Source organism: Necator americanus, chromosome V, assembly GCF_031761385.1.
Source record: "Necator americanus strain Aroian chromosome V, whole genome shotgun sequence".
In the NCBI taxonomy this organism is placed as follows: Eukaryota; Metazoa; Nematoda; class Chromadorea; order Rhabditida; family Ancylostomatidae; genus Necator; species Necator americanus.
The window spans coordinates 29,115,054-29,245,190 of record NC_087375.1 but is presented as its reverse complement, the minus strand read 5'-3'; the positions used below and the strand labels follow the sequence as shown (position 1 = coordinate 29,245,190).

General features: G+C 40.8%; 18 protein-coding genes across 30 annotated transcripts in view; 9 read left to right on the top strand and 9 right to left on the bottom strand.

Moving 5' to 3' along the window:
• RB195_015572 (uncharacterized protein) overlaps positions 1 to 7,238 on the top strand; it is a gene marked incomplete at both ends in the record, with an annotated part of 15,796 nt that extends 8,558 nt beyond the window's left edge. The window contains 7 exons of one of the 3 annotated variants that reach the window (XM_064206346.1): positions 304 to 391; positions 462 to 622; positions 802 to 927; positions 1,104 to 1,214; positions 1,323 to 1,409; positions 1,452 to 1,534; positions 7,127 to 7,238. In XM_064206346.1, the coding sequence (XP_064062225.1) occupies positions 304 to 391; positions 462 to 622; positions 802 to 927; positions 1,104 to 1,214; positions 1,323 to 1,409; positions 1,452 to 1,534; positions 7,127 to 7,238 (768 nt within the window). Of the gene's footprint in view, positions 1 to 303; positions 392 to 461; positions 623 to 801; positions 928 to 1,103; positions 1,215 to 1,322; positions 1,410 to 1,451; positions 1,535 to 2,429; positions 2,895 to 7,126 lie in introns of those variants that run through there. The other 2 variants (XM_064206344.1, XM_064206345.1) reach the window with 2 other exon arrangements.
• On the bottom strand, positions 5,088 to 5,474 carry RB195_015573 (uncharacterized protein; the record flags this gene model as incomplete). Its single annotated transcript, XM_064206347.1, has 1 exon — positions 5,088 to 5,474. One exon carries the CDS (start codon positions 5,472 to 5,474, stop codon positions 5,088 to 5,090), a length of 387 nt encoding a protein of 128 aa, XP_064062226.1.
• Positions 7,239 to 8,687: 1,449 nt separating the features above from the next.
• RB195_015571 (uncharacterized protein) lies at positions 8,688 to 18,991 on the bottom strand (the record flags this gene model as incomplete). 4 transcript variants are annotated; one of them, XM_064206341.1, is made up of 8 exons in its annotated part: positions 8,688 to 8,804; positions 9,856 to 9,900; positions 10,015 to 10,030; positions 10,086 to 10,106; positions 10,464 to 10,518; positions 12,176 to 12,232; positions 17,136 to 17,259; positions 18,815 to 18,913. In XM_064206341.1, 8 exons carry the CDS (start codon positions 18,911 to 18,913, stop codon positions 8,688 to 8,690), a joined length of 534 nt encoding a protein of 177 aa, XP_064062222.1. The 4 variants fall into 4 exon arrangements, with proteins under 4 accessions (XP_064062222.1, XP_064062224.1, XP_064062221.1 ...); XM_064206343.1 differs by lacking the exon at positions 10,464 to 10,518 and having other exon boundaries at positions 10,015 to 10,106; positions 17,136 to 17,276; positions 18,815 to 18,822; positions 18,888 to 18,913; XM_064206340.1 differs by lacking the exon at positions 10,464 to 10,518 and having other exon boundaries at positions 10,015 to 10,106; positions 18,815 to 18,991.
• A 385-nt stretch (positions 18,992 to 19,376) lies between these two features.
• Positions 19,377 to 19,652, top strand: RB195_015570 (uncharacterized protein; the record flags this gene model as incomplete). The annotated part of the gene is made up of 1 exon (XM_064206339.1): positions 19,377 to 19,652. The coding sequence occupies one exon, from the start codon at positions 19,377 to 19,379 to the stop codon at positions 19,650 to 19,652; it is 276 nt and encodes a 91-aa protein (XP_064062220.1).
• Positions 19,653 to 20,394: 742 nt separating this feature from the next.
• Positions 20,395 to 28,148, top strand: RB195_015569 (uncharacterized protein; the record flags this gene model as incomplete). 2 transcript variants are annotated; one of them, XM_064206337.1, is made up of 9 exons in its annotated part: positions 20,395 to 20,445; positions 21,633 to 21,687; positions 21,743 to 21,931; positions 23,211 to 23,396; positions 23,451 to 23,552; positions 26,216 to 26,350; positions 26,412 to 26,642; positions 27,979 to 28,079; positions 28,131 to 28,148. In XM_064206337.1, 9 exons carry the CDS (start codon positions 20,395 to 20,397, stop codon positions 28,146 to 28,148), a joined length of 1,068 nt encoding a protein of 355 aa, XP_064062218.1. The 2 variants fall into 2 exon arrangements, with proteins under 2 accessions (XP_064062218.1, XP_064062219.1); XM_064206338.1 differs by lacking the exon at positions 20,395 to 20,445 and adding an exon at positions 21,566 to 21,568.
• Positions 28,149 to 33,210: 5,062 nt separating this feature from the next.
• RB195_015568 (uncharacterized protein) lies at positions 33,211 to 49,160 on the top strand (the record flags this gene model as incomplete). 2 transcript variants are annotated; one of them, XM_064206336.1, is made up of 8 exons in its annotated part: positions 33,211 to 33,270; positions 37,105 to 37,167; positions 37,233 to 37,302; positions 37,746 to 37,842; positions 41,677 to 41,816; positions 43,364 to 43,428; positions 43,498 to 43,611; positions 49,065 to 49,160. In XM_064206336.1, 8 exons carry the CDS (start codon positions 33,211 to 33,213, stop codon positions 49,158 to 49,160), a joined length of 705 nt encoding a protein of 234 aa, XP_064062216.1. The 2 variants fall into 2 exon arrangements, with proteins under 2 accessions (XP_064062216.1, XP_064062217.1); XM_064206335.1 differs by having other exon boundaries at positions 37,233 to 37,326.
• Positions 49,161 to 49,188: 28 nt separating this feature from the next.
• On the bottom strand, positions 49,189 to 51,840 carry RB195_015567 (uncharacterized protein; the record flags this gene model as incomplete). Its single annotated transcript, XM_064206334.1, has 2 exons — positions 49,189 to 49,357; positions 51,770 to 51,840. The coding sequence occupies 2 exons, from the start codon at positions 51,838 to 51,840 to the stop codon at positions 49,189 to 49,191; spliced, it is 240 nt and encodes a 79-aa protein (XP_064062215.1).
• RB195_015566 (uncharacterized protein) lies at positions 51,714 to 55,881 on the bottom strand (the record flags this gene model as incomplete). 2 transcript variants are annotated; one of them, XM_064206333.1, is made up of 6 exons in its annotated part: positions 51,714 to 51,803; positions 51,883 to 51,896; positions 52,724 to 52,819; positions 52,881 to 53,053; positions 55,355 to 55,459; positions 55,820 to 55,881. In XM_064206333.1, the coding sequence occupies 6 exons, from the start codon at positions 55,879 to 55,881 to the stop codon at positions 51,714 to 51,716; spliced, it is 540 nt and encodes a 179-aa protein (XP_064062213.1). The 2 variants fall into 2 exon arrangements, with proteins under 2 accessions (XP_064062213.1, XP_064062214.1); XM_064206332.1 differs by lacking the exons at positions 55,355 to 55,459; positions 55,820 to 55,881 and adding an exon at positions 53,271 to 53,332 and having other exon boundaries at positions 52,881 to 53,104.
• A 2,844-nt stretch (positions 55,882 to 58,725) lies between these two features.
• On the top strand, positions 58,726 to 65,290 carry RB195_015565 (uncharacterized protein; the record flags this gene model as incomplete). The annotated part of the gene is made up of 8 exons (XM_064206331.1): positions 58,726 to 58,785; positions 59,762 to 59,824; positions 59,903 to 59,996; positions 60,451 to 60,547; positions 63,457 to 63,596; positions 63,711 to 63,775; positions 64,727 to 64,840; positions 65,198 to 65,290. The coding sequence occupies 8 exons, from the start codon at positions 58,726 to 58,728 to the stop codon at positions 65,288 to 65,290; spliced, it is 726 nt and encodes a 241-aa protein (XP_064062212.1).
• A 2,462-nt stretch (positions 65,291 to 67,752) lies between these two features.
• RB195_015564 (uncharacterized protein) lies at positions 67,753 to 68,193 on the bottom strand (the record flags this gene model as incomplete). Its single annotated transcript, XM_064206330.1, has 1 exon — positions 67,753 to 68,193. One exon carries the CDS (start codon positions 68,191 to 68,193, stop codon positions 67,753 to 67,755), a length of 441 nt encoding a protein of 146 aa, XP_064062211.1.
• Positions 68,194 to 68,239: 46 nt separating this feature from the next.
• RB195_015563 (uncharacterized protein) lies at positions 68,240 to 68,755 on the bottom strand (the record flags this gene model as incomplete). The annotated part of the gene is made up of 1 exon (XM_064206329.1): positions 68,240 to 68,755. The coding sequence occupies one exon, from the start codon at positions 68,753 to 68,755 to the stop codon at positions 68,240 to 68,242; it is 516 nt and encodes a 171-aa protein (XP_064062210.1).
• A 2,965-nt stretch (positions 68,756 to 71,720) lies between these two features.
• RB195_015562 (uncharacterized protein) lies at positions 71,721 to 72,194 on the bottom strand (the record flags this gene model as incomplete). Its single annotated transcript, XM_064206328.1, has 1 exon — positions 71,721 to 72,194. One exon carries the CDS (start codon positions 72,192 to 72,194, stop codon positions 71,721 to 71,723), a length of 474 nt encoding a protein of 157 aa, XP_064062209.1.
• Positions 72,195 to 73,166: 972 nt separating this feature from the next.
• Positions 73,167 to 84,755, top strand: RB195_015561 (uncharacterized protein; the record flags this gene model as incomplete). Of its 3 annotated transcripts, none has more annotated exons than XM_064206325.1 (14): positions 73,167 to 73,232; positions 73,818 to 73,872; positions 74,031 to 74,081; positions 77,842 to 77,966; positions 78,037 to 78,139; positions 78,201 to 78,283; positions 78,372 to 78,456; positions 80,170 to 80,361; positions 80,905 to 81,090; positions 81,149 to 81,256; positions 81,338 to 81,475; positions 81,540 to 81,782; positions 83,402 to 83,502; positions 84,438 to 84,755. In XM_064206325.1, 14 exons carry the CDS (start codon positions 73,167 to 73,169, stop codon positions 84,753 to 84,755), a joined length of 1,854 nt encoding a protein of 617 aa, XP_064062206.1. The 3 variants fall into 3 exon arrangements, with proteins under 3 accessions (XP_064062206.1, XP_064062207.1, XP_064062208.1); XM_064206327.1 differs by having other exon boundaries at positions 73,230 to 73,232; XM_064206326.1 differs by lacking the exon at positions 73,167 to 73,232 and adding an exon at positions 73,506 to 73,607.
• Positions 84,756 to 86,803: 2,048 nt separating this feature from the next.
• Positions 86,804 to 91,757, top strand: RB195_015560 (uncharacterized protein; the record flags this gene model as incomplete). Its single annotated transcript, XM_064206324.1, has 6 exons — positions 86,804 to 86,947; positions 87,070 to 87,174; positions 87,733 to 88,296; positions 89,239 to 89,273; positions 91,545 to 91,628; positions 91,682 to 91,757. 6 exons carry the CDS (start codon positions 86,804 to 86,806, stop codon positions 91,755 to 91,757), a joined length of 1,008 nt encoding a protein of 335 aa, XP_064062205.1.
• An 882-nt stretch (positions 91,758 to 92,639) lies between these two features.
• RB195_015559 (uncharacterized protein) lies at positions 92,640 to 102,069 on the bottom strand (the record flags this gene model as incomplete). Its single annotated transcript, XM_064206323.1, has 16 exons — positions 92,640 to 92,751; positions 92,818 to 92,918; positions 94,490 to 94,621; positions 94,691 to 94,822; positions 94,894 to 95,031; positions 95,510 to 95,615; positions 95,675 to 95,829; positions 96,202 to 96,283; positions 97,140 to 97,249; positions 97,311 to 97,442; positions 98,297 to 98,417; positions 99,627 to 99,748; positions 99,832 to 99,918; positions 99,986 to 100,074; positions 101,793 to 101,848; positions 102,002 to 102,069. 16 exons carry the CDS (start codon positions 102,067 to 102,069, stop codon positions 92,640 to 92,642), a joined length of 1,743 nt encoding a protein of 580 aa, XP_064062204.1.
• A 696-nt stretch (positions 102,070 to 102,765) lies between these two features.
• On the bottom strand, positions 102,766 to 108,037 carry RB195_015558 (uncharacterized protein; the record flags this gene model as incomplete). Of its 2 annotated transcripts, XM_064206322.1 has the most annotated exons (9): positions 102,766 to 102,922; positions 103,007 to 103,092; positions 103,170 to 103,250; positions 103,312 to 103,482; positions 103,545 to 103,658; positions 103,720 to 103,821; positions 105,983 to 106,090; positions 106,171 to 106,281; positions 107,999 to 108,037. In XM_064206322.1, 9 exons carry the CDS (start codon positions 108,035 to 108,037, stop codon positions 102,766 to 102,768), a joined length of 969 nt encoding a protein of 322 aa, XP_064062203.1. The 2 variants fall into 2 exon arrangements, with proteins under 2 accessions (XP_064062203.1, XP_013297734.2); XM_013442280.2 differs by lacking the exons at positions 105,983 to 106,090; positions 106,171 to 106,281; positions 107,999 to 108,037 and having other exon boundaries at positions 103,720 to 103,818.
• Positions 108,038 to 119,514: 11,477 nt separating this feature from the next.
• Positions 119,515 to 119,832, top strand: RB195_015557 (uncharacterized protein; the record flags this gene model as incomplete). Its single annotated transcript, XM_064206321.1, has 1 exon — positions 119,515 to 119,832. One exon carries the CDS (start codon positions 119,515 to 119,517, stop codon positions 119,830 to 119,832), a length of 318 nt encoding a protein of 105 aa, XP_064062202.1.
• Positions 119,833 to 126,583: 6,751 nt separating this feature from the next.
• RB195_015556 (uncharacterized protein) overlaps positions 126,584 to 130,137 on the top strand; it is a gene marked incomplete at both ends in the record, with an annotated part of 15,748 nt that continues 12,194 nt past the window's right edge. For both annotated transcript variants that reach the window (XM_064206320.1, XM_064206318.1), the window contains one exon: positions 126,584 to 126,775. In XM_064206320.1, coding sequence (XP_064062198.1) covers positions 126,584 to 126,775 — 192 coding nt within the window. The remainder of the gene's footprint in view (positions 126,776 to 130,137) is intronic.

Genomic DNA, 130,137 nt, shown 5'->3' with positions numbered 1-130,137 from the left:
AAACCCCCACACACACACACACACAAAACACACACAAAAAACCCTTATTATATAGTAGAAGTTACACCACGTGTGACGCAGCAGGAAAGATAATGAAGCTCTCGTAGAGGAAAATATCAGAACAACGACACAACAACAACATGATTTGTCTGCACTGGTTACAAATAAAAGCTAATAGTGTGTTAGTACGGCAATATCCTCATTGTCGAGTAGACACACAGACTTCTATCCGACTTCAAAAATAGTCCGATAACAGGCAAGTGATGTCACTTCACTCCAAAAAACTACTTTTTTCCTTTTCAGAGTGAATTTGATGGTGTACTTGGCTTATCATTTTATGCGACCGAAGGAGCTAAAGGCAATCCTTTTATTGCAAGCCTTATCAACCAACGTCAGTAATCCTTTGTCACAATCGTACAGCCGTACCTGTAATAGCTAGTCCAAATTACCTGCATTACTAGATTATCTCGATAAGCCGATTTTTACCGCATGGTTTGCGCAAACCATATTTGAAAGTGGAAGAGCAGGCGGTGTGATGACATATGGAGATTTTGATACTGTGAATTGTGGAAATGTGCTCAGTTACGAAGAACTATCGTCACCATACGCCTACCAGTACAAGGTATAGAGGCTATGTTAGCATTTGGAAAAAGCATATGCAAATCATTGCAGCTTTCTAAGTGAATGATCATTCTAAAGATTTTGAAGAAAGGTCGAATTGTTTTTGAAATTGTACCCTAAGCTACAGAAAATACATTGCTAGAAGTTGGGTTAATGTTTGGTAAAAAAGCTTATATTTAGATAATCTCCGTCTCACTTGGCGAGTTTCAATATCCAAAACAAAGTGATGTGGTCCAAGGATTTGGTACGTGGATTACAGGGCCAAAACCTATCCTTGATCGTTTTGCTGCGGATGCTGGCGCGATAGTGAGTGTTTCAAACCTCCTGCTTAACTTTTTTCGTAGTTAATCTTGGCGCATGTTTTTTTTTCTGTGCCATGTAATGAAAACCCTTACTTTTTATTGTTATTCATCAATAAGAAGTGGTGCTTGTGATCGTCGTGATAGTTTTGTCAGAAACAAAATTTAAACAACGTGTTGCAGTACAACAAGGATGGTTACTACGATATAGATTGCAGTGCAGAATTTCCTTCTTTCATAGTTACGGCGAAGAACACTTTGCTGGAAATAAAGTCTGAGAATCTAATTATAGAGATAAGTTTGCTTATGTTTGCTTGAACTGCTACTTACTATCTGATTATTAATTTAATATTAAGTAATTATTTAATTGCTATTAAGAAATAGGTTTGTTCCATTTTTAACTGGACAATGGGAAGTGTTTGTTCGGTTTTCGTCCAGTGGCGACATCTGCTTTCGGTCCAAATTGGCACTTTGGCGCTGCTTTCACTCGTGAGTACTGCACAGTGTTCGACATTGGCGAACGCCGCATAGGTTTTGCTGCCCCAATACGAAAAAAAACTTGATGCAACAACACGTGAAGCCGAAGAAACAACTGTTCATTCCAATCCCACTACGTAAGTTGTTTTTTGGCAATTACTTCATCATCTTCGTCTTATTTATCTGAGCTAGGCTCACCGAGTAGAAAATTAATAAGGCGGATCGTTATATCCTATTTTGCGGTGATATTGTCCTAGTTGACATAATCGGCGGGCTGATGATATCGTCAGAACCGATACCCAGAATCTTGGTTGGGAGTGTGTAGCTTATAGCTCTGCCCTCTTCAGCAAGAATTTGCACAGAATCCATACTTTCGTCGTTATTCCATATACTGAGAAACCTCACGCGCCCTATAAACTGCCATTTACGCCAAGTGCACTCAGGTTCTTCTTCACTGTCTCACCAGCACCTCCTTTTCCGGCTTTAGAACTTCCGTTTTCATCCAGGTGATTTTTTTTAGATTGGATCAGACAGCTCCTCGGAGCATGTTGAACAAGTTCGTCTGATGGTCTTCTTATTATATGAGCAAAGAAGCGAAGACATTGTTCTGTAGTCATTTTCGATGGCGGTGCAAGACGTTGATATCTTCCACGTGTCGTCGGCCGCTACACCACATCGATCTCCGCGCAAAGATCTCCATTGTAGCATACCTTAGGCCAAACTAACCAAGTAAGCACCTGAGCAACTTCCTTTCCGTGCAATCAATTTTCTCCATCACTGTAGACGGTGCTGCCCAAATCTCCGATCCTTGCACCATAATGAAGCGAATTACGGTCAAGTTTTCTACAAGAATATCATCATTGACGTGAAGAGGAGGGTCCGACAGGGTGATACAATCTCATCCAAAATATTCAAAACCACCCTTGAGTACGCATTGCGAAACTTGGAATGGGGCGACATGGGAGTGAAGGTTGACGGTCGGCAGCTACACTTTCTGCGCTTTGCTGTTGATATCGTTCTGACAGCATCTAGCATCAGTCAAGCGGAACGAATGCTGACCGAACTAGACGAAACATGTGCATACATCGGTCTTCAGCTGAATCTCCAAAAGAAGATGTTCATGCGGAACGGATGGGTCTTGGATGCCTCATTTACGCTCAACGGAACGAACATATCCGAATGCATCTGTTACGTTTTTCTGGGTCGGGTAATGAACATGATGGACGACTTGACTCTCGAGCTGGGCAGGAGAAAAGGGGAGCGTGTAAGATCATCGAGGATGTAGTGAAGAAGATCAAGATCACCCGGCTCCGTGCTCACTTCTTCAACATCACCGTACTTTCTGCTCTGGCACATGCTTCACAAACCTGGGCATTTCGCAACCAGGAAGAAAACGCGGTGATGCTCAACTGGGAGAGTAATGCTAGCAGTATCCCGCCTCACACAAGTGAGAGACGTATTTCGAGAATCTCTCCTATGTCAGCTATCGAAGATTAGAGAGGCTGCCACGTTTGCCAAAGAAAGTAAAAAAAGGTGAATCGGACACGTGATTCGCTTTAACGACAACCGCTGGACCAGAGCTTAATATCTTATCGTTTAATATCGCTGGAAACCTCCGACTCGGTTCGGAGGTTTCCAGCGATATTAAGCGCACTACGAAAAGACCGCCGACCCGATTGTCAGATTTCTTTACGAAGTTCTCCAGAAACAATTATGATGCTCTTCGCGTACCACGCGAAAGGAGGAACCACCGGGCGACTATGACATGCAATCGGAACAAATGAAAGAATTGACGCCCGCCTCACCAGTTCGAGGATTAGCGGTAGACAAAAAGAGGGTCTAGTGAAAGCGACACATGACTTTGTTGGTGATGAGGTCGACCACAGGCACTTAAGTGAGTTGAGCGCAGTAGTAGCGCCAGCGCATCTTTGCTGAACTTTTTTTTCTCGTAACGTTCCTCAGCATACAGTCTAAGTAACAAAACTCATCATAATTGAGTTTGATCCGTCCACCCTGATACCTGTTCAAGATCTCGAAGAGACCGACATCAGATTACACTTATGAGGGCGTAGACATTGTCTATAGGCTCTAGCCAGATTCGATACAAAGTTAACAGCATGTTAGAGTGGTTTTGTACTGCTTTCCTCAAGTATAACAACATGGTCGGAGCACTCGGAGATTAGTCAAAGAGCACCCTGATGGTGCTAAGACGATGTCAGCAGGATACTGACTGCTTTTCGCTTACTGTCACCGATGGCGAATTGAACAGGAAGCGCCGCGCCGCTGGACCAAATTTTACTCCACTTACCAGATCAAACGGTGTTGTTCATGCGGCTGGTGTTCCTGGCGAAATGTAGCGAGTGTAGTGTAGCAGTTAAAGGTTCCGCTTCCTGCACGATCGATCGGAGGTTCGAATCTCCCATAATGCTCACCAAACCTTTCACCCCTCCGGGGTCGATAAACTGCTACCAGACTTGTCTGGGAGGATAAAAACACTGACCTGACTCGGCTAGCCACCGCAGGTCATTGTACGTTCGTGAACTTCAAACGATTCTGAATTGAAGTGAACGTGGGGGCGCATCCCGAGCGGACTGATTAACGCCAGACACTTTTGACACAGTTTGTCTCCACGAGTCTGGTATACCTTTTTGTTTATCCGTATTGAGCAGATGATCTTTGTCATCTTATGTCAAACTGGTAGCGTTGCTTCGCCGACAGTCACTCCATTTGCAGTGTTGATGGATGGAGAAAATCTTCTCATCTAACCGCATTCAGTGGTTCTTGTCTTCCCACACATTTTCGAACTCGTGCACTCCTTACGTCCATTCGTTTTCGCGGTCTTTTTGCAGCTGACGACTCAACTTACTTCTCAGACGTTTTTCCTGGCTGAGTTTGCTAGTGCTGCAAGCATCGTATACAGAATTATACGTGGATCGTGTCTGAGCAGATGGAAAGATGAATTTTTTCCGCAGCACTAGAACCTAGAGGATTTTTCTCTTTTAGATCTGTAGGCAATGAGGAATATGGATTGTAAAGCTTTTTCTTTGTCCGCACTCCGACATGAAATAAACAGATGTTGGCGGAATTTCGTTCTGCATTTTTTGTCTTTAAGACCTATAATGTTGATTTTGGGTTGAGAAATAACTCTTCATTCTCTCTTGTGGAACCGTATCTTGAAACTGAGAAGAAGTGGGCGATTGTCACAGAGTCTTCTCTGTTAGATATCCGAAAATCTAGAGCTGTTTGGAACGGCCATCCCTCCCTTCCTCCCCCCACCCGAACAACTCTAGATTTTCAGATATCTAACAGAGCAATGTTCCTCGTGATGACGAAGCTAAAGCTAAAGTTTGAGAGTACTCATTCTCCGTTTGCGCTGCTCTTTAAGCGCCAACTTGGCGCATCGCTAAACAATACCATTTTCTCAGCACATCGCATCATTGTTTAAGTCTTATCTTCGCATTTGCGTGAACCACCTACTGATTGAGTACTTTAGACACTAACGCGTTGAGCTAATAATAGAAAACCTCCTTGTTTCTGTCCTCAGCGGTTTCTGTAGATGTAGGTTGAAGTCTGGGTCGTAACTGCTCATGCAGTTACGATCCAGACTTCAACCTCGCAGAGAACGTAAAGTCTAGATCGTAACTGCTCATGCAGTTACGATCTAGACTTTACGGTCACACACACACCCAGTCACACAAAGGCGGATCTAAGCAAGGTTGAGCCAAATTCCTCCACCAGGTTTTTGGAGTCGTTCGTACCAGCTACTGCCAAGCCACCTACCAGCTTTTCATCAGCATTGCCCCAGTAGATGGCAAAGTCTCCGATATTGATGACGACCAGGTGTGTGATGCTTGTTTCCTGTAGCACTGTACACGACATGCAGAGGTATCGTAGTAGCATAGGCAGGGCTCCTTGTTGAAGTTCACTCGACAGTGTTTGGCAGCACAGCGTGACGAATCGATTGGTTGTTGCTAAAGATTCCGTGCTCCCTTCAGACACTTGACTTTCCAGTTTGTGAGCTTTGGCGGTGTGCTGGACAAAAGAAGCTTTTTGCAATGTATGAGAACCTTGCAGCATATGACTGAACAGGTTATAGAGCTTGTACGTTACCTGCGCGTACACTCGAATGGCTAACTGCGTACAGGGCCACCACGAGCAATCAGGATTTCATATGGCCCCGCGCGGTGATATACTATTATTTAGCACATTATTTACTGCTATTTACTGCTCGATTAATGACTAAATGATTGATAATGTCTGAAAAGAGAGTATTTGATCATAATGTTGGTGAAACTCAACGAGCAAAGTACCTACAATACCTGCGGATCAAAAGACCTGAATCTCGATGCGCAAGCGGTTGTGTTCATGGCGACGCGGTGGAACTGGCGGTTGGAATCTAGGGGCGTCTGGCTCCCGTTAGCTCCACTCATCGCTGCAACCCTAGTGAAGCTAACGATAGTCCCACCTCGATTCCGACTGCTAGCTTCACCGCGCTTCTTCAAACCAAAGCGCCTACCTAATGCACTCAGTTTCAAATACTTTTGATTCCACTATACCACTGAAAAGGCTGTCCGTCATTTATGCTGCGTTTTTTTATCCTTCAAGGTTCAGTTTTTCATTATCCTCGCTGTAACAGCAGTAGTCATACTTAGTTGTTGTAAACTAAAGTTTTTTTATGCATTAGTACTCGCTCTAGAATAACAGTGCTATGCATGAACATAAAAAAGTCGTTAGCGAATGGCGGTGCGTTACCTTCGCCCACAGTCGCTCGCTCTCAACTTGTCATAAGATAAGTTTTAAGGAATTTTGTATATTCCTCTCTTTAGAATCTATCCAAAAACAGGCATGCTGTTGAGAAGGGATTACAACACCGCGAAATATTTCCCAAAAGACAACAACTGGTACTTAACATACCCTGAGGTCATAATTGAACGTGTGATCAAGGAATCAAGCACTCATACTTTCATGAAAACGTCAGAAAAATTGTCTAAGGCAAAAACATGAAATTGACGACTTATCAGTATGTCCTCATTTGTACGATTTTAATTAAATCTTTGTAAAATATCGGTTTGTCATCGTTTTGAACCTTTACTGCAAGGACAGAAATGACAAAAAAACAAATAAAACTGCGATCAAGCGTAAACATCAAAATCTTCTAGAATTTTCATTACAGACAGACGTAATTCTTTTGTCAATAAGGGCTGCGCAAACTTCTGACATTTATCCCTTTCTCTTATTTTTCCTACTTTGCACCTCGTAAATCACCGAAACAGAATTTAAATTGAAGGAAGTTGAAGGATAGCAAAGAAGACTTTTGAGACACGTGCTCCAGTTTCCAAAGCTGGTTTCTGGATGAATATCTTGCTCTCTCACTGCACCGTTTTTTTATAGCTTTCCAAGGGTTTAATTTTTCACATTTATAGCTTTGGGTTTAATTTCGCAAATTTTCCTCTAAAACATCCACCCTTTACTGCCTTTCTAGATATTTTTGGCAGCAAACATAAATGTTTGTTTCCAGCAACCGATATCCGCACCAGTTCTGCTCTCATTCCTAAATAGGATAAATGTTCATCGCTAAAATCACCGCCAAATTGAGCATAAGCTGTAAATTTCTTCCCATTCATCTGCATTTATTTTACTAACTGTTGATTGCGTTATTTTATTTTGTTTTTATACAGAGAGCAGGTAGTCGTGTTTTTCATAATTTTCAAAACTATAGTCTTTTTCAGCGTTGAGGCACTTACAACACGTCGTCAACCGGAGCAAACAACATCTCTTAATGGACCATCAACATTCCTAAACGTTTCGCTCCTACTGATTTTTGTCCTATCACTCATTTGACGAAATTGCATGATCAAAATGTGCATGGTTCGGATGTGTTGCTCAATAACGGAATGAAATTTAAAGATAAACTTGTTAAAAACGCACAGTTAGACTCACTTAAAACCAATGTAGAAATCTAAATCTGAAAAAAGAAATCTAAATTTTTTTGTTATCTGGCGGCAAGTGTCAAAGCACTAATTCGACCCCGTCGGACCCGTCCCACTCATTCCTGGAATTTCGTGACATATACACACGTGACAGAATAATCTCGCTATTATGTAGCATGATAATATAATATATTATATGTTAGAAGTTGTGTCGTGACGCCATAATGTTCTTTTGTTCTTTAGTGATAATGAATTGAATGTTGTGTTGCTTCAGTTTTCAAGAACAATCACAAATGAATATAAGATAGGTTTATGTGAGTGTGAGTGCAAATGAAATGCATGGTCAATCGCGCAGAATCTGATAGTTGAGTGAAGCATTGTGGAAGGTGAACGTGGGTCCTGAGTTGAGAAGTAACCAAGAGTTGCTCAACAGCTCCTCTTTTCGTTAGTGACAGAAACACCAAATGTTTTTTAAGAGATTTTGTGGAAAAAATCCGACCAATCTGATCGATGGTGTTCCTATACGTCGTTTGATATCAGTTGAAGTCGCATCACTGGTGCAACGGTTGTTGATGAAACGAATCATTTGTGCGGTCCAATTTATTCTACTTTGTTTGGCAGAGGCACCAGCTTTTCAAATCTTCTCGTTGGCGTGAGAATAAGTGTCGAGTTCTTTCTCTCATTTGCGAGAAGCAGATCGTTCTTTTGATTCAAATGATGATATTAATACGAAATCCTTTTTGAAAATGCAAAAATGACGTGGTTGCAGGTAAATAGGGTAATTCTAATGGAAGAGAAGCCATGAGCTCAGTCATAATCTCTACCACTCATCTGTAGATTTCTGTCCTCCCAGCTTCCTCAGCTGAAAATAGGAAGAGCTGCTCAGGGGTTTCTAAACGCTTTTTCATGACCTTTTCTTGCATCCCCAAATGCTAAATGATAGGGGAGAGACTATACGTAGCGAATATCCGGGAACTTTAATGCTGATAACTACCTCAGCTTACAGTAGCGACAAATGGCTGCTAAACTTCAGATTCCACTCCATAAATAATCCCAAATATTAATTATAAATATTAATTAATAATAAATAATAATAATTATACTCCATAAAACAGTAAGGACCCTATCGCCTGAGTAACAAGTACTGGTTCTGTAAATCATGTAGGAGTATCAAAGAAGAAAGAGGATTTTATATCTTTCACAAGATTTTTCTCTTCCATTTAAACAAGCTATGAAATATTTATTAATTTTTAATCGCATAACTTCGCTATTCTTACATCCGTGGAAAGATATTAGTTACTAATGTAAATTGAAAAGTACATCATCAAAAATATGGCACCAATTTCAAATGTAGAATCTTCTACTCTGACTGTTCGGTTGTTACTGTTGCCGTTAGAACAGCCGACGGACTTGTTCCTGATATCATTTCGCACTGACTTGTATCCGATGTGACGCTAGCTGTTGAATCACCTTCTTTCTGGAATAATTTGGAAGCATCAAAGTCAACATTTTTCTCCAATAAAAATCGACCTATAATAACTTAGGGCAATCTGACATGAAAGAAGAAAAGAGAACTATCAGGCTCTAATAAATACATAAGAAACACTATGATATTAGCAAGCTTGTGTATAGGATTTTTGTATGCAAATATCATTATTACTTTTGCGCCATCCTGACAAAATCCCTAGTGCATTTCTAGTCATTTGGATGCTTAAGTAATTTGATCTATTAGATTGATACAAAAGAAATGCAGGTTTTTTTTTTGTTCCATTATTTTCAACACTATGTTATAGTAGCAAAGTAAGCTTTCGGAGAAACCGTTGCAAACTGTTGCAAAGACTATTTCGTGCTCTTTCTAAACATGCATGTGAAGTTTGATTCAAATCGCTTTTTCAGGAAAAATTTGACTCTCATTTACAGATATCCAATCACAATTTCCGTTAAGTCTACTTCTACGAGTCAAACTAGGCCGAATTGCTGGTCAAATCGCTCAAACCACTCGAAACACCAATATAGTAAGGCGCCAGGTCCAAGGAAGTTTTTTGAACCAGCGTTTTACTGTCCAATCGCTAGCACGATACTGTTTTAATGTTTCGAGGGGATTGAGCGGGATTTCGGCCAAGTTCGATCTCGTAGAAATAGATTTGAAATGATTGGACACCTAAAAATAAAAATCAAAATTTTTAGTTAACTATATTTAATTGAATAGTGACCTGAATTGAATTTTAAGTACATGTTTAGAAGGGGCAGTAAACATAATTTCCAACGATGTATAACACGTCGCTCAAAAGTCTCAAAAGTCAAATACAGTGTTGAAACTAATGGAAGAAAAGACATGTATTTCTTATTTCTTTTGCGTCCTAATAGTAAGTATCTGATTAATGAGAACCTAACCAAACCAGCAGTAACTGCCGCTGCAGATCTTTTATTCTGAAATGACTGACTATATGCTCCGTTGAGCGTGCAGTCGACAGCAAAACTCGCACATTACCTATGTACAAGCACACAAAGTTGAAAAGCACACTCACGGATTTGACACCGACTTGGCTGTCCCTTATTTTCTTCAAAGGTTTCTGCAAAGATTTTCACCTGATATCTTTTAAGAGTGGTTAGAAACATATTCACAATCACAATATATCCGCGATAAGTTTGTAACAGAATCAGATTATATCAAAACAGTGACTAACCTTTCCACTACCGCTGCTGAAACAGCAATATAAAATTGTGAAAATGACCAGAAAAATAAGCGCAAATGCACCTCCGATAGCTATTCGCAGGACTGAAAATAGAATTCATCCTAGAGCAATATTAAAATATTTATTTGGAGCATGCAATTATGAGGAACCAATTATTGGACCATTTTTGACATATTTCTTGCAGGTCTGAAAAAATTCGAAATAACTCCGTCGTAATACGATAAATTCTTATTAATACCGCCTCTTTTTGGTATCTATCCCTACTAAAATTGCTATTTTATGGGCGAAAAAAATCATGGATGGTAGAAATAATGTAGAAAGAAAATGTGGAAGTTGACTATGGTGACTACGATTAGCTCTGCGAGAAATCTCTCGATGCTGTTAAATTACATATTCATTCTCTTGAAATACTATTTTACCTAAGCAAATTTAAAGCTCACAATCCATCCCTGGTAAATTGGGCGGAGGAGCTGCAAATGTGGAGTTGTCGATCAGCTAGGAAGGGAGACCATCAGTATGATAATGACGGAACTCGTTAGAACTTTAGAATTTAGCATTATCATGAATACGTTTGTTCCAATAAGCGACACTAAGGCAAAGAAAGCAATTGTATTCAAAAAGTAGCCAAAGAAATAGGCAGGATGGGATCCGATGATTGATAATATCGAAAGAAGTTTGTGCTCGAAATGTCAGTCAGATCTCAAAGGGAATAACAGCTGTACAAACTTTATCAATCATATTATTGACAAAAGGAACAATCAACAAGGATTATGAAGGGTTTGAGGGGCTTAGGCATGGCCTTAAGTTTAGGCTTCAGCTTACTCGCATCACTAATGGCTTTAATTTCTTCCAGGCTTTGACGAAGCAATAACGCCGAAACGTTAGCCTGTCAGTTAAGAAAGAAAATCAATACTGATCTTGGTTACAACTCAAGCAAATCACTCAAAGGAACAATTGTATTGGAATGTCGTCATGCCATTAGCAAAAGCTCTACTACCAATTTTTATAAAATACAATTAAAGAGATCTTATATACGGAACTGGCGTTGGAAAAGTAGGTACGGCTAGGGCTGTACATTTCACATGTTTGAGCGCGATCAAGCTCAATTCCTCCTATTGATCCAGAAAGAAGCTAGGGGAATCACCAATTCGCATTGGATCTTCCTACGAGGCACCTAACAACATGCCACATCTGCAGGGGCAGGTAGGTGCACTGAATCTGTCGTCGAGCGGGAGGAATAGCGTCAGGCTACTGATTGTCCACTCTCTCGCAGTGGCTATTCTTGCAGACGTAGTGTGTTCGTAGGTGCCTCGTAGGGAAATCTACCGCAACAACACAATTTTTTCCTCATAATTTAGTGGTAATTGAGCGTGGTCGTACTCGTGTACTTTTCCCAATCTTCAATTTCAAGTGGAATACTGGCTTCATATCATTTTCTAGCCAGATAGGGCCCTACTCCTTGCGGCCACGAAGTTTAATCGGCTCTAGTGCATTGACATTTTCTTCTAACTGGTTCCATATGCTCGAGTGAGTTCTTTAATACGTCTTCTTTACATTTTCTTGTATGCTTTTGTTAAGTGTAATTTCAGAAGCAAGCAATGACATGTGTGTGCGGATAGAACAAAATAAATAATGGGAAACCTACGTATAAATTAACGTCTTAGCGGTTTATTTAAACGAAACTATTTTCATGCGGCGAACCAAAATGTTTTTTTTGCAGTAGTTTTCACTACAGTTTTGATTTATTCTCTTCATAAATAGAAATTAGGCGGTGTGGCGCAATCGGTTAGGGGTCCGTTGCAGCCACACGGCCGAGGGTTCGAAACCGCCCTAGTGCTCACCAAGCCTTTCATCCCTGCGTGGTCGATAAATTGGTACCAGATTTACCTGGGAGGATAAAAACACTGACTTGATCATCGGCTGGCCCTCGCAAGTCATTGTGTAGGCCAACACGCGTTCCAAAACCCCAACGATTACAAATTCCAGTAAAACGCGTTGGTGCATCCCAAGTGGATTGATACGCCAGAGACTTTATCCTTTTTTAAATAGAAATTCATACCAAACTGAGTTGTTCGCGAAAATTACAATACAACTAAATTTCTACGAAGCAAATCTGATGGATGTCGTCAAACTATATTACGAATCCTCCTACCTATCGTTTCGAAGTCATGAATGCCATCGATTTCTGAGGAAAGAGTAGGTGGCCCTCCTAGAAAACATTTTGTTGTAGAGCTGTTTGGTTGAGCAAAGGTGAATAAGAATGCAAAAAATATTATAGATTGTGACGACAGACGTTAATATTTTGAATTTAATTTTTTTACCGCTTTTATAAAGGAGTAAACGATTAGTCACATAACGGTAGCTTATCCGGATACCAAAAATGTTTCACGTATCGTTATGGTCGCCGAGTAATATTGGGAAAGGATGGAACACAACGGTTATGGGCGAAAGGTTGCTTTGAAAACCGATTCTTTGTTTCTACGTATACAAATCTTTCTAACCATAATGGCTATTCTTCTATTTTTACTGTTTCTCTGCAGTATTTAGTTAAATTTGTCTGGTGCCACGCGGGACTTAATAGATCTTAATAGCAGATCAACTTGTCAAAGAGTACAGACCAGGACACTTGTCTCAGAACAGAACACCGGTCTTTTGGACTATTTTACCCCTGTTGCATCAAAGGCCTCTAACGAGGAAATCGACTGCTTATATATTATACAGTGCACGATCCAAGATCTATATACGGATAAAGTGCGAATAAAAACATTACGTCAAGAAATGAACAACAACTGATATTCTGACATTTTACAGACTATACAATATGTTTCTTCGTGGACTTGACTTGTCGACATTCTCTACTCCGCTTTTAATCGTGAGTTAAGATTTACAAAACAAAGACAAAGGGGCTACAAAATTGATCCGAATAATGATAATGATACGAACCTAGTCATGGGATAGCATTAGTCATCTATTAACTTTATTAGAAACTTTGTGTCGTTCGGAAAGTAAAGCTCGTTTTGCCAGGTCGACCTTAGCTATCTTTTTTTTTGGTTGTTCACTTGCCGGGAGGTTATAGACAGTTTTAAAGCGCGTTCTTTGCTCTATCCAAATATGAGAAAGGTGTGGCCCTTATTTAATTTTAAAATCTTTATACATAATAAAATCTTTAAAAAAACAAAATCTTTATATAATATCTTTATAGGTGTTTCTATCACACATGAACAAAGTACAAGGTTTTGTTCTTCTTGTTCCAATTCAAACTTGCTTGGAACGGAGACTGCTCACGATATCAACCTTCCTTTCGGAGTAGGTACTGCTAATGAACGTTTGCGTTGTTTCACTAAATTCTGTAGTGGAGATGGAAGTCTTGAAGATGCGGAGCGCGAAGGTCTGACCATCAGAGCTCGACGACGTTCGATCAAAGTCCTTGGTTGAAGCAGATCCAAGAGTTTCTGTTTGAGAGCTCGCTTCGGAACTTGGAGTGTCGTACAGCATTGCTTTTGCCCATCCGAAAGGAATAGGGAAATCAAAGAAGATGGACAAGTGGGTGTCGCACGAGTTGAGCGAGAGCGAAAATCACACACTAAATAGTGAAGAAGTGTTTCTAGAGACATATGACAGTAGAGTAGTTGGTGAAGTCCTGTTTCTGTAAAACCGCCATCGCTAACACGGCTGCGGCAATGATCGTTAATTTTTGCGGAAAACTGAAAACTGGAACTGGATGTTTATAAATGAGATGTATGCTAACGGCACCTTCAACATTTTTGTAAGTTACACATCAACTTTAGGGCGGGTATAGTGTAGCTGTTAGAGGTTCCGCTCCCTGGACGATCGATCGGAGGTTCGAATCCGAAGTTCCAAGTGCTCACCAAGCCTTTCATGCCTCCGGGGTCGATAAATTGGTACCAGACTTGTCTGGGAGGATAAAAGCGCTGACTTGACACATCGGCTAGCCACCGCAAGTCATTGTATAGGACAGTTACACGTTCGTAAACCGCAAAACGATTCTGAATTGAAGTGAACGTGGGGGCGCATCCCAAACAGATTGATTAATGCCAGAAACTTTATCCTTTATCCTTTACACATCAACTTTGAACTTAAGAAGAGGGAGTGGCTTTTCTGAGCTTTTTATCAAAGAATTATTACAGAATACTTCATTCTCCATAAGATACGAACTTCTTTGTGGAACTGTTAAACTGAATTGTTGCTGATTGCAACATCAAAATTGGCCACCGTAGAACCCCAAGAGCACCAAACATCGAGATCAACGGCCTTCAATGGAACGAACAGAGGAACACTATCTTAATTTGTCAACGCAATCTATAAGAACTCGCAATCCTACAGGCTCTTCTCTTCACACCCGACGTCGGGGTGTCTCATCGGTTGGTAGAGAGACCACACAGCAGGCTGTAAAAGTTCATGTTCCAAGAATATTGCTGTTGTAACAAAGTTCTATACGGGATTCGACTATTGTTGCCTTCAGCAAAAAAAAAGTTCTCCTTATTTTGAAAAGGTGAGATCTATTGAGTTCTCGAAGCGATCTCTTACGGCCATTATCCGACGGTTCTTAGCTGGTTTTGGAAAAATACTTCAGCGGACTGTATCGGCAATGAATGTAAACGATTTGAAGAGCATTTTTGTGATTGCACGAGAGAACCAAATTTTAATACCAAATTGCATCAGTTTCTGGAATCTCCGAGCTGAAGCACCAGCATTGAGGCGCAGGGAACAGTCAAATTACGCGCGACATCGTGGTGCATTACGGAAGGAATAAACAAAGACCTCAAAGAGAGAGGAGCAGTAGTGTTGGTTGAGGCAGCACGCGGGATTCTAAGAGGACTTCTTCGAGAAGAGTGATGGGGTATAGCCACGATTTCTTTTTGGCCTCGTTGACAGCCCTCTGCAGTACACTCCGGCAAGGATCTGAACGCAATACTTGTGAGAATCAAGGTTTTTAGTCACTGAAAGACCTATGAAACCCTGTTGTTGTACAAGATGAGGGCTCCATAAGACGTCTACAACTACACGTTCTAAAATCTGTTTGCTGACGATCATGTATGTGTTCACTGTGTTGTATCACTGCAGCGTTTCTTAATGTGATTCAAAAAACATTGGAACAAGGACGGCCATGCGAGCAAACCATAAATTTGAATTCGACGTTTCGTTCAGTTTTTCGATTCTTATCGGAGTGTCGCTAGAGTACGGCTACTTAAAATGTGATATCTCGCTGTATTTAAATGTATCTGCAAGATACTATTTAAAAAAAACGCTCAGTGCCCTGACGCCCATTTCATAGGAATAAACCCACTATGTATATTAAAGACAGAAGCTGAAAATAGTGAATGACTTGAATTCCACCATGAGCAAGAAAAAAACTGTAGTTTCCAGATACCGTACTCCCTGTTTTGATCTATTCTTCACTTGGCGCTTGGGTACTCCGCAAGTAAGAGGAATGTGGCGTTAGCTTTACTGAACCTTGAATTGGAAAAGTGGTGCTGGAGTATCCCTTATATATCAAGTAAGTGAATGAAGTAAGTGGAGGAGTAGAAGTTCTTTCTAACTTCAGCGATCAAGGACTAGAGAATTTCCAACAACGTTGAAGCAGAGCCTAATGCGATTGGGTTTTACGAGATATTAAAGGGACCATAGGAACACAGCCGACCCGTTGATCAGATTTGTTAACGAAGTCCTCTCGAGAACATTTCAGTGTTCTTTGTGTAGAAGCCGCGGAGCAATTTTTGCAAGTGATCGGGACGCAGAGAGATATTATCGCTTGGGCAATTTGAAGTACAGGACAATCACAGACGACGGTGTGATAACGAGAATTAGTATACTGCTTGTGTGCGCCATTTGCCACATTGAAACGTTCTGGTTTGAAACCGTATGCTGTTACGGCTCCACCTCACACTTCTTGTGGCGAACAGAGGGTGTCACTGGCTGCTTTCATATCTACTAAAAGGCATTTATATAACTTTTTATAACCACTTAAAGACATTACCCCACGAATCTGAGGTGGTGCAGATTTCAGGTGGAGTGTTTGTATACGGGATAGTAGATTATGGAGAGGTTGGTGATTCCGTCCATTTCTTCCTAATTGCCGTAAAAAACGGCCCGGAAGATGCGGCGCTGCGCAAGGCTGGCGCGCTCCAGTCGAACTCCTTGTAGAAGATAGTACCACCTCAGATTCTTGGGGTGATGCCTTTAACATTCTGCTTCTTTCGGGTTCATCTACATTTGAAAGAAGAGAAAGCCGCCTCAAAAATTAAGGATAAGCCAAGGTTTGCAAAAGAATAGACAGCCTTATCATTTTCTTTAACTTTTCCACTCAATCTATGATCTCAGTTGTTATGCCCTCTTTACTTGGTATAGCCTAGGACTACACATTTGCTGTGGTGTATGTTCTTTCACAATTTTTTTTTATTTTTTGGAGTTCTGTATAAAGTTATTACTTGGATTTTAAAAAGGCACTGGTTGTATGCACCATTCTTTCACGACTTGATCTAAGCCATACTTTTTGGTCACATCAGCAGTGCATCCTTTAAAGGCATCACTCCACGAATCTGAGGTGGTACGGATTTCAGGTGGAGTATTCTTATAGGGGTAGTAGATTATGGATAGGAGGGTGATTCCGTCCATTTCTTCCTAATTGCCGTAAAAAACGGCCCGGAAGGTACGGCTTCAGGCGTTCTGGCGCACTATTTTCTACAGAGTTCGACTGGAGCGCGCCAGCCTTGTGCGGCGCCGAATCTTCCGGACCGTATCTTCCGGGCCGTTTTTTACGGCAATCAGGAAGAAATGGACAGAATCACCCTCTTCAACATAATCTGCTATCCCTTATAAGAATACTCCACCTAAAATCTGCACCACCTCAGATTCGTGAGATGATGCCTTTAAGGAAATAGTAATTGACGATAGAAGTGAACGACGTGCCAATTGCATTCAAAATGATAACGAGGTCTTTGGGTTGTTTTCCACCTTGAATACTCACCGGAGAAGAGGCCGTAAAACTCCATTCTAGCTTTGCTATTTATGTGACAAATCGTTTGAAAGAGGTGGATACTAGACGTAAAGACAGAACTAATTATTTACTATTCTCTAATCGTTTAACTTACCATATGTAGTAGCAGTTGGGGGATTTATGAAAGTAGTATCCAGGTCTGTCGATGGTGCGACAAATGCTCTTTTGAATTTGTTCCGTTTTGAGTTATTTGATAACTGAGAATCCATGATTCTTCCCTTGATGCCAGAACTTTCTGGAAGTGAAATGAACTATTGGCCCTTTCTAGACGAGTAAACTTCTTCGCAATTTTTTTTCCCGCGAACGACCTTGAATCTCTGCTCTTCAAACTCGGAAGAGAACAATGTGTGCTAACAATGATTTTGGTCGATTTTGTCCTAAACGCGTCTTAAACTGTTCTCTGGGTTTTACTGCACTGATCAAATCCTAAAACAGACATCTACTGAAAAGTTAGTATTTATCGATTGTTCATCAATATCAAAGTAGTTTTATCAGAAAAAGTTACATATATGTGAATCCCATGCCAGTTTGATCAGTTTCTATTGCATTATTTATGTTCAGTTGAATTATATTGCATCAAGTGTTCTTAGTTTACTTACTATTTTGTTTCACTTCAGATATACTCGGTATCATGATCATGGTCATGATATATAATAACGAGCTTATTCTGTCACGTGTGTGTGTGTCTGTGTATGTATCAGTCACGAAATTCAAAAAGGGGAGGTGCGACGGGTCCACCGGCGTCAAAATGGTGCGCAATAACTTCGTGTGCATGACGCAATAGATATATGGTTGCAGCCGTTTCATGGCCGTGGCCACTGGGCGCTTTGCTTTACATCTTTATGACTCCTCCGCGTGTCTATTTCCTTCTTCGTTCGGCTCAAGTTGGTAGCATGCCGTTCTCAGAAAGTGGAACACGCATGCAAACAGGTGCTTAAATAGTAGCAAGATGTTTATGTGATCTGGCGTGGAATGTTATCTCTATCATTAGGATAATGTCTTTCACGTCACTTTGTGCCAAAACATCATTCTTTGATAACTGTTTGGGGAAAACAGGAGGAGAACCCATATTTCGAGTGATACTTTTAAATTTTGTCTATAATATATTGGTAAGAAGTGTTTAAAGCTGAAGTTCGAATGTTTTCCATGAAGTAAAAAAATAAGACCATGAAATCTTCCGCTTTTAGTCATAATATAAAAAGAGAAGAAAGATTGTTGGAGATACACAAGTTCAATTTCACAGAAAACGGCGCTAATATTAATTTTCGGTGATCGGTGAAGGCGAGCGAAGCAAATACCACAGAAAATCTGAAGTCCGGCTTTAGCCGGACATTCAGACTGGTATCAAAATAAATCCCTTGCTAGCTCATTATTGGGGCAGATGTAAATCACGTACACATTCAACTTGGTTACCTCTCGAACACCTCCTAAAGAGCTTTACTCCAGTAAGGCAAAGAAGAGATATATTGAGCGGCTGTATCGCTGGACTCTCCGTACTTTGCAGGTTATTCCAATGAGCGTTAACACCTTGGCAGCAATGTGTTCAACATGACAGGCAGTGAAGGTATGGTTTTGGCAATGAACTCGCAAAATGTATGTGATCTGCTGCTATGCTAGGTTGTCTGTAGGATATGCGATTTGCGCATTTTACGGCTCTACGAGAACTAGTTTTTTACTCAATGCACAACTATAAGCACTGTTTAATAATCTAAAGATTTCAAAGTTTGAGTGTTTAGTCGTTAAAATTCACCAAAGTCGTTAAACTCCACATACCTTCCCTGCTGCAGCAGACTCAATCCGCTCACAATACTTCAAGAAAACATAGACTAAAATGAAGGGCACCCACTTCAAATCAGCTCTAAGGATTATCATTCGAATGAAACAAAACAAACTACGCTGGACGTAAGAATCTCCCGGTGGAGGGAGCCATAACGAAATAGACCACATCATTGCTAGTAAAAAGTTTTACTTGACTTACGCCGCCGTTGTACCAAAGCTCTTTACACGACCGGGCTACCGTCTTCCCCGAGGAAGATTTTCTTTTACAAGAAGGGAAGAGAAAGCAGCAAAGTTTGAAAAGCGAAGTCACAGAACCATCATCAACTGGGATCTCTTTGATTTGCTAGCCATCTTCTGCTAGCCAGCTGCAATAGATGCTGATGTCACTTCCGAGTTCTCAGAGAACTGTCATCTTCCAGTATCCGCCGAATTCATTCGAACTGCTACGCAAGCCGATCGTCTTATCCAGCTTGTGATGGACTGAACGAATTCCGGAAACTGGCCCAAAATCAACCGCCATTCTTCTCTGTGGTACCACTACAACTGCAGAAGCACCATGACGACAGTCGAAGGATGTCTGCTGACTGCATCCCGCAGAGTGGTTCCAAAATCACTTCGATATCTTGTTCTTTCAACACTACACAAAGCTCATCCAGGCAAAACAAGGGTGAAAATGCTTGCAAGAAGCTTTGTCTACTGGCCTACGATGGATTCGGACATCGAAAAGCTCGTCAAGACCTACCCAAGATGTGATCCGTGGCAAAGGATCCGACCAAAGCTGAACTACATGCATGGCCAAAACCGCACTCGCGTGGACTCGAGTTCATGCTGATTTCGCTGGATCGATGGAGGGACGACTCTATCTACTCATCGTGGAAGCCTATTTCGTGTGGTCGGAAATCGTCCAGATGTCATCGATAAATTTTGAAATCTTGCACACTCGCACGGCGCCGTTCTATCCACGAAGGACAACGGACAAGCAGAACGCTTTGTGGACACCTTCAAAAGAGGACTCACAAAGCTGAAGAGGGAGGAACCAACAACCTTATGCGAACGGAACTCGATCTAATGTTACCTTCTACAGATCTCGCAAGCGGTACAGAAGATGTCAAAATGAAATTTCAACTCAATCGTCGAAATGGAGCACTACGCCGCTTTGAGATCGGCAAAGTGATTTTTGCCAAGGATTATTAAGGACAGAAACCTTCTTAGACTCCCGCTTTCATCACACGCCGTGTTGAAAAAACAACCTACACTGTTCGCTGTTGAAAAGAATTATGCACTCGGCACATAAACCAGTTGCGATCTAGGATCGACACAACAGCGGCTAACACTTTCTTGCATGTGTTCGACTCACCACTACTTGACTCCGCGAGCAAGGACGATGGTGCAACGCCGACTGCAGGGACTGAACTCACGAAGAATTCGACACGAGATAAGTTGAAAGGGGAGATTTTGTAGGATGAGATTTTCAACGTATTACTCGCGTAGTGCAAACCCGCACTAGATACATTGTACTCTTGTATTGCCACCCTGTTCTTTTTATGTTGACATTCTCTTCTTATTCGGCTTCAATGAAGCTACTCGTCTTCGGCTGTAACGACATCTACAACACATATGATCAAGTATTTCGCGATTGCAGTATAGAACGGACTCAATCTCCATGAGAGTAGTTGGGATTGTTTCAAAAGAAACTTTTCAAATTATGCCAGGAAACCCTGAGTTTTCAAAGAATCTGTAAGGTGCTGATGTTAAAGCCGTTCAAACCATCTCCAGCAAGGTACTGGAGTAATTACAGATTCGCGAAGAATCTGTCGTAATCTAGCGAAAACCAACAATGGTACGATGAGTGCAGCAATCTAAGAGGAAAAAAAGCGTATACTGTCCTGGGCAAACAACACTATTTTCTTTCTCAAAGCAAGATCAAACAGTATTTTTATAGCTTCGGGTTATATCCTTTAAACTTCTGATCATACCAAAGGACCTCTCTATTCAGATCCCGCTACTAACCTCTAAGACTCTTTCTTCGCAGATTAAAACGATTGCATTAAGCACTACAAGGGTTTCTGCGGAAGGCAGCAACGTAAAGTAGAGAAGAATAAAGACGATTGTAGGAGTGCATTTATGAAGAATTCCCATTGTTGATTTTGAAAAGAATTAGTAGTGAAGGTATTTGCAGCACGTGTAGGCTCCTAGTGATCTTGAACACAAGTTTTGATCGGAAGCTGTCTCATGAAAATGAACGGGAGATAAACAATGAAGCAAGTTCTGTTCCAACATCTGTTTAAGTGCAAAAAACCGGCTTCAAACGATACTTCACATTAACAAACTTCCAACAGCGCAATGTTATTAGAGACCAACAAATATCTGCTATGTAGTGTAGTCATTGAACTTTCACCATTTATCTCTTCTCAAACAACTGAGGCGGTGGTCTCCACATTCACTATCTAAACAGGGGACGTTCTTTGTCACAATGCTGGTTCCACAACTTCTTTCCATATTGACTCAAATCAGTTGCAAGCCTATGCCGCAGTGCTCCGTTGTCCTTGGCGGTTACGACCCGCAGTAATTTCTTTCTTTGTGGCCGTCGGTAGAACCATAATCATAGGAGACAACCATGTGTCGGGATTTCTGGCAGAGTAAATTAATAGAACCAATTCTGTATAAACAAGAGCTGGTCCAAAAGACTGATAAAAAAAAGGCTCAAGGCTGTATGGATCATTTCACACTATTGCACTCCAGTAGATGGTCAGCATCAGGAAGCACTACAACTTGAGCCAAGATCGATCACTTCAAACAATTATCATTTCAGCGACAGTTTTTGGTGCTTTTGCTATTTTCTATTTGGTGTGTACTAATAAAAGGACGTAAGTTCGGGAATATTCTCTCACCATAACTATTTCTCAAGTTACTGTTGTTCAGAGTGTGACAACACCGCAGCCCCAGATGATCTCAAAGATTGCCAGGAGCTTGGCGGAGAATTTGTGTACACCGAGGAATTGAAAGAAGTTTTCGAAATAGTTCATGTACTTCGTGGAAGGCTCACTTACAAGGATACCAATGATGTGACCTTGGATGCGATTTCAAATCTCACAATCATCATTGAAGAGTGTAGGATGATTTCATTTACTTTTCATATTATCCATTCTTTGTTCTTTCTTCCGGAAAGAAGAAATCAATCTTTCCGAACAATTTCCATTCGGTCCACTCAAAGGATCGTACACTGTGGAATAGACTCAGAGTGACATTCACATGCGGATTCCTACAAGAATATACATATTTCCACTGCAAGCTATGTTTTCCTAACATCATCAGCGACTTTCGTATCTACAGTTATGGATTAAGGGTCTTTTAAGTCAAATGAACAGTTGGATAGTATCGAAGCCATCTAAATTACAATAACTTCATCAAATATACAATAAGGTACATTATGTGCTTTGAAATAAATGGAAATTGTCTTTAGAGCCATTTTCAATGGGATTGCGTTAACAAAATAGGGGGTGTGAATCTTACTACTTCGGAACACAGTTTTGTAAAGGTTGTTGTATGCGATCCGTTGATCTAACCCATTCTTTCATTCTCCTTAAAGGCAGCATACCACGAATCTGAGGTGGTGCGGATTTGAAGTGGAGTATCAGTATACGTTGTCGTAGATTATGGAGAAGGGGGTGGTTCCGCTCATCTCTCCCTGCATCACTGCAAACAACCTCCTCCAGAATGCTGTTTTGTACGACGTCATCTATTGCAACGCTTCACCTCTTGCGCCGCTTCCGCCCTGCGATTCGTCGAAAATCAATTCGGACTGCCCCGATAGGCATTAAGGGACGCTATGAGTGCAAGGGTGGAACTCTGCAATGGAAGGCATCGTACAAAACAGCATTCGGGGGCCGGCTGCTTGCAGTGATTCAGGGAGAGATTCGCAGAACCACCCCGGTCTCCATAATCTACGATCCCGTATACGGATACTCCACCTGAAATCCGTACCACCCCAGATTCGTGGTATGCTGCCTTTAAACGGCAAAAATTCTGCGAAGTTACTTTGATCCATCATGGTAACAGTTAGCAAAAACGCCTAACAAGATGAAACAATACCAAACACGTGAGAGATTGGCTTGAAAACTTCCCTCTGGAAGAGACGCCAGAAGATACAAGGAGTCAAAAATACTATCCAGCTCAGAATGGTTGACATAGTCTTGGACTCTAATGGACTCAGAGAGTGATGGATCCGTAGAGAATTTATTTGCGGAATTTCTGTAGAAGATTGAAACGGATAAAACTTAACGCGGATCACAAGATTATTTATTCTATTATTATTCTACTATTATTTTTTATTACTCTATTATTTGTTAAGAGAGGGAAATTTTCCCTCATACTTATCTTCAATTTTTAGCGCCAGCTTTGGAGGTGCTTAGCAACAAGAATCTGCAGGATATTCGCGCATTACTCACAATGAATTTTGATGGGCCACCACCTCATGCAGTATTTGTCGACAATCCCATGATATGTGATACAATCCAAGTGCGTGAGAAGCTTATTGAGAAAGCGGGCGGACCATTTCTCTTCAACTCTCAGTGTCGTAGGTTATTTTGATTGTTTTGCTAATTCAATTACAGGAGAATATTCGTTACAGTGCAACAATGCATGGGCGGAGTAGTCGATGAAGATTATCTGGCCCATTTCCCAACTTATTGCTCACGAATTCAGGGGGATCTCTTGATTAAAAATAGAAAAGGTAATTTGTTATCTGTACTTTGTTAAGCTTGTCCCGACCTCATAACAACTGTATTATCTGGAAGAAATTGCAGCTCGTTGGGATATATTTGCTATCGATGATAAATGTCCGGGCTTTCGGAGGACGTAGATTCCCGGATCAGGGCTGGCTCTACTCATCTCTCCCTAATCGTAGTAATAAAACGGCATGAAACACTCTGTTTTCATGACAATTTTAGTTGCAGCAATTATACACGCGCCGCATCCGGCTGCGCAGCGGTCGAAAGCCAGTGAGTTCTCTCCAACTGCCTTTCTCGAGTGAAACCTATGAATAGGTTGCTGAGGGGACTAGAACGTATACATAGAGTAGCGTTCTAACGTTCGTCGCAGGAATGAAAGCGGTTCCCACGCCGTTTTTTACGACGACTGGGGAGAGGTGGGCGGAACCACCCCTGATCCCGCAATCCATCTATAGCTTCTGCCGTGGATTCCCCTGCACGTCAGCTTTTTGGTTTGCTTCCTTTAAGCAAAGCATAAATAGTAACCTCTGTGCACAGCGGAAATGAGGCTCACAGATATACTGAAACATTGTCGCGAGACCTGAGCCTTGGGTCGTCTGCTAGAGGTTCTCGAGTATGACGCATCTCTGCCGCCAGTTATGGGCAGTACCGTTTGGTCCAATACAGCGGAAATTTCTTCACCGTTTTCGACCTATGTGGCCGTATATTCGCCGCACTGGATTGCAAAATTTGTCCGGATATCAAAGCGGATTGTAAGCGCTCATGTGCGATTTATTTATCTTCCGGTAAAGAATGTGATGACAAATACATTGTAAGCAGCATTCAAGAAAATCGATAGTGTTGGTATTATTGCAGGAAGGAGAGATTAGGTTAGTGGTGTACACTTCGAGTATGAGAATAACCAAGACCAATTCCTTCTCAATGTTCCTGGCGTGAAGAACATTGTTCTTGTACGTCTTTTTTACGAGATACCTTATAACGACAACGACCTTATATTGTACACGCGCTGGTTCTCTTAACAGCCTATCGCTAGGTTTCATTTAAATAGACTGCTGGAGAAACCTCATCGATTATCGTGCGTTCGCTCGCAGACGCCGCGCGTGGCGCAAGAGTGGCGCATTATAAGCTGCCTACTACAAAAAAAAATCGTTTGGGAATACCGTTTCTCAGGAGGAATAAGGGGAACTGAGCGTCGTCACATCATACTAGCAATCTACACCTTTAACTCTTCTTTTTTTCTTTAATTTTTCTGGAGTGCTTCCGACATTGTCAGTTTGTGGTGCTTCGTTTAAATGGTGAAATACATGGGTGGGGAGGAGAGCACTGAAGGACTTTGTGTTCAAATGGACTAGCACATGTTTTACTAAAAAAAAAGATAAAAAGATACATGACTCCATGGTATAAGATGTTCATAAGGCACAGAGCACAGGTCCTTACAGCGTAGCTAATTCTGATGTCAAGATTACGGTCTTGGCTCTAACTCTGCCCTGCAGCGTGCGTAGTTATGAAGTCTTTTGGATCCACGCTGAGAGCCCAAAAATGAATTGGAAGGAGGAATATCTCTACATCAGGCAGCAATGGCCTGTCACCTGACGTTATGGTAAGAAAGTAGGAAAAAGTAAAAGGTGAACGGTAGGAAAAAGTTCTCTCTGATCCTACTATGGTACTATATGCACTTTCATCGCTAACTAGGATATCCGAAAATATATTCAAGACGTTTTTTTTTTGTCCAATTAAACGTTTGCACTCGTCAGTCAACAGTGTTCCTTTTAGGTCTTTTTCAATAACAATCTCGCTTTTCATGTAATTATCCACAGTAGGATTGTATCATTATCGTAGCAGAATCCTTCCTCGTTAGCACTAGCCTGATCCCACTATCTATTTCTTGATCGTGCTATCGGTCAGTGGCTGCAGAGAAGCAGGACAACGGTGCCTACCTTCATCAACGAAATAAAGCTCCCAGCAGAGTTTGCATAGACGAAGACGGCGCTATCAGAGGTCTTTCCAAATTTAAAGGCAGTAATCTTACGTGAAGAGGGAATCCACCGGAAAAGCTAGAGAAGAAGTTGCAGATTGTGGGATACAGGAGAATTCCGCTTTTCTCTCCCTAATAGTTGTAAAAAAACAGAAGGAAGATGGAAGAGATGGAAGACGCCACTTCTTACGACAAACGAATAAGCTGTTGAGGCGAACGGAACGCGAACATCGCGGGACGTTCTAACGTACTCGTATTAACTAAAGAGGTTTTCAGGACGTTTTTTTTTCACGAAGATTAAGGAAAAATTAACGGAACCACGCCAGATCCCGCAATCTACAACCCCACATCCATCTTTTCCCGCAGTTTCGCTCACCATGTCAGATTCGTGATAGCCCGTCTTAAGTGCTGGCTCCGTTTTCTGGTAGGCTGCACCGGCAGTCGCCACTCCCTCGACGCGTAGAAGCACTACGCGTTGAGGGAGTGGCGAAACGCCGACTCTGCAACGAATGCATTGAACAAATCCCGAAAACCTGCGAAATCGCATGGATGTTGTTAAATAATATATTAATATTATATTAATATTAATATTAAATAATAAGGTATAACGCAACTACCACTTCGTAACAAATGTATCAAACTGGAACATTTCGTATTTGCAGTGCATTTAGACTAATGCGTGTACTCCAGGTGTTCCGGATAGTTTTATGAAACTACAGCAGGTCGAAGAGATTTATGGACTCTTGATCATCGCCAACAATACTAATATACCAAATCTCGATTTTCTCCGATATTTACGGAGAATAGGAGAGTCAACGTTGGCCGGTGAGCATCTCATCACTCCTTCTTTTTCTCGCAATGCTAAAACGTCACGTTCCATTTTCAGAGCCACCATTAATCCTGGTGAATAATAGCGGCTTAACTTCGTTGGGCTTACCACATCTAGAAGAGATTCGTTCTGGAGAAACAGAATATTTGGTTGTACTCAAATATGCGGAAGGACAGCATATTTCGGATATGAACACATTGCAAAACGTGGCGGGGAATCGAATCCTCCTTTCTCATGTAGAATCTGAGGGTGAGGAAGATGAAGAACGAAGCGGGAATATGTGGATTGGTAAGGTCAAATTAACGTTTCCATTCAATTTCTCCTTATGAGAAGACACCTTTTGCCCTGAGAAAAAAAAAACAAAGAAAAAAACATGCACACATGCTCCTTAATTTCATGTAAAGTGTCTAATTATACATCCTTACCTATACCCTACTTGTTTCACCTGTTAGAAATTGCATCCATTAATTATGAACACAATTCAAGCAGAGAGTGACTCTTCCTGATACTCCCGTTTTCCGAAAATCAATCTGCTCCTTTGGGATCTCGAAATTTTTGGTTTCACGGTGGTGTACAAGCATTGTTGGAAGCACCACTTATACATTTTTGAGGTCCTCATTTGACCACATTAATTACAACGACATTCCATGCAACAGAAACTAAATTATACAAATAATTGCTCATATTACATAAAACTTTTGCTGCTATTGTAAACTCAAAATAACTACCATGAAAAACTAAAATCACCAGAAACAGATGACACCGTCCTGACATTCTTTACTCATGAAATTGTCTCCTCTTGAAGGGAAGAATGTGAAAATTATTTGTTAGAAGGAGCTCTATTTTTTTTCTTCCATCCACATTGGTACGTGCTTTTTGCTAACCCGATGTGTAAAACCATATCTGTGTTCCGGCGAACACATCCAATCACGCACATGTAAACTTTCCTCAGTAAGTTTTTCCTCTCTCAAGGAAAGCGGAAGTACGTACACTGTGTATATTTATGTCTGTGCGCAAGGTCATTTTTGGTCTACGTTTGGTCCCACAACGTCACACAACGTCGCGGTTAAGGCTACCCTCAGAGTTCAGAGCGGCGCGTTTGTGCGGTTTGGCGGCTCTGCGATATTATTGGTTATTGATCGCACTGTTGTGAATAATCGCCAATCGCCGCGCGCCTGCGCTGCTCTGAACTCTGCGGGCAGCGTTCCATGGAAAGTACGGGACCGTTCCGCAACACCGAAGAGAAAACGGCTGCTGAGGGGACCGGATCGTGTACATGGAGGAGCGTTCTAACGTACCTCGTAAGAACTGAAACGGTTCCCACGCCATTTTTTAGGAATAGAAGAGCGGAACAACGACGAATTCCGCAATCTACATCCCACTCTCTAGCTTTTCTCGCGAATCTCCTTGCCACGTCAGATTCGCGGTATGCTGCCTTTAATTTTCCGCTCAATCTCACTACAGGGGCTGCACTTCTGTCCTACAAACCTGTAGGTCAATATAATTAATCCGTAGTGCTAAGAGGAAGAATTTCCTGGTAGTAAGAAAATTGAGACCAACACTCTGTTTTTTTTTATCAAAAGCTAATTATTTTTTGTTGGAGTCAAATCAATCAATTTTATAGCCATAATAGTGGTCGTTGTTGGATCTTTGTTCCTGATGGTGCTATGCGGAACTATTCTAGTTCTCGTGAAAAGAAAAGATGCAAGCGAAAAGAATAAACAGGTATCATTTCGATTTGAATGTTAGAGTTTCTTGTTATTCACTTCATTTCAGAAAAATCAGGCTAGTTAGGCGCCTTCTCAGTAACCAAGAAGGAGTTACAAGAGTTAAGCAAACAAAGATTGATTTTTGCAGAATATTCCGTGTGTCAGAATAAAAAACATCCCTTCATTCTACTTTCGTCATGTTTAAATTCTCAAACATCCATTCATTCTCAAGCGTTCATTGGTTCCTTTACATCTTTCTCTCTTTTAAATTCGCCTTACTCATAGCAATAACAAAAATTTTAATAGAAATACTATAGCGTGTTGTTTGTACGTAGTATAATGGTAATAAGTAGTTTGTGCGAAATCCGTAGGAAATGTTTTCTTTTGAATAGTCCTTGGTGGAGAAGCTACATCCAGATTAAAAAAGTGCTCGTCGATCTATCCAAATCCTCAATCAATCTAGAAAAGATTGCTATTTACATCTGTTCTACAAGTGAAGGGACGATGCAGCGCAATCGGTAAGAGGTTTCGCTGTGACTCCATGATCATCATCAAACATTTCATCGGTCCGTTGTCGATAAATTGGTACCAAACTTGAGGATAAAAACGTTGATTAAACACATCGGCTAGCTCCCTCAAGTCATTGTAAGGCTATAAGCGCGTTCATAAACCTCAAACAGAGTCTGAGTTGAAATCGAACGCGTAGGCACATTCCCATATTGATTAGTCGCACTATTGTGCACTTTATCTCTTATCCTACAAGTGAAAGAAAAGAAATGTTGCATACAAGGACATTTCCTCATCATTCGTTCGTATTTTGAATGAAACGGTATGTCTACAAATCACGCAATTCAGGCTTTCCATATTATTTCCACCTATCATTCCTCTATTTTAATACGAGGAGGAACCATCAGTTTCATTTCCTCTGCTATAAAAATGACAGATCTCATTGATGCTATTCGCGAATTCCTAGCGCAAGCGATTGCAGCATATGGATAGTTCACATAAAAGCGAGCACATCGAACACACAGATTCCCCAGTAAAATTCTATGCATCATATGATGCCGCTCCTAGACGTGCCGATGATGTTTTGAGAAATATTTAATAATCAACGAAGTCTTGTGCACGACATTTCTCAACAGCACAGTTCGGATCGATGCATACAATGGGAGCAAAAAGAGCGGCGAACAGCCGATCCTATCGACATTGCGGCAGTCCGTATGGTCACCATCACCACATCGATAAAAAGAAGGTTCCGTGGGTGTTGATCCGTGACAGGTCGGGAAGTGTTCGACGTGACATACGCTTTTGACTTTGATCGCTTTTTTGCTGAGATTTTGTTCAGCTCATCCTCATGATAAACATATAGAAATTTTAAAGAAATAGAAGAATTAGCTCTTGCCTGACATCTTACTCTCTTTACATATTTCTTTCGGTCCTGCATAGCAGTATTCCAATCATGACTTGTCGTCCTAATCTCTCTCTCTCTCTCTCTCTCTCTCGTTTATTTTGACAGCGCCTTCACTTTAACCGTTACAGACAACTAAACGTAAACGAGCGTAATTGTTTTACTCCCACCGTACCTACAGATGCAAATCTATCGTTATTCATAAAACAACATCCCTCTCACGATTTATTGCAAATCTCAAACAAAACTGCACTGAAGCGTAAGCTCCACGAAAAAGAAAAATGGCGGAGCCGGACATGTGTGCGTTAATCTGTTGAAAAATATATAAACTGTCGCACCGGAGGAGGAGGGCGATGACACGTGGTGCACCACAAAAAAAACATCATCAAAATAAATGAACAATGGATGGATCTCGAATCGTGAATCAACATTTTGTTTGGTCAAGATATTGATGTCCGCCCTTTGTGTAGATAGCCATAAAGTCACCATTTTTCGCTATTCTATTTAATGAACGATGAAAAAAGGAACAGAAACATTTATAAAGCTGTATTTATAATTTTTGTCACATATGATTACATTTAACGGGATGTTGCTGCTGTTGGCGAGCATTCCTATTCCATGACCTGTGTTTTGAAATGGTCGCTTCGATCTGTCATTCGTGCCGTTGTGTCTATTTGAGAAATGCTACTTTTTCTCCACTCAAATGATTAAAATGCTTTGCAATACCACGGAGTAAGTCAAAGACGTCTAGCTGCAAGAATTGCCAACTGTTCCCGTTGTTTCGGCTGCCGATGTGGATCTCGTTGATCTTGAGGAATCAAAAATTACTACACTTCGACTTTACTCCCTAACTATTAATAAATAGTGAGCTGTTAGCTCGGATACATTTCTTCCCGAGAACCAAAGACAGTTCAATTATGAGGAGAAGACATCGTTTGTGTATTCGCCTTACTCAACAAAAAATTTTACTATTATTCTTTGCCAAATAGCGATGTCGTGTAAATCAGAATTATTTTATTACCGAAGAATTGAGCTTAAGAATATAGAATTACTTACTGCATCCAATCTTTGTAGTTGATAATCGAAACGAGAAAAAAAAAACATCATTCGAAAACCTCATGCTCGATACAACACGAAATTAGCAAAAAAAGAATCATTTTATTATCAAGCGAGTCAACTTATACTTATTATTATTCAATATTATATTATTAAGTTATAGTAGTAGTAAAATTATTCGTTGAAAGAAAGTGACGCTAAAAAATTAAGTATTCTCCTCATAATTGCCCATATTACTATATTGAATGCACCACCCCACGAATCTGTGGTACGGATTTTAAGTGGAGTATTCGTATACGGGATCGTAGATTTTGGAGAGGTGGGTGATTCTGTCCATTTTTTGCTAATTGGCTTAGAAACGGCCAGGAAGATGCGGCATGTGCACACGGCTGACGCGCTCCAATAGAACTCGTTGTAGGAAATAGCGCGACAGAACGCTCGAAGCCGTATCTTGCTTGCCGTTTTTTTACGGCAATTAGGAAAAAATGGACGGAATCCCCACCCCCACCCCCCTCTCTCTCCTTAATCTACGATCCCGTATGCGAATACTCCACCTGAAATCCGTACCACCTCAGACCACCACCTTCGTGGGGTTATGCCTTTAAAAGTTTAAAGCCAGTGGCGTATCAATCCCACTGGGACGCGCCAACACGTTTTCACTGCAATTCGTAATCGTTGAAGTTTTGGAATGCGTGTTGGCCTATACAATTATTATATTAATTATATTAATAAATTATTCGAGTGATGCAAATGTCCCTCTAGCAACAGAAGTCCATTCTGGGTTGGAATCACAGATGCTCAAACTTTCTCGTAGGATGCACTACCAGCTTTTCGTCTCTCCCTTTTAAAATTTTCTCTCACTTCCTGTCATTTTTAACTGAGTAAGAGTTCAAATAATTTTTCTCCGCACTAAATCACTTATGATTATTTGTTCTTGTCCACTAACCTTAGTTTCGAATCAGATCACTTCTCTTAGTAACTCATCAATAGCACTTTCGAAGATAACTGAACACACACGAACCCTTACGTTCCGAGAAAAGTCTGTATAGAACATCGTCTACAGTACTTCCCTCCCATGGAACATCATTAATGTTTTCCTCGACGGCGATTAGATGAAACCACGCCTCCAAGACTGAAGGCCATTATGGTTGTCGATTAGCTACTCCCCGAAGGCCAACATATGTTGTTAGGAATACGATTTCTGGAGTATCTTCTATGAAGTCATAATTCCGTCAATTTTTTGCCTCAAGTCACTGATAATCTCTCTCAATTAAGATTTTCCAATATTTCTAACTCCCAAATTTCAAAGAAATTTCGATTTTTAGAAATTTTTTTTTGTTAGTAGTGCAGGTGCTCTCGATCAAAGTTTTATTGCTATTTGCTTATTACCTCTGCTACTCTCATACCTCTACTTCGACCATGATAGCTAAGGATTGGCAAGATACCGAGTTTAATCCGTCAAATTTCTCTTTTTTTTCAGTACTTGTACATTGTAGAAATATGGTCTAATTAGAGGAATTTTGCTAGGAAAAAAAAATCGAGTACTCAGATCTTAACCAGTGTTCAAGAAACCGGAAGTGGTTTGTGTTTATTCTCCTTTCTTTCGACTGATGTGGTGTTTCGGGATCAACGCTTGCACTTACGTCTCACTGCGATCGACCTACTATTAGTCATCGTCAGACGCTTACGTCTCTATAGACCCCGCACTTTTGACGGAAAGGTGACAACATTGGATATGAATTTGAACTGAGGTATATTTCTTCTTGGGGAGCAATGATAGTATGGGAATATCTTTGTTCGGCTATTATAGAAATCGACCAGTCATTTTATTGGTAACTGCAAGAGAATTACACTTTTATTGTGTTATGCTTACGTCGTACCGCTTACATCATATTTTTATTCAAATCTGCTTTTGTAACAACGTTCAGTAACAGGAACGTTTGCCTGGGATTGGACAAAGCGGGGAAAAAATTAGGAGGATCAACCTTTAGTCATCATTTGTGCTCTATCTTATTTATCTTATTCCATTTTCTACTTTGTCTTTTCACTTTTAATGAAAGCAAAATATGGAGCAATGCTCCTGCTTTATCGTGTGTTAGGATTAAGCTTAAGGACTCGCTTCTCCATCCGTACTTCAGGAAAGAGATTTATATACGTCAAATAGCGCACCTTGCAAAACTTTCCTACTCTCTTTTTTTATCGAAATGTTCGGCGATTTTTATTTTGATACGAGTCAGTATTTAGAACTTTTTTTCCGCAATTTCTCATGTCAGCTGTTTCCAGTGAATGTTTTTATATCCGGGAGAGCTCTCACTCGCCTACAGGAAGTCAGAATTCCATGGGTCACTCAGTTGCTTCTTGCAAACTAGAGTTATTTCACACGCTTCTGCTGGGACTCATCATTTTGAGATTTAATAATTTCCCTCCTTTTTGCTCACTTGCCCCTTGCAACCATTCATCAAATGTATGAATAATCAATTATTAACAATTATTATGTATCAACAATTCATCAAATGTTGCAATATGTAACGATGCTGCAGATTGTGCTGCAAATATGCGGCCGTTTTGTCATCTATCTATTCTTCCTATTTTCTTCTATCTATTCATATTCGTTCAAAACAGACCAAAACAAAACAATTGCTTTCCTGTTTCAGGTTTTAGACAGAAAAGCCTTTCCCAAACGATGGAGAAGGAACGTATGCCATTTATAATCGGCGTCTCCGGAGGTCCTTCATCCGGAAAAGTTTGTCGTTATCTGATCAATCATTTTAAGATATCCAGCGCTATAAAAATTGCTGCAAAAGAATATGTAACGATGCTGCAAAATGTGCTGCAAATACGTGGCCGTTTTGTCAGCAGACGTCCTCTACTTGTGTAAAAATACTAACATGCACTCTGCTGAGTGTGTCAGATAGTGATCGCGATGAGAAACCAAGCAAAATTTGTGTTGTGGTTGTAAATCTTTGTAGCCTCACTTTCTCCCTGTCCGTTCAAAGGAATATTCGTCTAAAACAAATGCCCTACGTAGCTTTTATTGATTTGTTTGAGCTGTAGCCAACGTTGGTATCGATCTTTCTTTATTGACAGCTAATGCTTCGGCGTTATCGCCTTCGCGTGGAAAAATCAAAACCATCAGTGATTTATCCTCTCAGACGCCTCATAACCCCACATAAAGCCATTTTTCTGGGCCACATGCTAAGATGGATCTCTCTCCAGCTGTGTATCCATTGCATATTGGAACCTTACGAGCCAGATCTGCGCAGTGTTGTTGTTTGAGTTTACTTATCGTTTGAATGCTTTCTGTAGGGTGATGAAGCGCTTCAGAGGATAAACCACTAATCGCTCTGATTTCTCCAGGCTCCGACGAAAGCAATGGCTTAGGCGTTAGCTGTTAATAAAGAAAGATCGATACTTATCTTGACTACAGCTCAAGCAAATCAATAAAAGCTACGTATTCAATATGCTAGGATTCAAAGACAGTCTAACACGGGCAATATATGCTCATCGCAAGAATTATAAGTGCATTTTCTTTGTGTTGTCTTCACGAACAAACGCCAGCGGCGACTTCAGGTTTTTTGCCAGCTCCAAATCACTTGTCGATGCATTTGAAATAGTGACCCTTTCAACTGCGGTTCTCGTAAACTGCAGGAGTTCTCAGAGTGATTCTAGGCTATGGCTTAAACTGTTATTTTTAGTCGCCTTTGTAGTTATGCAAAGTCACCGAAAACCTTGTCATAGTAGGCTTAAGCGCGACAATCGCGGAAATTCTTAAGGCTGGGTCCCTCCTCTAAGGTGGAAATGCGCAACTACTTTTTCCTTCACAGATCTAAGAATCTGGAGAACATAAAGCAATCAAACCCATCTCCGCACGATGTTCGACACAAATTAGTTGCGTCCCTTCACAAAATGAAGGATGCACCGTGCTGGAGCAGCAGCATCTTTCGTTAATCTATCGCTAACTAGTTCGAAGTCAACATTCTTTGAGAGCGCGTAAGTCATCCTGTATGACGATTTTCAAACACATCATGTGGTCTCATGGTTTTGAGTGCTCTTGGTGCTTTAAATTCCTGGACTTGTAGGAGGAGTTGCTTTTTTCCACCATGATAATTGTGAACTCTGCTCAAATCCTTGCTCACAGGTGGAGAGATCCCTATCTCAAGAATTCCCCCAAATATCAGAACCTTCACACTGGATGAGCATATCATGCAAAAAACCTGGTAAAGCATTCTTAACCTTCATCTGCTGATAAACACCGCAAATTTGTTTGTAAATACTAATGAATTATAGAAAACAGCATTCCAATGTTTTTAACGGAGTGTTTGATTGCAAAGGAGCGTGACTTCTATTTGGAAGTTGACCTCCTGGCTGTCTTGCCACAGAAGTCAGCGGCAAAACCTACGGCACAGAACAAGTAAGCATGACAGAGACCCAGTGTCTCCAAACATTACTATGCAGCTAACTAACTAGATGCGGCTACCGTAGCAATACCGATGTCCCCAAAGGTTCATTAGACAGTTTCTGAGACAGTCTATCAAAGTTTTTGATGCATTGACGAACTGTTTTTGATGCTGTGGTGGAACTGTTCACCGCCAATGAAGTGTGCTCAGTCTCGATGTTTACGTGGCGCAGCCCCGCAAAATAAATGAAATGAAATTAACACTACCATTTGAGAGAAACGACGGTGGAAGGCCACCCGCCGTAGTCCGGTAGTAGTGTGCATTCAGGTTACAGTTTATTTCGGGCCTCTTAGTTTTTCGCTCGCAAAGAACCACAACTGTTTCGTTAAGCTCAAAGCCGACATTGCGTTGAAATTCAACCCGCAATGTGCAGATTTCTGGTCCTGAGGAGTTGATACCTCCCCTCAACAATAGGTTGCTGCCATTAACTCCTATGGAAAACACATCTTTCATTGGTATTCAGTCTGTGGAAAATAAAAGACAAAATTGTCTACATCCTTTCTGATGTCAAGGGCTTTTTTTCAATCTAAAAGCTCATATATCCTCCGAAGAGACAAGCTATAAATAGGAACATCGTGAAGTTCTTTGCAACCGACTTTCTCCATTTTAACGAGTGCAGGTCAGATGGCTGCATCTTCCAAGATAGATCCTCAATAGGATCACTTATATAGATAATTACGGGCTTCAACATGCTTCAATGTTTACATTGAAAAAAATGATTTTGCATGAAGCTGCCTTAGTTTTGAAATTTTTTTACTGGATGGCAAGTCAAACCAACATAGATGACGAGTTTACAGCACTATCTCACCAAGGCATAAGTTAAAGTGCACGTCTATCGATGAGTATAAGTAGTGAGATTTAGTAGTGTAGAGTAGCCAAACTCAACTCAATTCGAAATCAATATACTACATCCACACTTCGACATTCTTTGGGTTTATCATTAATTTGGAGGGGTTTCACGGCTGATTTCACTTTAATCTAGCCACAAAACTCTCAGCATCCAAGAAAAATTCGCTTTTTTGCTTCATACTTATACATATCGCTATGAGAGGCATAAAACAGCAAAAAAATAATAATAAATTGGACTAGTTCCTAGTCCTATGTCTTTGACTATATTTCGAAATACCTGTTTTTAAGTAGTCAAATTCCAAAAAAAAAAATCAAACTCAAATTTCATGCGTCCACGCCCCACTAGAAAAAAATGCAACGAATAATAGTACATTAGACTAACTCATGGCCGTACTCATGTCATCTGCTTCGTTGCGGTAATATCGGCAAGCAGCACAATCTTTAGTTTAAGAAAATATTGTTCTCACTCCTACGAATTTCCCAGTCGGCCATACGGGCAAGCCACGCAGCCAGGAGTTGTGCAGAGTGGTCATACGCACGATTACGTACCATCTGATTCGCCTGTGATATTTCCACGACCCTTACGTCATTTTGTAGACCCACTTCCCGTATATAGCTCCGCGCCGCTCTAGGCATATCATCAAGTCAGTAAAGGAGACAGAACGTAATTTTTTCTGGGCCATCTTTGCTACAGGGACTTCGATACCATTTAGTCTTTCGCATTTTCGTATCCCACTCCATAAGTAAATAATGTAATGCGTAAACGTAATGCGTAGTAATACGTTAACAGATTTAGCAAATGAGGTAAGCACTATCAGATGTGTTGTTGTATGAGTTTCCCTATCGTTTCGATGATTTCTGTAATGGTGGTAAGGTGCCTGAAAGGATACATCACTGAAAAGCTTTGATTTTTCTGAAGCTCTGACGAAGGCGATAACGCTGAAACGTTTGCTGCTAGTAAAGAAATGTTGATGCCAATCTTAGCTACAGCCCAATCAAATCAGTAAAAAGCTACATCATCGCGACGCAAAGTATATCGTATCATTGATTTTCTTGAACAAACCGATTTGTACACTAACTGTAGTTGGGAAGCTACATTTACCAATGATAATCAGGCTAATAACTTGCTCTTCCCGGACCATCGAATTGCCTACATTCATGATGTTGCAGGTACTTCGTCAAGGTTATTTGATTCATAACTTCAATCAGAATCCTCCTATTTTAGTTTTTTCTAAGTAGGAATCTCAATCAACGAATTCTTCTGCATTCAGACTCTAGTCATCCAAAGAATTATGGAACGTTTCCAAGCCCTCAACGAGAGACCAAGTAAGCAGGTGACGCCTGGTCATTCCTGGCTCATTCTTCGCTGTGACGGATAGCCTTATGATTACCATCGCAGGTTGCCACCATTTCTATGGAGTCATTCTATAAGGAGTTGAGTGAAGAAGGCCGTAAAAAAGCGGAGCGGGGCGAGTACGACTTCGATCATCCCTGTAAGAATCAATCCCTATAATTGGGTCAAAACGACCCGAAGTCCAGTGCAATTGCTCACACACTTGCGCTCGATGCACCAGAGTTAAGCTAGCGGTTGGGACCAATCATCGCTAGCTTCACACGGAAAGTAGCGACGAGTGGTGGTAACAAAGGTCTTCCTCGATCTAAACCGCGATGCTTCGAGCACAGACGCTCACCCAGCTGCACCGAGCTTCAAGTCGTTTTGAGCCAACTATACTAGCAGCTCCTCTGTTCGCCAACGAGATTCATCACTAATAAATATAAAGCTGCACAAGATGCTTAAATTCTGTTAACAACTGAAAGCGACTTCCAACTTGGTTAAACCTTGCAATCACGTCGTATTCTGCTTCTAACATGTCTTTAGTTTTCCCTTGTGTAAGTTTTGTAATTATTTCAGCTGCATTCGATTTTGACAAGTTTGCCGACACCATGACTCAACTGGAAAACGGATTTTCGGTGACGATTCCACATTATGACAATTTTACGAGCTCAAGGTAGGTGCAATACAGAAATGTACAAATGAGAAACTAGACTAGGAAAAAATGTCAAGTGAAGGACGAAGTTTGAATGCGGATCTCGAAGCACATTACCAATTTCATGTTTTATGCTAATTCGTAGAATTTACCTGTGGTTATGTACTATGTGGTGTAAAAGAAGCAGATACCGGCTGCTTGCGGTTTAAAGCGACATTTACTCAGATGTTCGATTGTATTAGGGTGTTCGGACAGTATCTACCGAAATACGGCAAATTTCAAAACAACACAACTTTTTACAACATTTTATTATTCGACGAAATAATCTCCATCAACATCGACAACCTTCTGCCAACATCTCACAAGATCACGGATTTTTTGGCGTAGAACTTCGGCGACTTGGAGGCGAAGAAACCCCGAACGTCATTTTTGCGGTGGTCACGATCACCGTAGCGCTTCTCTTCAAGGTGAAGCTGAAGCGATCGGAAGAGGTGGTAGTCGCTCGGAGCCAGTCCGGGCTGTACGGTGAACTACTTCCCATCCGAGCTCCAGAATTTTCTTGGAAGTCTTCTTCGCGATGTGAGGGCGCGCGTTATCGTGCAGCAAGCGAACGTTGTCGAGCTTCGGATGCTCCTTGCGGATCTTGTCAGCCAGTCTTTGCAATTGAGCGCAGTAGACCTGCAGTAACTGTCGTGTTGTCCGGCAGCAGTTCGAAACGGTACATTCCATGAACTTACCACCAGACGCTCAGCATGACCTTCTTCTCATGGATTTCACTTTTCACGGAAGGATCCGGCATTTCATCGCCAGCGCACCACTCACGTTTGTGGGTGTGGTTGACACAGAGGACCCATTTTTCATCTACAGTGACAATGGTGTCCAGCCAGTCGAATCTGCGGCTTCTGGAGAGCAGCTGAGTGCAAATGCCCAGGCGTCTTTGGCGGTTGCCGTCGCTCAATGCATGTAGGAGCCACTGACCGAGCTTTTTCACCATTCCGAGAGATCGCAGTCCACTGCTCACGGTGGACAGCGAGCAGCCAAGACTGGCAGCAAAATACCGCACACTTTCATATGGATGCCGCTCTGCCAGATTCTTCAGTTCGTCGAACGATATTGCAGTCCGTCGACCAGAGCGAGGCTCATCTTCGAGTTTCTTATTTCCGGCTCTGAAACGCTTGAAACCAGGCGCGCACAGACCGCTCGAAAGGAGCTTCAGTGCCGAATACTTCACTTAAGTTTCGATGGGCTTCAGCAGCGGAGTGGCCAGATTCGAACTCGCAAAGGAGTACGTGTCGAATATGGGTGGAATGTTCGGCCATTATAGGATGAATAAGGCAGTGAAGAGGGAGCCAGATATGTTATGTGTATACAAGCGGTAGTGTCCTTATATAATATATTTAAAACGGGAACTTCCAGAACATCTCAAAAAATCTGCGCTGCTGCGAAATTTTCGGCAGATACTTTTCGAACACCCTAATAGCTTCACTTCAATAGTAGATAAGATTCGGAACAGTACAATGACAGGAAAAAGAAGGAACCTCTTGTTTTTTTTCGCCATCGACAGTGCTGCACGGTTTGATAATTTGCATTTGGAGTCTACCTCCTTGCGCCTTCTTCTTCGAATTTCTATACGGGTGGTCTTGATTGGCTTCCGCGGGCCAGTCTAAACATTAAAGTCTCTTCGGTCTTATGGCATTTAACGCATTTTACGCCATGCAGCTAATATTACGTATTCCTGATTCATCAGTAACTCTTTTCTGCTCTGTTCATTTTTTTACGCAATGAAAAGAGACTTCTGCTCCCTCTCCCTTCCTTTCTTATTTCCTCTCTTCAAAGAATGAAAAAATTATCAATCCCACAATGAGTGAAACTGGTCAGTTTTTATGTGTCATTAAACAAACCGTAGTTGATTCGACATTTTGATGGAATTTCATTTTTACGGAGGCTAGTATAACGCAACTGGGAAGAGCTTCTGCGGCGACATGGTTTGGAGCAAGGTCACGTATAAGGGCTTCACGTATGCAGAGTCCTTTACTTTCTCTAGAGTTTGGAGTTCTGAATTAATTCGGGTTCGTAAATCACCAAAGATTGATACGCTAGAGTTTTTAAACTTATTTTATAAGCTTCCTCTTTAGCAGTAGCGGGTGCTGCGCAGTCGGATTGAAATTCGGCTGTGACCGCACGGTTGATGGTGCAAAACCGTCGTAATGATAACCAAGGCTTTCATCCCTCCGGGATCGATGAGCCGGTACCAAACTTGTCTGGGATAACAAAAGATGTCTGACTTGACACGCTTCTCCTGCCCTGCAAGCCATTGTAAGGCTGCAGACGCACTCTTCAAACAATTCTGAGTTAAAATCAGACACGCAAGCGCATTACCAAATTGATTGGACTTAGCACTGTACACCTTATCTTTTGCCTTTCACTTGTCTGGAAAAAAATTGTACTCTTTTTCAGAGAATAGATGCACACACCTGAGATGCATTTTCAAACCCCAATTGCAGTACATGTTTGGAATTAGACCGAACCGAAACTAGATTAGATATTCCACAAACATACGTTTGCCCATTCAACGTTTAGAAGTGTATTTATTTTTCGAACCTTATTCAGAAAAGTAAAAAGTTGAATGTCGTTGAGAAGAGCTTTGTCTGATTTCAGAGAGTGCAAATTGAAACTACCTGTCCTCCCGCTTGTTGATCGAAAAATCTAATAGTTACCTACCTTTGGCCTGAGTTCCATTCGTAAGATATGAAAACCCAAAATTAAATTTTTGACTATTCGTCTGACTTCTAACTCTAAATTTCAAAATATTAAGTCGAATTTCATCGGAAGGAAGTGTTTCAGGATAACCAGGATCGACAAAGCATCTATAATAAGCTAGCATAGTAAAAGGAAAAAAGAAAAAGTAGACAGAAAAAGTTGTACTTTTTCCAAAGAAATCCTTGTTCAAGTACGGATTCCAAACCGCTATGGCGTGTTCTAGATGTGGCAAACCACATGTTTTGTAAAGAAGTATTAGTGAAACACGGTTCCTACACTGCACATTCCTCAATGTTATAAAAAGAGACGAGAGCGTTCTTTTGGTGACTAGGTCAAAATGAGCGAAGTCGAATTCAATCCAGTCAATTATAACCCTAAGATCTCCAACTTGCACTTGATATCGAATAGTTGTTGAATTGCTGAAATAGGAAATCAGAGGAGCCTGTCCAATATCCAGTCGATACGAAAAGTATATTTTGATGTCGTCTGCGAGCATTTGAGCTTTCACGTCAGCATGGGTTTTCAAATAACTGCGAAGGTCGGCAGTGTACGCCAGTAAGAGAAGCTGTGAGTGTACTACCCTGCGGAACCCAACAGTTTTTAATGCATAACGTTTGAAATGACTGTTACGGACTTTTACAATCATGTGCCGCTCTTGAAGATACGATTTCAATCAGCTGAAGAGCTGCCCACGAACTTGTCTACTACCAGAGAGAACTCGACGCTGAATATTATCCTGGGTGATGCCTCGAAATACAAACGGGAGTTATCTGCATCTTTCACGTCGATCACACGATTGTTTACATGTGAGCGCGAACATTACTATGACTCATAAACACAGATGAGTTCCACAAATTATGATGAAATTTATTTCGCCACAATAGTTCAACTTGTGACGTTGTATAAGCTGCCGTGAACAATGCAAATATAACTAGTCCGCATTCGTTTTTCCCTGTAGAGGGAAGTGGAGGGAAGTATTCTTGTCCAGAGTAGGACCAATGAGATGTAGGTGCGTATCCGTTTCTACTTGTTGACCTTTTCAATCAAACATGACTTGATTCAACAGAAACAACTCCATCACAACTAAACGTTCAGAATTGGCACAATCACAATCGAACCTGCCGATGTCATTATGGTCGAGGGTATCTTGGTATTCTACGATGATCGCATTAGGCAGAAGTTTGGGATGAAGTTATTCGTTGATGCTGACGCGGATGTTCGTCTAGCCAGACGAGGTATCATGTTGTCATTGTTTATTTGCCACGAAAGTTGGTCAACCACTAAAACTTTTAATGTCTCTGGAAGCCCCTCCATTGCACTAGTGAATAGTATGGTGAACGGTGAAGCCCCAGTAAGTCTTGTCCACAATCGATCACCATTGTTTTCGGACATCTACGGTAATATCAATCTATTAAGCATATTTTTCTGTAACATGTATCTGCAAATAACTTGTATAATACAGTAAAATACATACACTTAACGCAACAGTCATGAAGAGCACTTTTCCAATGTGCGTTGTCATTGTTATGTGGTATTTGAATTAAAAGCATCACCCCCGTGAATCCGGAGTGGTACAGGTTCCACGAGGGTTATGCCTATACGGGGTCGTAGATTGTGAGGAAGAGGGTGACTCCGTTCACCTCTTCCTCATCGCCGTAAAAACAACCCGAAAGTTGAGGATTCGGGCGTTCCTGGGGGCTGTTGTTACGAAGAGTTGTATTGAAGCGTGCCACCCTTGTGCACGCACCGCATCTTCCGGACCGTTTTTTATGGCGATTAGAAAGAGATGAACGGAGTCACTCTCTTCCCCACAATCCACAGATTCGTGGGTGATCCTTTAAGATATACCCATGTTATGAAGTTAGTGGATTTGTAGCTCCATTGCCAAGTGCAAGAGCATTTTGTTCAGTTAGTGGAAATAAAGCGAAGACTCGGGATTCGTTTTGTGAACAGAAAACGTCTGGAGGTGAAAGCGTAGTGTAACTAAGCGTTTACCAATTAAAGGGTTTCTCGAAACAAGCACCATAGTTCGTGGGGTAGCCATACCATTAGGGAAGCAGAATAAAAATGGCCTTGGTAAGGCCATCATGTAATCACACATTTAGAGAGATGTAAGCTTAATTACAGTAATTCGGCAGAGGACGATGCGGCCCTAACTCTCGTAAATTTCAGCGGTGAGGTCGCCTGCATTTCTGTACGTTGCTGAAACTGGTTCACTCTTCATAGATTAAAACGGAATATTGTTTAGCGGAAGTCTTCACGAGTACTCTTTAAACTTAGTACCCTAGGGCTACCATCGGCTTTGTTTCGCGCAGAATTCAAGTAGAGGCACAGACAAATAAAATAAGTTTTAAATAAATTGAAGAAACTTTTTAAAAACTTTAAAAATTAAAGAAAAGAAAAGAAATTAAAGAAAGAAAGAAAGAAAGAAAGAAAGGAATTAAGAACGAGTGGATTGGCAAAAAGGATGTGGTTGTGTCTAACCTTGTGAAATTGTACGATTATGGAAGAGATGAGAGAACGCAGTGGAAAATAAAGCAAATGACAGCAGAAGGTTAAGGTCTATTCAAAATAACTTAGAAACAAACTAATTTGATTGATTTAAAAAATAGGAGCAGTGAAGTCTACCCTCTCATGCTATTTTATCATTGGTTATCGTGAACATCCAATTACTGTAAATAAAAACGGTTTGCACGAGCATATTCACTGGCTGTGAGATGCAAACACTGAATTCTTACACATAACCTCCAACTTTCTAGAGATGATGATTATTTCCTTCCAGTTCGACGCGACACTGTTGAGAGGAAAAAGCCATTACCTTTAGTCCTTGCGCAATATACTAATATGGTAATTGTTGACACTTCTAAGTGTTTACTTGAAATACAGCTACGAGTAACTTCTATGACCCCGTTGCAGGTTAAACCAGCTTTTGAAGAATTTTGCCGACCAACGATGAAATGCGCTGACGTCATTATTCCCCGAGGAGGTGAGAACGACGTGGCCATTGATCTGATCGTTCAGCACATTCAGGTAAACTCGTGTTCTGCTTCAAAGGCATCACTCCACGAATCTGAGGTGGCACGGATTTCAGGTGGAATATTCTTATAAGGGATAGTAGATTATGGAGAGGAGGGTGATTCTGTCCCCTTCTTTCTAATTGTCGTAAAAAACGGCCCGGAAGATACGGCTTCAGGCGTTCTGGCGCATTATTTTTTACAGGGAGTTCGAACGAAGCGCACCAGCTTAAAAAACGGCCCGAATCTTCCGGTTTTTTACGGCAATTAGGAAGAAATAGACGGAGTCACCCTCCTCTCCATAATCTACTATCTATACTAATATACTATAAAAATACTCCACCTGAAATCTGCACCACCTCAGATTCGTGGGGTGATGACTTTAAACAGGAGTACATCGTACAAAGAAATGCCCATTGGTTCCCTACTAACTCGACTCAGTAGTTCTTTCATCGCTCTATTACGAAGTGGAGATGTGACCAGACATTTCTGCGACGTCTGAGAAGCTACTTACTACCCGCAGAGCCTTTGTAGGATATCTTCGGTTGTCTACTGCATATGTTTTGATATTTTGGTATTTATATTTGGTATTAATCTTGCATTAATTTTTATGAGAGGTTTCGCGGGAGCGGTGGTGTAAGATGGAAGTCATTTCATGTGGTGCATTTCTAAGGTGAAAAAGAATAAATATCATGATAATGGTCATGATTATGCTATGTATAATAGTAACGGGCTTAATTTGTTAGGTGTGAGTGTCTGTGTGTCTGTGTCTCTGTGAATGTCAGTCACGAAATTCCAGAAAGCAGTGAGACGGATCCATAGATATTTATACAAGCATACAGCTGAGAAGAGCTGTCAGTGTGTATGAATATTAGTATGAGGCAACGCTCAAAATCGCTCGCTTTACCACGCCTTTTCGAAAGTAGCTGCTTGCGCAACTGCAGCGGTCTTCAGGTCGTTTTGAATTGAATATAATACTGCGTTGTTGAGTTAAGCTGTTTTGTTTTTTCTTACTGTATGGTGAAAGATGGGAGCTGAGCGGCTGGGAAGATTTTTCCGGGACTTATGACGCAAGGGGAATAAGACACGTGAGGCATTACAAGCCGCACCCAAACTCTGCATCATCTTTCGAGTTCGACATTGAGTGTCATAATCACGTCAAAACTGGTGATGCTCGGTGCAGCTGTGTAAGCAGATTCATTTAAAGTAGCGCGCTAGAGCTGGAGGTTGGAATCTAGGGGCATCCTCGCTAGTTGCACTCATCTCTGCAGTCGGAGTGCATCTAGCGATTGTACCATCTCGATACTAACCGTGCCGCTTTGATTGTAGTCGCAGATGCAGCTACTCCGGGCTTTAGGTGGTGTTCATTTGAATTAACCATCATTCCTAGCGTCGCGGCAAATCAGACGTGCCATATGATTGTCTGCGCCTGATTTTCACCGTCATCTCCCGTCTAAAGAAAACCCCAAAAAGGATCTCACTGACATAGCTTCTTATATCTACACTGGTCTGACGTCCGCCTAAAGCCGGAGGTCCAACTAGTGTAGATATAAGAAGTAGGAGTACTATTTGGAGAAAACTGTAACTTCATTTTCTTACACTCCTTCAACACCAATGTAATATAAGCGCAAATTGAAAGCATTATTCGAAGTATGGGTTTTCCTTAACAGTTCTAGTCTTCGTTCTTAGTCGTTCAAGCAGCTTTTTTCATGCGTGTTTCCAATTTCTAAAGGAAGAGTTTGAGCAGCTTGATGAAGGAAAGGTGTGGTAAAATACGCATGCGCTGGAATGGAACATTGAAGTGAAATGCAAAACATGCAGTTTTCTCGGCTATGAAACCGTTTACAGCGTCTCATTTACTCATTCACAAATTCACTTGGACTTTTGTGGATTGCGCGATACTACGACACCGCGACGCACCAGTTCGACGGGTTAGGATCCGTCCCATTTTACCGTTCGGCGGCGTCGGTGCATCAATCCAACGATCCGTCTATGGATCCGTCTCACTGCTTTCTGGAATTTCGTGACTGACATACACAGAGATACAGACACACAGACACTCACACCTAACAATTTAAGCCCGTTACTATTATACATAGCATAATCATGACCATTATCATGATATTTATTCTTTTTCACCTTAGAAATGCACCACATGATATGACTTCCATCTTACACCACCGCTCCCTCAAAACCTCTCATAAAAATTAATGCAAGATTAATACCAAATATAAATACCAAAATACCAAAACATATGCAGTAGACAACCGAAGATATCCTACAAAGGCTCTGTGGATAGTAAGTAGCTTCTCAGACGTCGCAGAAATGTCTGGTCACATCTCCATTTCGTAATAGAGCGATGAAAGAACTACTGAGTCGAGTTAGTAGGGAACCAGTGGGCATTCCTTTGTCCTCGCAGTAGACGTTCTTCATGGACCGTATCTTGTTTCTGTCTCTTTGGTGGCTGCTTTGTTGGTACGTCACGAAAAGAGAACGATGCCATCTGCGAAACGAGTATTTGAGGGGAATCTTCTATAAAAACAAATGCTCATTTCCTCCCAAGTGAGTGATTTCTTGATGCACTGCAGTGTAACTGTTAACAGCCTCCACGATACAGTATTGCCTTGTCGTATCCCCTTTCTAGAGGATTTGGTGAGGAGTCGCTGGAAGAGCTGTATCGTACCGGTACAACAATCGTAGCAAACGTCTCCTAATACGACGCTTTTACACCTATATCGGCCAGTACTAAAAGTATTACATTCGTTTCTACGCTGTCGAAGGCTTTCTCATAGTCAAGGAAGGTTAGCACAAAGGGCGATCGCTATCTCCGGCAAACCTCTATGACCCTCGACACGTCTTGGATGTGGTCCATGCGCCTGAAATCAAAACGGAATCCAGTTTATTTTCGAGGTCGAGTTTCATCCAACATCTTTGATATGTACACGAGTACGATCGCCATGAACACCTTGAATAGGACGTCCAGCAAACATATCGGACGGTGGTTTCGAAGGTCGTCTCGGTCGCCCATTCCATGTAGGCAGTGTCAAGCGAGTAGTTTGGAAAAGATTCTCTCGAGCACGAGTATAATAAACTGATTGAACAATAAATGGAACAAGTACAGATAAATAAGATAAATTTACTACATGTCCGGGTGAGCCGAATTCAGCAATGCTGACCCTGATTGGGAATGAGAGCCAAGCAAGGATTTTGATCGGTTAAAATGAACATTTATAAGTTGGTGCCAGAAAGCCCAGAAAGGCAAGTAAATGTGCGCTTTGTAGATGAGAGTGTGCGCTGTAAATTAGTTAGATCACCCTTAATTGGGCGAGTGTAGCGAAGTCGGTAAGAGATCCACTTTGGCCGCACGGTCGATGTTTCAAAACTGCCTTACTGCCAACCATGCCTTTAAGCCCTCAGGTGACGATACCAGACTTGTCTGGATGGATAAAAACACTAACTTGTCCATCGGCTGTCCCCTGCAAATCATTGTATAGGCCACCACCCGTTCCAAAATCTCACCTTTTACGAATTGCAGTAATACACGTTGGCACAACCCAAGCGGATTGATACGCTTAATTTCTAGAGACGCTTCAATGATATGTAAAAATGATTCCACCTAGAAAAGTCCTCCTTAAGATATGTTTCAAACTGATCAAGCTTTTGTAAAGTATGAGCTGAATTATTGTAATTTGTTCGAAGTCACACACTCCTGGACTCGCTTCCAAAAATTCAAGTCTCGGCAGTTTTCCACGTCGCGATTGAAAAATGCGTTTCCATTTTTTGGTAAGGTATCAAAAAAACCCTCACTACAATCCTCTATCTCCGTAGCTGTCCCGGTCCTTCTGAAACTAGTTGGAAGAAATCGAAAATATGAGGAAAAATATACTATCTCTCTCAAGTAGGTCCCAAACGTTCAAAAAAAAAAATTAGGAAGGATAGAAACACCACATCTTACAAAAAATATGGAGAAACTTTCTCTGTTTAACTATGCAGAATTGTGCTGCATGAAATTTACTAAGCGTCGTCCCTCCTTTTGCACTACTTTCAACCCATTCCAGTTGTTGATGTATTTTTTTCGCGAAATAGTGAGGCCTGAATTTCATTTTCGATCGATAATATGAAAATTCATCACTGTTGGACAAGAAATATCCTCATTTAACTTTTTTACGCTGAATGGAAGAATGTCACTTCTGCCAGAGATTGATCCCTGATCGTTTCAATAAAACTAGCATTAGCCTCGTTTCTACTCCTCTTCTATTCCCACGCCTCTTGTTGGGAAAAGCGCAAAGTACGAAAGACTGTCTTTCTGAAGTTAGGACGTCAAGTGCGCTGCTAGGGCTACATGAAGAAGATGGCCATAAGCACGAACAAAGTCTGCTGATATAAAATTAAACTCAGGGCTTTGTCGGGATCCATTCTCCTGATCGCAACTCGCACTTCCAGAAGGAGAATTCGGGATGGAGCTTCAAGCGTGATCAATAGTCACCAAATCCTTAATGCGGCCAACACATCATAGTTGTGGCTGCAAACTCTGCTGCCAGCCTGAGCGAGACAGAAATCCATCAGTTTTTCACGAACATAGCCTTTCCAGGTTACGAAAGAAAATAACAATCTTGGTTCAGCTTAAGAAAGTAGTACACAATCAATTTCCAGGTTAGGCTAAAAATTGAGCTCGTAACACGATTTTTCTCACTCCATATAGTGGATTTCATCGCAAATACATATTTTATAAGTAGTGTTGTGAAGGCCATTTTACCGCTCACTCACTTCATGTCCGATTTCCACCACATAATTTCAACTCTGAATTCTGGACATCTAGAGAATTTCGCTGCTTCGGTGTCGCTTTGAAAGCTACGTCCCGAACCTTACTTATTGGTGGCTAGAAAACAACTGCTGAAGTTCCCCTAAATATTGCATTCAAAAGAAAGTGTGTGCTTTTTCCGCTATTATTACCATAGAGCAGTGTAGCGCAGTCGGTGGGAGGTTCCGCTGTGGCTACAATCGATCGACGACGGTTCAAAACTGCTGTACTGTCAACCAAACCTTTCACCCTTTTGGGTCGATAAATTGGTACCAGACCAGAAATTGTCTAGGAGAATAAAACACCGACTTCACACATCTCATCATAGCCACCGCAAGTCATTGTAAGTTGCGGTCATAAACCTCAAACGAAGTCTGAGTTGAAGGCGAACGCGTAGGTCGCGTAGTCCCCATAGGGATTGATCAACGCCGTGCACTTTATCCTTTATCCTTTATTATTGCCATGGGCGCTAAAGACGGTTCCTATTCTATCACACGCCACCTCTTTTTGCCACTGATTGAATGATCGCATAGTGCTCCACGGAACAACTAATCTGAAAATCAATGCACCCGCACCCGAAATTTCTGCACAATTCCACCTTCGCTTCCTGCAAGCTTAACAAAACAGCTCAGTAGAATTCTGCTTCTTCAGTAATTTTATTCTTTCAGGACCTTCTACGGCCTCCACAACCTAACTATGAAAGCCACATTACGTCGATTGATGAGATCGTAGAGGGGAAAATGGAGATGGTCTCCATACACTGAGCACCTTTTCACTACAAAAATCTTTGCTTCAATACACTGCTGGTGCTTTGTTGGCAAAAGAATTGACTAGCCACAGAATAAAGTCCTTCAGTAAATTTCTGAGAGAATTACTGAGCTTTGGGGATATAATCAACCGAAGTGAATGCTTTGTTTCTCCATGTATACGAAGATAGTTGTATCTTTGATAGTCCAATGTTCTGGAAAGTTCTTTTTAAGGTTCCCTTTTAAACTAATCTGAGTTTGACTTTCAACGTTCGCTCATAATTTTAATTCCTGGGAATTACAAACATGTTTCTGAAAGAAGTCCATCCCATAATGTTCGTCAAAAAAGATTTAAAACAGCACACACTTCTATGCCAATATTCCACTTTTCGGGTATTCCCTTTCCAGAATGCTGAAATAAGCCGTTATGGAACACGTGTGAATCTAAGGCCAACGAAAATTGGAAAAGAATGCACAATAGCCCCGTTACTCCTTCTATTGGTTAAATTGTATTTAAGAGCCTGGGTTTAAGAAAGATATGAAGGAAAAAGCCAATTTAATAGTCAGTTTTATGACGTGAATGGACTTCTAATCCAGCCAGCTTGTTTTACGAACTCTTATCATAAATATTACGGTTGACGTGAATGTCTGTGTGTAAAAGAAAACGAACGTATAGTAGGGTCAATGCATGGTGCAGCTGCGTAAATAGCCGCGCTCGAAGCGATGTGGCAGAGCGTGGCGGCTACAATCCAAGGAGGACCTTTGCTAACACCGTTCTTCGCAGTGATTCGCGATAGTCTCACGTCGATTCCAACCCCTTTCTCCAAAGCGCCCCTTTGGTGCCGGAGCTACACCGTGCTTCATGTGGTTTTGATCCTACCACACGTTTTCTTTTTCTTGATACACATTTCTTGTTCTCTCTGTTCTTCCTAATCGAAAGCACATCATAGTAACCTATTGAAGGCTGAAGACATTCAGCGTCACTACTACACAAAAATGCCTGCATTGATGAATCTTGGGCATAAAATTTCTAGAGACTTCTCTCCCAAATTCACAAGTGGTATAATAGGGTCAAATGGTGCAATGGCGGTGCAATGGCGTACACGAGTTCTCTCGAGGCGGTGCGGTGGAGCGTAGCGGTTAGGAGCGTACTGGAACGCTTGCTGGCATCATCCATAGCTGCAGTTTCCGATGGTCCCACCTCGTTTCCAACTGGTGCCTCAACCGCGCCGTTTCGAGCGCATACGCAAATTCGCAGTTTCATGTCGTTTTGATCAGACTATAGATGCCTCGTGATTTCATATGAGTGATTGACTAGGATGTGTGGAAATTGCGAGTGAGTGAAATTATTAGGAAGCCATCATTTCCTCAACAATGTGACGTCATAAGTGCTTCCTTAGCTGTCACTGGACGCCTTATATATGTTGAAGTGGTAAGGGACGAATGGGAAGACAAAGATCTGCAGCGTAGTGTTCCATTCACCCATGCAAACCTCCAACCGTCTTTATGCATAAGGTTCTACTGGTATTTCTGGATCAAAATTTCTAATTAAGTTTAATTTAATTTCAAGGAAACAATATAAAGCGTGAATTATTAGCATTTTCAAAATCAGCATACTATTGACGATGTTGGGACCTTTTCAGGAAAAGATGGGGTCAGTGGTACAAGTTACGAGTGTCGGCGCGTTCACGCTCAATTCCCCCTAATCGTCCTGCAAAAAAAATACGCGTGGGGAACGGCCTCCCTGTATGAATTTTCCTGCGCGGCACCTTATAATATCACCTTTGTATACGCGATGGTTCCCTCGGCACCCTAATCGTTGGTTCTACCTGAACAGCCTTCTGGGACACCCTCACTGATCATAGTCCGCTCGCTCGCAGACGCAGCACGTCACCTCTCCCACGCCTTTTTTCAGAACGACAGGAGTAAGTAGACGTGAACACGACCTTGCTCGTAATCTACCCTAACTCCTAACGTTATCTTTTCCTGAACAGATCCCAACATCGTCAATTTTGTGCTATGTCGCCTTCAATTCACCATAAACGCGCAAGTCCTCGGTTTCACTTAGCGCAAACATCTTCGACAACCGGGATACGCCTTCATCAAGAACATGGTCGAGATAAAAGAGAGCATGTGTCAGGTAGAGGAGCGTGCGTTACGGCAAACGCGTTGTGGTCACCCAGTTTGAGATTCAGCCCGGTCTGTATGCTGAAACCTTCTTGGAAACCGAGCGGTATAAGTTTGGCTGACATTTCTTAGTTGTGCGAAAGAGGTCCAACCTCTATTTCCTAAGCACATTATAAAAACGCCGAAAAATCGTCCTTACAGCAGAACAATCTTTCAATAAACTCATATTTCTATTCAAGTCTCCTCTGAACTAAGTATGTTGAGTTCATCGGAGTAGATTTCACTATTTGCGACATACAATGAACATTCCCTGATGTTGCGTGTTCTCCACGAAAAACAGAATTCCACGAGACCCAAACAATCCTTTATTTGTACACTGCCGGGTGTAACAGCTGCGCTAATTCAGAAATTGTGGGGGAAGCTTACGTTTATGGTTAACGCGGTTTACAATGACATACGGGTTCGTGAAATTGTTGACTCGTCACACGAAAGATGATGACCTAAATGGTCCGACATCGCGAAATGTGACGTGACCTGAACATTGGCTCATCGTAAGCTCGAAATCAGTCATACAGCTGCGATTTAGTTAGGTTTGCGAGAAAACTCTTCTTACCTGCCGAGTATCACCTCATCTTTGTTTCGATAAGAAGTTTCGTGTCGTCATTTCTGAAGTTTAAACCGTTGCGACGCCCTATTGCGGCTCTCGTATACGTAGGAACAAAAAATAATGTATGAGAATCTTCCAAAACAAGAAGTCCAGAGGAAGGTCACAATCAACTCATATCGCACGCGAACAACGCGATGGACAGGAGGGTCGAGTCGGATAGCTGGTTCACGCAACACATAGAGTTGATTGGAGAGCACTAGACATAGTTCACACATAGAATGGGCAGCGACGCAGCAGTTTCGGAGGGCGCCGGAAAATCTCTGTTCGTTTGCACGGCGATGAAGCGAGCCCATATGTTTTAAATTCTTTTGAACTTTCATTACCCGGAAATAAGTTAGGATTTATGTTGTATTTTCAATTTTCTTTTTATTGTCGACGTCATCATCAGTCAGCCGAGTGACGACCGATCGATCTGTTCTCACACACGTGGTATTTTCACGCCACCATTGAAATAAAACTCGTCCTCCTCGGTATTTATACCTTCCAAAATCCATTCCTCTGTATGTTTCGTAGCATTATGGCTTCCATCTTCTCGCCAATCCTAATTGCGTTCTAATGTTTCCGTGCGCCAAAATAGTTGTCAGTTTCTTGAAGAGTTTATGCCACGTTCAGTTATCAAAAAGACTTCAGCTTGGCCTTATTATATTGAGTGGTGAAAAAATCATATTCGAAAGATTTTTTCATCGTCAAAACCACCTCGGGAGCACTTTGCAGACCTAGTGTAAAGAATAAGCAGGAATTCATGCTTTCTGGTTCAGAAAATGAAGAAGATTAGTATTGCTTAGACTTGCCTGTTTATGTGAATTGAAAAATGTAAACATCTCAAGCCTGATAGCTCTGTAAGGGTTCTTTCTGAAGTGAGTCCAGCGCACGGCGGTGTTCGCTGAATAAATTAGTCAATATCATGCAGACGCTCTTATCTGCAATCGGCACTTATTAACAACCTGCTGCAAGGATGGGCTTCATTGCGGCCATCCAGAAGTAGATGCCTAGATCGACGAAAGAGCAGAACTGACTGATTACTTGATGCAGTAGATCAAAAATAGCTGACCAGACTCCCTTTGCTGATGTTCTTGTTAATGTCCTCTTGTTTTGTTGATATTCTGACGCGAATTCACTGCAATAGCATTTCGTGACTTGTCCGCTCGTCGGAGAAACATTTCTAGCACTAAAACAGATGAATATGTATTTCGGCTGCGTGATGCATTTGTTTATTTCTAATGGATAGGAATGTAAATCCCTAGTACTACTATACTAATATAAATCTTCTATGTATATTATATATTTACTCTACTACTACATGAAAAAAGTATTGTATAGTTAAAACCTCCTACTTTGAGACTTTTCGAGGTGTCTGCCTTTCCCAAGTTTTTAGCAGCCACCTACTGGTACACATTTTAGTCTTCTTCGAAATGAAGTCGTTTCCTGTCAGTCGGTGTCGTTCCTTTCGTCGCAAAAAATAAATGGTATCGTGCAAGCAGTGCGAAAACTAGCTGCGGATGTACATTATCTATTTGTATCTATATCACCATCGGTTTCTTTTTATGATGGTTTATTTGAAACCAGTGAAATGTGCGGCCGTTACGCTAAGAGGTAATGGATACTTTCTGTACAAAAAAAAACGTGCTCCGTGTTCTGAAAGTACAACAAAAGGCCTCCCATCTCATATTGCGGCAATCTTTACCACGCCTTAGATATTTTATAAACAGTATCTCAACAACTCCCAGCTGCGTGGTTTGCCGTATGTCAGAGAGGGTGATTGCATATCACGATCAGGAGTAGTATATCGCATCACGTGCAGGCTGTGCGGCGACGATTATATTGGGGAAACGGGACGTCCACTGTGTATTAGGGTCAAGGAGCATCTAGATGGACTCGCAAAATCTAAAATCTTCACCCCACTCGGAGCACACCGTAGAATATGTCATCCAAACTCCGAAGTAGAGGTACAAGTTAGTATATTATCCTACGAGTCCGAGATCACAGCACGCAGAACACTAGAGGCGCTTTGGATCACCGCCAAAAGTCCAAAAATGAACAAGAAGGATGAATGCATTGCTATCACAAACGAGCTATCCCCATATCAAGACCTATGCGGGTTTTGATCTACGGGGCGGGCCGTGAGGTCCCTACATAAAACCCTTGTGACTCATAGGTGTGGTACGTGGTGGTCTGTTGCGTGACCAAGTCTAGCTAATGAGGTAAGTACTAGCCAGTGTGTTGCTGTTTGACTTTGAATACCGTTTGGATGCTTTCTGTAAGGTGATGAGGCGCTTGAAAGGATAAATCACTAATGGCTCTGATTTTCCAGGCTCTGACGAAGTTAATAACGCCGAAACGTTAGCTGTTGTTTAATAACAGAAAATTTTGCGCGTGAGTTGTGATGGCTCACGATAATTTGGGATTTTATACCCAAGAAAGAAAACGGTGATTCAGTGGTAATGTTTATCAAAAAGAAGTAATGAAACTAAGAGCACAGAATAAATTGCCGGCCTGCTCCGGCTAGTACAAAAGCAACATTATATGATACAAGCGCGCCGCCTCCTTGCTATATGGTCGGCAAGGAGGGGATAGTATGGCAACAAACATTAAATTATAAACTATCGTGTTCCGAGGTCGGAACAAGAAGATCAATAACAATCTTGGCTACAGCTCAAAAAATCAGTTAAAAACCAATATCTCAACTATTTGTTGCGAATCTTAGTTCAGGTATACTTGGTGTGAAACATTTTGTAACGGGTTGAGCCATCGCGTCCTTGGTGGAGGGGTGCTCTGGAACGCATTGCACTCCGAAGAAGTGGTGCATCTCCGCGGAACGGAACGCGACCACTTCTTCTTCGGGGAGTTCTGGTCTTCTTGGTTTCCAAGGTTGACCACAAGCTCCTCGGTGTTCTCCTACCTTTTTCATCATACGTGATCTTACCAAAGTCATTTTCCATTGGATTAGCTGTTACTTTTGCTCCTAGGATCTATCTAAGGCCATTGCTTGTAAGGATTTGATCTCTGTCCCATTCTTTTCAAATCGTGTATGACTCGGTATTCCTTGATTTGATATGCATCTATTTGATTCTTGTAGTCGTAGGTATTGTGAAATCCCAATATCCCCACTAGAAGGATAGCAAATGGTTACACGGAAAGTGGGGCAGATATCCAGTTCCTACAAAATGAAGCCTCTGAGGAGATGCCATCAGAGGAAACTACTGAGCTGGCGAGACATTTTTTAGCATTAGGATAATAAAGGATGTTAATCGCGCAAAATTTAAAATGTCGGACGAAAACTAAGTCCTTAAATCTCAAAGATCTCAAAAGCGTCGTAGGAACAAGACACAGAGCAGGTAATGAAAAGAATTTTGCTAAGATCTCATAATCCTACACACACATTATTCTTTAGAAAAAACCATGAGAACTAATAACTAACCAGAGCACAGCTCCGAGGAACTGGTCGTGCGCGCCACTGACCACCCTCCATGGAATGCGGTACAACGTCTTACTTATTTTTCTTTTTTTTACACCAACGGTGCACCTAAACAAGAAAAATAAAGGAAACTCGCCTTACGCCGACTATTCTCATTCTTTGCGTGTTGTCATGAACGAGTATATTGTTCATATTGCTTAGTAAATATCAAAAGTTTCGAAAATTGCAGAACAAAAAGAAAACAAAACCGCCACCCTAATGGATTCCTGCTTCAACTGGGAAAGGTGCGGCGGTGCCGTACGTGAAATGGGGACGACGAAACGCAAACCTCGAGACGCGCGCAAACCGCAGTATGGAACGTGCACATCACGTAACACGAATGAAATCATTGGGCAAGTTTTGATGTGGAAACCAGCGATTTTTCCGATGCCACATCGTACGAATCATCTACTGTCAGTCTTGTCGTACACACTATCGTACTCCAATGGACTCCGAATGTGCTCAAATCCGACGGGGACCGACAAATGCATTCCGTGCCACGTTCACATAGGCCTGCGACACAGCTACATATGCTGCTGGACCCGCGTTGCGGCGAAGCGTTTTAGTCGAACGAGCTGAATCGGGGTGACGCGGTCCTTTCTGTTTTCGATGTTTTTCGTTCATTTTTCCAAATAATAGTACGTCGATAATTTTGGGTATTCTCCTCAAGGACTTCTTTCACCACTTCCCCATTTGCTTTTCTTCTAGAACCCCTCTGATATTTTGCTATAGGGGTTGGACTTCTCCTTGATTTTCTAGTGTGATTGTGCACGATCACTATTATTCGTTGCTTTAGTCTTAGAAAAATCTTCTTCTGCTAGTTTAACAATTCCTACAGAGTGTCTCTTTAAAGACTTCAGTTTGTAGGAGTATTTCTGTTTCCACCTTGTCGTGTAATTATGCATTACTGGCGTCCTTGTTATTTGATTTCTAGGATCTTACTACTGTAATTATAAAGGAAAAAACTCTAATCATCCACATCCACTCAAAGAAATGTAGGAGAATTTCATTGTCCACAGACCAGGAGCTTAGGAGCGTCCTAACAGCGGAACAAACAACAAAACCAATAAGAATGGGTTTGTTGAGATCCCGTAATCTCACACATCCTTTACTGCACGAGAAAAGGACAAGAAACGATCAGAAGCACAGAAAAATAGCACCGATAGGGCTTGGGTAGTCCGTTGAGACGGTCAGTGTTCGCGCTCACTGAGGACCCGCTGCAACGCGTACAACACAGTGTGCACTTTTAAAATCTCCGGTAAAATTGTTCTTTTGGACGCTGAATTTGGCCATAACTCTCCCTGGATCGTCCACCAATGAATCAGGCCCATTTCTTCATAGAACGTACGAGAGATGGGCTAATGTGAAGACCGGTAGGATAGGAATTTTTACGGAGAGTGTAGGTATTTTTTGCTTGGTCTAGGTCATTCGTACCACTTGCGACGACGTATCACACACTGGAGGCATTGCGAGAGACGTTAAGGTGATGTTCGGAAGTGGCCGCAAGGAGAGGAGTTCGCTGGCCAAGAACCCCAGTGCTTGTGCAGGTGCTAGCTGATGCCAAAGAAAGGGTCACTGCTTTTAACAGCAAGAAGGTAGAAAATAAATCTCTTAATCAGAAGTTCTTGGCAAGCCAGTCTTATTATTGGAGAGAGGAAATCCTTATTTATTCTCTTTTAGAAGTAAACCATACAATGTTCGAAAGACAGCGGGACAAACATTTGCTGTTTTCGTTTTGCGCCCACTTGTCCTGCTTGTGAGAGATTCCAGATAGGATTTTTGTGCGGAGACCCTCTCCTAGGTTGTGTATTTGATGAAGTCTAGCATCTTCCATTCTTTCTTCGCAACTTCGATTTCTATATGTATCGATTGCGGACGTGTAGCGATGAATGTCGGTTTGGATTTCGCCGATGATGGGACGCAACGACGAAGAGTGCGGTTCTCCACCTTCGCCAGCTACAGTCAAGGAATATTGACGACCGCATCGCAGGAAGGTTTTCCAACTGTTATCGGTCGAAACGGTTCGCCCACTGACTTTTCTTTGGAGGATTGGTTTTCTCAAGCGCCATGTCTGTCTTCCATTCCTTACATAAGGCTCAATATTGACGAAGTTTCATAGCAGGTATGGAGCATCGCCGTTACGAGTAACGGTGACGGAAGGACTATACTTCACGACAACTCGATGATCTTTCATCGGTGGTCGATTTCTGACAGCGATGTTCGAGGCTCGTCTGACAACCGCATTTCGTCGGGTCAATACGAAATGAAGCACGGATATTTGCGCAAGCGGCTGCGCTCGAAGCGGAGCGGTGGGGCGTAGCGGTTGGGATCGCGTGAGGACCTTACTGCCGCCACTCACCTCTGCAGTTCGCCATGGTCCCACCTCGATTCCAACCGCTGTCTCGACCGCACCGCTTCCGAGCGCGGTCACTTACGTAACGGTCTGTGCTTAATGTCATTTTGACCCAACTATACATTGCAGGAGATGTTGAACTGTAATAAAGAGTTGCTGCGTAATGCTTTCCTTCACGAATGAGCAATCGCTGGACGACTCTGAATTCATAGCGAATTTTTCTTCGCAATTAAAAGTCAGTTTCGATGCAGATTCCTATCTTGGACGTGAGAAGAATAGCAGCTGTGTGTCATCACAATAGCGTGCTTAACACAGTGTACCTGGAATAATTTTTCAGCTGAATGCCTGGAGACCTTGAGAGAACTAAATTCTGAAACTCTTTAAAGCAGTATAGCAAAGAGGTGGATTTAGGTAATTTAGGTAATTACGTGTCTCAGAGAATCCAATAAAAATCCTTATTGCTCCCATTCACCATTATAAGACAACAACTCAGATTATCTTTGAATCTGCGCCAGTCGTTGTGAAGTCCAGATTTCAAGTCGGCTTTCCAGCAAAAAGATCCAGGTTAGCACTTCAATAGGCGAGAGAAAGTGTGTACAGAAAGGCATTGTGGCTCAATCGTTTTAACACATTCGGCAGAAGCCGTGGGTTTGTCCCGAGTTTTTTTTTTCGTATGTTCCTTCTTGTGATAGACAAAAACATAAAACTCATAGAAATAATTATTTTGTGTTGATTTCGTTGGTGCGAACGACTCCTGAGGACCAGGGGATTAAGTGTCCTTTTTCCTCTCGTCCTGTAGAAATTATATTTTAAAGGTGTGTGCAGATATGTGACTGAGTTCCGTTATCATTTTATTCCATTCTTCATCATTCTGTTCCAAAATTAGTAAGAGTCAACCTTGAAGAATCAACACCGTTCTTTCTTGTTGCCTGGAAACATTTAGATGTTCTTCTACATTCTGCTTTCAGAAACTTAAGTATATATGGGCAAAGTACGTTTGCCATGTATCATCGGTGTTGCGGGTGGACCTGCATCAGGGAAGGTTTGCTGTTTTATGTTCTTTAAAATAGTGCCGTTCCTACGTTTTTCTATCTACTAACTTCTCATTAGTTTATTTGGCCTTTGTGTAATTTTATCCACTTCTTTCGCATGCAGCATACTTTTGAAAACACTTCACTTCTTCAACTTTTGAGAATGCATGAGAATAGCGGAGCTTTTGTGTGATTGTGACACGGAAAAGGCAGGTGATTTGTGAAAGGTTCTGGTATACTCACCCATGCCTTTGCAGTCTTCGAGACTGGAGAACAGCGACAATTTCTTGTTTTAGTTCCAAGTTGAGTGATTTGATTCACATCCGCGCAATTCTTGAATTCGTTGGGTGACTTATCACCTAAATTAGTGCAACTTATCAACAAAGCAACCTTTCTAGTTCAGCTTCCAAACTATTGGAAGTCGACTCCGCTTATGACCCTGTTCTTCACTAATTTTTCATTTCTCGTTTCTTTGACCGCTCTATTTTAAGAATTCTCTATTTTTAATATTCCAGTTTTTCGGAGTTTTTTTTTCCTTTTTTTTACTACAGTTTCGTCCCAAGCAGCAACCACCCTAGCTTTGTAGTTGGGAATTCATTGTGTAATGAAGCAATTCAAATGATCACATCGGTTCTGTAATCGAATCAGATTTTTTCGCGAGTGCTACATTCTGTTGTCTGTGAATGTGGGCCGTACAGCTGTCGCTCAAAACTGTACTGTTTTGAATCATTTATTAGATCAAATCAAGCTGTAGAATAGAATTGTAATTTTTACTTTAACATTGCACTACGAACAACCTAAATGTTATTTGGTTGTAATGCAGAGAATAAGTTGGTCTTTGTTATTGATGCTATGGAAAAAAGTGCATGCTGTTAATCAATACGTTTGATATCCATCATCTCGTTTTACTTCAATTCTGAGTAGCTATGAAAGATGGCAGAAAATGAGAAAGAACTGATTATTCCGAATCCAAAGTGCATATTTCAGTCTCTGGTGACAGAGAAAATAATGGAGCGCTTGGAAACGCTGAATCAAGGCAGAAACAAACAGGTCTGTCTTCATTCTTATATGTGAACATTAAACAAGACATCTGTTACCATACTGTGCACCTGAAGTTTCTATTCCTAGGTCATCACTATCCCAATGGAGTCATTCTACAAAGAACTAGATGCTGATGAGCGAGCGAAAGCTGCTGTCGGAGAGTATGATTTTGACCATCCATGTTAGTTTACCTATATTTTGTTGATAGCCTATGTTTAGCATGCGCCTTTTTTTTCTAATTTTGTACAATTAGCTCTTCATTTTTGTATGCGAACCCCTACTATGCTGAATAGAAGTAGACGTGTTTATCTTTTCATCCTACATCTCAGGGGAAAATGTAGTTAGGGTGGGCGGCACTCAGTGGTGCCCTTATTTGTGGATGCTCTACCTTACTTTTTTCTCTTAATAACTTTAGCTTACATGTCATAGATCCTCCAAAACTAATGCTTGGATCTTAGGGCCCGATTGATCTGGTTATTTTCTTTCAGAAATAAAGGCGCCACTGAGTGCCCCCTAGTTCACCCCTCGAACTACATCTTACCTCATCTCATAGCATGACGGTGAAATCCTCAGAAGAACGATCCAAATTGCAGTTTTCCACGCTATTGTCTGTTTATTACAATCTTTCTTTGAAGCTGCCTTCGACTTTGACAAACTAACTGATACAATATCTCAGTTGGAGCTGGGTAAAGCAGTGACGATCCCAAAGTATGATTTCCTGACCAGTACGAGGTAAGTTGCTCTTGCAATGTCATACCTTTTTTGTTGGCTATACTTCGCACCTTCGCATCTATTGGTAAAATCTTTCTTGGTAGTGCTGGCTTGTTATATTATGGATTATCCTCATTCATCCACTTTGTATTTCGGACGAATTTTAGGATGGTACTTCATGTTTGGATTGGCCGATTTTGTTGAGTTCAGAGTAGTAAGAGTAGTAGGAGTTTTTTTATTGTTCAAGAAGGTATTATATGAATAGGGTTAAGCAGTCTTGCTAATATTCTTTTCCGTTAGTTATGCTGTTTGCTTCGCTCTTGGAGCGCTCTATAGTTTATTTGGTTTGGGTTATATTTCTGCCCCATTTCCTCGGGTAATTATGCACTATTCGCATCCTTCGTGATTGTAATCCTAGGTAAATCCTTTTCTAGTTTAATAGTTTGTTCTGCTGCCAGGGTATCTCTAAAACATCTGTCTGCGATTGGCTTTCTACCGACTTTTCCGTGTAATATAATATTCTACATAGTCGGATTATGAGGTTTTGCCACGAATACTGCCATGAAGAACATTAGACGTGCACAGTTAGGCGAAAAAGATGCGGCAGGGATGCAATCTCTACTAACTAAAACCTTGATAGTGCCTTTAGGACGTCGGCTTAGCAGTAACGATTAGTAGATGAGTGCTTTAACTACTTAATACCATCCAAGCACCGTTATACGAAAAATTAACTAGAAACTACCAGGAACGATCAAAAAGAGCTTCGAGGAGCTTGTCGTGTTCAATGAAGCCCGCTTTCGCAAAGGCTGTAACGCGTCATCTCATTAGAACACGTTTTGCGCCGGCTGTATGCAAGAGTGCAATTTCAATCGTCGAATTGATATTCCTTCTTTGCCTTTTGCCGTTGACACGCGTCTCTCGTGCCAATTGACCTTTTGTACGTAACATGAACGAAGTTAAGGCTGCCCGCAGAGTTCATAGCTGCCCGCCTCCTCCCGCACGAGTCTGCCCTTGATGGTTATTGAGCGCATTGTTGTGAACGCTGAATAAGCATCAAACACAGACCCGTGCTGGCGGGGACGCCCGCGCGTGTGTGAACTCTGCGGGCAGCCTAAGAGAACTCTGCGAATGCTTCCCATCCTCAAAACATATAACATCGAAGAATAGTAGCTTCTGTCAACTAATGCTAACGGCCTACTGTTTCACGAGGAAGACAATATGGATGACTGTTGATAACTCATGACTTGAATTACTTGACTTAAGTCAGCTGATGTTATCAGCCAGACGCGAATGCCCGAATCTTCGCTTAGGCCTGTCGTCATTGAGCTGTACTCTGCCTTCACGAGCCAGGTGCTTGCCTAGAATCAATCAATTTGGTGATTTTCCATGGTGTTTTTTTTTTACTGCGGAGCAAGATGTTGTTGCTTCCCACCATCGATTCGCCGTAAAAGTTTTTATTATGGCATAGGTTTTTATTATATCTAGGCCAAAAGTAACCAAGTAACTGTCTAAGCATTTCTTTTTCTTGAAGACGACTTTCGCCCTCACTGTGATTCTTGTTGCCCAAGTCTCCGATCTACATGTCATGATGGAGCGAATAGCAGATAGATGGATTCGCACAATTCGACTTCGTGTGCGATGGAAAGGCGTTAACCCCGATCTCCATTGAAGGTCTCGAAGAGGCTCACAGCTGCTTACAGTTATCAGTGGGTATCAGAACGTACCATATCGGCTGGAACTAGCTTCGATATACGGTTGACACCTCGTTGTGCTCCCACACCGCCTTCCGCGAATATAACAATAGTGTCTGTGTACTAAAAAATCGGAACAAGGGTACTCTGCTGAGACGATATCAGTAAGACATTATTTGGATGATTTTCGCATGATATCCTCGATTCCAAAGTTGAGCAGGAATGGCTTTGTCATTTGTCTTGCTCGTGTCAACACTTCAAAAGATGATGTATCCAGCTGATGTTCGCATGTTGTGATGATGTTCGATGCAATAGTTTTTTATTTAACAATTTTGGGTGTGAACACTTTTGATATTCCATCTGCTTTAAAGCGCATTAAAAACACGGCCTCTATGAGCAGAGTCGAAGGCGGATTCCAGGAAAGCTATCTGCATTGACTTCAAGTACCGCTGCATTTCAATTACTCTCCTGACGATGATCACCTGGTCACCTTTTGTTCAGTCAGGAGGAAATCCGCTTTTTCCTTTTCATCCTTCATGATTTGAACTTCATACACAAACCAAGAAATTTGGTCGGTGGTTCCTCATTGACCGCATATGTTGGGCGTGCTCGAGTTCGAAGGCTGATGGTGCTGATGAATGTTCCTCGTCAAACGAAGTAGAGCTGAAGATTGAGGATTCTCATCTCTCGCTTGCATTGCTCGTCAGGTATTAAGGTGATTGATCCATATTTCCTAAGCGGGTGGCTTCGATGATTCTTCTTAAACTGAAAGCAATGCTGAGACCCGTCTGTTTACCAGATCGACCGGACTGTTACCGCTCTTCCGAAAGGGAGTACCGTTTTCCTAGCACAATGGATTGTTGTGCGAGTTTCGTCTTCACATTCGCCTAGGTTCCGACAATGAACATCTGTTGTCTTAATATTACATACATCAACACATTGGGTTCATTAGAGGTGCCCTCATTGTTGTCTTCAGCGAGTTCCGCGGGTGTGTAGGTTCTTACGTCCAGTGTCGCATTCTCTGCTTTCCCATATTCGTAAAAGAGGCATCTGGATGATGTTGGGCCAAATTCCTCCACGTTGTTGTAATCATTCCTCACAACTATCGCGCAGCCTCTCACCTTCTTGTCATCAACATCGTCACAGTGTGTAGCGCAATTTCTGAACATGATGACGGACCGATCTCTGATAATCGATACTGCTTTCAGTGAGCAAAAAGTTTGCTTCTTTTGATTTCAGAAAAGGGACAATGCATCTTGAGCCTGCCGACGTTATAATTGTGGAAGGAATTCTCATTTTCTATGACGTTCGCCTAAGGAATAAGTTTGCTATGAAACTTTTCGTCGACGCTGATGCAGACATACGTCTTGCACGTCGAGGTGAGCAAGATTTGGACTTTCTGTGCTTCATTCGATACATCTACGTGCTTTCGCTCTTTTTATCGCTCTCTTTGTTTTTTTAGTTCTTTTTTCTCCTAAAGACGCTTTTTTCAGTACGACGTGATACTGTAGAACGAAAAAGACCACTTTCCATTGTTCTTGCACAGTACACCAAGAAGGTGCGTATATTTAAGAACACGTGGTATTATTGAATTTATATTGGGGAAAGAGGAGCTTACTGGTTACTGGGGAAGGGGTTACTTCAAAAAAGTGATTGTTATGGGTACATATGCAGGTTTCTTGAGGTTTGAGCAACTAAACAGGGTTGATTAATTTAGCAATTACGTCGTTCAATAATTATCTTACACTGGCGTTTGTAACATTCGAATTTCCAACACGCATCTTCACCATTCGTGTTCGTCTGCTTCGTTACTCTACGGGATTTCCACAGTTTGAGGACGGTCGCTCATTCCATAGCAACCCATTCGTCAAATTCTTCGTTGGAGTTCTTTGCAAGTTCCGGCCGCATAGTCGTTGGAGTTGAACCACGAAGAGCCTGCAATGTAGCAGCACTCAATTTTGCCGTTCGCAAATGAATGGCGGATTCAGGCTGACTAAGCCTTATATATGACAATTTCCGAAAATATAAAGAAGGCCACTGCAACGAACTTTGACAAAAATCGATAATTGGTCAGCAAAGGTAATTACCATTACCGTAATTACCAAATCAACCAATTCTCTTTAATGGCTCAGACCTCAAGAAACCTGCTTTGGTCTTACTTTATGTAGCGTAACGTAGGAAGTATTTCTAGACTTGTGTAATACATCTTCCATATTGAGTTGGAAATGGTGCAAATTACTTCCTTCGTGGATACTGCAGAAAGTCTGGTAGATTCTGTTCGTTTGATGAACTTTTGAAGAGTAAAGTTGAAGATTTTAAGAAAATTCATACGAAGTAGATTTGAATCTTCCTAAAACTTATGGTTTCAGTTTTTCTTACAACTCTACAGAACCACATTTAAATGCTATACAACGCTTATCAGTGTTTTGCTATATGACGTAGAATATTGCAGTCTATTTGCTTCATGTTCGCTTTTTCACACTAGCACAAAGACCGAGTCTTGCTTCAGGTGAAACCCGCATTTGAGGAATTCTGCTTGCCGACTAAGAAGTGGGCGGATGTCATAATTCCGAGAGGTGGAGAAAATGATGTCGCAATTGATCTCCTTGTGCAGCATATTCAGGTTAACTTTAGTTTGATCTATTACTTAAAAACTTTACTTGTTACCAAGTTAACTAGTTACGTTAAGTTGTAGATATGTCACTGTGAATAGCTCGCACGCATTGTTGCCTTAATTTTCTTTTCTAAAGTTAGTATTTGTAAGTCGGTGCTGTCTTGATAGTGAGGAATAGTCGTGAGTCGTTTCTGAGCGAGAGACGTAGTTTTGTGGTTCCATGCATCAGGCTATAAAAAATTCGAACTGCGCTCCATTGGTCAAAATACAGGTCAATGCTGAAAGTATTGTAGGAGCCATAACCGTAGTCAAAAAGCTTATAACTGCAGCGGTCACAAAGTCAACCTAAGTGTCATCATTTTTCAGGATCTGCTTCGAACACCGCGTGGTAGTCCTGAGCGCACGAAGGCCATTGATGAAATCGTTGATGGAAAATCCAAAGTATACGGTCTTCACTAATGCGCTAATCCTTGTCTAATCTCGATCTTATACATTCTCGTTGTTTGTCGTGTTTCTGTTCCTTGTTTTCTTTACTAAAAGCGTTATTTAAAAGTTCCTGAAATGCTATCACTTTATTACCTTACCATGTTGGTCAACTAACAATTTACTAATGCTATGTTACACGGGCTTTCCCAACGTTGTTTCTGTTACTTGAATATGTCGTTCTCATTTTTTCATTGATACTAATTCCTTCAAAATTAAAATTTTTTCGAAAGTAAAGCCTTTTCATAGCTCCCTTCTGATTCAACTCTTTCATATATTATTTCGTAGAAAAAAACTCTTGCTAGTCTTTCCGTTCATTCCCCTCTTTTCAAATTACATTTTCAATAAAACGTACAAGTGGTGAATTGAAAAGAGAGGAAGCAAAGTTATGTTGTGTCTTCCGGCGTCTATGTTTCTTGGAAACAGAAAAGGCCGGAAAAGTATTGCTTGATTGTATTATAGCACTAACCTTATAAGATATGACCAGATGTGAGCATTTTTGATGACTAAATGCACATAAACAAGATAAATATGATATTATGGTGTAAGGAGACTAAATTCTTTTATTGGCTACGATTTGTCGCAACTGGTAACAACGTCTTCCCTTGTTCACTCGTTTTTCTATGCCCTGTTCTTGTTGTAAGTTTTCAAAACCCACGGATCACTTTCGCTATTGGGATCACACAGGGATTAGTCGAAAAGTCGGTTAGCGCGCCCTCAGGTTGTGGATAGGGTCTAACCGGACCAGAAGCGACTTGAAAACTTGGAGCTGAAGCTCGACTTGAAAACCCTTTCGTCTTTCTGGCCATAAGCCTGCAGTCAAGTGGTATGTACAGGAGCCGATTTGGGCCAGCAAATAAGCTCACTTTGTCCGAGGGGGAGTGGGGGGAGGGGGACGCCACAACCTCCCATAGAACCCTGGGGCTAGAGAGCTGAAACCTGCTCTTGGATTTTGAAATTACCTAGAAATGACAAGGTTACAGGAGTCATCTAGACTGCAAAGACGGAAAGAGACTTGGACGACATGTGCATGCAACAGTGCTATGCAAGATGTTTGAGGCTTCAGGATCATCATTTTAAAGACTATGCTATCACCTGCTGATATAAAATCTTTCGCAAAGTCGTTCTCTTTAAATCGAATCCCACTTTTCCGCCGATGTTTCGTCGCACTAGAGCATATTGTAGGTATTGAACAAATGCAGTGGGATGCCGCATCTCTGCCTGTCTATGGATCTAAGGAGGATTTCTGCAGACAGATTAGCTGTAAAGCGCACGCAACCGTAGTCTATGATCGAGGTAACCCTTCCGCTAGGAGCGATGCAGTGGATCCGATGTTCCACAGAATGACTATAAAGACTGTTGTCTATCATTTTTCGCAGCTTGACGTGTTCTACTCCGCCTTGTTGAGTCTGTTCGAGTCTGAATGGCTTAGTGCCATTATATTAGGCTGGACAGAAAGTCTTGCCATCATTTGTCATTTTTGTGCTTTGTTTTTTTACTCAGCTTACAATAGGAACTAATCAATAATATAATCACCACAATTGAATACAAGTGTCCCACCTGATGAGCAGCCAGTGGATCCGATGTTTCAGCGATCCTTCGACTTCTTCAAGTCAGAGCATTTACGCAGGCAAAAAGATTATGGCCTCCACCCAAAAAAGGAAGATACATAGCGTAAGTGATCTGCTTCATTTTCGATGTCACTGGACGGATCAATGAGAAATGCTATCTCTATGCTATCCAAAATATCTCTTCCAATATATCAAGAACAACGAGAATAATCGAACCATATTACTGGTCGCATAATTGGATTAGCATTACTGTTGTTGATTTGTCATTATCAAGCAAGACATATCAATAATCGCATTCGTTACTCTCTACAACAACTCATTATATAACGACACGAACAAGGTATCTTATGGTTTTACAGACGTCTTCGGAAAGTCAATACCGAGGTACATATAAGTGGAAGGTGGTGAAAGAGGACCTAAGGACACTCGGTATGGATAGGAAATTTAGGCGAGACGTAAGGTGTGAATAGGCAGTGGTTCAGTTGTTTTTGAGTATACCACATAAATTTGCTCAAACTTGGTTAATTAAACGTTTATTGAAAAACTTACAAGCACAGAGTAATGTACAAGCGAATAATGAGAATAAGGCACGTAACATGAGCAGCAAAACGGAAAAGTGCAACTGAACAACACAAATCGAAGTAAATAAAAAAACATGCAAACGTACAAGGGGAGTGGGCAAGAACTTAAAGGGATGTTTATTGGGTGAATACACGACGATGCTCTGAGCAATAAACACTGTTGGACTGTTTATATACTGTCAACTTCTTTGTCTGTTGTCGCCACAGTGCTGCTCTCCCAATTTGATTGTGCTCGAGTAGTTTTTGCCCACCAGATCCGTGAGAGTGCAATTCTCATTGATGCCTGTTATTCGAATGCTCTTTGTTTGGGCATTCCCACCGAGAGTAAACAAATTTTGCTTTTATTTTCTGGTACGTCCCTACTATATCTCAGGAATTCCTCGATCTTGTCTCTTCGTTTATCTAGTTGTTCTCTACGCTCCTTTTTTTGTCGAATTCTCTCGTTGGTATAAGTTGAAGTCCTTCCGCATGCCTCCTTCTGCTCTCTACATTCGTATTCGTCATATAGAGCTGAGTCTTCTTCAACTTCCTCCTCTCCGACATTCCTTCGTCCCACAGGATCTTGATGTTCCGAAGTAGTGTCCGCTGTCCAGTCTTTGGAATTTGTCTTTTCCTGTGCCACTTCCTTCGGCATAGCGTGGTCTTGGTCTGCTACCGGTGCGTAACAGGTAGGAGTTGCCAGCAATTTCTCAAGCGAATTCTTGATCAGTTCGACGCTTTCCTTCATGCTGTGAATGTTGTCGCTTTGGTCACGAATCTGTTCCTTTATTTCCTTATAATATTGCCTGATCTGGTGGTGTAGATCTTCCCTTATCCTGGTGTAGATCTTCCCTCATGCAATTGATGTTTTCGCTCTGGTTAGTAATCCGTTTGTTGATTTCGGTGAGGCATTGCTTGAAATCACGGCGAAGTTCCTCCTTGATGCTGTGAATGCTCTCGCTCTGGCTCCGGCTGTGTCCTTTGATTTCCACATAATATTGTTTGAATTCGCGGTGGAGATCCTCGATTGCGTCTTTAACCTGAACGAAGACGCCGATGTGGTTCTCTCTTTGCTCTTGAAGCTCAGCTTCTCTGATTTCGGTCTTCACCTGTCTCCGAAATTTCTTGATAAATTCGATTTCTCTGCGAACGAAGTCGGCGGTAAAGCTGGGTTCCAAGGTGACTCCGTCCTCCGTGTCATTGAAAAAGTCGTTTCTCGAGTTTGCCAATTTATTGTCAGCCATCACAAGAAGTGCGTACAAATTGTACGTCAGGGACAACCCTTGCGCAACAACGCTGATCTTTTCCATCGTAATATTGGTAGCTTGGTGAACCTACTCTAAGTGACACTTGTAGAGCGTTGCTTCTACCCTTGCGAAGTTTTGAGATCTTTTACCTCGGATTTCAGTAAACATATCAGAAAGATTATTGGAGCGAGTAAGCACTACAATAACTTTTAGAAAATTACGGATCTTCTTCTGAATCTCTTCTTCAGCTGGAAACGTTGAGGCCAGTCTAATACATGAACGTTTATAGCGGATCTCCTCAATAAGTTTGCATTCCTCAGCTCTTCTTTTCTTTGTGAACATGTCGTCGGCGCTATTTGATGCCATTATACTAAAAGGATAAGGTATTGTTCGATAATGCTCTGTAATTGGTAATTTTTATGCTGTAGGACGTTTAGAGAAGTTTTTCGTTGCTCCTTTCCTTCTTCCTTTTGCTAAATGGATTTATTAGTTGCAAGAGGAATACTGAGAATATGCATAGGAGTATGTTCCATCCACATTTAATGATTTTGAAGATGGCTTTATGCATAACATTATCGCCTTTGTACATACCCTTGGAAGGTATAGATAGCTCATTAGAAGAGCTCCTGCAACTGCAATCATGGTAATGAATAAATACTTGTACCGTTGCAGGTAAATGTCCAAGATGTGATTGAGGCCAGTCCACTGGAACTCAGAGGTTCTGTTCTGGTCTGATTGGATATAATGCATGAAACTTCCTTGGGAACTATATGGGTACTTCAAGATTCCTGTCAACTCGAATGTCGATGCTTTTGTTCCACATCTCAAGAAACATTGAATTTGGATTCGAGCGGACTGGAATAGGAATCCAATTTTAGATTATGTGCCCGAAGGAGAACAGGGAATAGTAAAGCTGTCATGCCCACACTCAACTTCAGCGGATGTTGTTGAATGTAGATTTGCATGTTACGTAGCAGTTGCTCCTTTTCTGCACTGATAAGGTCCGTTGAGATACGTGTTTTCAATGGTACAGAAGTCGTCTCTGATTTCAGTGATGAAATCGTCGATGGTTTCTTTCAAGTTCAAGATTATCTCGGCGGATATATCTTCATCTGCTCTTGCGATGACTCCATGTAGTGGATGTGTCGCATTTGTTGATATGTAATTGGGAGTACTTTGATGATGTCGAAGAACGTTGTTCCGACCCTGTCTTCGTTACAGAAGCACCTTACTTTAGACTCGGCAGCCACGCAATCACAACGATCTCTTAAATGACATCGTAATGTCTTTGCATGCGCGCGTGTGGGACAGCTAAGTAATGGATATGTCTTTTTATTACATATCGCTGTTTGGTTTGTCGAGGCAATGAAAACTTGTTCCAAGGCCGGCAATGGTAGAGTTGCGAGTACGCTTAATGTTACATCCATGCTTTGGATTTGGTTAGGATGTTCGGGTGGAGTCCAAATGCGTAGGAGCGAAGTGTAGAGCCTGTGCTGATCTCAAGACGGAGTTTCACTTCTTCTTTCCAACGTATGCATTTGAAGAGTTCGTATACGTTATCATCTCTTGGTACTGCGTATATCCTGTAGAACAAACACCCGGAACTTAGATAGAAACAGTCGCATCCTCGGCCACCGCATGATTCCATGCAGCCAGTAATCCCAGGGAAAGAGTGGCTAACTCAGGCAATATGCTCGTCGTGTTGATGTCAGCACTCTTGTTCCCATTACATGATCCCATGTGTGGGCACCTTTTACTGTCGATAATTTTTTGCACCACATTACGGGTATATGTTACCGGTATGCGGTCGCAGATTAGTCTCAGTCCTTCGCGTTCGCGTTCTTAGTGCGATGGAGTTGTTTCTCTGGAAACTTATGCACACGTCCTTTTTGAAGGGGTTCATCTTTACCTTTGAGGCTACTTCTACTTTACAGGTGCTTTTTCCTGTTGTGGTTCGACAGTTTCGCAGGCGATGTTGAAAAATGTTCCCTCCTGGCATGCTACAGCTCCTTGCAATAAGCTGCATATGGCTAATGCTTGCAAAATTCGGATGTTGCCGTTTTCTTCTATGGAGAACCCAGAGAGTAATCCGCTGACAAAGCGTAATGAGTTCTTGTGTTCTTGGATGCCTTCAAGGTTGCTGTCAAAAAGAATATCTCCTCTTGTTGGTCCTCTTGGTTTTGTTGGAAACATCTTCTACTCTCATTGCTGTGACATTCCGTATTGAGCCCTCCGTAACATGTGTGCTTTGCTCCTCGCACCTTGTGAAGTTATCCCGTGCATGTGACGGCTTTTTCCTTTCTTCCTTTTTCGCATCTGAAACGGGACCTTGCTACGGCTTAAAGCATGTAGACGTATGATGCTTTTTTCCACAATTTATACAGCCCTTACTTTCGCAATCAGCATAAATATGGGACTTTGATCCGCACCCAGTGCAATGGTTTTTCTTCTTTAAGTGTTCCAGTCGTGCTTTGGGTGCCGCGATTTTCCTGCATCTTGTGAACCAATGTTCCTTGCTATCGCAATAGAAACAAAAGGGAGACCGTCTTTTGATTTGGAACTCCGGTTCCTTTGCAGTTTTGCTTAGGAGTTGTGAACGCTCTATCCTCTTTGGCAATTGCAGTTCAATTTCTCCTTGGGGCAGAGAGACCTTTTCTTTAGGCGTGCTGCGTTGAATCCTTTCTGTAAATTTAGAAAGAAGTTTTGATAGCAGCCATGGATTATCGAGAGGTTCGCCTTTGCTTTCGAGTTGTGTGGTAATTCCCGACAGTTGATCATGCAGTTTTCGCTGGTCTTTTAATTATGGGCTCCTAGCACTCCAATACTTTAACTGTCGATGTAGTTCAGTGATTATATTCTGGAAGTTGCCGTATCTCTCCTTCAAATACTGTACTGCTAGCAGATAGTTTTCAGAAGTGATTTGAAAACGAGTAACTGATTCACGGACTTCTCCTTTTGATTCTCCCAGAAGATAGTTGAATTTTTGCAAATTTGAAAGCGGTGGAGAATGCACCATAGCTCCCAGAAGCTATCCCATTGCCAGCTTTTGTCGCTGAACTCCGGTATTGGTATCCTTGGCAGTTCTATCTTGTCTGCAGGTGCTCCTAGTGAAGGATGATCCAATACGTGTTGGAGATGTAGGGTTATGAGACGTTAGGCTACCCCTGGTAATTTCCAACTTACGAAGCAGGTCAGTAGTACTGGCGATAAGTTCCTCTGCGCTAATAATGTACTCGGACATTTTATCCTCTTCCTCTTTGGTGAGGGGTTCCGATATCTTGTCCACTGCGTCTGTGAAAGCGTATAAAGCTTCTTCAAAGGTTGCTTGAAGGGGTTTAATGTCCACTGTAGCATTCTGGACTTGTTTTAATGCTGCGTTGCATGCTTCCCTATCCTGTAGATTGACGTTGCTTTCCAATGCTGCATGCTTTGTTAAAAGTTGCGTTAATGAATTGGAGTGCCTAGTCAAAACTTTCTTACTTGTTTTGAGAGATGTTGCCATTTTTTTGGCTTGGTCGGATTGCAATATTTTTTTTCAACAGGTGATGCTCAGAAAATTATGTTCAACCGGCATAAGGAGGTAATTATGAGCATGCAATGACATATTGTGATGTTCACACCTTTTCTTGTTGGTTCGCGGTAGTAGTTTTGTCCGTTTGCTTCTTGGCTCGGTTGTTCGTATTTACCGATGCACCAAATGAATAGGCAGTGGTTCAGTTGTTTTTGAGTATGCCACGTAAATTTGCCTCAAAAACTTGGGTAATTAAACGTTTATTGATAAATTTACAAGCACAGAGTAACGTACAAGCGAATAATGAGAATAACGCACGTTACATGAACAGCAAAACGAGCAAGTGCAAATGAACAACAGAAATCGAGGTAAATAAAAAACATGCAAACGTCAGGCCAAGGACTGACCCTTTCATTATTATAAGACGTCAACTTTATCAGCGTATTGGTAATAATCAGATCGTTGCAAGTAACCATAGCTCAAAAAATGAATGTGTAACTTTTTCCGATGCTGCGTGCAAAGTTTTTCAAATTTACTGCTTTAAGATTTCGGCGATAATATTGCAAAATACAGCACCGCTCCCTTAAACAGGAGGTACGTTAGTGGTTATAACAATTCCAATTCTCTGACAAAAATCAGGAAAAGTGTCTTAAACGGCTTTAAATTCCGCTTAAAGGCAGCGTTTCACAAAATCGACGACGCCCTGTTGACATTGAGTCTAGGATATACATGTAGAGTATGAAATTGATCCGGTAGCGCGTTTTCACGCACGTAGTAGAAACAAACGCAATCTTTGAGGAGGATTAGGAGGAACTAAACGTACTCATACTCGCAATAGACTCCGAACTCTGCTATATCGTCCCGCAGATACCCTAATGTCGTCAATTTCGTGACATTTCGCCTTTGACACAAGGCAAACACCTCATGAATGAATCCGTATGCAGACTGTTGATAAATAATGGGATGGGTGTATCACTGATCAATGATTCAAATTTGGACCCATTCTTTTATATGTCTTCTCGCAGAATGGTAGGTCTCAAACTAATATTCCTTAACCTAAGGCTAATTAATGTTTGGACTGGAACAGATTTCAATATTCGTCAAGTATTTGCACTTCACAAAATTGCGTAGGAACTTAGCTAGTGGAAGCGTAGAAATCTCGGTGTTCAGAGTTAATCAAATAGTAGAGAGGCGCATCTCTTCTAGTAAAGAATACACGAATGAGGCTTAATGTACGAAAATGCAGCAAGAAGAAGAATCTGAATTTTGAAGTAAAAAATATTGTCGGGTCAATACTTCCTGATGCCTGTGTACTTGCATAAGCAGATATGCTTGAAAAGGCACAGTGGAGCCAGCGGTGACGATCGTGATGGGACAAACTCTAGCTGCACTCGATCCGCAGAAGTGAGTGTAGCTAGCAAGTGATTCTCCTTGATTCTAATCGCACCGCTTCAAGCGCAGACGCTTACGCAACTGCTGTTTGTAGTTCGTTTTGACTCGAACAGAGGAATAGACTGAGCGCCTTAGGTTGCACGCAGAGTTCGCAGCTGCGCAGGCCGCGCAGCCCTCGCGGCTGTTAACTCTGCGGGCAGCCTTAGTATTGTGTTCTTTTAGCTGCTACCCATTCATTTGTTGCTCATATTTCTCCATGAATCTTACGGATTGATTGGTAAGTATATGTCATTCTAGAATTCATGTCGTAAGTACAAAATAAGATCTATTTCATATCAATAATCCATCGTGTTGTTTTTAATGTTTTTAACTAATATCTTGGTTTTTCAAACTTGAAAACAAGAGCATGATGATTGAATTAATAAACAATTCTAGAAAAAACATATCCAGTTGACGACTATTACATTTACAATGCAGAAGAAAAAGGTTTGTTGCTCCACTATTGCAGAATTCTTGGACTGAAATGGTGAGTGAGGGTCTTCCTGCGCCAGTTTATAACCGCCTACGCATTCTTCAAGTCGTTTCAGCCTTACTGTAGTTCATGCATGTGCGTGTCATTAGACGAGTAATGATGATAACTTCGATGGGTTTCTTGCCCGATAATTCTTCTTGCTTGCATTTCTGAGTTTAAAAAAAAACCACTGCGCTTCAAATAAAGTTAGTAGAATAACGTATTAATTTTTAATAAACTGTACGCGGGGTTATTAATCGTATTCATCTCGGCAAGTCAGCAAAATTGCCTTCTTCGGAGCCTGAAATAGTCAATCAAGTTCACAATCTAACGATCAAATCTCTCCACAACTAAGCACACAAACTCTAAGCCTCCTTCTTCAAGCACTAAAGTTACCAGTACACTAAGTGCTCATTTTGGATAGAAGAAGCTCGGTAGTGACTGCTATCTGATAGATCAAGAGAGCGAATGATTCGGATGTCGCATTGAGGTCAGAAGAACCTTCCGAGATATGGTGCGAGTTCCCACGTTATCCAGAGATCCTCACGGTTCATTTTAAAGTTTTTGGACAATGAACATTGGACACTCTTAGTGACCCATAGAACACAAAAACACGATGGAGTCAATTTTGAAATCGGGTTAGATCTTGACGTACGGATCTAAATCGTTGGTTTGAAAGTCGCTTGAATGAACCGCACGGCCGAATAAATGTCTCTCGATAAAGCGAAGACTAGCACCATATCTTGGACGGGAGGAACGGTAAAGAGGGTCCCGGCGGATTCTCTGCGAATGCCTCCGAGACATAACGTGCCCAGTGGATACTCCGACGGATACGCGAACATACCTCGATGAGGTCACACTACAGTCGTTCATGAAGACGCAGACAACCGTCTAGCCACAGACACGCAAAGAACTGCGCAGTTACAAGGAAATATGCGAAGAAGAGTGGTGTGAGTTGTCGAAGTTACCGAATGAGTCAAAGAATAATATAGTCAGTTAGATAGAAGTAGATGGGATTTTGTTTGGTATTCTAATAAAGAAAGAGAGTGAGTTTGTTTTTATATTACCTTCAGAAAGTCTAGAAATCTTATCAAATTTGAACTCTTTCTCCTCCTGTAAGTTCAAAGAAGTCAGAGATACAGAAGGTCCCTCTGTCCGGAAATAAATTAGGCTACGATAAAGCTTGGGAGTTACGGGATAACGATAATTCTCATTACCGTTACTTTTGAAAGCTGGAATATTCCGTTTTAACAAAAAATTTTATATACGTAATTTGAAGCTATTAGAAACATTCCTATCTCATATTTCACGTGATGATTTCTCTTGCTTCTGGTACGATTAAAAGTACACCTCACATCACAAAATTGCAGTGGATGTGTCAAATTCTCCAAAGCAATTTAGTAGTCCGTGAATTACATCCTAGCCGGTGATGCAGCGTATGATTAGCGGTAGTCAGCTATTGAGGCGTCAGCGAAAGTGAATCCCTTTAGTTTACGCACCATCGCTAGTTGCTCTGACGAGGCATGGACAGGGAATGCTCGAAATTCCGTAGGGACCCTCTTTACCCGCACCCCTTGGACGGCTCTTTGATCCGAATGAGACATTTGAACCATCCACTCTCGTGATCGTTAGGCATCTCCGATCAAAGGCGACCATTCAGTGTAGTGACTGGTGCCCGCAGAGTTCAGAGCAGCGGGTGCGCGGGTTGGCGGATCTGCGGTTTTGGTGGTTATTGACTATTCACAACAGTGCGCTCAATAACTACCAAAACCGCCAAGTCGCCAAACCTCGTGCCCGCGCGGCTCTGAACTCTGCGGGCAGCCTAAATTGGTTGGTTGGTTCAAAAAGTAGGCTTAGAGTTTATCTGTGGAGAGATTTGGTAGTTCAAATTCTGAATTGAATTGATCATTCCAGGCTCTAAAGATGGCGATTTTTCCAAAACGTTAGCCAATAAAATTATTTAACAACCTTGTGTACAGCTTATTAAGAATCAAGACGACAACCTACTATACCGAGGTTCATTTGAAGTTTTTCCTCTTCGAACTTCTTCGAGTGTTAGCAAAAGTTGGAATCTAGCTCAGCCACGAAGGAAACTCGCCGAGCAGATGTCTTCTGCGAATCCTCGAAAGGTACAACAAAAAGGTACTCAGAGAAAGGTACAACGGAATGCAGTAAGAAGGTTTTTGACGCCAATTTTTGACCGGTTGTGTTAGGTTGACAGCGGAAAGACATAACAGGCTAATAAATGTATACAATATCAAATGCTACAATGTCGTGACGAAGACCAACAACATTATCAAAAGCAAGGAGGCTAGTGCTGCTCAGAATAAGTTTTTGCGTCAGCAAGGAACATTAATGATAAACAATTCATATTTGTTTCTCCAAAAGCAACGCCCTTTTAGGTGTTCTCCTTTTTAAACTGGATGAACACAATGTTTTTTTTTGGAGAAAGCATGATTTTGTGATTCTCCATTAGCCTTCCAGACGAAATAACACAAATAGCTAACAACTTACAATCTTTCTTGAGTTGGAATGATGTGCAAATGAAACGCTTTCAACGTTAAATGAGGAAAGTAATTCTACGAAACTTTGTCTTCATTCGCATTATCTGAGCGCTGCAATGCTCAGCGGTGGTAGTTATCTTACGTTAATGTTCAAAGCAGCGTTAAGCGCTATTCTCTGTTATCTTACTGTTATCTAGTGGGAATTCAATATTCAGTGTCATATTCTATGTCATATCCTCATCGATCATCGATGGCTGACTCAAACTCTCTTTATTCATGACGACTATCCCTCGGAAATGACTTTTCATGCGTAGTTGATCCGAAAGACCTGTATGAGTTCTGGACACTGTGCATGTAGAAATGGACTGCTGTAGAAATGGACAGGATGACATTAGGATAACACTGTGTCACCAAAATGTCGAAGTGTTGTTGTTCGGTTTTTCGGGGGATTTATGATGTCAGACTTTTCCCAACCACAGAGAAAACGCTCTTCTGTAAATTCAAGAATCTGAGGCATCAAGAATAGTGTCATCCAAGGCAACTCTTTAAATACACACGCGATTGATGAAATAAAACCGCTTATGGTGGATTAGTGGCGGAGCAACCTAAAAAAGCAACTTTTTGCACCCGTACGAATAATGGAGTCAGTTTTAGGAGGTCTCATTTTGTCCATCATACGAGTGAAGAATTTTCTTTGTTCGATATACCTAGCCGTCTGATTCCTAGATTTGTTCTCTAGAGGGCTTTCGCGAGCGTGCAACTTCCAAATTACGTCCCGATCCTATCTTCTACTGTAGAGGACTAAACATCGAAAATTTTCCTGAAAGCTCCCTTTAATAAAGTAGGAACACTTTCCTTTGCCAGTCGTAATATAAGCGACGGTGTATGCAGTAAGTGTTGCAACAAGAAAAGGATGCAAGAACTGCAGAACTTATGCCTTACACTTACTTCGTAACGTCATGGACAATATGGATTGACCATCTATTTATGCTCAGACTGCATAACGTATGCCTTACAATGATAGTATGATATATTATACTTCTCGCCCTTTGAATGGAGAAAATTCATGGGAAAATTGGGTTGCGACACGCGAATAAAAGTTACTGACACTTGTTCAAATCACATTGTGATCAGTTGCAATGCAAAAAAGATGAAAAATACTAAGAATCTCCGTATGAGTTAGATATAACGCGTAAAAAAAGGCGCTATAAGTTTGAACTCCTTGCTTCAGCATGTCGGATGATTAATCCGCTCCAATCCGATCTAGAAAAGGAATTTCGTGGTCGAGGATGCGTACATTTCTTTGGGCATCTTCGCTTCTCTTCGGATGCAGATCACGTGTACGAGAAAGTGCAGGTCACAACTGATTTGATGGGCGAAAATTGGAAACCAAACAAGATTTTCTCAAATCTGTCACCTATTACAGGAACTTGAAAGAATCACAGGATGTGTAACAATTATTAGATCAAATCTTGTACATGCAAATTTCCCAGCTTTAAAAGAAATTGTACATGACGAAAATTTCTGTGGTGATATTCGGTGCATTTTTTTCTCGTAGTTTTCTCTTGTAGTTACGATCTAGTTGTTCAGATGTTGACTACGCATTAAGAATAATCGGAAACAGTCATCTCAAAAATATTACTTTTCATGCTGACTTTAAATTACCAGTACATGTGAGTGCGTTTCATTTCCGCTGATAGCACCAAACTCAGGAGAATTTTTCAATTACTTAAATCTCTTGTAACACTGGTTTTTTTCCAGAAAATGTTCTTTAGCGTGAATCCGCTCCTTAATCAAACTGGAATCTCACCTGTGGGCTTGAAATTTGATTTTGGCTCATCGAAAGGTACTAAATTTATGCGTAATTCGTAGCGTTTGATAAGGTGACCCAATTTGAAACTAGGCAGCCATGGTCATCGATGAAGGACCCAATTTTTTCACTTGAAATAATCAAGGACTGGAATGAATGGGAGGGAATGATGGCTTCAACTTGGTAGCTACCAAATTTACCCTCCTTCTAGAATTAGTGGAAGTTTTGAAGTGCTCAGATCAATTTCAGAGGTTGTCATAGCAAAGCTATAAGGGAAATAAAAATTCAATAGATGAGATCAGATTGGCGCTTGAGAATTATCTATCATCACAAATAAGTGAATTTTAGAGCAGAAGCGTTGAAAATTTATCAGAAAAAGATGGTATAGGGTTGTTGAAAATGAAAGGGAATCTATTTTAGGCGAGAGAAAAAAAAATAATATTAATCTTGAGAAGTGAAGGAAGTATAGAATACCATATTATTTATGAGATGACCCGACCAATGGGCATTACATACTCCAGAAAGTGGAATATGATGAATCGGAAATGAAAAAGATACACGTAGAGAAGCGAAAGTGATGGATTTAAATATATAAATTAAGAACTTCAACAGAGACATCAGAAGACTGTAACATTACGATGTTATCACGTGGATATATAATGGGGCCGGAAAGTAAGGTCTCATCATGGTACCGCTGGTGATGGTGCGCATTAATGGGGTCATAAATTGTAAGTCTGGAAGGGTAGCACCTCGGTGAGGACCACAGAACGACCAATATTTCTGAGCTCTTAGTAGGCAGTGGTAATGACTTAACTCCGGGAAATTTTGGAAAATTTTTGGAATGACTGGATTCTATGGATAACCAACTCGTTGGTCAGAGATTTACCACCTAAACAACATTTATGTGTGTTCGTATTTACATGGCCTTCCTTAACTAGGAAGGCGGTGTAGCGCAGTCGGTTAGAAGGTTCCGCTGTGGCTGCAATCGATCAGGGTTTCGAATCCACCTTTGTGCAAACCAAACCTTTCATCCCTCCGGAATCAATAGACTGGTATCATACTTGACTGGCAGAATGAAAATACTGACTTGGCACATCGGCTTGCCCCGCAAGTCATTATAAAGCGTTGCGCACGCAAATAAATCTCAAACGAAATCTGAGCTGAAGTCGAACGCTTAGGCGCATCCCTATGAGGATTCGTCAACATCGTGCACTTTATCCTTAATCCGTTATCCTCAGATAAATAGAAATGTTTGTGTATTTACCAAACGTTATTTCGCCACCTTCTTTTAGTTATGGTTCACCTGTGAAGATTTTATTATTACGTTACCCCATAGTACATCTGATAACCCATAAACAAAATGAAAAAAAATAGAATTGCGGAGAAAACAAAACACGCGCAAGGACCACTAAACCCACGAAAAATGGAGAGATCAAGCGGACGATGTTTATCAATCCCTTTGGGATGCACCTACGCACTCGACTTCAATTCAGAATCGGTTGCGGTTTATGAACGCATACAAATAGGAACCTATACTTAGGACTTGTTGTAGAGGGTGGCCGATACATCAAGTCAGTGTTTTCATCCTCTCCAACAAATCCACCAATTAATCGATCACGAAAGGATGATGTAAGTATGTAGCTTTTCAAAAATCCCGTGAAATCTCGTTTTTCAGCAATTTGGCAGTGGTGTTCAGACTTTTCGTACGTAACTCTTTACAAGCGACGTATTTTCACCGCTGTTTTTCAGATTGTCTTCAAGAAGTAGCCATAAATAATGAACAGTGTAGACGAATTGTGGGCGAAGTCAAGTACCGTAATTATTTGCCAGAGCTGTTTAAACGTGATCCTCCTGTTGTGGTTCATGGAAAGTTGTTGTTTGAAGACACGAACGAAAGCGATTTATCAGGGATTGCGGGAGCGATTGTTGTTGGCCACGGAAGTATGATCTTCTCAGAGAAACTATGTTTTAAACTATTGAAAACAATACAGGTGGATTGTACGAGTTTCGGTGTACGAGACAATAAGTAGCCACATACGCACGTTATCCTGTTCACGTAGAATTTTACGGAAAAAAGACGAGAAGCTATGTATCAGCAATAAAAAAAGCTAATAAGAACTATTTCCACTGAGTAAAATACAGCCCTAGGGTGATCGAAAAGAATCAGAAGTAACTATGCGGTCCTAAGGGGATTAAGAAGTAGTGCATTTAGAAAAACACCCTAAAAAATTTTCTTTTGTTCCTTTCAATTTTTTTGGTTGCATTTTGCTAAGCACAAAGTTTTTCTGTGCTGAAAATCATAACCAAAAAAGTTATGAATAAAAGCAAATTATGAGCAGAAATTACGCTACTGTTTTGAGTTATCTTCCCGGAAAGTGTACAAGTCTTCACCTAGGACCCACATATTAGGGTTAGATTCCATAACGTGTACACTTCTGTGAATAGTTAAACATGCGATGTTATGAGTGTATTATTTGTTTTCAGCCCCGGCAGTATCCATAAAACATAACTATAATCTTATCAATGTGGACGATCTGCTCACTATGAAGATTACTGGACGAGAACCATTGCTAGAAATTTCGGGAAACAAAAAAATCTGCGCCCCTATAAATATTCGGAAAAGAGTGCGAATGCTAGCGCAAAAAGATGTGCATTTCGATGGCAGCTGCTGTATGTTTGCTTCCTTCCTTGAGGTCTTTCTTTTCCTCCTGAAAGCTTTTATTTTTAGTATCGTCATGTGACGGGGGAGTCGTAGACTCACAGTTTCTCAAAGAATTCAAAGAAGAGAAAGAATGTCGGGTAATCATTGGTGATCTAGTAATTAGCGGTTTGAGTGGTAAGTTTCTCTGCGATTCCTAACAGTCAATTCTTCGAATTAGTAGAAGTACAAATTGCATATGTGTTTTTTTCCGTTCAGGAAACATTAGTGGACTAGAACAGCTTAAAAGGATTGAAAGAATAGAAGAAGGATCCTTGATTTTCCAGCAAAATCTAGACTTTGAAAGTATATGGTTTTTGAGGAACCTAGAAGTGATTTCTAATCCTGAATCAGAAGGTGTTTATTGGAAAGAAATCCTTTTATTATTTTCTTCTTCGAAAAACCTCCTCGTCGGTTTCAGAACCTGCCTTGCAAATTGCAAACAACCATGGGTTAAAGTCCTTAGGTCTCTCAGCGTTGAGGACCGTAAGATCAGCAGATGCTGACAAAGCTATTGAAATATATACTTACCAAGAAATGCCAATCTCAGAAAAGAAACATCTCATGAAGGTTGCACATAAAAGGGAAGTTTTCAATCTCGGCCACAAAGATATCAGGGAACGTCGTAGAATACGAGAGGCGTACCAGGAAAATGCCCTTTTAGGTAAGGTTCTACATTCACACTGTATTCCTCTAACATTTTGCGCATCATTCTCTTCTTCGTTTGCTGCCTCTTTAAGGCCAACCACAAGATAACATCCAAAGCACTAACTTCTTCCTCCCAACTGATTTGTGATTAGTAGGGGGGAATTCTGCCAAATAGAAGCTATGTGGGGATGATGTCGCGCTCTAAAAAGAATCCAATTGGAAACTATCATAAACATGAAAGCACCGTCCAAATCTGGCGTTCCGTACATTAATACAAATGAGCGATTTTTTTCAATATAGCGCTCTGGAGATTCTTAGATCTTGTCCGATTAGTACGGTTCGGGATGGATACATTATTTGTAAGTGTCACAGCGAGCGATATGTGAAACACCGCTTACAAATCCGGAAAGCATAGGAGCACTCAAGATGCCAATTTACCTAACGAGATAACTCTTTACGCTAATAGGAGCGTCGAAATGACAGCTCTTTGAGGAAATATCTTGTACAGGTGTAAAGAGTTGCATTAATCCATTTTTTTTTTGTCAAAAATCAACTTTACACGGTTCGTCAGTGTTATGTTTTCCGAAAAGTTGGCTTGTTGGGTAAACCGAGGCCTCTGCCGCACCAGATGCTTCTCTTTCCTGTATTTTGAGGCGATTTTTCGCATTTCCTTCGTGTTATCTGCCAAGTACGTACTGAATACTTCTACCGCTAGAAAGGACCTGAAATCGAAAATTCCCACGCATGCTGCCTTTCAAACTTTTAAGATCCATCGATGTATACTCAGCCATCAGTTCCTTCTTTTCATCTTTTTTTTTATCTTTTTTGGATCTTCGTCGCACGCAGTAATTCAAAATGTTGGGCAGAAACATAACGTTAATTCTGTGCCTGTTTTATGGTAAAACGGCATTTTTTCTTCACAGTTCCACTACCGTATGTTGGCACCGTCCCAGTATTTAGTTCAAATTTTGTCGAAGGAGGTTATTCGGGATGATGCACACACCCAGATTTCCAGGCTTTCAGTTTATATTTTGAACGCTGACCAGATTTTTGCGGTAATGCAGTTTCAGTATTTGAACCGCATGACATTAAAAATTAATCTAATGGTCAATGTAGAAATTAGGAGTGTGATCCACTTTCAAAATAGCAACGCCAACAAATATGGGATCCAGGTAGCAAATAATCGTCATTGAACGTAACATGTCTGCCTGACGGGCTATGTCTTCTTCATTATAGGACACTGCCTTCCAGAACCTGGCGGTCTATGGGAAGATTGATTGATAGAGCGGTGCTATCGATGTTCACAAAAAATGACTCTTGCGGAATTACATGAAAAAGAACGAACAATTCCCAAAAAGCAAGGAAAAGTCAGCACTGATATCGATAGCATGGTCCTGGCGATATTTTTTTAAAATCGATTTGGGGAGGCGGATACAAGTCCCAGCCACTTACGATGGCGTAATAACTCGGCCCATAGCATTCGGCGTCGATTAACTGTAGATTCGCTTCACTTGTCAAAATTCTATTTCAATGGCTCCTATAATAGCGTATTGAAAAGAGGTAGCTAATTTGCGGTAACAAACAAGGATTAGATGTGCAGCAAGCATTTTCGGTAGATTGTCGTTTATACTTCAGGAATTATGCTTATACTACTTATTGGAGTGGTAATGGGAGCCATTGCTGTTGCTCTAATAGCAGTAATCTACAGGAGAGACAAAGGAAGCAAGTCGGAGGAGGTTTAGAGAATAATTCCTACACTTTTGAATGAAAAGCTGCTTTCAGTGCAATTTCAGTTCAGTTAAAGGCATCACTCCACAAATCTGAGGTGGTGCAGATTTCAGGTGGAGTATTCTTACAAGGGATAGTAGATTATGAAGAGGAGGGTGATTCCGTCCATTTCTTCCTAATTGCCGTAAAAAACGGCCCGGAAGATACAGCTTCAGGCGTTCTGGCGCACTATTTTCTACAAGGAGTTCGACTGGAGGGCGCCAGCTTTGTGCGGCGCCGCATCTTCCGGGCCGTTTTTTACGGGAATTAGGAATAAATGGGCGGAATCACCCCCCTCTCCATAGTCTCCCATCCCGTATACGAATACTCCACCTGAAATCTGCACCACCTCAGATTCGTGGGGTGATGCCTTTAATGCATCATATTTCCTGGATCTACGCGGTCTTCATTTTCAACAGCTGAAGTAGTATACTCTTCATTGCGCTGATTTTCCGTGAGATCGCCTTTTTAGACGTAATTGCTGAAACGCCCACTTCTTTATGTGGATGGGCATTTTAACAGTCCTACGTTTCCAATCTCGCGATGACGTTGAGATTTTGGCAACTATTGAATGAAAAAATCTTGAGACATGGGAACCAAGTGTACTTCTGATTTGCACCAAATGACTGAAACCATCAAAAATTCACCTGCTTCGTAGAAAAGTTAAGTGACTTACACCGTGCTTTAAGTCACCTAACTTTTCTACGAAGCAGTTTGAGTAGGCTTCGAGCAGATAAATTGAATCCCAGCAACCACGCTTCATCAAAGAATAAATAAATCACCCCATTGAACGTAATTCCAAACATCTCTCCGGCTGTGAATAGAGAAGGCTGTGTGGATTCGTTTTTTTATTCCGGGTTTAATAGTTGTCAGGTATGGTGATTTATGTGTATGCATTTCCTAGGAAAGATTGCTTGGACAACATGGTTTAACAGTGCTCGCATTGGAAGAAACGAGGACTTCGGGTGAGAAACCAAGATCATCGACTTCGCAAGAAACGAGGACCTCGGTTGAGAAACCAAGAACAAAGGCTTCGCAAGAAACGAGGACCTCGGTTGAGAAACTAAGAACAAAGGCTTCGCAAGATACGAGGACCCTCTTTGAGAAACAAGGATCAACGGCTTCGCAAGAAACGAGGACCTCCCTTGAGAAACCGGGATCATCGGCTTCGCAAGAAACGAGGAGTTCACTTCAAAAACTCTCCAGCATCTCCTTAACGTGATCTGAATGAATTTGGACACTTTTTATTATATAATCATAGAAAAAGCCAATGATTAAAGCACTAATTTGGAGTGAGTCAATTACTCATAATAAATTAATGCTATTTAGATTTATATAAGATCTATTTGGTGTGAGCATTCCTGCGCTCATTATAATCCTACCTTGACCTTGATTACTGTTGGAAGAAAAAAAGAGGGATTTTGACAATTGCGTTTTAATTATCACCGCCTAGGGCAATTTGTTAGAAGAACAATGGCGATGTTACCATCGTTTTTCAAAACGGACTCCTCCTGGAAATTTTGGCCAAGCCTCAATCAACCCGTATGGCCTTGCCGTGGAACAGTTGATGGTTGTTCTCATAGAATGTCTATATATGGGTGTACAACTACTTCGCACAAATCAGGGGTGTTTGTTCACAATGCCTTGCTATGGGACAACGGTTGGCGGCAACGCTTCCGATTGCTACATATCGTAGCTAAAATTGAGGCACCAATTTGAAAAACGGTTCCTTTGCTTTATTGTCGATACATCGACGATTGTTTCCTAGTTGCTCCACTCAAGAGATGGACAATTGTTTCAAGCTACTAAATGAACAATCGGAGTACATAAAGTTTACCTGGGATAACCCTAAAGGAAAGTGGTTAACCTTATCCAAGCGCATACCTAAAAAAAATGTGCATGAGTGAATGGTACCGGAAACCCAGTAGCAAGAACATTATACTACGCTGCCTTTCTGCTCATCACACAAGTTAGGAGGTCCTTAGTACGAAATATGTTTCGCACATTTATCTCTGCTTGCACTAGAGGAGAGGAATAACAAGTGGTGGGAACAGGAGGTCAATCGAGGTTGGTGAGAAAAATGACGGTCAATAATGGCTACTGACCAATGAGGTCTATGAGTAAAAGAGTACAACCCCGAAAATCTGATACGGAGAAAATACCCTTTTGTATACTGCTTACTGTTACTTTTTTCCGATGAGTTTAGCGCTGCCAACCAGCAGTGTCTCAGGAAAGCTAATCTTGAAGAATCTGTAGCAACATCAAGCAAAGGCTCATACATAATAAACGTCCAAAATATGTTCGGATAACAAGGTGATTGCATGAGCTTATGTGTTGTTTATCTGATTTCCTGGATGCAGTGTGGTGACGAATACATAGGAGAAACAGCTAGACCTCTGTGTGTTCGAGTTAACAAACACCTGGACGGCAAATGGGAATCATGTGACTCTACTGCATCAGGTGGTCATACAGTGCGGCGTCATAACGAAGATTTCAAAGATAATATCACAGCATTGGCGCGCGAACTTAGTGTTGCGGCGGGCAAGGCTCTGGAAGCATTTTGGATGCGCTCCAAGGGCGCAGAGATGAATTGCAAAGTGGAATGACGCTCCATTATGCGGGAGCTCGGGCCATATTTAAAACCGATATTTGATATTATTTGAGTCACTTCACCACAGGTACCTGGCAGTGGCAGGAGATACGATAAGGTACGGTATTCACTTGTCACCATGAGACCCAACACTAAACTTGCGACTTTTTCTGTAGGGCAGACAGAGCGGTTGAGTCACTTTCGACTTCGCTATTTCAAGCTCTAAAGAAGGCGATCTCGCCGAAACGTCTGTCACGAATAAAGCATTATAACAACCTCGTGTCTGGCTCAACTTAAAAAAGCAAATTATGAGACATTACCATGCCGAGGTTTACTCTACGTCGTACTCGTCGGAAGTTTGAAAAACGTTTCTTCGCAGAAGATTTTCACAATATTAGTCTCCTAAAATTAAGATTGTAAGGAGATGAATTCCGGAATTGTATACAAAAAGTATGTATGAACGGTAGAAGAGGGGACACATGCTCCACTTTGCTTTCTCTCAATGATGTGGGAAGGCCTACCCTTCGACACGGCTGTGTGGAACCTTAAAGCTGTGCGTTTCACCGCTTACACAGCTACACCGATTAATTATTTTTCCTAACAATCTTATCATAATTTCAGAGTAAGTTAATAACATGTGGCTAAGATTGAGTATGGTGCATTCGAATGTGCTCATCCAGATGTACCCCTCCATCTTCGCTGCACTTTCCACATTACTTCCGAATCTTCTTAGCGAAAAGACATTTTTGAATAGGGAAGCAGAGATGGCTCGTATTGATGGATACTCCGTCATCAACGAATGTCGAAATTCACAGCCATACAAGGTGAGTTGAGCAGGTTGACGGCTTAGAAAAGGTGAAAAATATGGGGCATGTTGCCATATTCAACAAGAATTTTTCTCCAGAGATTCAGCCCTTCTAACTTTTGATGCACCAAACGTTTTCAGATTTACATCCCTGGGAAGAAAATGTGCGTATGGACAAACACAGAAGTTGGAGCGGATGGGGGATGCCCAAAGTACAATTTTCATACTCACTATATTAATGAAGGAGTAAGTACTAGCTTGATTTGTTGTTTGTTACAGATTGAGTGTTTTTTTAAACAAAATAAAAACAGAATAGAGGTTTTTGAATCTTCATGGGTTAGGTGTTCAATCTTAGATCTGTATAGGATCTGCATATGTTGCGAAGGAATAGCAAATGGCAAGGAAAGGCCAGAATGTCTTTCAACTACATTCAGTTCACAAGTACACAAATCCGTGGGAAGTTAGGGAAGGTGAAATTGCTGTATGCAATGTAGTGCGATCTGAGATTTGTAAATGAACTACCCACCGCTAACTACAAGCAGGCTGCGTAGACGAAAGAAGGTCTCACCGCAGCATTTCGAGCACTTGCGTAGTCGACCACAATTCAACTCATTTTGATCTAACTGTAACACCGGTACATACGGAAGAATACGGAAGAATACTAGCAGTTTTTCTTGTTAGGTGAAGGTTCCGAATAATTGTAAATGGAAGTACGATAACTTGGCAAAGAACACGTGAAATAATTGGTTTTTGTAGGATTTTTGTATGACTTTTATCTCATTCTCATCTACTCTCATTTACTAGGTACATGGTTGTTCTCATGGAAATGGTATGGTCGCCTGTGTATGCGATGAACACACATTGAACTGTTTTGATTCACTTGATAATTCTACAATAAATACATTGACTTTGCAAGAATTGCGCTGCATTCTGTGGCGTTGGGAGAAGGAGAAGCCTAGGATCAGACGCCAAGCTGAAAATGAAACTTCTTCGAAAGACAGCACTTCTTCTACTTCTATTTCAACCTCAACTCGAGCAACCACTGCAGCGAAGACAGAAACCACTACAACGAAGGAGAAAACCACTACCAGTACAACAGAGGAAAAAACCACTACCACAACCGAAAAGGAAACCAGCACAACAAAAAAAGAAACAACTACAGACAAACAATCGACAACAACCGAGAAGGAAACCACTAAAATAACTACAACCGAGTTAACAATTGGAAATAGCACTTCTAAAACGCATTCAACTACGACAACTGCAACGACCAGAAGAGAAATAAAAACGGTGAAACCAACGCAGAAGACGAAAAAAGTTACTAGCACGAGAAAAACCCTGCCAACAACGGTTGAAGAAGACCGTGTGGTATGTCATTCCATGCGCTTAGGAGAATCCTTCCTCTCCCACCTCTCCGAACATGTCGCCTCAAGTTCCCCGAATAAACCACGAAGCAGAAAAAATGCGCAATCTACAGTGAATGTGTATGTATAAACATAGTGCCGAACGCATTGCGTTGCGTACTCGGCGTCTTCTATCCTGACAATGGGAATAGCAGGGTCGCGACTGATCATTCCTGCGAGTAAGGAAGTGAGGAAGTAGTAACGTGTTATGCCGACGCCGCATCTTCGACGACTTCTGTATGTATTCTTGTTCACTGTTGTTTCTGTTCGGAGGGGCGAAAGAGTATGTGATTCTTACGAGACTTGCTGAGAAACGGCAAAGTTTTGGTATATTGACACTTTTTTGTTCCATGACATATGTCGTAAATCCGATTATCCTCTCACCTTCCTCTCTCGGCGCCTCTTTACTCTCTTAGTTCATGAGTTTCAGACGATTCAAATACATATACTAGGAAAATGAAATAGTTAAAGGCAACATACCACGAATCTGAGGTGGTGCGGATTTCAGGTGGAGTATACGTATACGGGGTCGTAGATTATGAAGACTGGGGTAGTTCAGCTCACCTCTCCCTGTATCACTGCAAAAAGCTAATTCCTGTTTTGTACGATGCCATCTATTGCAACGCTCCACCCTCTGCGCCACCTCCGCCCTGGGATTCGTCGAAAATCAATTCGGACTGTCCCTATAGGCAGGCGCACTGCAATGGAAGGCATCGTACAAAACAGCATTCAGGGGTCGGGTGCTTGCAGTGATTCAGGAAGAGATGAGCGGAACCACCCCGGTCTCCATAATCGACGACCCCGTATACGGATACTCCACCTCAAATCCATACCACCCCAGATTCGTGGTATGCTGCCTTTAAACATTGTTAATCACTCTTCACTAGCACATCGAATATTTTTCCAGGGCGCAACCTCTGCCAGACCTCGATTTGTCTACAAGTGAGCACTTATTACAGTTGTCGATGAGTTGAAAAAAAAACACTGTTCTACAGTATGTCCCAAAGTATCCAAAAAAGTTTCTGCTCAAACTTCACTTTGTACGCCATTCGTAGTTCGATTTTAAATAGAGCAATCTTTCTATATCATAACGTGATTTCCATGCTGTCACAGTTATTTATAATAAGAATATATCCTTTAAAATCTCGCTAAACCTTGTTTGTAAAGTTACGTAAGATGATATCCCAAATAATCAATCAGGTCAAAACGACCCAATTTGTGGTGCATAGCTATGTGCCCGGAATTTTGCGACGTTTTTGGTTTGCGTCCGAAGTGGATCCCTGAGACCCTTGCACGGCCCTAGAATCCTATAGCAGCTAGCGAAGGTCTCATCGCGGTCGTTGAAGGACGAGTTCTGCCGCTATGAGGTCTAATTATCTATCGATCGACAAGCTTCCCGGAAGTTTTTTTCGTCTTTTTTGTGTAATTATTAATGATTAGGTTCGCTTCACAGTCGCAAGAAAAGAAAAGAAAATCCTTCTTCGCAGCTCCGGCACCATTGCCCTATCGATCAGTCGTCCCATTGATCGGATGCGCACTGAGGCAGACTACTAATGGCCACTCTTTCTGTAGAAGTAAGCGACCTGTCATCAGGACGTCACAGTATGTTCGGCGCCGTTGTGGTTGCAGTTGATTTTGGATCGTAACGTCACAGTGGAGGCGAGTATACACCTTTGTCACACGGCACTATTCCACAGCCTGTCCCAAATCCCACGTGTCAACGGCTTTTCTACTTTCATTGTCAGAGTTCTCAAGTTCTTTTCTTAGGTGAAATAACATAGTAGGCTCAAACCCTAGAAGAGTCTGCTAGTCTATTATAAGACAAGTCATCACCTATGTCCTTCGCTAGTGAAACTATCAGTAACTGCTACGGAGTATTGGGTTGGCTTCTGATTTTTTTACACTTGGAAAAAGTGGACGTTTGAAGCTTAGTATACGTCTTTTTCCTGAGGGTTCGGGTCGAAGCTAGATGGTACTAGAAGACAGTCGAAAATATATAAAAGTGCTGGTACTGCCGTTGCAATGTAATTGGATTATAGTCATTCCCGAGTAATCTTTTTCTACGATTGGAAGCAAAGTCATACAGCTCGTCTTTTGGCCGCCAACATCAACGGAACATTGAGAGACGGGACCACTAGTGTACTACCAGGTTCATCTACACGCCCTATCTACACGCTCCAGTATACCACAAATTTCTGTTCGGATAGGTACTGTTCGGGCCTACTGAAATCAACCGTTTGGGAAAGAGTCTGTCAGCCGTTGCTGCTTCGCCAGCACCGATCCGAGTTTTTGCAGGATATCATCGTGGAAGATGAGAGCTGGGTCTTCTATGATAATGATAGTCGTCGTGACTACTGGCTCCTCGAGGCCTTCGGGGGCAGGGGCAGCCACAACCAAGTCGACCTCAACGGAGAGTTCTTGTCTGTTGTGGTGGAAAGTGCTGCCTGACAACCAGACGGTCGACTTCAAGTCTGCATCCGGCAGCTTCGCGAGTCCACGACAACGCACAGCGGGCAACTTGAGGTCTTGCCTTGAGAACTGATCTCTCATCCGCGCTATTCCCCAGTCATGGGTCAAAGTGTCCAAGCATTTAGTGGAGAAGGAAGGCGATGAAACTGCGTGGAACTCATACAGTGGGTGTAGCGCAACATAGAATGGTGAAAAGTAGTGGAAAACGCTTGATCATCCACCTTACAGTCCAAGCTTATCGCCATGCGATTTTCGCATGTTTGAACTCTTCGAAGGAGCACTTGGAGGCAAGCAATTCGAGGCCAACGATCAAGCGGAAACATTCGTATATAACTGGGTAGATAACTGTCCAATTTCATTCCCCGAGAACAAAATGAAGAAATTACCAAAACGTTGGGAAAATGTATAATAAAAGGAGGAGATTATTCAGAAAAGTAATTTGTAGGAACGCAGATGTTTCCTATAAAATAAATTCTGTTTAAACTAAAAGTTCGTTTATATCTAACTATTCCTCGTAGAATAGGAGGAATTAATGGAAGGAATTTACCAGAAAATCCATTAAATATTATTGCATCCACCATAAGTTCAGGAAATGTCGTTATAAAACAAAAGAGTACGTTTCGCATGATGAGAGCATACTAGGGGAAGTTTTGGCGGGATATACACAGTACCATTTCCCAGGATTTTAGGATCTTAAACTGTGGAACAGTGCCAGAAAGCTTATTTTGAAGTAGTATAATTCAGAAATGTCACGGCCCACATGTTGTCAGTTATTGGTGCATACGCAGGCACGCTTCTTCTACTTCAAGTCATAGTATTATTGATGTGGTATGAAACTACTTAACATTCTAGTACTGACTAGTCGAAAAATACGAATTCAGGCAGAAACTGCAAAGACGTGAAGACATTTTTGTAGTGAGAGAAATGGCTAAGGAGATATCCAGAAGAAAGAAATAGGAGAGATATATTCTGATCATATGAATTATGTCCTACATCAGTTACAATACTTAGCTTATTATAAATTCGATAAATGTTTCTGATTTTAAGAGTTTTGACTTCTTCTTATTAGATCTGTCTCATAAACTTCACAAGCAGCCTGGTAGATGGCTTTGATCTTTTTTGTTGGATCACCACGTCGGCTTAGAAGATACATTCACCATTTCACTAAATATCGTCTTTAGTACCAATCAAATGTTTTTAAATCAGAGGCACCTGAGTCTAGTCTGTTATAAAACATGTGTACGAGAAACAGGGAAATAGGTGCATTAGGTTTGAGATGTCATATTTTTTCTCTTTCTTCTCCTATTTCACCAACAATCATGGAAGCGGTGCACAAGTGTGTATATGTATACAGTAGATGATCTAAAATTCCAGCAATATATCATCCAGGCGCTAACCCATCAGATAAATAGTGAATACAAAACGTTGTCTTTCGAACATACCCCCCGCACTATAGGTATCGTTTAATGGTTTGTTCTATACTGTGATTGAACAGCTTTAATAACCAAAGGCTACGTAGAAATTAGATCAGTGATCGCTCTGGTAGATCCTTTTGTGACAATGATGAACAGTTTATTCATGTGCAAAAATGCGCAAATAACTTTCTCTCAGAGTATCTACAAAAAAAGAGACCCGTAATAGCAATAAAATACATTCAAATGAAAGCAGTATTGAAAGCAACATTAAAATATGTATAAGCAGACTGGCCAGTCTGCAATGGTATGTTCCTATCACTCGAAATATAGTCATGTCATTCTTCACATAGAGGTATGCGAGTCGTTGCGTATAGAAAAAAAAGATAAACTCTGATTTTCATACGTCGTTCAAAAAGAGGTGAAATTAATGGTCAGCTTTGTAAGCAGTGAAGCTTTTGATGGATATACGGTGAGGTTGAACGGAACAGGTGCTCCCACCACTTTCTGACCCATCATTGTCAGCTGGTGCAATAGTGCTAAAAATCAGGAATAACTTCATGTAGTTCCAGGTTTTCAGTTCAACCGAATAGAAGTAAACGTACTTTCGTGAACACTTTTGTCGGAGAGCTGTAAGCATCGAAAGAAACACAGGAAGTACAATGAGCCCATGAACGAGGCCGAATACTGTCACGAGTGCAACCGTCTATAAAGAGAAGCATGGATTTCAGTGTTTAACAGTATACAGAGTAATGAGATTGCATTGCTGGTAGCGAAAGTGTTTTTTCAACAGATCTCCCAATCAGGTTCACAAGTTATACTGCAAGATTCCGAACTATGAATTGCCTCTTACTTTTTTGTGATACCTTTTTTCAAAACTTTTCCAGAGCAAATACATTTGTCCAGTTAATCTGCAAAAACAAATTGTCTGACAATGCCACAAAGCATGACTACGCCTATTATCTCCTCTGCATTAACGGTTTCGGTGCTAGGTTTACATCTAACGGTTCTCCTGGATGGTTAAGACACCAACGAATGTTTCGGTGTTCGTGAATAGATACGCCAACAAATCAATAAAGGTTCCTTTCCCGGAAAAATAGCTTAGTACCAAGAAATCATCGTTAAGAAACTCTTCTTGTTACAGAGATGAGTCACTTCTGTGCAAACAATAAGGAAATGGGGCGGCGTATACGAGTTTGATTGCTACCTGCACGTGGTGGACCTGGTACAGATTTCAGGTGGAGTATTCGTATACGGAATAGTAGACTATGGAGAGAGGGGTGATTCCGCTCATTTCTTCCTAATTGCCGTAAAAAACGGTTCGGAAGATCCGGCGCGTGCACAAGGCTGCCGGGCTCCAATCGAATTCGTTGTAGAAAATAGCGCGCCGGATCACTCGAAGCGGTATCGTCCGGGCCATTTTTTACGGCAAAATGGATGGAAATGGACGGAATCACCCTCCCCTCCACAACCTGCGATCCCGTATACAAATGCTCCACCTGAAATCCGTACCTCAGATTCGTTGGGTGATGCCTTTAACGAGGAACCATCGACCCAGTCGGAGATTCTGGTCTGTATCCAGAAGATGAGAAATGGAAAATCTGGTGGAGACGACGGGATTAGCGCAGAAATGCTCAAATATCTTTCACCGTTAGGGATTTGTGAGAAGACAAAGATCATCCGTTCAATATAGATAGACGAAAGGATACCTAACTCGTGGAGACACGCTATCACAATTCGCGTCCACAAGAAGTTATCCATCACGGATCCTAGGAATTATCGAGGAATCTCTTTGCGCGGGTTATGTACAAGGTATTGAAGCAGACGGATGACACGTGATACGGAAGATATGAACATCTTGCACCGCCATCGAAAGTGGCTAAAGTAAATCGTCTTCGCTTCTTTGGTCATATGTTAAGGAGACCGGCAGATCGCCTTGTTTAACGAGTTTTTAGGAGTTTATCAGGGCTCGAGCTGGAAGAAGCCACCTGACCGAAAACGGAAGTTCTGGAATGAGGTGAAAGAGGACCTGAGGACACTCGAGGTGGATAGGCAGTTCAGACGAGACGTAAGGTTTCGCAGAATATGGAATAGCGACAAATGGATTGGTCCTGTGATTGATTCTACTCAAGACGGATCGAGAAGGTTGTGCAGAGCTATGTTCAAGGACGGCACATCTCGACGATGATCCGGGTAATTGCGTCAGGCGATGACATCAGCCCGCCGATTAAGTCAGTAAGTCAATACGTAATAATAGTAATAATCGTTCTAACTAACCTTTAGAAACACCATTCCTAGATAGCAGGGTTTGATAAGAACGGGCATCATAGCAAACATCGTGCTCAATCCTCCTTGCATCGTTGGCCAACCAATATTTAGAAAAGCATCTTCAAGTTTTTCCAGAGGAGTCTGGAACCAAAAATTTCTTAGAGCTACTGTAAAGTTATAATAATCTATAAGTTAGTGCTGAGATAATACCTGTGCTTTCACTTGGTAGTAGTGATAACTGATATGGGCAGAGATATCAACGCTGAAGCCGATAGACATTAAAAGAGCTGCCATTGATACCGGGTCTATGCCTACACCCCACAATGAAAGGAATCCAAACACCTTAATAGGGAAAAATTATATAATGACTAACCAGAAGAACTTGAATATCAATTCGACAACGTTTGACTTACGCCCAGATTTACGCTGAGGAGGCTGAACATCGCAGCAACAATCGAGACTACATCGGGGATGAAGATAATAAAAGACAATCCCATACAGATCACCTCGGAGTATAGTGTTTGCCATATAACATCACCGAGGGCATCCGTCTGAAACGAAAGACATCACGATGTTCGAAGCTTACTGGAAACGCAGCCGCTTAATAGTGTAGAGCGAAATGTGCTGATCTCTCCAGGAAAAGATAGGGTCAGTGGATGTACATCACAAAGGTGAGCGTGATCGCGCTCAATTCAATCTTTTACGTTATTAGGTGCCCCGTAAGGAAGCAAAGTCGCTAAGGCCGTTATAAACGTCATTTTTCAAGCAGAACTAGCAGGTGTTGAACATGATCGCGCCCACAACTCACAGCACTAACCCTATCTTTTCTTAGAGAGACTCCAACATCGCCAATTTCGAGGCATGCTGCCATGAATCTAGGCTTAAATCCGAAGAATTTCTGATCTTATAAAAGGCTGACTTTTAAATGAGTTTTATTCACTCAACAAATGCAGTATCATAACTTCTTCTGAAAACTGTACTGGAATTTCATTTGACAAGCCTTTAAGAAATATGGAATAAAAATCACACCTGATCAGCAAAAGTGCTTCGTTCTGTATAAGCGTAAACGCCAAGTTCAGGATACTTCCTGCTAATTCCACGCCATTCCTGTATGAGTGGAAACATCTCGTTATATCTAAAATTTCATGTGTTTCTTTGATTCCATACTTGAAATTATTTTCTTTAAACTCATACCTCACGAGAGAAGTGAAACCAGTAGTAAAGAGGAATGATTGTATACATGTTGGTTCATTGATCATGCATGCAGTCTCATTAATCCTTAGAGTAGCTTTCCAATAGGAATCAGATTCCACGAAAGACGGGATGTGAACGTAGGTGAACGGAATGCTCTGCAATATGTATTACATAACGGTGCCTTCCAAGTATTGCTACACTTCGTAACAGCTAGAAATATTTCATGCCGGCAATGCACCTCATATTCAGCAAATTTTACATCTTCGTTCTATTGATTAATATGCTAATCATGGACTTCCAAAGTGGTCATGAGAAGATTTTTATACAGGGAGCTTATCACTGTAATAAAATTGCAATGTGAGGCATAAAGGTGCACTAAAGGTTTGCTTCGATTTTGCAGGTACCTCAGAAAATCCAAGATTCCATCCCAAGATCATAGTACTTCAGTAGTAACAGTAGAAGTCCACTCGGATCTTTCGCTATTATAATTCAAAAAGATATTCTCCTACTTCACCCATACCACTAACCTCATCTTCTTCCTCGCCTTCACGGAATGTCAAGTAGTCCAAGTAAGGCTGCAGAAAACAGAATGTTGAGGCAGGACCATAGCTGGAATTGAAACAAATATTTCGGTAACATTTTCAGAACAGGAACAAAGTGAAACCTAAAATTATTTGTTGAAGGAATGCATTGACGCTTAAAGCTATCGATATGCAACTCTCAGTAAAGCATCCGGGAATAATAGGCTCTGCCGCGCTCTACTCCGACCTCTAAGGTATTGGGATCCCAAATCGCGCATCTACGGTAGTTGATAATCCCGTGAACTGTTGTGAACTGTTGTTTATTTGATGGCTTTAACAGTTCTGGTGGTTCTAAGGTATGGTTCAATTGGTGATTCCTCGAAACATACGTAAGATCTGTTGTTCAGCTTACTTGTTTGTCATGCGCCCAAGCACAATAAGAACTGAAGTGCTGCTCCTGTCTAGTTTTTTAATTTCCCTGATTTGGATGCAAGAAGCAATGGTAACGAAAAAAAATGTGATTCAGCAACCTAGGATTGGTAAAAACAAGGTTCTACCGCCTCGCTATCCACGTCTGCATCAGTATCTAGTTTTCATACTGACATTGCAGCAACTTCCCAGAGGTATAGTAGGTGCGTCAAATGCGGTGCAGTTGCATAAGGCTCCGCTTGAAGCGGTGAGGTGGAGCGTACCGGTTGAGTTCTAGGAGGGACCCTTGCTGGCACCATTCATTTAGTGACGGTCCCAGCTCGTTTCCAACCGATATCTCCACCGCGCCAAATAAAGCGCAGCCGCTTACGCAACTGCACCGTGCTTCACGTCGTTTTGACTCGACCATGTGCATCATTTCATGAAAGCTTAGCTAAGAAGGTATTCGTGGTGCGAGCTCCGCACTAATTAACTATTCTTGTCTGGAACATCTTCGCATTTTAGAAGAAGGTTACCTGTAGCTCGCTGTTTCGTAATCCTTGATCATGCTCTTCACTGCTGTGAGTCTGTTTGCATCTCGAAGATCACCAGGTGTTGTCACAACTACCGCAAATGTTTGCATACCCTTAATTTAAATCATAAGCATCTACAAGGAAAAAAATTTAATCTAACTAATTGTTATTGACCTTGATTGCTTGGTCGTACCGTATCTTGAACTTTACTATCCGTGCGTCTGGAGGAGCAAGTTTCTGCACTGACAGATCAGTTTCCACAATTGAGATACCGTAGTATGTGACACTCCAGTAAACGATGAGAACCTTTAATAGTTTTTGGAAACATGAGCGGCTCAAAGAAGCAAACACGAGAACAGTATAGTGACGGTGAATGACCATTCATACGACAATTAGTGAGCGTTATTGACTCTCGTGGAAGTAATTAACATCTCTAATATTTCTTGGCATGCCATTGCCACAGGTTAAATTCTAAGTCGACCTAATGGTTCTCTATATTATACTTGCTTTGTGGGATGGAAGCTCGGTGAGGCATTCCCGGTACAGTGGTGTCATCAGATGATGTTACAGACGATGATGCCAACAACGTATTTGTGAGAATATTTGTCAGTTTCTTTCCTCAGAAAACTTTCAAAAATGTCATTTTTGTTGGAATGAAACACAAATGTATCTTGAGTTTAGTATATAACACAGTTCCTCCTTACATACCCCGATTAAAACAATCAATCGAGAAATTAAAGGAAAAAAATGATCCCAGTAGACAAAATGGTTTGGATAAAAAAGCTTCTGTAATAAAGATGTTTGTTATGGAAGACGATGGGAGTGAAATGACTGAATGAGGACCTAAATTTTAGGAGCAAAAAGTGAAAAGTAGGGGTTTTTAGGCAAATATTGAAATTGAGATCCCGACAGTCTCAAATCTTCAAACTGGTGGAGAAAATGTTCGATTACTAACGCAAAAATAATAGCGGTGATAATTGGCTATTATATTCTTATTTAACATATAGTTGGTAGATGAACTGCGTAGGTGAACAGCGTAATTACTAGTTGTTTGCGCTAATGCAGCTAAGGTGTGCCTTTTCCTGTTTTTTCTTTCAAGCTTATGCTTATAATTGTTTGAATGAATGATCTTCTCGCGCAAAAAACATGACGAAACTTACCAGAATTGTCAGTATACGCATCCATGGTTTACCCACTACACGAGCCATATATTTCCAAGCACGGTCATGAAATACACCAGCATGCTTGATCGGAGTGAGCTCTTCCGGTAGACAGGTGCTACTAGAACTAGGAAATGACCATGCAAAATTCAGAAGACTGTACAATTCCTTAAGTCATGTGATTCTACAGTAATTTCGATGATATTGTTCTTGAGGTTTTTTAAAGAAAGTGTAAAAAAAGTCGACTGCAACTGTTTACAGTGTGTAGCAAGTCCTGAGTAGGAAATTTCAGCCAATTATCGAAATTTCTGTTGAAGAGATAGAAAGAATGGACTGTTCTTGTAAAGAAAACTAGTCCCAAAGAGAAGAAAAAAAGTAAAATTATAAAAAAGATTATTTAAAACATATGTGATGATCTCGAGAAAAAGGAAACAAGTGGGAAAGAGCCGGAATAATTTTTCAACCAGTTTAAATCCATTCTTTCCACTGATCTCCGAAATACTGGCTCCTAATTAAGGGCAGCATACCACGAATCTGACGTGGGGGGTGAATCTGTGGGAAAAGGTAGAGGTTGTAGATTGCGGGAATCAGGGATATTCTGCTCAACTCTCCTATTTGTCGTAAAAAAAAACGGCGTGGAAGTCGTCAGATCAGTGATGCTTCCTTACGAACCTAATCAAGTGAAACCAATGAAGAGGCTGGTACTAAGGCGACAGGAACGTGTAGAGGAGCCTCCTAACGTACCTCGAAGTAGTCAAAGGAGTTCCCACGCCTTTTTTAACGGCGATCAGGGAGAGATGAGTGGAACTACCCTAGATCCCACAATTTACAACACCATCTGTAGTTTTTACTTCAGATTCTCTCACCACGTCAGATTCGTGGTTTGCTCTCTTTAAGACGTGGTCATAGAAATACAGTATTTGAGGAAAATATATGTTGAAAATTTTAACTCAGTGGCACCCTTATTTCTGGATGCTCTATCTCATTTTGTTCTCTTAGTAACCTTACTAACATGTCATGTATCCTCCAAGACTAATGCTTAGGTTTTAGGGCCCCGATTGATTCAGTCATTTACATCCAGAAATAAGGTCGCCAGTTAGCGGCCACCTCAAATACATTTTACTCCAAACAAGTTTACGATAAATAAATGACTATGTCATATAATGTGTTACTTCCAAAAAAAAAAGCCGAAAATGAAATGCATAGCAATCCATGATCATTAAGCATGCATGCAACAACTTTATCCGCACCTTTCCGAATTAAAAACATTCAGAAATAAGGTCGCCTCTGAGTGCCCCCTCCCCATTACATTTACCCGAGTATTCCTCACCTGCACTCGTCATCAACTTTTTTGTATTCGTTGTGAGCAGTTAAGGTTAGTATGGCTGGGAACAAAATCAGCTGGTACAAGTAACATATTATGCTGGCTACCACAGAGTAAATGGCGAAAGTCTGTAATTTGATTGCATTTCGAAGAAATCACACTTGTATAAAAAATCATGGAGAATAGAGAACTCAGACACGGTCCAACAAACCTGCAGAACAGGAGTACTTGAAAGAACACCATTACCAAAGGAAATAAGGTTGGTAATAGAGGTCACAGTCATTGAGCAGCCAGACACCTAGGATTGAAACCGGACTAACGAAATCTTGACCAAAATCGCTAAGACTTTTACAAAGCAAACATACTTGAACCATTTCAGCCACTCGTCTTGGAATGTCGAGACTCTTTTCCGTACGATGCCAAGCGGCGAGCATAATGAAGACATCATCGATACCTGGAAGGAAAAACCTACTGGAAAAGGCAAGGTAATGTACCTATTCGGTTTTACAAAGACCAAGGTTAATTATTTTCCTTACAGATATGTTAGCAATTCAGTCACCTTCCAGTAATTGGTGATTTTATAACTGTAGCTTGTCACAAATTAGAAATTATATATAAAATTTGTTTTACTTTCGTGCTATAAGGGCAGTTGTAGCGAAGTCCGTAAGAGGTCCGTCAGTGACTGCACTGCCGGTACCTGGTTCGAAATCTCCTTCCTGCCAACAAAGTGGTTTATTCCTCTGGGGTAGATAAATAGGTTCAAGACTCGTTTGGCAGGATAACAACAGTAGCTTGATACATCGGCTCACCTCGGCAAATAGGCAAGTATAGGCCAAAACGTGTTCATAAACCCTCAAACGGTTATGAACTGAAGTGGAATGCGTAGGTGCATCCCAAGTGGATTGATGCGCCAGGAACTTTTCTTCTGTTCTTCTTTTCTGCTAGTAACACTAGCTGGTTCTTCTCTGACGGTGCAAAAAGAGCTGTTTTTCGCCTACCATTCCATCCAGTCCACATTTGTATATAGTCGGGTCAAAACAACATGAAGCACGGTGCAGTTACGCAAGCGGCTTCACTCGACGCAGCGCGGTGGAGAGAGCGGTTGGAATCGACGTGGGACCGATCGCGAACTACAGCAATAAACGGTGGTAGAAGAGGTCCCCACTCGATCCTAACCGCTACGCCCCACCGCGGCGCACCAAACGCAACCGCTTACACAATTGCACCATACTTCATTTTTTCGTTTTGACTCAACTATAATTTTAAAGCGTTGGTTTAGCTTAAAGAGTTTTCCGTAATCCAAAATACCTTTTTTCCAATTATTATTCACTTAATTTTGAACCGTTGGTCTATGTATGGAACTAGAATTGTTTTGTAATCCAGCAAAGGCGACTGCAGAAAAGTTCAACGTTTCGGTCTCTGCAACTACCGGTTTTGGAAGATTTTTCCAAAATATGTTTTGTGGAGAGCCTCACTATCAATTTTTTTTCCAATAATGTCCTTGAACGCTACTGTTGCCACTTTTTTGGATGAGAATGTACGAAAATTCTGCACTCCTACTGAAAGCACACAACTGCGAGAAATGACATTTGCACTGTATTGAGTCGCACTCCTTTCCCATCACTGTACCCTGATGCTCCAGCGTAGGCGTAAGCTGCGCACCATAGAGTGTGTCTGAGTGCAGGAAAACAAGAAAAATCTCTAGGAGCAACTCAAAAATAGCACCAGCAGTGTTGAAAACATTCACCTCCCTTGGGAACGAACTCTTTGCGTTTTTCATCCAAAATATTTCCACTTGTACTTCTTCCGTTCTTCCATGAGTGGTTGACATATTAGCGCTATAAATGCACTTTGCACCTGGTTACGGTCTCGCAGTTATTGCGTCCCCTGTTTGCCATGAACAAGGACGATTCAGAGATCCTATTGGCATTTGACGAACAACATAAAACTGCACGAGTAATTTCATTTTCAATGATTTTCAACAGCGGCGCACGTGAACGTTTCGCTTTCCGAAAGTATCAAATACGAACGAATAAAAATCAACTGTGTAGGAATACAAATGTGTGTCAACGGCTTAGTAAGGGCTCAGTTCTTGGGTGTTCAGTTGGAAATCATCCGCAACTGTCGGTGTATAAGAATCCTTCAACTCTACAAGGAATAAACAGTCATTACCGAGTCGAAGAGTCGAGTTCGAAGAGATTAGTCGAAACGAAGACAGTTTCAGGCAACTACAATATGTATTAATAGGATCATCACGTAGGGTTCGAGTTCTGTCGAACTCCACAGAATAAGCTAGTACAGTAATGCCTGCTGTTCGGGAATTTCTGCAGCAGCAACTGCTATTAAACTATAGTTGGGTCAAAACGACATGAAGTACGGACCGTTGCGCAAGCGGCCGCTCTCGCAAGCGGTGCGGTGGAGACGGCGGTTGGAATCGAGGTGGGACCATGGCGAACTGCAGAGGTGTGTGGCGGTAGCGTGGATCCTTACACGATCCCAACCGCTACGCTCCACCGCTCCGCTTTGAGCGCATCCGCTTGCGCAAATGTCCGTGCTTCATGTCGTTTTGACCCGACTATATAAACTGTTCAAAAGGTCAGGATAATGAGAGTTCCTGTAAAAACTCGGTGGCGTGCAAGCATATGTAGCGCGTTTTTTGTTTTTTATCAGAAGTCAGCATCTCATCACCGCTTCCTACCTTTCCTTTCCTTCCTCACCAGTGGTTTTTCTACTTTTCTATAAACACTTTTTTCCCATGTAATATCATACTTCTCTTCGAAGTGCGTTTTGAAAGTAAATTCCATTGACAACCGCAATTGCCTACCATCTAATGGCACAGATTTATCTTTCCTACAACCAAAGAAATAATTTTCAGGTAACTTCGGTAAAGGTTCCTTTGCTGTCAAAAAAAAAAAAACGCGAAATTTGACATCTCTTGTTCTCTTGTCGCTTTATTCGCTTTCACGTCGGAGTTTCACGATACCAAACCTCCGGACTCCCACTGTCTCAACGTGCTACGATTGCATGCATATACATACTGTAGTACCGTACACTTCTCCATATTCACCCCAATTTTATTTTTACAGGGTATGTTTGAGAGCTTTACAAAGGACATTTTTTTATTTTTTACTCGGGAATCTTGAAACTAACCAATAGCTAGTAGCAGGAAAAGAGTGCTAACAACAATCGATTGGAACGCCAATCCGGTCGCTGATACTAATCCGACGGTTGTTATTCCTGCGAGCAGTGGTGTTGCACCTCCGAGAAGTGCTTCGAACGGTTTTGATTCCCTTCTTTTGTATCTGAAAAGAGCAGTTTGTGAACAATGTTTAATTATTTTTTGTATTTTGTTTTATTCATCTTATAGCTAAACATAGGACTCTTACCTAAACGAACATAACATCAAAAACACCATGAGGACAGCCAGAGAGATGCTCAGAAGTGGAGCTGTCTTGTTTCCCATATCTCGGACCTAGAACATTCAGTGAAGGTGTGTACACCTAAGGGTACTGTAGAAGTACCGTAACTCTACAGCCTTGCTGTATTTACCTCGTTCGCAACGAGACTGTCGGACGCTGCACCACATCGTAAGAGATTATACTTGGAAGAGTCATAAAGAAGGGTCACCAACTGCAAAACACATGAGAATTCCGGAAAAAAAAGTGTAGATGATGCAAACAGTTCAACCTACTTTTTGTTCCCAAGCTAGTAACGGCTTATTTTCTGGATATACCATATAATAACGAAGTATTATGGTACGGAAGTTTTTGAGAACGTTTGTTTGGTGATCGACGCTCACATCGTAAACGTTTGCAGCAATAAAAACTTGCTTGCCAAGTATATCCATAGTCGGATATGTAATCTGAAAAATGTTACATATTTTTACTGGCACTAAGAAAAAATAGAGTTAAAAATTCTATTCACGTCGACTCTGGAGAAATTTTGGTTGTAGAGCTTTAGAAGAGCGTAAAAGGCATCGTTTTTCTGGCAATATGGATCACACATATCCTTATAGGTCAAGGAACGTCCTGACGAGTCCTGTAAATGTGATTTTCATAGTGTGAAAATTACTTCCGAAAAAAAAACCTGTAAAACGTACTTGAATGGAAATGTTGTTTGAAATTTCGTAAACTAAATCCCATACTTGTTTACGATGATCTTCCCTTAACAGGCTACCATTATCCCTCGCTTCAATCATCACCTTAAAAGAAGAATTTTCATGTGACGGATCGAGATCAACGTTTTCTTTAGAAGTAAAACAACACTAGTAAATGGGAGTTTTGATCAATCAATTGTGTTCAGAAACTCATCGGAAATCAATGCGCACGTCTCTAAGGATAAGGACATACATATGCCGCTACATATGTATAAAGGATAAAGTTTCTGGCGTTGATCAATGCACTTGGGATGCGCCACCACGTTCACTTCAATTCAGAATCGTCTGAGGTTTACGAACGTGTATCTGGCCTATACAATAACTTGCGGTGGCTAGCCGATGTGTCAAGTCAGTGTTTTTATCCTCCCAGACAAGTCTGGTACCAATTTATCGACCCCGGAGGGATGAAAGGCTTGGTGAGCACTAGGGCGGATTCGAACCTCCGATCGATTGTGCGGGAAGCGGAACCTCTAACCGCTACACTACACCCGCTACATACGTATATGATATATAATATAGAAAGGGCTTAGAATCAGAGATTCTGCAAAGTATTTGCGCTGGTCACCGAACCGAACACCATTAAATTTCTCGTAGTAAAAGTTTTTTGAAAATTTTCTTAAGAATAAAGTTTTTTGTACAAAAAACATGCAACCTTTGATGAATTGAAGGTAGCCATCGAAAGGGAGTATGTATGTTGAATTTTCGAATGTACCACGCTTTAATTTGTGGATTCCTAGTTTCACGATGTGAGCGCCTTATGAATTGGAAGAATAGTCAGAATTGGAACAGCTGATGATCGTGTTGGATTTGTCGACTAGAAGAGCTAGTTTGAGGATAAATAATAAAGAACTAAATATGTAAAAATGCAGTTAATGTAGCCCATTATAAACACAGAAAGCAAATTGTACGATATTTTTGGTTCATTGTTAACAGTTCATAAACAATCATTGTGTGGGAACATTTTTTTTCGAGGCACTATGATTTAGTAGATAAAAATAGCTCCTAATAGGTTGTGATAACGCTAAATTTGAGCAATTTATTCATAAAAAAAACAACATCGTGTGGATCTTGTCTATTTCTTTAATGCGACCAAAGTTAGGACAAATAAATTTCCCGAGCCATGTGTGTAACTAGCTAAAGTGTTCCTATCTGGTTATCCCTCCTCAATCCATGCTCCATTCAGAGATCCTGATCACTAGTGCTTAGAATCCACTTATCATTCGTATACATGTGCTATAGACTCATAAGACAGCCAGTCACAGATGCATCGCCTCCCGACAATTGCAGTTAGTTCAGTAGCATGAGATAAGTTAGTACAAACGACTGTTGCAAATATTAATGGTGGAAATGATAAAGATGAAATGATAGAATAACTACGAAATTTGGATTAGGTGTATTTTATTTATTTACTTTTTTAAATCACAGTCCTAGTCCGACTATTTGTAGTCATTAGTGGGACATTACGCGAGGGCATGTCACAAAAATATGTACTGAGGCAGTAATACTGCAAACTCGTTAGTAGAGTTGTGTTAGACACTATTTTATGTCGTGGTTAAAATGTTCTTCTGTCTTGAAACTTCTGTTTACGTTTTCTAATAGTGTACCTACGAGGGACCTTTTAGGTGGGATCTTTATCTTCCCGAAGTTTCAGCTTTTTCTCCATCTTCATAGACCTTATCTTTTTATGATTGAATAGCATCAACTTTAAATTCTTTAGGAAAAAAAAACATCCGTGATTACTCTATTGAGGAAGTAGCTTTCAGTGAATATTTCAGTAATAAGTTCTGGTGTGACGGGTGTAGCGCAGTCGGTAAAAGGTTCCGCTGCCTACGCGATCGATCGTAGGTTCGAATCCACCCTAGTGCTCACCATTGGTACCAGACCTGTCTGGGAGGGCAAAAACACTGTCTAACAACACAAACACATCGGCTATCTCGCGCAAGTCGTTTTATAGCCCAGATACACGTTCGTAAACCCCAAACGATTCTGAATTGAAGTGGACGTGGTGGCGGATCCCAAGGAGACTGATTAACGCCAGACACGTTATCCTTTATCCTTTTAAATTCTGGCATCACAAACTCATCAACATCCACAGAACTTCACGTTGACATCAAATAACGGACTTTGGACAACTCATTTACCATTTTACTTGTGGTTTCGTAGAGTGATATGATGATTAGTGGAAAAAAATGTTACTGTCCCTCACCTCTATCATATTAAGTGTCCCGTTCTGTTGAAGAAATTCCTCAACAACTTGTGATTCTTTATGGCTTGCAGAATCAGAATCGGTGAAAGTGACACGTGCATTGTTACGCTAAAAAAAAGTGAGGAAATTCAGAAGTGCACACAACTAAAAGGTTAAAATCAAAGTTAAGTGATAAGCTATTAACAAACCTGATGAAATCTTACAAAACCAATTGAGGTAATAGCCGTAAAAAGTAGTAAACCAGTAATGAACCGCCATGGATGGTAGCCAATAGATAAACCGAGTCGGTAGAAAATTCGCTGAAAGACAATTCTTGTTTTCTGTTCTGGTTTCGAAAAAGAAAATAAATAAAATGTTTTCTCCTCATCTTATCTTATCTTTTTACTCAATCGCTGATAACATTACAGTTGCAAAGTTCTGCTTAACTCAAGTATTTATTTTAACAGGTATTTGAAAGCAATTAGGTTATTTGTAAAACCTAGATGAACTACAATAACGATATATTTGAGAAAGTCGAAAATTGCAAGAAAATTGTTCTTTTCTCCCGAAAAAAAAACAGTTAGAGGGCAAGTAAATGTGTTACCAAAAAAACCATAAAAAGATTTGAGAATACAGCTTAGAAATAGATACCACTTAAGAAAAAAGCATCGACAAGAACTCAGCGTTTTAATGTTTGTCATTGACTTGTATTTAGTCACAGTTAGCTTTTTATTACTTTCACAAAAACTGTTGGGATACTGTATACAGTACTTCTTTCCTCTTTGCTGATATTTTTCCTCCCTTTTTCCGTTTCCTCACCCAAATGAAGTCACGTAGGGGTACAATTGTATGTACATATACTTAACTATGTAAAGACCCTTACCACTTTAATTCCACTATTCGAGTTTCAGCTTTCGAAAATAATTTATGTTTACCTTAACTTTAATTAATTAATTTAATAATTAATTACTAGCACTGAGTAGCATGGGAGTGACATGACTCATAGAACAGCACTGGGAAACGTTCCACCTATAATCCGCTTCGTTTTATCATTTTTTCCTGCAAATTCTACAGATTTAAAAGACTTAAAACGAAAGGAGTGGTACAGTATAATCATATTAATTCTTCCTGAGATGTTACAGTACTGACACAGTACACCAGTCATTTGCTGGAAAGAGCTTTGTTTCGACATTCTTTGTGAGCGAAACCTGCGTAGTATTCAGTAAGTTAACATTAAAATATAATTGAGAACTGAATTAAATCTCACACAGCATTATCAGATGTCTTTGAGGCCCTGGAACAATGCCTTAGAAACAATGTGTGTTCATTTAAACACTTCATGAATTCCCAAATGATTCAGTCATCGCACAACCTTTATTAATCATTGAAAAAGCTGCTCAGTTTCATCTTTAAAGTATGTACTTCTTCCTCTACACATCAAAAAAGTCCTTTCGACTTCAATTTTAAAATTTGATTAAAAGAACTATGATCTAGTTTTAATTCCAGCAGTTATATGTTATTTTAGTTTTAACTGTTAGTGAGCTGAACTACATGATACAAACTTTTTTTGGTGCTTCTTTTAACTCCTAGTTTAACTGGTACATATTGTGATAACTCGGAGGAGCAGTTACTGTTCTGCTTGTGGAACTCTCGAAATAAGTCGATGGATGCGTATAAAGTTTAAAGGCATCACCCCACGAATCTGAGGTGGTACGGATTTTAGGTGGTGTTTTTTTATACTGGATAGTAGATTATGGGGAGGGGTGTGATTCCGTCCATTTCTTCCTAATTGCCGTAAAAAACGGCCCGGAAGATGTGCGCGTGCACAAGGCTGCCGCGCTCCAATCGAACTCGTTGTAGAAAACAGCGCTCGAAGCCGCATCTTCCGGGCCGTTCTTTACGGCAATTGGGAAGAAATGGACGGAATCACCTTTCTCTCCATAATCTACGATCCCGTATACGAATACTCCACCCGAAATCCGTACCACCTCAGATTCGTGGGGTGATGCCTTTAAGACGTCGAAAAACGCACCATACCTTCATAAATTCCTCCGTGTTTGGTATCGAGAGCCGCATTTTTGCAACTGAAAAAAGAGAATTCATTTAGTTCCATTCTCGAACCATAACGATTCATGACGAACAATTTATTAAGATCTTCAATGCATTATTGCAAAGAAAAAGGATTGGTTTGACATTTGGAGTGAACGTTGTTCAAATTACGTGAGAGAGGACAAAATAGCGGGGACGAAAAAAAAGAAAACTTTGAGAGAATCAGATCTCTGGCCGGAAGCTAAAGAAGAATAGAACGAACTTGTATAAAACGTCGTGTTGACGTTTTTTTGGGGTTACGGTTCTACTATGTACCTCTGATTCCTGAAGTTTCAATTTCTCGAAAATTAGAAAGAACGAAAAAAGAAAATTAGATTGAATTAGTAAAAATAAGAAATTGTTTCTAAAATGGCTGTACTACTGTGGCAGTGAAAACAATTGCACAAAAAGTCACCAACAAGCTGTTGGTAATTCCTAGATGAGATATCTTAAGAAGATTTTTTTTATTCGTTTTGGTGTCATTTTAATCCCAATGGTAAGTGTTGAAAATTTATGTTGTTGTTTTTTGTGTTCTCGCCAGCTTTGTCGCCTCCTATCCATAATTCTCTATGAAATGTGTCATATGAAACCAAATCCTAATTTTTTAGACATAAGGGTGAAATATTTGAAGTAGAAGTACTTTTAAATGGTACCTATTCGTAAATACGAAGAAAAGCATAGGAAGCCAACATTTTCAGAGTTATGTTTGAAGAAAAAAATAAAGAGATGAAGCGCCCTGATGAATTTCTGCAGGGAACTAAAATGAACTAAACTGAACTAAAATGCTTGCCTGCAGAAATTCATTAGGGCGCCTAAACTGGATTCCGAAAGCACCACCACAGTTTCTGAAGCGAATTTGTGTGAATCCATCATTAGTTTGAAAAAATACGGGCTCAAAATCATGATGTGACAGTATCTTGAGCAGAATTGTCGAACGTGCAAAAAACAAACTTTTTACGCTGCTTCAGAAACAGTGAGATACCAGTAAGTGAGTAAAAATACTAAGAAGAAGAAGAGTCAGTTTAAGTTCAGATAATTGGTCTCAGACTGCGCATGAAGGGAGCCGTTTGTCAAGATTTTATAAAAAAAAATGGTAACTATTCCCGCTGAGACCCCGCTGTGGAACAGAATAAAGACTATTGACGCAATTTGTGAATGATGTTGAACGTTACTGTATATATGCTGGGAAACCTCGAACCTCGTGAACCTAAGATAAGAAAAAAATTTGTTTATTAGAGCAGAGTAGAGAGGCCTTCCACAGGTTATACAGTATTCAATGAGAAAAACTCCACCAACGAATACTGTATCAGTGGTTTGGGGCACATGCCACACGTTGTCAGTTACTAGTTTTCTTTAGAAGTTTCGCGAATGTTTACAACGTTTTGTTTGAACCGATTTCTGGATAACTTTTTGTTTCATCTGGAAATTCAACAGTTATGTAAGACAACCTTGGGAATCTTGGAATTCGCAGTCTAGAAAAAGTCTAGAAGTCCTCTTGTCCCGTGAGAAAGGGTTATCCCATTGAAATTCATGAACATTTTTTTCTAGTCGAAAAAAATGTTGGGATACGGATATTGTTAGGTTAGTGGAAGTTGAATATAAATTATGCAAAAATAACCAACCATGTGAAAAAAAAAAATCCAAGAAGAAAACGCAAAACGACAGCGCGCAATCACATTAAAAGAACAACTGATTAACAGTCACTCCGAAAAACCGCAAAAGAAAAAGAAAATCTCGTAACAAAAAACTCTGATCTATAAACAAAGAAGGTGAACACACGCGCCACCATTGCCTCACCTCCGGCACTTCTTATCAGATCGTTAATATCGAGAAATGAGATCGACTGACTACAAGGTCGTGACGAGATGACATATTAAAACGAGCTGTTTTGTGTGTTAGGGCGCGGGCGCGCAATGTGTGGGCGGAACCGGATGGTCGCAACACAACAATTAATAGAGGTCTAGAAGATTACCGCAATCTTTTCAAGGAGTGCAAAGAGTTCACGAGTGTTTCCTCGGTGAGTAGTCAGAGATTATACCAGTTCTACGGAAGAAAATTCACTCCGATCAGTTGAACTCGATTTCGAAGTGCTGAATATTCAACGATTTCGAAATATTAACGAATGAGAAATTCTGGAAGCTGTGATTCTAGGAAAATCTTAGTTTATGTGAACGTAAGTAGCTCTTAGAAAGTGCCACAATAACTGAAAAAGAGAGGAAAAAGTAATGTTAATATTGTTCATGAAAGAGGAAGGTGCAGCCAAATAAGGAGAATGGACCTAAGACTTTTCATCGCTATCAGAAAAAAAATCCAAGCAGAATTATTTCAAAAAGTAGAAAAATAATAAGATATGCTTTATGAGTGAAATCAAGCTAGAAGTAAATGAAGGGCATATTTTCTCGCGCTAAGGTTTAGGATCTCTGAAAAAAAGTGTGGGAAATTTAAAAAGATGCTCATTTTGAGAAGACGAATATGGTTGTGGAAGAGTGGAGAAGAAGAACAAGAGTATAAACCATGATCCAGTGTTTGCTTCAGAAAAACTTTGCATGTAAAGGGAATTCAAGAAAAATGACTAGAAAAAATTCGATTATCCCACAAAATGATGCAATATTTTATATATTCTTGTTATTTTCCAAAATTAAGGCGAATAAAATTTCTCATTACTCAAAATGTTCTGTGAATAAATCATACTGTCCCGAAACCTAAAATATTAGTACAAAAATACTTATTATTTATGAAATGACACAATAAATTGCAAAGCGAAAGAGTAGAGTCTGCTGAAAATTAGAAAGATTTATTTAATATTCGATACTAAAAAGGTCCTTCTGATTTCATACTGTTATTCATAATTACATACTCCTTATTTAATATTATATATTTAATCTTATTGTGTATTCATATGACTGTGGAAAATAATGGATAGGGACTGACATCAGTTCTCCCTAGAGGTGCTTGAACTCCAGATATGAAAGTAGGTGAACAGAAATATCAAGGATTCAACCTGTTAGTCACCTCTGTAACCAAAAGCAGTTCCGATAAACACTCGATTCATTTATTAACGGACTTGTGGTATTTTTCGGCATAAAAGTAGAGGTTACTACAGTTTTCATTCAAGTTTTTTCTGCTAAAAGTATTAACACTAAGAAAAAATTTGAAAAAGAATATAAGTATTAGTAAATAAACATGAATAAATAAATAAAATGCAGTATATAGTAACATAATGCAAAATATTAGGCAAAAAGCAACAAATATAACAGAATTCCAGAAAAAAAGATTGAGGTAAACGAGAAGCAGAAGTTTATGACAGAAGTGCAACACTGCGACTAACTTCTGTCCCAAAATCGGTCGCAAACCGTCGGAATTCTTAGAAGTGGTCGAAATTAAATTTTTAAAAAGACTATTCAAAAGCAAATGAAATGATGAGTTCAAATATACTTCAAGAATTTAGTTTTGACAAATGTGTGACCTGAAATCGGGGGAATTTTCTCCAACTCTCGTTAATTACTTTCACTTGTAATAGTCTGCAGAAAATGGTAAAATGAGGGGAAATAACTCTTGTTTCCGGTGTTATTAACAAATTAGAACAATAGAAAAGTGATTTTAGATCATTGGTGAACGTGAAATGAAACTGTGAAATCAGGTAGCGACTCCGACAAACCGTCGCAGCTACATCGTAGCCGAGTGTAATCGTCGTCGTCGACAAAAATTTTAAAGTCAGGTTTCTCAATGGGATATTCCCTTCAAAACGCAGCGATGTAATAAAATGTGAAAAACTGCATATTGCAAAGAGATTTTAGCGCTTTTAGTCTCTCTTAACCAGGAAACGTTTAGGCGTTTTTTTTTCCTGCAATTACTGTTATATCTAAGAAGATTATTGTATAAAATGCATCGCATGGCTAATTTTAAGCGATACCACCACTTGTTAAGTATGACAGCATTGGATCAGCCTAAATGCAATTATTGAAAATTTAATTATTGCAGAATGTTGCACTCTTTCACATAAAATAAATAAAAGTATATTTTCCAGCAATATTCTTATTGAACATGGTCGTCTTTTTGTTCTTCGTCTCTTCCATGAATCTCTTGTGCTCATAAGGAGAGAAAATGTAATTTTGTCAACGAAATTACGTACTACGTATCTAGAGATGATAAATTCAATATTTAACTTAATAGTAAATTGCGTAGGTGACTCAAAAACCGCACTATTCATTTGACGAATGAATAAAAACTTAAAAATCAATTAGAAAAAGTCACTGGCGTATCAATTCAACGCGTTTTACTGGAATCCGTAATCTTTGAGATTTTTTTTTGGAACACGTGTTGGCCAATACAGTGACCTGCGGGGGCCAGCCGATGATCAAGTCAGTGTTTTTATCCTCCCAGACAAGTCTGGTACCAATTTATCGACCCCGGAGGGATGAAGGGCTCGGCGAGCACTAGGGCGGATTCGAACCCTTGACCGTGTGGCTGCAACGGACTTCTAACCGACTGACCCGCCCCTAAAAATCAGTAAAAAAAATACACACATTAATCACATACACTACACTGATGCACAAAGCTTTTTTATCCTTGACGACCGAAATTGAAAAAAAAATTATAAGTGAAAAAATTAGAATTATTATTATATATATGGAAATATATAGTGTATTCAAAAAATATTTCGCCTAGTTTTGGCGTAGCGAACTTGCTTAGTTGTCAGCTAATATATAAGAGAATTCAATACAGTATCCTATACAGTAAGCAAACAATGGCATATTGCAAAAAAGGTTAAAATTTTTAGAAAATTAAGTGAAATTTCGTCCTAGGGGAAATGGCCCTAGGGAAAATGAAATTTGAGATAAACTCAATTTTGACCGCTATTTATACATTTTTCAATTCCAAGTTTCCCTTTCGCTGTTATTTCACAATTAGAACAAGATAGACAGCGAAAGACGAAAATCAGATGTTGCCTACTGCAGGAACAAAAATTAACCGTATTTTCGATCTTTTTTCCAATTTTTTTTCGAGATAAATCAGAGATCACTGATAAGCTAGAGGATCTTCAAACATCAGCATCAATTTAAAGTACGCGATCACCGCACCTGTCGCCTCGAAAGATGCGGTACAGGTTTCTGTAACCAAACATAGGTCTTAGCACAATATTACACTGTTCTCAGTTCACCACAACGGCGATCACAAAAAGAAATGTGTGCTCTTAATTTATCAAACATTCTGTAGTCACATAACTATGTACATAGATCGGCTGAACACACAATCACCAACAATTTCATTAAAGATTCTAAGGCAGTATACATGGCCGGCGATCAGGAAATACGTTCGGATAAAAACGATGACAGATGTCCTTGAAAATTTCTCGTCAGTACATGCGTGGTTCCCCACTAATCCAGCTGAATCACACTGTTCAATATGATTGGTTGAGATTCGAATACAATACAGAGAATGTATGCAACTATAGTACTTTCATCGATGATAAATCTGCAAAAGCAAGTAGTTTTTATTTCGAAATATACAAAAAAGGTTAGAGGAAATATTTAAGTGCGACTAGGAGCTTAATTTTATCGAAGAAAAATAGAAAAATGGTCACAAGACTTTTTTGAAACCATTTTTTTTGCAGTTATTCGAAGCGGAAGTTAGAAAGAAAAATCATTGTTTCAAGTACTTCATACGCTTCAGAATTCAGTGGAGACATAAAAAAAGCAAGAAAAATCTAAATTTAACCAAAACAGTCAATTATGAATTGTTGCTCGAGAGGAGAATTGATGGAGTGGCTCGCTTGAGGGATAATTCATTCTCAATTTCCCTAAATGAGGTAAATGTTCGGCTTCAGTTCACTTTTGTTCTTCTCCCGTCTAGTTTTTACTTCATCGTACTTCGTCAACTTTATAGTGCCACGACCTATTTCCTCATAGTAAGTGGGGTCTCAACAAAGAGTTGACATTCGATTTATCAGTTCAAAATCTAGAGTTCTTGTTTATGTTGAGTATTTTTAAAGTCCTTAGAAGTATTTAAAGAAAAATAAAATGCTCTCCGAGTCCATCATGGAGGAAGAAGCGTCTGGGTATTTCCTGCGAGCGATCGGGATAATTGTCTGCAATAGAACCTCCAAGAAAATCCATAACACTTCCTGATATGGGGCTCCAGTGTTTGTAGATTTGTTTTCTGTGCACCGAATACTATGGGACATCGTTGACATATTGAAACTCGGTGCAGTTACGTGAACGGGTGCGCTCGAAGCGGTACGGTGGAGCCTAGCGGTTAGCACCGAAAGAGGAGCCTTGCTAGCACCACTCATCGCTGGATTCTCAACGGTCCCACCGCGATGCCAACCGTTGGCTCCACCGATTCGCGCTGTCGCTTAAACAAATGCATCGAGTATTTTCTGTGGGATGAGGAGACGTTCTAAGAGGAAAATTCTCTTATTGCGGCGTTGATCATCCCAGGTCTCCCAAAGACGGAGAAATAAGGAGTTAGTTGTTAAAGGTTTAGTATGCTAGTCAAAGTTAGGATAAGTCCTGATCCGCAACTCAAAAAATCCTATTAAAATTATGTAATTGGGATAATAAGTTCTCTTACACGAATACAAATATTTGAGATCCTAAGACGAAGATGAAGGTGAAGTCCGAGGCGCTGATCAATCCGATTCAATTCATAACCGTTCGAAGTCTATTAACGCCTTTGCAATGACTTGGAGGTTTGCTTGGAAGTCAGTGTGTTTATCCTCTCAGAGAAGTTTGGTACCAATTTGTCTAACCCGCGGGAATGAAGGGCTTGCTTGGCGCTAAGGCGGATTCGAAACTGTGCAGTCACAGTGGAACCTTTTACCGAATGCGCTTCAACTGTTCTTTTTCTCAAAATACTTCAAGGAACGAGCGATTTTTGCTCGATAATTCTTCATGGGGCTTAAGCTCAAACACTTGATTATTGGGACTTTGATATACTCAACTCTTCAAGTTTCGTATTTTGTGGAAAGTAGAAAATGTGTAAGTTTTGTAGTCCCCGTAATACTGCCTCCAACTAATCATACCTAACTCCCATCTGTTCAATATTCCTGTTCGAATATTTTCCAATTAGTGGATGTTCTCGAGTAGTCGAATTTTTATTACGATTATTGTGACTCCATCCACACGCATCATTGCTGTGTTAGAATAGTTTTTTGTCCCCATTGAGAGGATAGTTTTTTCCTGCACTATTTCTTTTTCTGTGCTCTTACTGTATGTTGTCCTCTTCGTTTTCGGCTATCATGTTCAGAAGTTGACATGTGCTTCCCATAATTAGCGCCTAGTGACGGTCGCCGCATTGTTAGTTACAGTCCAAATTGCTTCCCACCAAGTAACAAAACAAAACTGGAACAGTCGTTTGTTGACGTAAGAAATGCGCTGCGCTCATGGGTTCGGCTTTTGTCCGCCTTCCCCTGTACGAAGTAAAGCTGCCCGTAGACAGTTTTTTCTTTTCCTAACGGCCCGTAGAAGGTCGATCACACCAACTGACAACTGCGAAGATTCTCAAAGTGTCTTTATCATAAGATACGAAGAGATTCTTTTAGAAAATACATCATTTTGACAAATACTCTTTTCCCGAAAACATATATCTCACACTAGCCGAGGCATATAAAGGTAGCATAACATGAAGTTGACAATATTGTGATCACGGAGGGACAAAAAAGAGTTCTGGTTGTAGATTACGAACGAGTCCACATTCAGTGCTTCCTAATCGTCCTGAAAAACAGCGTTGAAAACGGCCTCAGTTCCTACGAGGATAGACGCTCCACCATCGCTACACGCTTCGCTTCCACGTGCGAGTGGTCTAAAGTCAATGAAGTCTCATCAATAGGTGTCATGGGGTCTCAGCAGCAGCCCATTCAAGTAAAACCTAGGAATAGGCACCTGAGGGACCCAGCGGGTGCAAGAGTTGGCACTTTCAAAGGTACTTTGTAGTGTGTAAAGCGGTTTCCACACTATGTTTCAAGAGAAAAAAAAGAAAAATTGAGCGAGGTCACACTTTTACTCTACTCTACACCCCGAACTCTATATTTGCGCCAACGTTTCCCAGCCACGTCAGTTTCTTGCTGTGTTTTTGAAAATTTAGAGGGTTGTTTTCTGTTTCATGGTCATACATATTGTACATTTTTGTTCCTATTTTATTCCATTCTTCAATTATTCAAACTTTCATACTTTAAAGACATCACCCACGAATCTGAGGTGGTATGGATTTCAGGTGGAGTATTCGTATACAGGATCGTAGATTATGGAGAGGGGGGTGATTCCGTCCATTTCTTGGCGTAAAAAAAAGATTGGAGAATGCGGCGTGCGCACACGGCTGACGCGCTGCAATCGGACTCGTTGTAGAAAATAGCGCGCCGCAACGCTCGAAGCGCAACGCTCGAAGCCGTACCACCTCAGATTCGTGGGGTGATGCTTTTAAACAAAATGTGCACACTCACGACTTACTCGGTATCTTATGATTTATTTCCTAAAAGCTCTATTTCTCTGTGAAAGGAGAATTCTTTTTTGAAATTACGTTGATCGTAAAAATATGTCAGATTTAGTAAGTTAGTCATAATGAGCACAGTCATAACCTATCACACATTTTCGCTCATGATATAAAATGGGAATTAATGTGGGATGTACTCGAATAGAATAGAATGGTGTTTGAAATATTCTTAGATTCAAAATATCGGGATATTTCATTTTGAGGGCTAACACCTAGAAAATTTATTTTACAGAATTTGGCACCAAAAGCCGAATCAGAGTATTTATTGATAGTTATTTTTAAATCGCAGGCCGCCGGTAGGAGTCAGTTCTGTTCTTATATCAGGGATTAATCTGTTCATTTTGAATAAAGTTGTGTGAGCTAGCTCTGTGAGAGGTGAGAAAGAGGTAAGAAAATCATACAAGAATGTTTTCGAGTCATAGGAGTAAAAGCCGTATTTACCCTTTGCTTTCTTTACCTACGTATTCGACCGTGCTTAACAATACGTGAACAATGCCTGTTTTGAAAGGATAGCGTATAATCTAAGATTGTGATGCAGGAGGAGAATAATCAGAAGACCAGAAAAACTTCAGGTTGGCTAACTGTATCGTAGATTCGTTAGATGTCCTACCAACGGTGGAAACGGTAGCATTGAGATAAGAGTTGAAAAAGTGGAAGACTACTGGATATTAATCAATAATACAAAAATTAATTCATAATACAATAATCACAGTTCTCCACCAAAAATCAAAGAAACCAATTATGATGCTCAGCTGGGGAAGTAGGCGGAGCCTGATGTTGCGAATTCGTGGATAAGACCAGGATTCCTACACAATGTCTGTGTGACGGCTGGGCCTGGACAACGCATTCGTAGCATTCTGTGACTAATTAAAAGCGAAAGAACTGGGTTAAAACGAAAGTTCCAAAGAGTTTCGTGTGATAATTTTAAAGTGATAAAAAATCTGCAAATATCTAGTTCGAACATGCTTTTCATCGATTTTCCGAACATAAAATTGTTAACAATAACATAACAATAATAAAACAGTTAACATTATTTTTAAGGTAGTTGGATTTAAGGTAGTGGTTTTTCCTTCCTGTTGGGAGTGAAGCTATTAGCGATCTGTTCCTACCAAGAAAAGTTACTACACTGTACGCCTTACAGTTTGAGCCTGTTTATATTGACCAAATCGAGTTAGTGCTGTATGTAGCTAATGCTGAGGTTAGAAACATTTTTTTGTAGTCTGTATATTTTCCAGCCAAATTTTCCTCAGCGTTTTCCACAAATTTGACGAAAAGTTGACTTTGAAGTTAAAGTTTGACCCAACACTGATATGCAGACCCTAAGAACAACCTCACGAAGCAAAGGATAGAAAGTTAAAATGACTATTTTGATCACTTTCGCCTCAACTCAATAGCCTTTTGAACGAATGTTTTACGATATGGCGACAGTTCCGTCAGTATATACATCTCCAGGAAAGATATTTCATCACGAGACCAGTTGTTGCGTTACGAACACAATTCTAAGCGCGCTTACGTAGTCCAATCTTCGAGCATTCGTGCATGAAAACGTGATTCTCTGATCATTCACGATGTATTTGTGGAACTGTATGCTTATTCGAATGTGGATCTTCAAAGAAAAGATTTTTTGTCTGAAATTATTTCATCATTGTAGGAGTTAGGAGCTAGAAACTACGAGTGAAATACTGGAGCTGATGGTAAAATTCTTGCCTACCTAATTTTTCTATGAGCTTTAGTCTTATCGTTTTAGAATATATAATACGCTCTTAAGGAGGAAATTCTACAACTACCTTTTAGACTTTAAATATATTCAAACCACATAAATAAATTGAGTGTTGTCTCCGAAAAGATCGGTTTGCGGAGATTCAGAAAACATCTATGTATATCGGGAACATCTATAGAGTAATTTACAACGGGGCGATGAAGTGGGTTAAACGACGCAATGTCAGAGATCACAAAAACTGAACCACGGCCTGAGATCTGCTCAAAATTTAAGCACATTTCCAAACATAGAACAGAAATAATCTGCGCTAATCACTTGATAACAAATGAAAAAAATGACTTGAAAATTTTTCAAAATATTTTTGTTCTACACTGTTTCTTGTCTACATGATGATAATACATAATTTAATTTAATTTTTTTTCGGATAAGAGCATTTGCCATCGGTGGAGAGAGGTTCAGAAGAGTTCTGCCTTGAATTCTTAGTTCCAGTTCGATAAAGATCAGACTACTTATTAGCACAAATTAGTCAAAGAGATGGAAGAAATTTACCAATTCTTCAAGATTCCACAAAATTTTCACTTGAATATTCTAGGAGAATATAATTCATATGAATTCAATTCTAGGAGAAATTTCTCAAATAAACACCCTCGAAGGGCAGTTAGGAAGACATTAGATTGTCCACGAACTTTGAAACAAACATGCACTCTAAGAGAACAAAAATCATCCGTTGGAGATCATCCACACTCCCTTAGGGCGGATGTGAACGGAAAACGACCGTGTTTAGCGAATCAGAACAGAAGCACACTACAAAGCACACTGACAATGACATCAGAACATCGAGTCCGCTTCATCGATGCAGCGATCTCAGAGAGAGAATTGGATCGTGGCGCGGAGAACGTCGTTGGTGACCATCGATGCGTGTTACGGAATACGGTAAACGCAAGTAATTAAGTGAGATGTGTGGATATAGAGTAACGAGGCGGCCGAAACTCGTCAAACACGCAGCAGGAGATGGAGGTAAGTGCTATGTTTGGCTACGACGATTCGAGAATAGTCATTGGTTTACGGTGGAGTAACGTATACTACAAAAGAAAACGTGAGAGATGATTGTTGAACGGTCAACACTTGAAAACTGAAGGATTTACGAATTTGCAAATAGTAGTTCGTGAAGTGTATCGTCCCGAAAGGCGTTCACATCGAAAAAGCATAGGAAATAAGATGCTAGAGTCATTTACAACAACATAGCTGGTTGTGAATGTCTCAAGAACTAGTGGACCATGGACGAACATCACAAGCAACTAGTTCAGCGGATGGACAGCGTGAGGGCGGAACAACCGCCGGACCGTCAACGTTGCGTAGCGTGAAAATCAAGGAACAGCCGATGTCAAAGATCATGGTCATCCTCGAACGAAATGTCATCACATTGTTTCTGTTTCTCGTGATTTTGCTTAGTTGTGGACGAGATTTCTGCACTATCAAAGAGAAAAAAAGAGACATCAATAATCTCATCCTTAACTCCTATACATTGAATCCCACAAAGTTCAACCACGCTGCTCCGACTTTTCTTCGGTAAAATTAAGGATTAGAAAGATCAAAAAATGTACTAAAGACTGACTAATGACAAAATATCTACGTCGTGAACGAGAGGTGTTGTATCTGCGAATGTAGTAAAGCTATAAAAGCTAATACTAACAAATAGTGAAAGAGTAGTAAAATCCAAGTAAAAATCACTGCTTCTACTTCTTCTGTCAGCCAACAAAAATATTGAAACTGATAAAAGATTTCAGCAGTCAGAAATTATTCGGAAATTTGACCAGAATGATAATGTATGAAAAATCTTGAAATTTCTCTATTCCTGTCAAAGATCTGAAAAGTTTGGTATTCTCCTTTCGACCCCTTTGTAGTCTCTTCGGAATGTATCGTATGCATGGCAAGAAATGTGCCAAACTTCACTACTACTACTTAACACTTCATATTTTTGGGTCAGAAGACGTTTCTTGATCATAAATCATAAGAAGTTAACTTGGTAAAATATGAGTAAGAAAAAAGTGAGTAAACAAACTGCCGTCGCATTAAACGTGTAAAAAATTCGGCGAATCATGCGCGTAACTGACATGATGACATGCAAACTCACACTTCGCTAAAATGTGTCGCATGTTCCGTGAAGGTTAAACGTCAAGGATTCATAAAAACAAGAGATAAAGAAGAGATAACAGTATTAACGACTGTTTTACATGTTCTACACCATTAAAAATAAAACCAAACCGCAAGTAATTGTTCCACGAAAAACAACTAATTTCTTTCGACAGATTTATCTGTTGGTTTAAATGTTCCCAGTTGGGTCTGAAGCCATAGTGATTAAAAATACTAATTAGAGCTGAAAACGGCGTATCCCAATTTTGACGTATTCAGGAATCCACAGCGAAAGCGCACTATTTCGGATAGTAGCGGTGTCTGGCGTGGTTGCGATCACCATTACCTAAACGTCATGTAAAAAAACAGCGTGGCAACCGCTTTAGTTCCTACGGGGTGCGTTAGTACGCACTTCTATGTACACGTATCGGTCCTCTCAGTGGCCTATTCATTTGTCTCACCTGAATTGACTGGCGAGAAGGCATCAGACATGGTCCTCGACCGCTCGCACTTGGATGCGACGCGTGCACAAAAGTGGCGCGTTGCACCTGAAAACGTAGTAAAATGTAATGTCTTCTACCCCGTTTTTTTTACCACGATTAGGGAAAGATGACGGAACTACATCGGGTTCCGCAATCTACAACCCGAACTCTACGCTTTCGCTGTGGATTCATCACTGAAGTCCAAATCGTGATTTGTTGGCTTTAAGTGAATTGATAAATGTGCATATATTATTCGGTTATATCCCCCTGTGTGATCCAAAACGCAATTTCCTCGTTCCTTTTTGCCTTTTGCTTTGCTTTTTTTTTTTGCCAATTCCCATTTTTTGCTTTGATTTTTTTCCCTAATTCCCATTGTTTTCGTGTCCTTCAAAATAAGGAATTTTATCGTACATACATGTCTTTATGGCTATGAAAAAATAAGTAAGCCAGCAGCCGATCAACGATTTCTTTTAGGCCTATGGGATTAAAGTGTGTACTGGCATGTAATGTTTTATTATGGTTTTTCCCCGTAACATCTTGAAAAGAAAAAAAATGTTTACTTTTTGAGGTTTTCTCTTCAGTTTCTTGTGAGTTACAAAATATTTTGATCGCAGTTGGAATAAAGAGAAGTATCCCTCCGGGGTCGATAAATTGGTACCTGACTTGTCTCGGAGGATAGAAAGCACTGACTTGACACATCGGCTAGCCACCGCAAGTCATTGTATAGGCCAGTTACACGTTCGTAAACCTCAAACGATTCCGAATTGAAGTGAACGTGGGGGCGCATCCCAAGCGGATTGATTAACGCCAGAAACTTTATCCTTTATTTTTTATCGCAGAGACAGTATGTGAAAATTACAAGAAAATCCTTCATATATTTTGGCCCCGAGTTTTCAGACCGCTGATTTATCCCATCTTTCTTCTAGTGGACGCAGCCTCTTGGAAAAAAAGTTGTAGAACCGCTGAAAAGAATTTGCTGCTGCAGTGTTCGAAATTAGCCGCTCTGAAATGCGGCATTCAATCAACATGTTGTTCTTCTGCTCTTTTTCGTTCTGTTTCAAGTTCATCCATGTACGATGTCGGCACTTAATCCATAATTTCATAACGAAGAAGATGAACTGCACATGGAAGCCATATCCTAACATTCATTGCTCGTATCGTTCAATTAAAATTGATGATTCCACTTTTTCGACTTGTTTCATTTGAGAATAGGGCAAAGTCCGATCCATGCTAGTAAACAATCAGGCATTTTGCACAGATCATACATATCACAACGATCCCAGTTCTGTATTTATTTATTTATTTATTTATTTGTTTATTACGTTCAATTCCGTGCCAAGAAGGATGTGGGAAGTTCAAAGAAAAAACAAATACAGTAAATACATAGTGAAAAAATAGAAAAAAAAGGATATAAACAAGACAAGGATCAGTTCCGTGCATAACTCCGTCCTAAGTGATTTAACGCTTGTACTGTATAGCAGTAGAGTGCAGACAGAATGCTGCGAAGTTGATCCACAAATCCAGATGAGCACCGAATCTGTTGCAGAGATTCTGAATTTCTTGAGAGATTTCTTGAAACCTTCTTACCAAAGAAAAAGAAGAAAACATCTTCGAAAAAGCTAGAAGTCAAAATTTTCGCAATCTACATTAGTTGTTTGAAATTTTTCTTTAAGAGAATGCTGTTTTTATGCTTCTTTTGAGCTAATGTTCCCTGTCGTGGGGAATGTCGATCAAAAATTCTATTTTTCATCTTACAATTATTTATTTTAGTCGTTTTTATTCTATTGAAGATACCTTCCCCTTTCTTTTGATCTATCCACTGCATCCAAATTTCGTTCATGTGAAAAAAAACTTGCTAAAATTTCTTAGAAAACAGATAATTGCTTTTTAATAAACTGTGAAAACGTCGTCTTCCCACGAATGTTTCAACGGAACAGCGAACGCGACATTCAATGATCTGTGATCTTTTCGATACAAGTTGTCGAAAACCTATACCACCTGATCATTGCTAGGAAGATAAATGATCCGAAGAACACGTGTATTTCGAGGTCATCACGCTGATTTGATGAAAGTCGCCACTTAATGTGGAATCGGCGTTGATCGTTTTTCAGCTTTAATAGCGACTTTAACTTCTTGGTATGGAAAATGATTATGGAAAATGTTTGTCGGTGTTCCTAAACTGAATTTTTATTCTCTATGAATGGAGCAAATTTAAAATGGAAATTTTAAAAAATTTAAAAAATTTAAATTTAAAATGCATTCAAATTTTCCCAAGAAATCATATTTTTTGATAAAGATAAAAAACTCTACAATTTTGGAAGTGAATACTAATTTTTTTAGTGTGGGAGGGAGGAAACTAAGCTTACCTAATCGAGTACTTCAGTGAGAAAAGTGAACTGAGTTAGAGAGGGTGCGCGTAGTGGAAGACCGCGAGCAATATTACGGAACGGTGGTGGATTGATCGAATCAGATCCGATTATTGAAACGAAAAGCAGACAAATATAATAAATATAACAAATAAAATTGGAAAAAACAGCATGTGAAGAAATAATCACATAACTTCACAAACCATGGATCATTAAATTTTCAACACGCGTTGAAAGTTTCTATTTTTTCTGTTATTGGTTTCTTATGTTTTTCCAGATGTTTTTTTTTGATTTGCGGAACGTACCCTTGAACTCATGATTGCTTTGCTTTTCCGATCTTATTGTTCCGCTTTGCTTGTTCGTCGAACACTCACGTCCCCGATCTCTGTCCGAACAATGTTCATCTCAGTGAGAATTGAGAACGGTTCTGCTTATATCACTGCGGTCACAAGTTACCACATAATTTTTGTAGCATTTCCCAAGTGACTATCTTAACAATTAACAGCTTTCAGTAATTATGAACTCTTAAGTGTCTTAATATTCTACAAAGGTAGAAATTGAAGGGTATCATGGTTCAAATTAGAAAATAGGTAATTTTTGCTTAACTACTTCTGAAAATTTTCTATGTCTTTACTTCAAAGCAAAAAAACACATTCCGAAATTGTTACAAAAATTACTACTTCTGATTTTTTTTTTGCAGAAGCAAAGTTGTTACTTTAAAAATTCATTGGGTAAACAACAATACTCTGCAAGAAGTGATTAGATAGTGGAGTTCCCCTTTTCTCAACGAGAAATTTCATTTAGTCTTCATTATCGTTTCGAATAGAGCTATTCTTTATGACGATTACAGAAAGATATGCGGGAGAAAAATAAAAGGTAATAGATTTCCTTTATTACAAAAGACTATTACAGTTTAAGAAAGCTCTCTTAATAAATGTGTTCAGGAGTTTCAGAAAAGGTGAAAGCTATGAGAAAATGTATTCGATTAGCATAAACATTAAATTATCATTGTCAATCCGAAAAATGCATGAGTGCATGGTTTTTCTTATTGTTCGCTGAAGACGAGCGAAGCGAATAGCACAAAAAGTCGGAAAATTCACTATTAGCTGTTCAGATTTTATATTGGCTATTCAGACTGGTAACATTAACGTTAGAAACGTATTTCGTTGTGCTTTTCGTACCTTAGTAAGTAAAATGGTTAATATTGAAGTAACTATACGGTTTATGTATTTTTACTATACGGTTTACGTATGTTTATCCAGTCCTTGGACATTGTGGGTCGAAAATTCCCAAAAGATACTTCACCTTCCTCTTCAGCGAAACAACACTACTCATTTCTAGAACTTATTGTAGATGTTAATCAAACATAAGCAATAAGTAGAGAAAAAAACACTGTATGTCTCACCTCCGTGGATCTCTACTTTCGCAGATATAAATTGATGTTTATGACAAACTATCCATCATTCAGATGCCTACCTATTCTTTCTATCCTTTTTTTCTCTATTGTACGTGATGTGAAGGCAACAAACATGCCACACCTTACTCTGTAGTCTGTAGACTACAGTGTGACATTTTGTAGTTGACATGCGCAGCGCGGAGAAATTTATCAGCGAAGAACTTATCAAATTGACAAGTGCAGCCCGAAAAACCAAACAAAAAAGGAACTCATAAGAACCTTCCTAATTCTGCATTATGTTCAAACTGTCGATTTATTTAACTAGTCTAAATTAAGGGATAAAGGATAAAATGTCTGAGGTTAATCAATCCGCCTGGGATGCGCCCTCAATCAGATTCGTTTGAGGTTTACGAACGTGTAACTGGCCTATACAACGACTTGCGGGGGCTAGCCGATGTATCAGTTCAGTGTTTTTATTCTTCCAGACAACTCTGGTACCAATTTATCAAATGACAATCATAGGAGCTATAGCAGCGCAGGTGCGTAAGCGGCGCAGTTGAGGAAGCGATTGGAATCGATGTGGGACCGTTGCCTACTGCAGCGAAGTACGGTGCTAGAAGGTGTTCTAAGCCAACCGCTGCGCTCCACTCCACCGCACCTCTTGGAGCGCAGCCGCTTACTCAACTGCACCGTGCTTGATGTCGTTTTGACCGCACTAACGGTGTACTGCACCTGCTCTACTCCTTTACGTTTGTCATTAACAAGTTCTGAACAACTACGCTGCATAGCGACTTGCAACTTCAATGCGCGCCACCGCAAATCACACTTTGCAAACTGTTATGAAATGATCTATTGTGGATACTTTCAAAACTGCCATTTTGAAGATTGCAATTGATAAAATGATAATCTAGACTGGGCGGGTGTAGCGCAGTCTTTAAGATGTTCCACTGTCTGCACGATCGATCGGAGATTCGAATCCGCACTAGTGCTAACTCCGCCCCAGCGCTCACCAAGCCTTTCATCCCTCCGGGGTCGATAAATTGGTACCAGAGTTGTCTGGTAGGATAAAAACACTGACCCGACACATCGGCTAGCCACCGCAAGTCATTGTATGGGCCAGTTACACGTTTCTAAACCTCGAACGATTCAGAATTGAAGTGAACGTGGTGGCGCATCCCAGGTGGATTGATTAACGCTAGACATTTTATCTTTTATCCTTTAATTTAGATTAGTTAAATAAATCGACAGTTTGAACATAATGCAGAATTAGGAAGGTTCCTATGAGTTCTTTTTTCTGTTTGGTTTTCCGGGCTGCATTTGTCAATTTGATAAGTTCTTCGCTGATAAATTTCTCCGCGCTGCGCATGTCAACTACAAAATGCCACACTGTAGTCTACAGACTACAGAGTAGGGTGTAGCATGTTTGTCGCCTTCACATCACGTATAATAGAGAAAAACCTGAATGATACATAGATAGTTTGTCATAAACATTAATTTATATCTGCGAAAGTGAACATCCACGGAGGTGAGACATACGTTTCTTTTTATCAACTTATTGCTTATGTTTGATTAACATCTACAATGAGTTCTAGAAATGAGTATTGTTGTTTCGCTGAAGAGGAGGGAAAAGTATCTTTTGGGAATTTTTGACCCACGATGTCCAAGGACTGGATAAACAAAAAAAAAGATAAACATGGCCTCTATTTAGAATGAGTTCATAAAGCGGTGTGCAAGGTTCCTCATCTCATCAAATATGAAATCCGCACCTCTCTAAGAGATATTCTATCTCTTAAATATTTCCTAGATCGATAAGAAGAGGATGTTTTGAACTTCACTTTTTATTTGTAGATTTCCAAAAACAATAAACGGTTGTGAGTTTTATGTTTTTATGTGAAACAACATGGAGCGCGCAATGCTCAAGTCGCTTTTCAGATATAAGGCAGAAACATGTGTACGCACAAGAAAGGGCCGGGAAAAAAGAAAAACTTGAAGAAGTCGAAATCACCGGCCAGGAGTGCACCCAAATCAAAAACTCCCACAGCAAGCACGCTTGCAGAACAAATGAAAGAAGAAAAAAAAGCAAAAGAAGCATTGAAAAATGTTCCAAATGCCGAGAATCTTTTTGCGACGCCGATCGATGTAAGTTTAATATCCTGATTTTGCAATATTTTGAGGCAATCAACCGCTGTTTACCTAAACATCATATACATGCTAACGACAAGATATAAACAAAACTAGATTTGTGTCTACTTCGTTTTGCTTATCTCAATACTTTTTAAGTCTAGAAAAAAGTGCTACATTGCATCAAGTCTCCGCTCGTACTTGTGTCCTTTTATAACTGCGATAGTTGGAAATGGGTGAAATAATGTAAACAATAAAGTAAATAAGCAGTAACTAATGAGATAATTAATGAGGGTTAAAATATGACTTACTTGACTTGCGTGACGTAATCGGCGGGCTAGTGTTACGGACTAACGCGGCTGTCCCCATCTTCGCCGGGATGCGTTGTCCTTGAACATATCCGTCCTCTTATAGCCCATCCTGTTCGATCTTCAGCTAGAGTTCGCATATGATCTACCCATCCGTCGCTATTCCACAAGCGGCGGAATTTCACGTCTAGACTGAACTGCCTGTCAACGCCAGATTCCCTCAGACCTTCCTTCACCGCCTAGGTGCAGAACTTTCTTTTACTACCAGGAAGCTTTTTCCAATTAGGATCTGGAAGCATCCTCAAGACAACTTGGACAAGACGATCAGAAGGTCTCTTCATAAAGGATAAAGGATAACGTTTCTGGCGTTAATCAATCCGCTTGGGATGCGGATTGATTAACGCCCCACGTTCACTTCAATTCACAATCGTTTGAGGTTTACGAACGTGTACTAACCGATGTGTCGAGTCAGTGTTTTTATCCTCCTAGACAGGTTTGGTACCAATTCATCGACCCCGGAGCGATGAAAAGCCTGGTGAGCACTAGGGCTCATTCGAACTTCCGATCGATCCTGCAGGAAGCAGGACCTTTAACAGCTACACCACATCCGCCATTAATGTGACCAAAGAAGCGAAGACGGTTTTCCATGACTACTCTAGGCGGGCAAGATGTTAATGTTCTCCATGTGTCATCAGTGTCATCACCACACCACTTCCGAGTAAAGTTCTTCGTTATGGCATACCACCGGTCAAAAGTAGCCTAGCAGTTGTCTAAATAGCTTTCTCTCCATGCAGTCAGGCTTTTACAACACCGTCGCCCGTATATCATGATAGGGTGCATTGCGGTTAGGTAGACTCAAAGCTTGACTTCGTTGGCGATGGAGGTTGACCACATACACTTGGTCAATGAGTTGAATGCCGAGTTATTTTAGCGCATCTTTGCTGAATATCGTTTTTTAGAGTACAGCCTAAATAACAGAACTCATCCACGAGTTCGAAAGGCTGTCCATCCACCCTGATACCCGTTGTTAAAGTTTTAGTTGTTTGTTTGTTGTTAACAATCTTGGCTGCTGTATATGACTGTATATGACTATCGACGTTCATTTGTTCTCGCGATCACGTTTCAGTTGACGACGCAACCTCCTTCTCAGATGCTTTTCCTGGCTAAAGTCACCAGTAGTGCGGGGAACACATACAGAATTGTTTGTGGATATTGTTTCCGAACTCCTTCCTCGGTGCTAAAACAAGGAGCGTTTTTCAGACCTGCCAAGTCGAGCTTTGGTAGACGTTGAGCTCTCCTTTACCTTTTCTGGGAGTGTACGATAAAGCTGAGAAGAACTGGACGGTGGTCGGAGTCGAATGCGACGTCCGAGACAGCCCTAGGTTTTCGGATATCTGGCAAAGGTATGTTCTTCGTCAGAACGTAATCGAGCTAAAGCTTAAGAGTCGGCATTTTCTGCTTTTGCTGCTCTTTTGGCTTTAATGGAGTTGTTCATTGCCACGTAAGCTGATGGTGTCGATGATTCCTCTTGAACGTGGATTCGATGAAGAAATTCGTCTGCCCGCAAAGGTCTATCAGACGAGTTCTGTTGTCCGATGTCTGCCCAATGGGATAGAACCATTTTCCGAGCACATCAGATAGTTGTTCACTTCCCATCTTTGCATTCGCATCAATTCCGACAATTACTGCCACCTGGCTTGGCATCTTGGATATCAACGTATTGAGTTCATTAAAAAAAGGGTCCTTGTTGTGGTCCTCTGCGGCCTCCGTAGGTGCGCGAGCACTTACGTTCAAGAGCTTGAGTTTCCTGCGATCCCGCAATCGTAGAAAGGCGCATCATGACGACGTTGATCCGACTCCTCCACAAGGTTGTTACAATCGTTCCTAACAGCTAGAGTATGGGCTCTGGCCGAACGACAGCTCCTTTTTGCAATGTATGGGAAGCTTTCGTCATATGACAATGCAGGTTATATAGCTCGTACGTTCCCAATGAGTACACTCGAACGCCTAATTGCGTTAAGTTAAAGCAGGGCCATCACAAGCAGGTAGCAATCAGACTTGTAGATCCGGTCCCAGGGTTAAAATATACTTGAGTAATTAATTTCTTCTCAGCTCAGAAACATTTCACAGCAGGAGTTTTTAAACATTCCACGAGAAGATATCACATAATTCAGGAAATTCGGGGCAGTGGTGTGCTTCTCTCGAATTTTCCAACTTGCAGTTCTAAATTGTAATTAATTTGTAATAGTTTATCACTTTCGTAGCATTCATTACAGCCTATAGTTCTTAATGCCCATTTCTGCTAAAAAAAAAGGTTTTCTCACTCTCAATAACATCACTCTCTAAGTAGTACTTAAAGGGCAGATCTTCACTGAACGCGAGCGCTATAGGTTCAAGCAACTTTTGAGTAGTTCCTGTCTCTCGCAGACGTTATACTAGAAATTTGCAATCATAGCGAGTGCCATTGACGGTGTTGTTGACCCGCATCCAGATGAATTCTTAGCATTTGTGATCCATACCTTTCTTTTTTATTCCACCTGTGGGTCCATTCTGGTTGGCTTTCAAGGCTTACACAAATTCCGCCAAGTCGAAACATTTCAAGTCGGAGTTGCGAGGAGCTACTAAGTGGTGCACGTTAAACTTCAAAAGACTTCCCTTAAGCTCTCTATCAGTAGTGAATATCTTTTCAGGGTTGGCAGTAGTGCCCGGCTACGTCGAAGAGCACTAGAAGAGCTATCATGTCGTACCGGCTGAGCACAGAACTCCTGGTCCCGCTAGTTGGTCAGTAGCCTATCTGACGAATGCAGATGCTGCTCATGCTGCCACAATGCTTTTATTCAGTTCTTCCTTGAAAATTTTCTCCAAGTTTTTAAGACCTCATAAACAGACGTATGATGAATTTTCCAGCGTTTGCGAGCCGACAACTCTTTCTTTCCGACCATGTGATTTTACTGTGAATTGAAAAGTAGCCGTAAACAACATTTGCGAGACAGTCTCGCCCTTACCCATTTCAGTGGGTACAGGACAGTAGTATCGTAGTCGTAGCAATTGGCTAATTAACTTACATTAGGC